Source organism: Heterodontus francisci, unplaced genomic scaffold (genome assembly GCF_036365525.1).
Source record: "Heterodontus francisci isolate sHetFra1 unplaced genomic scaffold, sHetFra1.hap1 HAP1_SCAFFOLD_800, whole genome shotgun sequence".
Lineage (NCBI taxonomy): Eukaryota > Metazoa > Chordata > Chondrichthyes > Heterodontiformes > Heterodontidae > Heterodontus > Heterodontus francisci.
This window is the reverse complement of record NW_027142223.1, coordinates 286286-417500: the sequence shown is the minus strand read 5'-3', so window position 1 is coordinate 417500 and position 131215 is coordinate 286286. Positions and strand designations below refer to the sequence as shown.

The 131215-nt window shown below is 51.5% G+C and overlaps 2 protein-coding genes and 13 non-coding genes across 17 annotated transcripts; 4 read left to right on the top strand and 11 right to left on the bottom strand.

Annotated features, from left to right (window-relative positions):
* Positions 1-21462: 21462 nt before the first annotated feature.
* LOC137366761 (dynamin-1-like protein) lies at positions 21463-47139 on the bottom strand. 2 transcript variants are annotated; one of them, XM_068028410.1, is made up of 17 exons: positions 46939-47139; positions 45178-45328; positions 43996-44042; positions 43523-43594; positions 42794-42880; positions 35053-35215; positions 33321-33441; positions 32676-32807; positions 31332-31538; positions 30921-31041; positions 30594-30749; positions 29211-29300; positions 27244-27342; positions 25004-25144; positions 24663-24772; positions 24223-24382; positions 21464-22687 (listed from the first exon to the last, which is right to left on the bottom strand). In XM_068028410.1, exons 1-17 carry the CDS (start codon positions 47050-47052, stop codon positions 22631-22633), a joined length of 2028 nt encoding a protein of 675 aa, XP_067884511.1. In that variant the 5' UTR covers positions 47053-47139; the 3' UTR covers positions 21464-22630. The 2 variants fall into 2 exon arrangements, with proteins under 2 accessions (XP_067884512.1, XP_067884511.1); XM_068028411.1 differs by lacking the exons at positions 43996-44042; positions 46939-47139 and having other exon boundaries at positions 21463-22687; positions 45178-45322.
* A 3961-nt stretch (positions 47140-51100) lies between these two features.
* Positions 51101-51172, bottom strand: trnae-uuc (transfer RNA glutamic acid (anticodon UUC)). The gene has a single exon. It is a non-coding gene; the product is annotated as a tRNA-Glu (tRNA).
* A 3553-nt stretch (positions 51173-54725) lies between these two features.
* trnae-uuc (transfer RNA glutamic acid (anticodon UUC)) lies at positions 54726-54797 on the bottom strand. Its single transcript has one exon. It is a non-coding gene; the product is annotated as a tRNA-Glu (tRNA).
* A 3553-nt stretch (positions 54798-58350) lies between these two features.
* On the bottom strand, positions 58351-58422 carry trnae-uuc (transfer RNA glutamic acid (anticodon UUC)). Its single transcript has one exon. It is a non-coding gene; the product is annotated as a tRNA-Glu (tRNA).
* A 3553-nt stretch (positions 58423-61975) lies between these two features.
* trnae-uuc (transfer RNA glutamic acid (anticodon UUC)) lies at positions 61976-62047 on the bottom strand. Its single transcript has one exon. It is a non-coding gene; the product is annotated as a tRNA-Glu (tRNA).
* Positions 62048-65599: 3552 nt separating this feature from the next.
* Positions 65600-65671, bottom strand: trnae-uuc (transfer RNA glutamic acid (anticodon UUC)). The gene has a single exon. It is a non-coding gene; the product is annotated as a tRNA-Glu (tRNA).
* Positions 65672-69225: 3554 nt separating this feature from the next.
* trnae-uuc (transfer RNA glutamic acid (anticodon UUC)) lies at positions 69226-69297 on the bottom strand. Its single transcript has one exon. It is a non-coding gene; the product is annotated as a tRNA-Glu (tRNA).
* Positions 69298-75374: 6077 nt separating this feature from the next.
* trnae-uuc (transfer RNA glutamic acid (anticodon UUC)) lies at positions 75375-75446 on the top strand. Its single transcript has one exon. It is a non-coding gene; the product is annotated as a tRNA-Glu (tRNA).
* A 1416-nt stretch (positions 75447-76862) lies between these two features.
* On the top strand, positions 76863-76934 carry trnae-uuc (transfer RNA glutamic acid (anticodon UUC)). Its single transcript has one exon. It is a non-coding gene; the product is annotated as a tRNA-Glu (tRNA).
* A 2990-nt stretch (positions 76935-79924) lies between these two features.
* On the top strand, positions 79925-79996 carry trnae-uuc (transfer RNA glutamic acid (anticodon UUC)). Its single transcript has one exon. It is a non-coding gene; the product is annotated as a tRNA-Glu (tRNA).
* Positions 79997-86798: 6802 nt separating this feature from the next.
* On the bottom strand, positions 86799-86870 carry trnae-uuc (transfer RNA glutamic acid (anticodon UUC)). Its single transcript has one exon. It is a non-coding gene; the product is annotated as a tRNA-Glu (tRNA).
* A 2402-nt stretch (positions 86871-89272) lies between these two features.
* trnae-uuc (transfer RNA glutamic acid (anticodon UUC)) lies at positions 89273-89344 on the bottom strand. The gene has a single exon. It is a non-coding gene; the product is annotated as a tRNA-Glu (tRNA).
* Positions 89345-91746: 2402 nt separating this feature from the next.
* On the bottom strand, positions 91747-91818 carry trnae-uuc (transfer RNA glutamic acid (anticodon UUC)). Its single transcript has one exon. It is a non-coding gene; the product is annotated as a tRNA-Glu (tRNA).
* A 2403-nt stretch (positions 91819-94221) lies between these two features.
* On the bottom strand, positions 94222-94293 carry trnae-uuc (transfer RNA glutamic acid (anticodon UUC)). The gene has a single exon. It is a non-coding gene; the product is annotated as a tRNA-Glu (tRNA).
* A 1645-nt stretch (positions 94294-95938) lies between these two features.
* On the top strand, positions 95939-130724 carry LOC137366762 (adiponectin receptor protein 1-like). Of its 2 annotated transcripts, none has more exons than XM_068028412.1 (8): positions 95939-96069; positions 103129-103363; positions 104893-105048; positions 110203-110374; positions 110631-110817; positions 116683-116870; positions 124133-124330; positions 129884-130724. In XM_068028412.1, the coding sequence occupies exons 2-8, from the start codon at positions 103235-103237 to the stop codon at positions 130027-130029; spliced, it is 1176 nt and encodes a 391-aa protein (XP_067884513.1). In that variant the 5' UTR covers positions 95939-96069; positions 103129-103234; the 3' UTR covers positions 130030-130724. The 2 variants fall into 2 exon arrangements, with proteins under 2 accessions (XP_067884513.1, XP_067884514.1); XM_068028413.1 differs by having other exon boundaries at positions 95942-96069; positions 124133-124326; positions 129884-130723.
* Positions 130725-131215: the final 491 nt, after the last annotated feature.

The window sequence follows — 131215 nt, the reverse complement described above, 5'->3', positions numbered from 1 at the left end:
TCATTGGGGTTTAATGTGGATCATTGGGGGGTTTAATGTGGATCATTGGGGGGTTTAATGTGGATCATTGGGGTTTAATGTGGATCATTGGGGTTTAATGTGGATCATTTGGGTTCAATGTGAATCATTGGGGTTTAATGTGGATCATTGGGGGGTTTAATGTGGATCATTGGGGTTTAATGTGGATCATTGGGGTTTAATGTGGATCATTGGGGGGGTAATGTGGATCATTGTGGTTTAATGTGGATCATTGGGGTTTAATGTGGATCATTGGGGTTTAATGTGGATCATTGGGGTTTAATGTGGATCATTGGGGGGTTTAATGTGGATCATTGGGGTTTAATGTGGATCATTGGGGTTTAATGTGGATCATTGGGGTTTCATGTGGATCATTGGGGTTTCATGTGGATCATTGGGGGGTTTAATGTGGATCATTGGGGTTTAATGTGGATCATTGGGGGGTTTAATGTGGATCATTGGGGGGTTTAATGTGGATCATTGGGGGGTTTAATGTGGATCATTGGGGTTTAATGTGGATCATTGGGGGGGTTTAATGTGGATCATTGGGGTTTAACGTGGATCATTGGGGGGTTTAATGTGGATCATTGGGGGGTTTAATGTGGATCATTGGGGTTTAATGTGGATCATTTGGGTTTAATGTGGATCATTGGGGGGTTTAATGTGGATCATTGGGGTTTAATGTGGATCATTGGGGGGGTTTAATGTGGATCATTGGGGTTTAACGTGGATCATTGGGGGGTTTAATGTGGATCATTGGGGTTTAATGTGGATCATTGGGGTTTAATGTGGATCATTGGGGGGTTTAATGTGGATCATTGGGGGGGTTTAATGTGGATCATTGGGGTTTAATGTGGATCATTGGGGGGTTTAATGTGGATCATTGGGGTTTAATGTGGATCATTGGGGGGTTTAATGTGGATCATTGGGGTTTAATGTGGATCATTGGGGGGTTTAATGTGGATCATTGGGGGGTTTAATGTGGTTCATTGGGGGGGTTTAATGTGGATCATTGGGGGGGTTTAATGTGGATCATTGGGGGGTTTAATGTGGATCATTGGGGGATTTAATGTGGATCATTGGGGTTTAATGTGGATCATTGGGGTTTAATGTGGATCATTGGGGGGGTTTAATGTGGATCATTGGGGGGGTTTAATGTGGATCATTGGGGGGGTTTAATGTGGATCATTGGGGGGGTTTAATGTGGATCATTGGGGTTTAATGTGGATCATTGGGGGGTTTAATGTGGATCATTGGGGTTTAATGTGGATCATTGGGGGGTTTAATGTGGATCATTGGGGTTTAATGTGGATCATTGGGGGTTTAATGTGGATCATTGGGGTTTAATGTGGATCATTGGGGTTTAATGTGGATCATTGGGGGGGTTTAATGTGGATCATTGGGGGGGTTTAATGTGGATCATTGGGGGGGTTTAATGTGGATCATTGGGGGGTTTAATGTGGATCATTGGGGTTTAATGTGGATCATTGGGGGGTTTAATGTGGATCATTGGGGGGGTTTAATGTGGATCATTGGGGGGGTTTAATGTGGATCATTGGGGGGTTTAATGTGGATCATTGGGGTTTAATGTGGATCATTGGGGGGTTTAATGTGGATCATTGGGGGGGTTTAATGTGGATCATTGGGGTTTAATGTGGATCATTGGGGGGTTTAATGTGGATCATTGGGGGGTTTAATGTGGATCATTGGGGTTTAATGTGGATCATTGGGGGGGTTTAATGTGGATCATTGGGGGGGTTTAATGTGGATCATTGGGGGGTTTAATGTGGATTATTGGGGGGTTTAATGTGGATCATTGGGGGGTTTAATGTGGATCATTGGGGTTTAATGTGGATCATTGGGGGGTTTAATGTGGATCATTGGGGGGGTTTAATGTGGATCATTGGGGTTTAATGTGGATCATTGGGGGGTTTAATGTGGATCATTGGGGGGTTTAATGTGGATCATTGGGGGGTTTAATGTGGATCATTGGGGTTTAATGTGGATCATTGGGGGGGTTTAATGTGGATCATTGGGGTTTAATGTGGATCATTGGGGGGTTTAATGTGGATCATTGGGGGGGTTTAATCTGGATCATTGGGGTTTAATGTGGATCATTGGGAGGTTTAATGTGGATCATTGGGGTTTAATGTGGATCATTGGGGGGTTTAATGTGGATCATTGGGGTTTAATGTGGATCATTGTGGGGTTTAATGTGGATCATTGGGGGGGTTTAATGTGGATCATTGGGGTTTAATGTGGATCATTGGGGTTTAATGTGGATCATTGGGGGGGTTTAATGTGGATCATTGGGGGGGTTTAATGTGGATTATTGGGGGGTTTAATGTGGATCATTGGGGGGTTTAATGTGGATCATTGTGGGGTTTAATGTGGATCATTGGGGGGGTTTAATGTGGATCATTGGGGTTTAATGTGGATCATTGGGGTTTAATGTGGATCATTGGGGTTTAATGTGGATCATTGTGGGGTTTAATGTGGATCATTGGGGGGGTTTAATGTGGATCATTGGGGTTTAATGTGGATCATTGGGGTTTAATGTGGATCATTGGGGTTTAATGTGGATCATTGTGGGGTTTAATGTGGATCATTGGGGGGGTTTAATGTGGATCATTGGGGGGGTTTAATGTGGATCATTGGGGTTTAATGTGGATCATTGGGGTTTAATGTGGATCATTGGGGTTTAATGTGGATCATTGTGGGGTTTAATGTGGATCATGGGGGGGGTTTAATGTGGATCATTGGGGTTTAATGTGGATCATTGGGGTTTAATGTGGATCATTGTGGGGTTTAATGTGGATCATTGGGGGGGTTTAATGTGGATCATTGGGGTTTAATGTGGATCATTGGGGTTTAATGTGGATCATTGGGGTTTAATGTGGATCATTGTGGGGTTTAATGTGGATCATTGGGGGGTTTAATGTGGATCATTGGGGTTTAATGTGGATCATTGGGGTTTAATGTGGATCATTGTGGGGTTTAATGTGGATCATTGGGGGGGTTTAATGTGGATCATTGGGGTTTAATGTGGATCATTGGGGGGTTTAATGTGGATCATTGGGGGGGTTTAATGTGGATCATTGGGGTTTAATGTGGATCATTGGGGGGTTTAATGTGGATCATTGGGGGGTTTAATGTGGATCATTGGGGGGGTTTTATGTGGATCATTGGGGTTTAATGTGGATCGTTGGGGGGTTTAATGTGGATCATTGGGGGGTTTAACGTGGATCATTAGGGTTTAATGTGGATTATTGGGGGGGTTTAATGTGGATTATTGGGGTTTAATGTGGATCATTGGGGGGTTTAACGTGGATCATTGGGGGATTTAATGTGGATCATTGGGGGGTTTAATGTGGATCATTGGGGGATTTAATGTGGATCATTGGGGGGTTTAATGTGGATCATTGGGGGCTTAATGTGGATCATTGGGGGGTTTAATGTGGATCATTGGGGGGTTTAATGTGGATCATTGGGGGGTTTAATGTGGATCATTGGGGTTTAATGTGGATCATTGGGGGGTTTAATGTGGATCATTGGGGTTTAATGTGGATCATTGGGGGGGTTAATGTGGATCATTGGGGGGTTTAATGTGGATCATTGGGGTTTAATGTGGATCATTGGGGGGTTTAATGTGGATCATTGGGGGGGTTTAATGTGGATCATTGGGGTTTAATGTGGATCATTGGGGGGTTTAATGTGGATCATTGGGGTTTAATGTGGATCATTGGGGGGGTTTAATGTGGATCATTGGGGGGGTTTAATGTGGATCATTGGGGGGTTTAATGTGGATTATTGGGGGGTTTAATGTGGATCATTGGGGGGTTTAATGTGGATCATTGGGGTTTAATGTGGATCATTGGGGGGTTTAATGTGGATCATTGGGGGGGTTTAATGTGGATCATTGGGGTTTAATGTGGATCATTGGGGGGTTTAATGTGGATCATTGGGGGGTTTAATGTGGATCATTGGGGGGTTTAATGTGGATCATTGGGGTTTAATGTGGATCATTGGGGGGGTTTAATGTGGATCATTGGGGTTTAATGTGGATCATTGGGGGGTTTAATGTGGATCATTGGGGGGGTTTAATCTGGATCATTGGGGTTTAATGTGGATCATTGGGGGGTTTAATGTGGATCATTGGGGTTTAATGTGGATCATTGGGGGGTTTAATGTGGATCATTGGGGTTTAATGTGGATCATTGTGGGGTTTAATGTGGATCATTGGGGGGGTTTAATGTGGATCATTGGGGTTTAATGTGGATCATTGGGGTTTAATGTGGATCATTGGGGGGGTTTAATGTGGATCATTGGGGGGGTTTAATGTGGATTATTGGGGGGTTTAATGTGGATCATTGGGGGGTTTAATGTGGATCATTGTGGGGTTTAATGTGGATCATTGGGGGGGTTTAATGTGGATCATTGGGGTTTAATGTGGATCATTGGGGTTTAATGTGGATCATTGGGGTTTAATGTGGATCATTGTGGGGTTTAATGTGGATCATTGGGGGGGTTTAATGTGGATCATTGGGGTTTAATGTGGATCATTGGGGTTTAATGTGGATCATTGGGGGGATTTAATGTGGATCATTGGGGTTTAATGTGGATCATTGGGGTTTAATGTGGATCATTGTGGGGTTTAATGTGGATCATTGGGGGGGTTTAATGTGGATCATTGGGGTTTAATGTGGATCATTGGGGTTTAATGTGGATCATTGGGGTTTAATGTGGATCATTGTGGGGTTTAATGTGGATCATTGGGGGGTTTAATGTGGATCATTGGGGTTTAATGTGGATCATTGGGGTTTAATGTGGATCATTGTGGGGTTTAATGTGGATCATTGGGGGGGTTTAATGTGGATCATTGGGGTTTAATGTGGATCATTGGGGGGTTTAATGTGGATCATTGGGGGGGTTTAATGTGGATCATTGGGGTTTAATGTGGATCATTGGGGGGTTTAATGTGGATCATTGGGGGGTTTAATGTGGATCATTGGGGGGGTTTAATGTGGATCATTGGGGGGTTTAATGTGGATCATTGGGGGGGTTTAATGTGGATCATTGGGGGGGTTTAATGTGGATCATTGGGGGGTTTAATGTGGATCATTGGGGTTTAATGTGGATCATTGGGGGGTTTAATGTGGATCATTGGGGGGGTTTAATGTGGATCATTGGGGTTTAATGTGGATCATTGGGGGGTTTAATGTGGATCATTGGGGTTTAATGTGGATCATTGGGGGGGTTTAATGTGGATCATTGGGGGGGTTTAATGTGGATCATTGGGGGGTTTAATGTGGATTATTGGGGGGTTTAATGTGGATCATTGGGGGGTTTAATGTGGATCATTGGGGTTTAATGTGGATCATTGGGGGTTTAATGTGGATCATTGGGGGGGTTTAATGTGGATCATTGGGGTTTAATGTGGATCATTGGGGGGTTTAATGTGGATCATTGGGGGGTTTAATGTGGATCATTGGGGGGTTTAATGTGGATCATTGGGGTTTAATGTGGATCATTGGGGGGGTTTAATGTGGATCATTGGGGTTTAATGTGGATCATTGGGGGGTTTAATGTGGATCATTGGGGGGGTTTAATCTGGATCATTGGGGTTTAATGTGGATCATTGGGAGGTTTAATGTGGATCATTGGGGTTTAATGTGGATCATTGGGGGGTTTAATGTGGATCATTGGGGTTTAATGTGGATCATTGTGGGGTTTAATGTGGATCATTGGGGGGGTTTAATGTGGATCATTGGGGTTTAATGTGGATCATTGGGGTTTAATGTGGATCATTGGGGGGGTTTAATGTGGATCATTGGGGGGGTTTAATGTGGATTATTGGGGGGTTTAATGTGGATCATTGGGGGGTTTAATGTGGATCATTGTGGGGTTTAATGTGGATCATTGGGGGGGTTTAATGTGGATCATTGGGGTTTAATGTGGATCATTGGGGTTTAATGTGGATCATTGGGGTTTAATGTGGATCATTGTGGGGTTTAATGTGGATCATTGGGGGGGTTTAATGTGGATCATTGGGGTTTAATGTGGATCATTGGGGTTTAATGTGGATCATTGGGGTTTAATGTGGATCATTGTGGGGTTTAATGTGGATCATTGGGGGGGTTTAATGTGGATCATTGGGGGGGTTTAATGTGGATCATTGGGGTTTAATGTGGATCATTGGGGTTTAATGTGGATCATTGGGGTTTAATGTGGATCATTGTGGGGTTTAATGTGGATCATTGGGGGGGTTTAATGTGGATCATTGGGGTTTAATGTGGATCATTGGGGTTTAATGTGGATCATTGTGGGGTTTAATGTGGATCATTGGGGGGGTTTAATGTGGATCATTGGGGTTTAATGTGGATCATTGGGGTTTAATGTGGATCATTGGGGTTTAATGTGGATCATTGTGGGGTTTAATGTGGATCATTGGGGGGTTTAATGTGGATCATTGGGGTTTAATGTGGATCATTGGGGTTTAATGTGGATCATTGTGGGGTTTAATGTGGATCATTGGGGGGGTTTAATGTGGATCATTGGGGTTTAATGTGGATCATTGGGGGGTTTAATGTGGATCATTGGGGGGGTTTAATGTGGATCATTGGGGTTTAATGTGGATCATTGGGGGGTTTAATGTGGATCATTGGGGGGTTTAATGTGGATCATTGGGGGGGTTTTATGTGGATCATTGGGGTTTAATGTGGATCGTTGGGGGGTTTAATGTGGATCATTGGGGGGTTTAACGTGGATCATTAGGGTTTAATGTGGATTATTGGGGGGGTTTAATGTGGATTATTGGGGTTTAATGTGGATCATTGGGGGGTTTAACGTGGATCATTGGGGGATTTAATGTGGATCATTGGGGGGTTTAATGTGGATCATTGGGGGATTTAATGTGGATCATTGGGGGGTTTAATGTGGATCATTGGGGGCTTAATGTGGATCATTGGGGGGTTTAATGTGGATCATTGGGGGGTTTAATGTGGATCATTGGGGGGTTTAATGTGGATCATTGGGGGGTTTAATGTGGATCATTGGGGTTTAATGTGGATCATTGGGGGGGTTTAATGTGGATCATTGGGGGGTTTAATGTGGATCATTGGGGTTTAATGTGGATCATTGGGGGGTTTAATGTGGATCATTGGGGGGGTTTAATGTGGATCATTGGGGTTTAATGTGGATCATTGGGGGGTTTAATGTGGATCATTGGGGTTTAATGTGGATCATTGGGGGGTTTAATGTGGATCATTGGGGTTTAATGTGGATCATTGGGGGGGTTTAATGTGGATCATTGGGGGGGTTTAATGTGGATCATTGGGGGGTTTAATGTGGATTATTGGGGGGTTTAATGTGGATCATTGGGGGGTTTAATGTGGATCATTGGGGTTTAATGTGGATCATTGGGGGGTTTAATGTGGATCATTGGGGGGGTTTAATGTGGATCATTGGGGTTTAATGTGGATCATTGGGGGGTTTAATGTGGATCATTGGGGGGTTTAATGTGGATCATTGGGGGGTTTAATGTGGATCATTGGGGTTTAATGTGGATCATTGGGGGGTTTAATGTGGATCATTGGGGTTTAATGTGGATCATTGGGGGGTTTAATGTGGATCATTGGGGGGGTTTAATCTGGATCATTGGGGTTTAATGTGGATCATTGGGGGGTTTAATGTGGATCATTGGGGTTTAATGTGGATCATTGGGGGGTTTAATGTGGATCATTGGGGTTTAATGTGGATCATTGTGGGGTTTAATGTGGATCATTGGGGGGGTTTAATGTGGATCATTGGGGTTTAATGTGGATCATTGGGGTTTAATGTGGATCATTGGGGGGGTTTAATGTGGATCATTGGGGGGGTTTAATGTGGATTATTGGGGGGTTTAATGTGGATCATTGGGGGGTTTAATGTGGATCATTGTGGGGTTTAATGTGGATCATTGGGGGGGTTTAATGTGGATCATTGGGGTTTAATGTGGATCATTGGGGTTTAATGTGGATCATTGGGGTTTAATGTGGATCATTGTGGGGTTTAATGTGGATCATTGGGGGGGTTTAATGTGGATCATTGGGGTTTAATGTGGATCATTGGGGTTTAATGTGGATCATTGGGGGGATTTAATGTGGATCATTGGGGTTTAATGTGGATCATTGGGGTTTAATGTGGATCATTGTGGGGTTTAATGTGGATCATTGGGGGGGTTTAATGTGGATCATTGGGGTTTAATGTGGATCATTGGGGTTTAATGTGGATCATTGGGGTTTAATGTGGATCATTGTGGGGTTTAATGTGGATCATTGGGGGGTTTAATGTGGATCATTGGGGTTTAATGTGGATCATTGGGGTTTAATGTGGATCATTGTGGGGTTTAATGTGGATCATTGGGGGGTTTAATGTGGATCATTGGGGTTTAATGTGGATCATTGGGGGGTTAATGTGGATCATTGGGGGGGTTTAATGTGGATCATTGGGGTTTAATGTGGATCATTGGGGGGTTTAATGTGGATCATTGGGGGGTTTAATGTGGATCATTGGGGGGGTTTTATGTGGATCATTGGGGTTTAATGTGGATCGTTGGGGGGTTTAATGTGGATCATTGGGGGGTTTAACGTGGATCATTAGGGTTTAATGTGGATTATTGGGGGGGTTTAATGTGGATTATTGGGGTTTAATGTGGATCATTGGGGGGTTTAACGTGGATCATTGGGGGATTTAATGTGGATCATTGGGGGGTTAATGTGGATCATTGGGGGATTTAATGTGGATCATTGGGGGGTTTAATGTGGATCATTGGGGGCTTAATGTGGATCATTGGGGGGTTTAATGTGGATCATTGGGGGGTTTAATGTGGATCATTGGGGGGTTTAATGTGGATCATTGGGGGGGTTTAATGCGGATCATTGGGGGTTTTAATGTGGATCATTGGGGTTTAATGTGGATCATTGGGGGGGTTTAATGTGGATCATTGGGGGGTTTAATGTGGATCATTGGGGGGTTTAATGTGGATCATTGGGGTTTAATGTGGATCATTGGGGGGTTTAATGTGGATCATTGGGGGATTTAATGTGGATCATTGGGGGGTTTAATGTGGATCATTGGGGGGTTTAATGTGGATCATTGGGGGGTTTAATGTGGATCATTGGGGGGTTTAATGTGGATCATTGGGGGGTTTAATGTGGATCATTGGGGGGTTTAATGCGGATCATTGGGGGGTTTAATGTGGATCATTGGGGGGTTTAATGTGGATCATTGGGGGGTTTAATGTGGATCATTGGGGGGTTTAATGCGGATCATTGGGGGTTTAATGTGGATCATTGGGGGGTTTAATGTGGATCATTGGGGTTTAATGTGGATCATTGGGGGGGTTTAATGTGGATCATTGGGGGGTTTAATGTGGATCATTGGGGGGTTTAATGTGGATCATTGGGGTTTAATGTGGATCATTGGGGTTTAATGTGGATCATTGGGGGGTTTAACGTGGATCATTGGGGGGGTTTAATGTGGATCATTGGGGTTTAATGTGGATCATTGGGGTTTAATGTGGATCATTGGGGGGTTTAATGTGGATCATTGGGGTTTAATGTGGATCATTGGGGTTTAATGTGGATCATTGGGGGGGTTTAATGTGGATCATTGGGGGGTTTAATGTGGATCATTGGGGTTTAATGTGGATCATTGGGGTTTAATGTGGATCATTGGGGTTTAATGTGGATCATTGGGGGGGTTTAATGTGGATCATTGGGGGGTTGAATGTGGATCATTGGGGGGTTTAACGTGGATCATTGGGGTTTAATGTGGATCATTGGGGTTTAATGTGGATCATTGGGGGGGTTTAATGTGGATCATTGGGGGGTTTAATGTGGATCATTGGGGGGGGTTTAATGTGGATCATTGGGGGGTTTAATGTGGATCATTGGGGTTTAATGTGGATCATTGGGGGGTTTAATGTGGATCATTGGGGTTTAATGTGGATCATTGGGGTTTAATGTGGATCATTGGGGGGGTTTAATGTGGATCATTGGGGGGTTTAATGTGGATCATTGGGGGGTTTAATGTGGATCATTGGGGGGTTTAATGTGGATCATTGGGGTTTAATGTGGATCATTGGGGGGTTTAATGTGGATCATTGGGGTTTAATGTGGATCATTGGGGTTTAATGTGGATCATTGGGGGGTTTAATGTGGATCATTGGGGGGGTTTAATGTGGATCATTGGGGGGTTTAATGTGGATCATTGGGGTTTAATGTGGATCATTGGGGTTTAATGTGGATCATTGGGGTTTAATGTGGATCATTGGGGTTTAATGTGGATCATTGGGGTTTAATGCGGATCATTGGGGTTTAATGCGGATCATTGGGGTTTAATGCGGATCATTGGGGTTTAATGTGGATCATTGGGGTTTAATGCGGATCATTGGGGGTTTTAATGTGGATCATTGGGGGGTTTAATGTGGATCATTGGGGTTTAATGTGGATCATTGGGGTTTAATGTGGATCATTGGGGTTTAATGTGGATCATTGGGGGGTTTAATGTGGATCATTGGGGTTTAATGCGGATCATTGGGGTTTAATGTGGATCATTGGGGGGGTTTAATGTGGATCATTGGGGTTTAATGCGGATCATTGGGGGGTTTAACGTGGATCATTGGGGGGGTTTAACGTGGATCATTGGGGGGTTTAACGTGGATCATTGGGGGGGTTTAACGTGGATCATTGGGGGGGGGTTTAACGTGGATCATTGGGGGGGGTTTAACGTGGATCATTGGGGGGGGTTTAACGTGGATCATTGGGGGGTGTTTAATGTGGATCATTGGGGGGGGTTTAATGTGGATCATTGGGGGGGGTTTAATGTGGATCATTGGGGGGGGTTTAACGTGGGATCATTGGGGGGGTTTAACGTGGATCATTGGGGGGGTTTAATGTGGATCATTGGGGGGGGTTTAACGTGGATCATTTGGGGGGTTTAATGTGGATCATTGGGGGGGTTTAATGTGGATCATTGGGGGGGGTTTAATGTGGATCATTGGCGGGTTTAATGTGGATCATTGGGGTTTAATGTGGATCATTGGGGGGTTTAACGTGGATCATTGGGGGGTTGAATGTGGATCATTGTGGGGTTTAATGTGGATCATTGGGGGGTTTAATGTGGATCATTGGGTTTAATGTGGATCAATGTGGGGTTTAATGTGGATCATTGGGGGGTTTAATGTGGATCATTGGGGTTTAATGTGGATCATTGGGGGGTTTAATGTGGATCATTGGGGGGGTTTAACGTGGATCATTGGAGGGTTGAATGTGGATCATTGGGGGGTTGAATGTGGATCATTGGGGGGGTTTAACGTGGATCATTGGGATTTAACGTGGATCATTGGGGGGTTTAATGTGGATCATTGGAGGGTTGAATGTGGATCATTGGGGGGTTTAACGTGGATCATTGTGGGGTTTAATGTGGATCATTGGGGGGTTTAACGTGGATCATTGGAGGGTTGAATGTGGATCATTGTGGGGTTTAATGTGGATCATTGGGGGGTTTAATGTGGATCATTGGGGGGTTTAATGTGGATCATTGGGGGGTTTAATGTGGATCATTGGGGGGTTGAACGTGGATCATTGTGGGGTTTAATGTGGATCATTGTGGGGTTTAATGTGGATCATTGGGGGGTTTAATGTGGATCATTGGGGGGTTTAATGTGGATCATTGGGGGGTTTAATGTGGATCATTGGGGGGGTTTAATGTGGATCATTGGGGTGTTTAATACGTGGATCATTGTGGGGTTTAATGTGGATCATTGGGGGGTTTAATGTGGATCATTGGGGGGTTTAATGTGGATCATTGGGGGGGTTTAATGCGGATCATTGGGGGGGTTTAATGTGGATCATTGGGGGGGTTTAATGTGGATCATTGGAGGGTTTAATGTGGATCATTAGGGGGTTTAATGTGGATCATTGGGGTTTAATGTGGATCATTGGGGGGTTTAATGTGGATCATTGGGGGGGTTTAATGTGGATCATTGGGGTTTAATGTGGATCACTGGGGGGGTTTAATGTGGATCATTGGGGGGTTTAATGTGGATCATTGGGGGGTTGAATGTGGATCATTGGGGGGTTTAATGTGGATCATTGGGGGGTTTAATGTGGATCATTGGGGGGTTTAATGTGGATCATTGGGGGGGTTAAATGTGGATCATTGGGGTTTAATGTGGATCACTGGGGGGGTTTAATGTGGATCATTGGGGGGTTTAATGTGGATCATTGGGGGGTTTAATGTGGATCATTGGGGGGGTTAAATGTGGATCATTGGGGTTTAATGTGGATCATTGGGGGGTTTAATGTGGATCATTGGGGTTTAATGTGGATCGTTGGGGTTTAACGTGGATCATTGGGGGGTTTAATGTGGATCATTGGGGGGTTTAATGTGGATCATTGGGGGGTTTAATGTGGATTATTGGGGTTTAATGTGGATCGTTGGGGTTTAACGTGGATCATTGGGGGGTTTAATGTGGATCATTGGGGTTTAATGTGGATCGTTGGGGTTTAACGTGGATCATTGGGGTTTAACGTGGATCATTGGGGGGGTTTAATGTGGATCATTGGGGTTTAATGTGGATCATTGGGGGGGTTTAATGTGGATCATTGGGGTTTAATGTGGATCATTGGGGTTTAATGTGGATCGTTGGGGGGGTTTAACGTGGATCATTGGGGGGGTTTAATGTGGATCATTGGGGTTTAATGTGGATCATTGGGGGGGTTTAATGTGGATCATTGGGGTTTAACGTGGATCATTGGGGGGGCTTAACGTGGATCATTGGGGGGGTTTAACGTGGATCATTGGGGTTTAACGTGGATCATTGGGGGGGCTTAACGTGGATCATTGGGGGGGTTTAACGTGGATCATTGGGGTTTAACGTGGATCATTGGGGGGGTTTAATGTGGATCATTGGGGTTTAATGTGGATCATTGGGGGGGTTTAATGTGGATCATTGGGGTTTAATGTGGATCGTTGGGGGGGTTTAATGTGGATCATTGGGGTTTAATGTGGATCATTGGGGGGGTTTAATGTGGATCATTGGGGTTTAATGTGGATCATTGGGGGGGTTTAATGTGGATCATTGGGGGGTTTAATGTGGATCATTGGGGTTTAACGTGGATCATTGGGGGGTTTAATGTGGATCATTGGGGGGTTTAATGTGGATCATTGGGGTTTAATGTGGATCGTTGGGGTTTAACGTGGATCATTGGGGGGTTTAATGTGGATCATTGGGGTTTAATGTGGATCGTTGGGGTTTAACGTGGATCATTGGGGTTTAACGTGGATCATTGGGGGGGTTTAATGTGGATCATTGGGGTTTAATGTGGATCATTGGGGGGGTTTAATGTGGATCATTGGGGTTTAATGTGGATCGTTGGGGTTTAATGTGGATCGTTGGGGTTTAATGTGGATCGTTGGGGGGGTTTAACGTGGATCATTGGGGGGGTTTAATGTGGATCATTGGGGTTTAATGTGGATCATTGGGGGGGTTTAATGTGGATCATTGGGGTTTAATGTGGATCATTGGGGTTTAATGTGGATCGTTGGGGGGGTTTAACGTGGATCATTGGGGGGGTTTAATGTGGATCATTGGGGTTTAACGTGGATCATTGGGGGGGCTTAACGTGGATCATTGGGGGGGTTTAACGTGGATCATTGGGGTTTAACGTGGATCATTGGGGGGGTTTAATGTGGATCATTGGGGTTTAATGTGGATCGTTGGGGTTTAACGTGGATCATTGGAGGGGTTTAATGTGGATCATTGGGGTTTAACGTGGATCATTGGGGGGGTTTAACGTGGATCATTGGGGGGTTTAACGTGGATCATTGGGGGGGTTTAATGTGGATCATTGGGGGGTTTAACGTGGATCATTGGGGGGTTTAACGTGGATCATTGGGGGGGTTTAACGTGGATCATTGGGGGGGTTTAACGTGGATCATTGGGGGGGTTTAACGTGGATCATTGGGGGGGTTTAATGTGGATCATTGGGGGGTTTAACGTGGATCATTGGGGGGTTTAACGTGGATCATTGGGGTTTAATGTGGATCATTGGGGGGTTTAATGTGGATCATTGGGGGGGTTTAACGTGGATCATTGGGGTTTAACGTGGATCATTGGGGTTTAATGTGGATCATTGGGGGGGTTTAACGTGGATCATTGGGGTTTAATGTGGATCATTGGGGGGTTTAATGTGGATCATTGGGGTTTAATGTGGATCATTGGGGTTTAATGTGGATCATTGGGGGGTTTAATGTGGATCATTGGGGGGGTTTAACGTGGATCATTGGGGTTTAACGTGGATCATTGGGGTTTAACGTGGATCATTGGGGGGGTTTAACGTGGATCATTGGGGGGTTTAACGTGGATCATTGGGGGGTTTAACGTGGATCATTGGGGGGTTTAACGTGGATCATTGGGACAGGTGGGGATGTTTGGTAGGAATATGTGATTAGTGTAGGATTAGTATAAATGGTTGGTTGATGTTCGGCACAGACTCGGTGGGCCGAAGGGCCTGTTTCAGTGCTGTATCTCTAATCTAATTGGGGGGTTTAATGTGTATCATTGGGGGGGTTTAATGTGGATCATTAGGGTTTAACGTGGGTCATTGGGGGGGTTTAATGTGGATCATTGGGGGGGTTTAATGTGGATCATTGGGGGGGTTTAATGTGGATCATTGGGGTTTAACGTGGATCATTGGGGGGGTTTAATGTGGATCATTAGGGTTTAACGTGGATCATTGGGGGGGTTTAATGTGGATCATTGGGGGGGTTTAATGTGGATCATTGGGGGGGTTTAATGTGGATCATTGGGGTTTAACGTGGATCATTGGGGGGGTTTAATGTGGATCATTAGGGTTTAACGTGGATCATTGGGGGGGTTTAATGTGGATCATTGGGGTTTAATGTGGATCATTGGGGTTTAATGTGCATCATTGGGGGGGTTTAATGTGGATCATTAGGGTTTAATGTGGATCATTAGGGTTTAACGTGGGTCATTGGGGGGTTTAATGTGGTTCATTGGGGGGTTTAATGTGCATCATTGGGGGGGTTTAATGTGGATCATTAGGGTTTAATGTGGATCATTGGGGGGTTTAATGTGGTTCATTGGGGTTTAACGTGGATCATTGGGGGGTTTAATGTGGATCATTGGGGGGGTTTAATGTGGATCATTGGGGGGGTTTAATGTGGATCATTGGGGTTTAATGTGGATCATTGGGGGGTTTAATGTGGATCATTGGGGGGTTTAATGTGGATCATTGGGGGGGTTTAATGTGGATCATTGGGGTTTAACGTGGATCATTGGGGTTTAACGTGGATCATTGGGGGGGTTTAACGTGGATCATTGGGGGGGTTTAACGTGGATCATTGGGGGGGTTTAACGTGGATCATTGGGGGGGTTTAACGTGGATCATTGGGGGGTTTAATGTGGATCATTGGGGGGGGTTTAATGTGGATCATTGGGGTTTAACGTGGATCATTGGGGGGGTTTAACGTGGATCATTGGGGGGGTTTAACGTGGATCATTGGGGGGGTTTAACGTGGATCATTGGGGGGGTTTAATGTGGATCATTGGGGTTTAATGTGCATCATTGGGGGGGTTTAATGTGGATCATTAGGGTTTAACGTGGGTCATTGGGGGGTTTAATGTGGTTCATTGGGGTTTAATGTGCATCATTGGGGGGGTTTAATGTGGATCATTAGGGTTTAATGTGGATCATTGGGGGGTTTAATGTGGTTCATTGGGGTTTAACGTGGATCATTGGGGGTTTTAATGTGGATCATTGGGGGTTTTAATGTGGATCATTGGGGGGTTTAATGTGGATCATTGGGGGGTTTAATGTGGATCATTGGGGGGGTTTAATGTGGATCATTGGGGGGGTTTAATGTGGATCATTGGGGTTTAATGTGGATCATTGGGGGGTTTAATGTGGATCATTGGGGGGGTTTAATGTGGATCATTGGGGGGGTTTAATGTGGATCATTGGGGTTTAACGTGGATCATTGGGGGGGTTTAATGTGGATCATTGGGGGGGGTTTAACGTGGATCATTGGGGGGGTTTAATGTGGATCATTGGGGTTTAACGTGGATCGTTGGGGGGGTTTAACGTGGATCGTTGGGGGGGTTTAACGTGGATCGTTGGGGGGTTTAACGTGGATCGTTGGGGGGTTTAACGTGGATCGTTGGGGGGTTTAACGTGGATCGTTGGGGGGTTTAACGTGGATCGTTGGGGGGTTTAACGTGGATCGTTGGGGGGTTTAACGTGGATCGTTGGGGGGTTTAACGTGGATCGTTGGGGGGTTTAACGTGGATCGTTGGGGGGTTTAACGTGGATCGTTGGGGGGTTTAACGTGGATCGTTGGGGGGTTTAACGTGGATCGTTGGGGGGTTTAACGTGGATCGTTGGGGGGTTTAACGTGGATCGTTGGGGGGTTTAACGTGGATCGTTGGGGGGTTTAACGTGGATCGTTGGGGGGTTTAACGTGGATCGTTGGGGGGTTTAACGTGGATCGTTGGGGGGTTTAACGTGGATCGTTGGGGGGTTTAACGTGGATCGTTGGGGGGTTTAACGTGGATCGTTGGGGGGTTTAACGTGGATCGTTGGGGGGTTTAACGTGGATCGTTGGGGGGTTTAACGTGGATCGTTGGGGGGTTTAATGTGGATCATTGGGGTTTAATGTGGATCATTGGGGGGTTTAATGTGGATCATTGGGGGGTTTAATGTGGATCATTGGGGTTTAATGTGGATCGTTGGGGGGGTTTAACGTGGATCGTTGGGGGGTTTAACGTGGATCATTGGGGGGTGTAATGTGGATCATTGGGGGGTGTAATGTGGATCGTTGGGGGGGTTTAATGTGGATCATTGGGGGGTTTAACGTGGATCATTGGGACAGTGGGGATGTTTGGTAGGAATATGGGATTAGTGTAGGATTAGTATAAATGGGTGGTTGATGTTCGGCACAGACTCGGTGGGCCGAAGGGCCTGTTTCAGTGCTGTATCTCTAATCTAATTGGGGGGTTTAATATGTATCATTGGGGGGGTTTAATGTGGATCATTGGGGGGGTTTAATGTGGATCATTGGGGGGGTTTAATGTGGATCATTGGGGGGGTTTAATGTGGATCATTGGGGGGTTTAATGTGGATCATTGGGGGGTTTAATGTGGATCATTGGGGGGGTTTAACGTGGATCATTGGGGGGGTTTAACGTGGATCATTGGGGGGGTTTAATGTGGATCATTGGGGGGGTTTAACGTGGATCATTGGGGGGGTTTAACGTGGATCATTGGGGGGGTTTAACGTGGATCATTGGGGGGGTTTAATGTGGATCATTGGGGGGTTTAATGTGGATCATTGGGGTTTAATGTGGATCGTTGGGGGGGTTTAATGTGGATCATTGGGGTTTAATGTGGATCATTGGGGGGTTTAATGTGGATCATTGGGGGGTTTAATGTGGATCATTGGGGGGTTTAACGTGGATCATTGGGGGGGTTTAACGTGGATCATTGGGGGGGTTTAACGTGGATCATTGGGGGGGTTTAACGTGGATCATTGGGGGGTTTAATGTGGATCATTGGGAGGTTTAACGTGGATCATTGGGGGGGTTTAACGTGGATCATTGGGGGGGTTTAACGTGGATCATTGGGGGGTTTAACGTGGATCATTGGGGGGTTTAACGTGGATCATTGGGGGGGGGGTTTAACGTGGATCATTGGGGGGGGGTTTAATGTGGATCATTGGGGTTTAATGTGGATCATTGGGGGGTTTAATGTGGATCATTGGGGGGTTTAATGTGGATCATTGGGGGGTTTAACGTGGATCATTGGGGGGTTTAACGTGGATCATTGGGGGGGGGGTTTAACGTGGATCATTGGGGGGGGGTTTAATGTGGATCACTGGGGTTTAATGTGGATCATTGGGGTTTAATGTGGATCATTGGGGGGTTTAATGTGGATCATTGGGGGGTTTAATGTGGATCATTGGGGGGTTTAACGTGGATCATTGGGGGGGGGGTTTAACGTGGATCATTGGGGGGGGTTTAACGTGGATCATTGGGGGGGGGTTTAATGTGGATCATTGGGGGGTTTAACGTGGATCATTGGGGGGGGTTTAACGTGGATCATTGGGGGGGGGTTTAATGTGGATCATTGGGGGGTTTAACGTGGATCATTGGGGGGGGTTTAACGTGGATCATTGGGGGGGGGTTTAACGTGGATCATTGGGGGGGGTTTAACGTGGATCATTGGGGGGGGTTTAATGTGGATCATTGGGGGGGGTTTAATGTGGATCATTGGGGGGGGTTTAACGTGGATCATTGGGGGGTTTAACGTGGATCATTGGGGGGGGTTTAACGTGGATCATTGGAGGGGGTTTAACGTGGATCATTGGAGGGGGGGGGGCGTTTCACGTGGATCATTGGAGGGGGGGGGGCGTTTAACGTGGATCATTGGGGGGGGTTTAACGTGGATCATTGGGGGGGGTTTAATGTGGATCATTGGGGGGGGTTTAATGTGGATCATTGGGGGGTTTAAAGTGGATCATTGGGGGGGGTTTAATGTGGATCATTGGGGGGTTTAAAGTGGATCATTGGGGGGTTTAATGTGGATCATTGGGGGGTTTAACGTGGATCATTGGGGGGGCTTTAATGTGGATCATTGGGGGGGGTTTAACGTGGATCATTGGGGGGGGTTTAATGTGGATCATTGGGGGGGGTTTAATGTGGATCATTGGGGGGGTTTAATGTGGATCATTGGGGGGGGTTTAATGTGGATCATTGGGGGGGGTTTAATGTGGATCATTGGGGGGGGTTTAATGTGGATCATTGGGGGGGGTTTAATGTGGATCATTGGGGGGGGGTTTAATGTGGATCATTGGAGGGTTTAACGTGGATCATTGGAGGTGGGGGGGGGTTTAACGTGGGTCATTAATTGAATGGGGAGGTTGATGTTCTGTTCGAACAGTCTGGTGGTTGAGCTGGAATCTGTCAGCGTGTGACTGCCTCCCTGATACGGTTTGTGTAATTTGGCATGTGGGTGAACAGCTCGGAGCAGTTTGAATGTCACGGGCGGTTTGAGGGTCAGTTACCAGGTGAATTTATTTAACGCAAAGCCCCTGGATTCTGTTCGGCTCAAGGGCTCAGGGGATAGAAAGGGCCCACAGCACACCATATCCTGCGGTCAGAAGCGTCAGTATCCAGCTGCTGCCCATTGCTTTGGCAGCTCTGGGCAAGTTAAAAAAAACCGAACCGGCCTCTGTCACCTTGTACTAGCAGGAGAATCAGAGAGCAGGCAGTTCAAATCGGTGCCTCACTGGGGCAGAGTAAAGTCAAATAGGAGAGAGAGAGAGAGAAGTCTTAATAATATCCATCAGCCCTCGCCGTGACCGCCTGGGATCTTCCTGCCCTTGCCACAACCGCCTGCCCCACACCCCAACCTTCCCACCACACTCCATCCCTTCTTCTCTGTACAGACACCATCGCTCCGCTCCACCCCCGATACTCATTCCCTGCCCCCCCTCTCCTTCCCTGCACTTGCTTCCTCCCACGCACTGAATCTCTCCTTCAACGCACTGGGCCAGTCTCTCAATGCCAGGGTCTGTCACCCACAGTCCCCAGGCCAGTCTCTCAATGCCAGGGTCTGTCACCCACAATCCCCAGGCCAGTCTCTCAATGCCAGGGTCTGTCACCCACAGGCCAGTCTCTGAATGCCAGGGTCTGTCACCCACTGCCCCCAGGCCAGTCTCTCAATGCCAGGGTCTGCAACCCACAGCCCCCAGGCCAGTCTCTCAATGCCAGGGTCTGTCACCCACTGCCCCCAGGCCAGTCTCTCAATGCCAGGGTCTGTTACCCACAGCCCCCAGGCCAGTCTCTCAATGCCAGGGTCTGTTACCCACAGCCCCCAGGCCAGTCTCTCAATGCCAGGGTCTGTTACCCACAGCCCCCAGGCCAGTCTCTCAATGCCAGGGTCTGTCACCCACAGCCCCCAGGCTAGTCTCTCAATGCCAGGGTCTGTTACCCACAGCCCCCAGGCCAGTCTCTCAATGCCAGGGTCTGTTACCCACAGCCCCCTATTGGATCTATCGGCAGGAAAGACAAAGGTCGGATAAAAGCAGCTCTGGAGGCAGCAGAAGGTTTCACAATCTTGTCAACATTATTTTAATAGGAATGTAACACGCTCACAATAGATGACATTTCATTCTCTCTAATAAGTGCATTCGACACATTGACACAGACACAATTGAGCAGGGCCAGGGTGGCATGGTCTGCCCGCCGGCCTGGGCTTCCAGAGTATGGCACAAGCTGCTTCCGGTCAGCCCTCAGACAGTTGGGGGGTGGGGGGGGGGAAGGGGGGAGGGGGAGAGGGCACCGGTCCCAGGGTTTAAACTCTCGCTGACCTTCACAACATACAATAAATTACAGGATTTTATCCCAAAATTAATACATAGCTGTCAACACACACACACCTGGAGAAGGCAGATCATTAAACAGGCAAATGTGCCCACCAGACCGAGGGAGAGAGCGCGAGAGAGGAGGGAGAGAGAGAGGAGAGAGAGGAGGGAGGGAGAGAGGAGAGAGAGGAGGGAGGGAGAGAGGAGAGAGAGGAGAGAGGGAGAGAGGAGAGAGAGGAGGGAGGGAGAGAGGAGAGAGAGGAGGGAGGGAGAGAGGAGAGAGAGGAGGGAGGGAGAGAGGAGAGAGAGGAGGGAGGGAGAGGAGAGAGAGGAGGGAGGGAGAGGAGAGAGAGGAGGGAGGGAGAGGAGAGAGAGGAGGGAGGGAGAGGAGAGAGAGGAGGGAGGGAGAGGAGAGAGAGGAGGGAGGGAGGGAGAGAGAGGAGAGAGAGGAGGGAGGGAGGGAGAGAGAGGAGGGAGGGAGCGAGAGAGAGGAGGGAGGGAGAGGAGAGGAGGGAGGGAGAGGAGAGAAGGGAGGGAGGGAGAGAGAGGAGGGAGGGAGAGAGAGGAGGGAGGGAGAGAGAGGAGGGAGGGAGAGAGAGGAGGGAGGGAGAGAGAGGAGGGAGGGAGAGAGAGGAGGGAGGGAGAGAGAGGAGGGAGGGAGAGAGAGGAGGGAGGGAGAGAGAGGAGGGAGGGAGAGAGAGGAGGGAGGGAGAGAGAGGAGGGAGGGAGAGAGAGGAGGGAGGGAGAGAGAGGAGGGAGGGAGGGAGAGGAGGGAGGGAGGGAGAGGAGGGAGGGAGAGAGAGGAGGGAGGGAGAGAGAGGAGGGAGGGAGAGAGAGGAGGGAGGGAGAGAGAGGAGGGAGGGAGAGAGAGGAGGGAGGGAGAGAGAGGAGGGAGGGAGAGAGAGGAGGGAGGGAGAGAGAGGAGGGAGGGAGAGAGAGGAGGGAGGGAGAGAGAGGAGGGAGGGAGAGAAAGAGGGAGGGAGGAGAGAGAGAGAGAGAGGAGGGAGCGAGAGAGAGGAGGGAGCGAGAGAGAGGAGGGAGCGAGAGAGAGGAGGGAGCGAGAGAGAGGAGGGAGCGAGAGAGAGGAGGGAGCGAGAGAGAGGAGGGAGCGAGAGAGAGGAGGGAGCGAGAGAGAGGAGGGAGCGAGAGAGAGGAGGGAGCGAGAGAGAGGAGGGAGCGAGAGAGAGGAGGGAGCGAGAGAGAGGAGGGAGCGAGAGAGAGGAGGGAGCGAGAGAGAGGAGGGAGCGAGAGAGAGGAGGGAGCGAGAGAGAGGAGGGAGCGAGAGAGAGGAGGGAGCGAGAGAGAGGAGGGAGCGAGAGAGAGGAGGGAGCGAGAGAGAGGAGGGAGCGAGAGAGAGGAGGGAGCGAGAGAGAGGAGGGAGCGAGAGAGAGGAGGGAGCGAGAGAGAGGAGGGAGCGAGAGAGAGGAGGGAGCGAGAGAGAGGAGGGAGCGAGAGAGAGGAGGGAGCGAGAGAGAGGAGGGAGCGAGAGAGAGGAGGGAGCGAGAGAGAGGAGGGAGCGAGAGAGAGAGAGGGAGCGAGAGAGAGGGAGCGAGAGAGAGGAGGGAGCGAGAGAGAGGAGGGAGCGAGAGAGAGGAGGGAGCGAGAGAGAGGAGGGAGAGAGAGAGGAGGGAGAGAGAGAGAGAGAGGAGAGAGAGAGAGAGAGAGGAGGGAGCGAGAGAGAGGAGGGAGAGTACTTCCACTGTAGACAGTCTGTTGCATTTGGCTGCATGTTATTTTCCCAGTGTGCTGACTCTATGAGAATGGGAATTTCGCCCTCACCACCCCCCCCTCCCTCCCCCCTTTCACCATCACCACCTCCCCCCCCCCCCCTTTCACCATTAACCATCATCCGACAATGGCTGGATCACAGGCTGCAAACTCCCTGAGAAAGACTCTTTAAAAACAGCAGCCTGCGTTAGCCTCGGAATGGGAGATTGCCCTCAGCACGGGAATCATGGGGGGCACTGTGAATTAACAGCAGTACTGGTGCTGATGGACAGTGAAGGGAGCTCCAGATTGGGGTGGGTGCCAGCTAATAGACTGAAACACAGGAATGTACCGACACATGGCCATGAAGGCACTGTCTCTGGGGCTCACAAGCACGGAGTGACAGGAGGGAGAGGGTCACAGAGTCGCAGTACAGCTGTCTGGCTCATAAATCTTCGGGCGCAATAATTCACAGGTTACCACAGCTGGGTCTCTCTAATCTCCGAGATTATCTGACTCGCTCTCTGTAGTGCCTGTTGGGAAGGAAACAGACATGTTCATGAATAAGAAATCATCCCAAATTGTTCCTTCCTCCTGTCCCAGGTTTTGGTTCGGGGGCGAGGGGGAGGAAAAGGCGGAGGTGACCCACACTCTGGACCCATCCCTTATCCAAGTGTAAAAGATTCCCGCGGCACGATTGATAGAGCAGTCGAGGTCTCCTGTGCGCTGGTCAATATTATAACACCATCAATGAACAGATTAATTGCTATTGGCGGGAGCTGGCTGCGTTTGTTGATTGTGTGAAGGCTTTCGGAGATCTTACGGACATGCTGGAGGGACTGCATAGCTGAAATACTATAGAGGGGGAAGCTACTGAACTCAGGTTATCTGTAGAAAAACATACTTATATATAGCATCTTTAATAAAACGTGAGTATTGCTGAAGATGGAGACATTATGCTGAAGCTTTTCGTCTTGCACTCATCAGGACAATCCGCAAGAATACCAGTGTAAGGGAAAACAACAGATTTATACTGTACAAGAGAATGCCAAAGACTGGCGGATCGTATCAAACAACATGTCCCTTCTGCTGTTCGCAACCGGCAAGGTACAGGCCGGACCCAACTAGCCCGTGATCGCAAAACTCAAAACAGTGTCCAACATTAGATGTGATTCTGCGATTGGACAACATTTGCTAAATAGACCTCAGTGTGCTAAAAATTATGCCAACAATCAATTTAAGATGGTCAGTCAGGCTCGGAGTGTGACGCATTTGCGCAGACATATATTAATACACAGGGCCCTGCTCTTTGCAGACAGAAAGAACATGTACACACATTGCGCCTGTTTCAGCTAAACAAAATCAGTGACAGCCACTCGCTAGTTCATTCCTCAGGGCAATGCCTTAAACAATCACAGTAAAGCTGCTTGGTTTAAATTTCAAACAAACCTTGGCAGTTAACTGTCAGTCACCACAAACTGGTGCATTCTCCGTGGCAACGCCTCTACCAATCAGCACTCTCTCCTCGTACAGTATAAATTTGTTGCTTTCTCTTACATTGGTATTCTTGCGATTGTCCTGATGAGTGCAAGATGAAAAGCTTCGACAAAATGTTTTGTACGACCGAACGACTATTGATAATAAAACGTCCCAAGGTGTTTTACAGGAGCGTTATAAATCAAAATATGGCACTGAGCCACAAAAGGACATGTTAGGTCAGGTGACCAAAAGCTTGGTCAATGAGGTAGGTTTTTAAGGAGTGTCTTAAAGAAGCAAAGCGAGGTGGAGATCAGGGAGGTTTAGGGAGGGAATTCCAGAGCTCGGGGCCTCGGCAGCTGAAGGCACGACCGCCATTGGTGGAGCGATGGAAATCGGGGGATGCTCAAGACGCCGGAATTGGAGGAGCGCAGAGATCTCGGAGGGTTGTAGGGGCTGGATGAGGTTACAGAGATAGAGGGGCGGAGAGGGCCATGGAGGGATTTGAAAACGAAGGACGAGAATTATTATTTTTTTTTAAATCAAGAGGTTACTTGACCAGGGGACGAGCGCTGGGGTACCCCGGTCTCACCTTCAGCATGTTGGCGGCCTCGGCCCGCTGGGCTGCCATGTCCTCGGACTCGGTCAGCAGCCCATCCAGGAGCTGGGCCTTGTAAAGCTGGCCGACCAGCTCGCTCTGCAGGTTATCCTTCACGTGGTTCACCAGGAAGTGCATGACCGTCTTCGGAACGCTGGCAAAACAGGAAAGCCGGGAATGAGAGAGATCCAACTCCGTGACCAGTGCGCTGTGCCGAACGGAGACTGTGAGGCTGTGTCGGGGGGTGGGGGTGGGGGGGGGGGGGGGGAATTCTTCTCAGCACTGGGATCATCAGTATCCCCTTAATGAGAGGACGGGGAGTGTGGTGCAGACAGATCGACAGAGCTGGAAACATGAATTAAGTTAGTTTCTCAGTGTAGTGACCCCCTCCTCAACCCCGCCGCACCTCGATCCAGCAGCTGCTGTGAACTCACCTGTCCTGGATAGACTTGCGGACAATCAGAAAATAGGAATTGATGAGCCTCTGAATGACCTCACAGTCTCGCTGCTCCCTCAGGCTGAGCCTCCGAGAGACGGGCACCGGCTAGAAGGTGCAGAAATGAGGGTTACAACATGTCTGGCGTACCAGCGGACGCCCCACCGCCCTCTCCCGCAGGAGCTGCTGATAATCGGAGCACCTCCTGGCCTCAATCCTTCCCCGCCGTTTGGGGGAAGCGGCCGACTGGGAGGGCTCTATAAAGGAGAGGTCTCCCCTCTCCTCCCCAGCATTGGCCACCCCCTCCCCACACCACCGATCAAACACTGTGGAACTAACCGCATCCAGCAGGTTAACGGCATGGCCTTTGCTGGGGCTGCTGTAGGTGGAGCTGGAGGGGTTTCTCGATTTCTCCTCCGACTGCCTCTCTTCCGGTTTTTCCGTCTTCCATTTCCGGGCTCCATCCTGGAGAACTTCAGACTGAGGACACAGAGATAAACGGGAACGTTAATTCCCCCGGGACTCAGCTGCAACACAAAGCAGGGAAAAGCATCCCCAATTCTTCCAGGTATCTACAACTCTGCATCCACCACACGGGTCTGTGTCTGTGATTCCCCCACACGGTGATGGATGTGGGTCTGTGTCTGTGATTCCCCCACACGGTGATGGGACGTGGGTCTGTGTCTGTGATTCCCCCACACGGTGATGAGATGCAGGTCTGTGTCTGTGATTCCCCCACACGGTGATGGATGTGGGTCTGTGTCTGTGATTCCCCCACACGGTGATGGATGTGGGTCTGTGTCTGTGATTCCCCCACACGGTGATGGGACGTGTGTCTGTGTCTGTGATTCCCCCACACGGTGATGGATGTGGGTCTGTGTCTGTGATTCCCCCGCACGGTGATGGGACGTGGGTCAGTGTCTGTGACTCCCCCACACGGTGATGGATGTGGGTCTGTGTCTGTGATTCCCCCACACGGTGATGGGACGTGGGTCTGTGTCTGTGATTCCCCCACACGGTGATGGGACGTTTGTCTGTGTCTGTGATTCCCCCACACGGTGATGGATGCGGGTCTGTGTCTGTGATTCCCCCACACGGTGATGGACGTGGGTCTGTGTCTGTGATTCCCCCACACGATGATGGATGTGGGTCTGTGTCTGTGATTCCCCCACACGGTGATGGATGCGGGTCTGTGTCTGTGATTCCCCCACACGGTGATGGGATGTGGGTCTGTGTCTGTGATTCCCCCACATGGTTTTGGGACAGGGGTCTGAGTCTGTGAAGGGGTGAGAGAGATGTGAAAAAGGGAATGGGTTGGTGAGGGAGGGAGAGAGAGAGAGAGAAAGGGAGTGAGTGGGGAGAAAAGAGGAGAGCGAGTGAGGGACAGGAAGCGGGTGGGGAGAGAAAGGAAATAGCTCTGTCACACAGCACCAGCATTGATCCATCAACCCCCAGAATATAAATATATAGAAATGATTTGGAGGAACATGGAGCTGGGCTGATTAGTAAGTTTGTGGACGACACAAAGGTTGGTGGAGTTGCGGACAGTGATGAGGATTGTCAGAGGATACAGCAGGATATCGATCGGTTGGAGACTTGGGCGGAGAAATGGCAGATGGAGTTTAATTTGGACAAATGTGAGGTAATGCATTTTGGAAGGTCTATTGCAGGTGGGAAGTATACAGTAAATGGCAGAACCCTTAGGAGTATTGACAGGCAGAGAGATCTGGGCGTACAGGTCCACAGGTCACTGAAAGTGGCAACGCAGGTGGATAAGGTAGTCAAGAAGGCATACGGCATGCTTGCCTTCATCGGTCGGGGCATAGAGTATAAAAATTGGCAAGTCATGTTGCAGCTGTACAGAACCTTAGTTAGGCCACACTTAGAATATTGCGGGCAATTCTGGTCGCCACACTACCAGAAGGACGTGGAGGCTTTGGAGAGGGTACAGAAGAGGTTTACCAGGATGTTGCCTGGTCTGGAGGGCATTAGCTGTGAGGAGAGATTGGAAAAACTCGGATTGTTTTCACTGGAACGACGGAGGTGGAGGGGCGACATGATAGAGGTTTACAAAGTTATAAGCGGAATGGACAGAGTGGATAGTCAGAAGGGTGGAAGAGTCAGTTACTAGGGGACATAGGTTTAAGGTGCGAGGGGCAAGGTTTCGAGGGGATGTGTGAGGCAAGTTCTTTACACAGAGGGTGGCGAGTGCCTGGAACTTGCTGCCGGGGGAGGTGGTGGAAGCAGATACGATAGCGATGTTTAAGAGACATCTTGACAAATATATGAATAGGATGGGAATAGAGGGATATGGGCCCCGGAAGTGCAGAAGGTTTTAGTTTAGGCAGGCATCAAGATCGGAGCAGGCTTGGAGGGCTGAATGGCCTGTCCTGTTCTGTACTGTTCTTTGTAATACAGGCAGCTGCTGGGAGGTACCAGGATTTCTGCTGGAATCTGGGACCAGGGGAGAGAGAAATGCTCCAATCATCCTGCCTGTCCTGGCTCAGAAAGCCCACTCCCCGGACGGAGGGCGGCACGCTCCCTCGCTGGCCGAGCACACACAGACAAAGCAATGTTACCTGGGAGCTGTTGACTGAGGCTGATACCATTGCAGCATCAGTGAAGTCTGGGTGCTTGGTGTTGATGTAAGCCAATTCAATGGCAACTAGATTGTGAACCTGCAAAAACAACAGAGTGTGTGAGAGAGAGGGAGAGAGAGAGAAAGAAAGAGAGAGACACACACACAGTTTACCCGGAGGCTGAGGAAACACTCTCATTCTGCACAACCACAACTCTCTCCACACACACACACACAAACATACCCCTAACTGCTCAGTGACGCTCAGTTTGTGTTCCGCCAGGGCCACTCAGCTCCTGACCTTATTACAGCCTTGGTTCAAACATGGTCAAAAGAGCTGAACTCCAGAGGTGAGGTGAGAGTGACTGCCCTTGACATCAAGGCAGTATTTGACCGAGTGCGGCATCAAGGAGCCCTGGCAAGACTGAAGTCAATGGGAATCAGGGGGAAAACTCTCCGCTGGTTGGAGTCATACCTAGCGCAAAGGAAGATGGTTGTGGTTGTTGGAGGTCAGTCATCCGAGCTCCAGGACATCACTGCAGGAGTTCCTCAGGGTAGTGTCCTCGGCCCGACCATCTTCAGCTGCTTCATCAATGACCTTGCTTCAATCATAAGGTCAGAAGTGGGGATGTTCGCTGATGATTACACAATGTTCAGCACCATTCGTGACTCCTCAGATACTGAAGCAGTCCATGTAGAAATGCAGCAAGACCTGGACAATATCCAGGCTTGGGCTGATAAGTGGCAAGTAACATTCTCTCCACACAAGTGCCAGGCAATGACCATCTCCAACGAGAGAGAATCTAACCATCTCCCCTTGACATTCAATGGCATTACCATCGCTGAATCCCCCACTATCAACATCTTGTGGGGGTCACCATTGACCAGAAACTGAACTGGAGTTGCTATATAAATACCGTGGCTACAAGAGCAGGTCAGAGGCTGGGAATTCTGCGGCGAGTAACTCCTGACTCCCCAAAGCCTGTCCACCATCTACAAGGCACAATTAAGAGGAGTTTTTTTTTTCCCCAGGGTGGAAGAGTCAGTTACTAGGGAACATAGGTTTAAGGTGCGAGGAGCAAGTTTTTTTTTTTACACAGAGGGTGGTGAGTGCCTGGAACTTGCTGCCGGGGGAGGTGGTGGAAGCAGATACGATAGCGACGTTTAAGAGACATCTTGACAAATACATGAATAGGAAGGGAATACAGGGATATGGGCCCTGGAAGTGCAGAAGGTGTTAGTGTAGGCAGGCATTAAGATCGGTGCAGGCTTGGAGGGCTGAATGGCCTGTTCCTGTGCTGTACTGTTCTTTGTGATGGAATACTCTCCACTTGCCTGGATGGGTGCAGCTCCAACAACACTCAAGAAGCTCGACATCCAGGACAAAGCAGCCCGCTTGATTGGCACCTCATCTACAAACATTCACTCCCTCCACCACCAACGCACAGTGGCAGCAGTGTGTACCATCTACAAGATGCACTGCAGCAACTCACCAAGGCTCCTTCGACAGCACCTTCCAAACTCTCGACCTCTACCACCCAGAAGGACAAGGGCAGCAAATACATGGGATCACCACCTGCAAGTTCCCCTCCAAGTCACACACCATCCCAACTTGGAACTATATCGGCCGTTCCTTCACTGTCGCTGGGTCAAAATCCTGGAACTCCCTCCCTAACAGCACTGTGGGTGTACCTACCCCACACGGACTGCAGCGGTTCAAGAAGGCAGCTCACCTCCACCTTCTCAAGGGCAATTAGAGATGGGCAACAAATGCTGGCCTGGCCAGCGACGCCTACAATGCAAGAATAAGTAAAAACACTCTGCTAATACACAGACATACCCCGAACTGCACCCGCAAACCCACACACAGGCACAGGGGTGTGAGACACTCACACGAACTGACAACCTATCAATACAGCAATTCAGCAAAGTGACAGAGCAGTCTGACTGCTGTCAAGAGTTGCTCACCATTTCGTTGGTCACAGGCAGCCTCTTGCGGAGTAGACCCGTTACAACTTCTACAATTGCATCGTGCAGCTTCGGAAAACGCAACAGCTCCTGTGGGGCCGGGGGGGGGGGGGGGGGGGGTTCAGGGCAAAGCGAGTATCAGGGGGAAGAGAACAATGTAAATTCAGATATTGCAGCAAAACCAATGTTTATACAGATCGAGATGGTCAGCTGTCTGGACAGGACCACAGCTCAGTGATGCGCCTGGCCCTGGGTGGGGGGGCGGGTGGGTCTCAGATCAGAGACTAGTGCCCAAAGACTTAACAGACTGCTGTTACCTGTGCGTTGTACGTGGAACAGTTACCGGTGCGTTGTACGTGGAACAGTTACCTGTGCGTTGTACGTGGAACAGTTACCTGTGCGTTGTACGTGGAACAGTTACCGGTGCGTTGCACGTGGAACAGTTACCGGTGCGTTGCACGTGGAACAGTTACCGGTGCGTTGTACGTGGAACAGTTACCGGTGCGTTGTACGTGGAACAGTTACCGGTGCGTTGTACGTGGAACAGTTACCGGTGCGTTGTACGTGGAACAGTTACCTGTGCGTTGTACGTGGAACAGTTACCTGTGCGTTGTACGTGGAACAGTTACCTGTGCGTTGTACGTGGAACAGTTACCGGTGCGTTGTACGTGGAACAGTTACCGGTGCGTTGTACGTGGAACAGTTACCGGTGCGTTGTACGTGGAACAGTTACCTGTGTGTTGTACGTGGAACAGTTACCTGTGTGTTGTACGTGGAACAGTTACCTGTGTGTTGTACGTGGAACAGTTACCGGTGCGTTGTACGTGGAACAGTTACCGGTGCGTTGTACGTGGAACAGTTACCGGTGCGTTGTACGTGGAACAGTTACCTGTGTGTTGTACGTGGAACAGTTACCTGTGTGTTGTACGTGGAACAGTTACCTGTGTGTTGTACGTGGAACAGTTACCTGTGCGTTGTACGTGGAACAGTTACCTGTGCGTTGTACGTGGAACAGTTACCTGTGTGTTGTACGTGGAACAGTTACCTGTGTGTTGTACGTGGAACAGTTACCGGTGCGTTGTACGTGGAACAGTTACCGGTGCGTTGTACGTGGAACAGTTACCGGTGCGTTGTACGTGGAACAGTTACCTGTGTGTTGTACGTGGAACAGTTACCTGTGTGTTGTACGTGGAACAGTTACCGGTGCGTTGTACGTGGAACAGTTACCGGTGCGTTGTACGTGGAACAGTTACCGGTGCGTTGTACGTGGAACAGTTACCTGTGCGTTGTACGTGGAACAGTTACCTGTGTGTTGTACGTGGAACAGTTACCTGTGTGTTGTACGTGGAACAGTTACCTGTGCGTTGTACGTGGAACAGTTACCTGTGTGTTGTACGTGGAACAGTGCTGTATGATTCTCTGCAGCTCTTCATGTACCAGCTCCACACAGCGTAAACCGGGCTCCTCTAGACGCTTGATCTGTCGTTTCACCAAGAGTTCAAAAGAGACTTCAGGGACAAAGAGTGCTGGGCGTGGGCCCTAGGATCAGAGGAAGCAGCACGTGAGCTAAAGAACAGGGGAACTGGGCACACACCCTAACTGCTGCCCACCAGTCTACGTGGGGCAGGAAGTCCTGCATCAACTGGACTACCATTACCGCCAGTGGCTGATGCCCTCCCTCCCTTGCCCACCAAACCTGGCACTCAGTACCGTGGCATTGCGGATGGCAGTGAGCACGTCCAGCGTCGTCAATCCCGTTAGCGGGTCGATGGACTCCAGGGTGCGCCCAAACGTCTCGTGGAAGATGTAACAAATCCGGGCTCCTCCACAGCTGGAGAGAAAGGTTAGAGCACTTAGCAAAAAAAAAAAATAAAAATCAAGCAGAAAACGCAACTCAGCGCTCCCTCCAAATGGGGGTGGCACAGCACCCGAGAGCAGGAAAGGTCCAGGCTCCTTTCCCGGCCTCTGCTCGGCTCGCCGATCTCAGCCAGTGCGGCAGTCACGATCCACACTGAGGAGAACGGCCCGTTACTCCGCTGTTCCCCCGCACACACGCACGCCGTTACTCCACTACCCACCACCCCCCCCACCGCGCACGCTTGCCCGGACGGCGAGACTCACAGTTCGGAAGTCTCGATGTTCTTCGCTGTCCCCTCAATGGTGTTGCAGTATTCAGTGGCGAACTTGGTGATAATTTGAAGCAGAGTGGCGTTGTGGTCCTCTATGGGATGTCCGTAACTGTTGAGCATGGCCTGGTACTGAGCTGACAGCACGTTGACCCTGGTTTTCAGTTCCGGCAGGCAGTCCCGGATGTGGTGCATCAGTAACCTGCAGAGCAGTAGCCAGAGCCAATCAACTCATTCAGCTGAAGTAGCGATTTACTTCTTTCAACTTCGCATCCTGTATTCGCCAATCACAAAGCAGCCTCCTCTACCTCGGGGAGAGCAAAGGCAGACTGGGTGACCGCTTTGCCGAACCCCTCCGGCTCAGTCTGCAGGCAAGACTCCGAGCTTCCGGTTGCTGGCCATTTCAGTTCACCGCCCTGCTCTCATGCTCACATTTCCGCCCTCGGCCTGCTGCAGTGTTCCAGTGAACATCAACGCAAGCTCGAGGAGCAGCGTCTCACTTTCCGATTCGGCACGCGACAGCCTGCCGGACTCGACGCGGAGTTCAATCATTTCAGAGCGTGACGGGCCCTTCTTTATTCTTTTTATTTGGTTCCATCGTTTCTTTTTTTTTTAAACCACCTTAAACTCGTCGTTTGCGTTTCGGACAGAGTGGTTCATTATTCTGCCATTAACGCTCTCTCCTGGCATTCGTACTTTGTCCTTCCTCACACCATTTGTTAGCTCGCTCTGCTTCTCTCGCCACAGATGCTGCCAGACCCGCTGAGTTTTTCCAGCACGTCCCTGCGTTTATTTCAGAGTTCCGGCGTCTGCAGTCTTGTGCTTCCGTTAACCAATCTCACCCCTGATCCGGGGCGGGCAAGTTAAAAAAAGACACTGAGGGAAATCGAGGGATAAGGGGGGGGGGGTATTGGGCGGGAAGGTGGAATTGCGGGAGATCAGCCACGATATTATGGAGTGGCGCAGCAGTATCGAGGGGCTGAATGGCCTGCTCCTGCCCCAACTTCTTACCGTCTTAATCAAGGTTCTGAAGACCAAGATAAAATCAAAATGCTGCAGATGCCGGAACTCTGAAATAAAAGCGGGAAGTGCTGGGAAATGCTCTGCAGGTCGGGCAGCCTCCGTGGAGAGAGAGAAGCAGAGTTAACGTTTCGTGTCAGTGACCCTTCATCGCCAGGTTTACATAGGTCCTGTCCATTCTAAATGTGGAGGCAGGAATTTATAACTGGGCAGGAAATAAGAGGTGGGAAACTCCACACATCCTGGGAAAGCAGGAACGGCAGCAGGCGACGGTGCAATGTACAAGGGTTCCCGGTACACTCAGTCCGAGACTCCTTACCTGTTCAAGGTCTTGGATAAATATCTGGTTCCATTGCGGTTTGCCAGTGACGGATATTTCTTCTGCAGGAAAGACTGTTCATCCTGGATTGCATCAGCGATGGTTTTGTTCACGTTAATGTCGTGCTGACTCCTGCAAGGGGAAGCTAGACAAGGTGAGACAGAGCGAGGGTGCAGACAAGACAGAAGCGTGCGTGGACAGACAGACGACAATGCGCTGAGGTGAACAAAGCGAGCAAGTTCCACATGAAGCAGGCGCGGGCCCGTTTCTGTGCTGTACAGCTCTACGGCCGAAAGTGACCGAGGGGGGACGGCGAGCGAGGGGACGGCGACCGGGGCGCTGAAGGTGGTAGAATGAGATGCTGATGAGTTGAGATGAAGAGGGGTGGGGTCAGCATGGATCAGTTGACTGAATGGCCTGAGTATGTGCAGATTCGATGTGATTCTCTCGCAGGCGCTCTCTTGTGGAGAGTGCAGGGATGGTTCAGTATCGGGCTGCCTACATTTCACAATGGTGCTCCACGTGCCTCCGCACACATAGCCACGACTGGAATATAATCCAAAGCTGGAGAGCCAGAGAGAGGGAGTTAGCACAGCTGGTCTGACATCTCGACACGCTGGCCCGCGCACGCTTGGGAGTCCCCACCTGTTTACAACGCCAATGATGCCCAGTTTGACGGGAATAACCCGACCCATCAGCACATCCATTGCGTCCGTGCCAGCGTCCATCAAGTCCAGCTTGGTGATTACAGCCAGAGTGCGACGGCCTGCGGTGGAGACAGAGAGTCAGGGTTACGCAACGTAGCAATGGCTCCCTAAAAGTTTAGTATAGCTTCTAGTCTTTGCAAATTTGTACAGTGTTTCTTTTAATTTGGTACTATCCTTAACTTCTTTATTTAGCCATGGATCATGCATCCTTCTCAAAGAATCTCTTTCTCACTGGGATAAATCTTTGCTGAGAGTTATTTAATATCTCCTTAAAAAAAAGTCTGCCACTGCATCTCCACTGTCCTACCTTTTAATCTAGTTTCCCAGTTCACTTTAGCTAGCTCTGCTTTCATACCCTTGTAATTACCTTTATTTAGGTTTAAAACACCAGTCTTAGGCCCACGCTTCTCCCCTTCAAACTGAACGTGAAATTCTATCATGTTATGATCGCTATTGCCTACAGGCTGGCTCCTTTACCAAGAGTTATTGATTAATCCTGTTTCATTGCACATTACCAGGTCTAGAATAGCCTGCTCCTGAGTTGGCTCTAGAACATACTGCTCTAAGAAATTGTCCCGAATACAATCTATGAACTCATTTTCCAGGCTACCTTTGCCAATCCGATTTGCCCAATCTATATGTCGATGAAAGTCACCCATGACTATTATGGTACTTTTTTTTTTAACACGCCCCATTTATTTCTTCCTGTATACTCTGTCCGACAGTGTAGCAACTGTTAGGGGGCCTATGAATTACTCCCACAAGTGACCTCTTAAACTTTCTTATCTCTACCCAAACTGATTCTACATCTGCTCTTCTGTACTCGCTACTGTACTAATGACATCCTTAATTAACAAAGCTACCCCAGCACCTTTTTCCTAGCTTCCTGTCCTTTCGAAATGTCAAATACCCTTCAATATTCAGGTACCAGCCTTGGTCACCTTGCAACCATGTCTCTGTAATGGCTATCAGGTCATACATATTTATTTCTATCTGTGCTAACAATTCATCCATTTTGTTATGAATGCTGCGTGCATTCAGATGCAGAGCTTTTAACTCTGTCTTTTTACCATTTCTTCGATCTTTGGCCTCATCTGCAGGTGCAGTCTTATGTTTGGACACTCTGTCCCCTCCTGTCACACTCTGGCTATCATTACCCAAATCGCTACCCTACTCTATAACCTCATTGTTTGCCTATGATTTATCACCTCTCCTCTCACATGATCTCTTTTCCCCACTATTTAGTTTAAAGTCTTCTCTACCGCCCTAGTTATACGACTCGCCAGAACAGTGGTCCCAGCATGTTTCAAGTGAAGACTGTCCCAATGTTACAGCTCCCACTTTCCCCAGTACTGGTGCCAGTGCCTCATGAATCGAAATCTATTTCTCCCACGCCGATCTTTGAGCCACGCATTCACCTTTCTCATCTTATTTACCTTCTGCCAATTTGCTCGTGGCTCAGGTAATAATCCAGAGATAATTGCTGTTGGGGTTCCGCTTTCTTTAATTTAGTCCCTTGCTGCTCATACTCCCTATGCAGAATCTCTTTCCTAATCCGATCTATGTCGTTGGTACCCATGTGGACCATGACAACTGGATCCTCCCCCTGCACGCACACACAACCCCCCGCGCCCTCTGGCAGACGCCCACTTCACATTTTAACTGCTTACCATCTGGATCTACATCACGGGCCAGTTTCAATGCCTCTGAAGTGGCCATGTCAGTGTTTGCTGCCGTCACAGCCAGGATCAGGGAGTTGGGATTACTGATGTACGTTCCCAGCATTCCACGGATCTGCTGTTCAATATCCGCAGGCTGGTCTCCAACTGGAACCTGAAACAGAGCGCAAAGGCAGAGGCTCAAAACTGTTCCCTCGACGCTGTCCCCCATCAAACACTCCCAGGACAGGTACAGCATGGGGTTGGCTGCTTCCTAATTGGGACTCCAGAGTGCATCAACGAGGTGCAGCTGACAGTGCTGCAGTCAGTTGCTGGAGAGGGAGTGCTGAGGACAGACTGCAAAACTCTGAACAACTTTTGCTGCAGAGGAGGAAAGACTTTGACAAAAAGGCTGTATTTCGAGGTGGGTGTCGAGCACCAAACTTTCATTTCATTTGGACCGTTGTGGGAGGTGGAAGAGGCCGGAACAACAAGGGGTGGGGGCTGTACAATTCTATAGGGAGCTGTGCAATTGCATGAATACACAAGGAAGCTCCCTCCCCACCCTAATCGCCCAGCCTGGGTCAGCTGAAGCTGCCTGGCTACAGAGACAGAAGGATCGAACTAGTGTCTGGGCAGCTTTCGGCTGACCCAGGTGAAGACCCCTCCCACAACCAGAAGACCAGGAGTGTTTTAGAGTGCTCTGAGTACCTCACTTTAAGGAGAAAAAAAAAGCAAAGTCATCGCTTGCAGCCTGTCTTTCCCCTTTCCTGTATACCCTCAGCCTCTCCCCAAACCTCCTTGTTGGTTTCTTTGTTTTTGTTTGTTTGCTTGCTTGCCTGCAATTTGGGGGTAGGTTTGGCTCTTGAACCATGGCAAGCCCATGATCACCGGTGGCGGGGCCTTCTCATACCTATGCGGCTGTAGCCTCTGTGGCCACCCGTGTGACCCCGTCACCTTTTAAATTCATTACTTCAAGCCATGGGGTAAAGAGCTATCCCCCCCCCAATATGTCTATAGAGGCCTGTGTAAAGTCAATGGCCAAGGTTGTCGGCCCCTCGGCCATTGTGGCAGCCTCAAAAATGTACGGGAAGGCTGTGTTCTTCCTGAAGACCGAACGGGCTGTGTCCCTGGCCCTGAATAAAGGGCTCACTGTGGGTGGGACTTTCCTGCCGGTGGACCCTCTAGGGGCCACTGCTCAGCGGATAATGTTGTCCAATATCCCGCCCTTTATTCCCAGTGAGCTCCTCCTCCCCCACCTGCACCATCTGGGGGAGGTGAGGTCGGGGATCACCCCAGTCCGGCTTAGTCTTCGGGAACACAGCCTCCAACATGTCTACTCCTTCCGCCGCCAGTTATTTATGCAGCTGGCGCGGGAGGAGGACACGGAGGGCCAATTTAATGTGGAGTTCCAGGGGACGGCCTACCGCGTCTTTTGGACCTCGGACGGGGCGCGGTGCCACGTCTGCAAGGGGGTGGGGCATGTTCGTAAGAACTGCCCCAACCTCCCGGCCGCCAGCTCCACCTCGGCGGCCCAGGGTGGTTCCACAGCACCTCCTCCCACTCCCCCAACACATCCAATAGACCCCACTCAGTCGGTTCCGGAGGCTGTGGTTTTCACAGCCTCCAGCGGGGAGGGGAGTGCCCGTCCGAGTGAAAGGAAGACGCGGAGGAAAAAGAAACATCAAGAGGTGCGTCCCCTGGACACATTGAAACAACCCGAGCCTGAGCTCAGCCCAAAGCCCGTTCTCATGGAATCCACCTGTCCCAGGGCTGGGCTCAGGCCCAGGGTGACTAAACAAAAAAGAGGGTGCAGAGGCCTCTGAGCCTCTGCGCCCCAGTGGGAAAAAAAAAAGAGAAGGCACCCCTCCATAGAGGTAACGAGGGGCCCTGAGGCACAGGGTCCATCTGTTGGAGGGGAGCTGTCTCCTGTTTCGGGTCCCCAGGTTTCCCCTACCGCCACCACCAAGGCAACAAAGTCCGGGCAGGAGCTCCCTATTCCTCAGGCTGGAGGGGAGGGGAAGGCCCCGGTATATGAGGCCCCTCCTGAAGGAGTAAGTGGGGCCCTGCTTGTGGTGGGGGAGCCCGAGGACGCCGCCCATTCTGCCACTGGGTCGGTGCGCTGAGTAGAGGGGAGGGCGAGGACCCAGAGGGTCGGCCCTCCCAGCCGGAGTCCACCACCAACCAGGAGACATCCGACCCGGTTATAACCGAGAATGCTGCCCCATCTGCTGGGCCTGTGGGTGCTGGCGGAGCGGGAGATGGCCTCCTCTCTCCGCCTCCGGTCTCGGCTCCGGCTGGATTTCCGGAGTCGAGAACTTCTGACACCCCTGGACCACTCATTGGCCTGGGGACGGAGGTGGAGGGGGGTCCTAAACTGCTGGCGCACACAGGCTCCAGTTTCACAGTAGAACTGAGAGAGGACTCCTCCGCCATCGATCCTGGGGGTGGGATCGTGACGGAGGCGGGATCAGCTGGCGCAGCCGGGACGTCCGCCCCACAGTGTGTGGTGGATGTGTCGGCCGCTGGCGGTGACGACCCGGAGGAGGATGGGGATTCGGTGTGGGGCACGGAGGATGACCTTGATTCCATCGCCAGTGAGGTGGTGGAGTCCCTCGTGCCTCCCACCGAATCTCCTCTCATCCCCACAGCAGAACTCCGGGATTTCCTTGCGGCTTGCAGGGGTTGCCGCAATAAAGTTCAGCTGGCCCTCGACCGTTGGTCGAATCTGGCACTGATCATACAGTCCGTCCGTGCCGCCCTCAAGAAAGCGGGCAAGCGCGCGGGCGTGAAACTGGTTGAGAGGCGCCGTTTTAATGTGTTCCTCAATGGGTTGCTGGGGGAGTGGAGGGCCAGGTGCACTTCCGCTCCCTCCTCACAGTGAGGTACTGGTGACGGGTTTTAAGTACCTTTGACATGAAGATAACCAAAGCTAGCCTCAAAATCAACAGCAGCGGGGGTCTCACCGCAGATTTCACAATCTCGCAGTCCTCAGGGAAGGGAGATACACGGTGAGCTTTCTGCAGGAAACCCACACCGTTCCGGGAGACAAAGCCACCTGGCTCCTGGGGTGGCAGGGTGGGGTCTACATGAGTCACCTCACCCCTATTTCTAGTGGGGTGACCATCTTGTTGGCCCCGACTTTTCAGCCGGAGATCTTGGGGGTCAAGGAGCGAGTGCCGGGCCGCTTGCCGTTGGCCTGGGTAGCGTGCCGCTCCACTTTGTGAACGTGTACGTGCCCAGGCCCGGCGCGTTGCAAGCGCGCTTCTTTGAAGAAGTGTCCACTCTCTTGAGCTCCATCGATAGCGGCGAGTGCATCATCCTCGGGGGGATTTTAACTGCACCCTCGAGGTGGGGGATCGCTCCGGTCCCCAGCGCAGCCAAGCGTTGGTGGAGAAGTTGAGGGGAGTGATCAGCTCCCTTAACTTGGTGGACGTCTGGCGGAATCTCCATCCCGACTCCAGCGCCTTCACGTGGAGGTCTGGAGGAGGAGGGTTGCGAATCGACCACCTCTACTTTTCGCAGGGTACATCTCCCGCGTCTCGGCGGCCTCCATGCGGCTGGTGCCGTGCTCGGACCACCACCTGGTGTGGGCGGAGTTCACTCCGCTCCGCACGCGGGCGGGGTCTGCGTACTGGCACTTGAACAACCGGCTGCTGGAGGACGTGCGATTTCGGGACTCGTTCTGTCGATTCTGGGCCAACTGGAGAAGGAAGCAGGGGGGCTTCCCCTCCTTGAGGCTATGGTGTGATGTGGGCAAGACTCACATCCGCGTCTTCTGTCAGGAGTATGCGAAGGGGTCGACCAAGAGGCGGGAAGCCGAGATCGGGCGCCTTGAGAGGGAGGTGCTCGACATGGAGTCCCGCCTCGATCATGCCGTCGCGGACCCAATCCTGTGGCAGGCGTACAAAGAGAAGGGCGCGCTGAGGGACCTGCAGCTCATAGGGTCCTGAGGCACGTACGTGAGGTCACGGATCCAGATCCTGGAAGATTTGGACTGCGTCTCACCCTTCTTCTACTCGCTGGAAAAATGGCGGGGGGTCCGTAAGCAGCTCGTCGACCTGCTGGCCGACGACGGTTCCTCCATCACGGATCCGGAGGGAATGGGCCTCCTGGTCCGTACTTATTACAGTGCGTTGTTCTCTCCGGATCCGTCCAGCGAGGATGCGCGCAGAGTTTTGTGGGAGGACCTGCTGCAGGTCAGCCCGGAGGGCGCCGAGGGATTGGAGACTCTGCTCACGTTGGCGGAGCTGACTGGCGCCCTCCACCAGCTCTCAAGGGGCAAATCCCCAGGGCTGGATGGGCTAACCGTGGAACCCCCTGAGGGACGATTACGCGTGCGTCGTGGGGGAAAGCCTGGCGACCGGGGAGATGCCCCTCTCGTGGCGCAGGGCGGTCATCGGCCTGCTGCCGAAGAGGGGCGATCTCCGCCTGCTTAAAAACTGTCGTCCGGTCTCCCTCCTCAGCACGGATTATCAGATCTTTGCCCGGGCTATGTCTACCCGCCTGGGCTCCGTGCTGGCCCACATGATCCACCCCGACCAGTCCTACACGGTCCCGGGCCGGTCCATCCAGGACAACATGCACCTGGTCCGGGACCTGATCTATCTTTCCCAGAGGACTGGTCAGTCGGTCACCTTTCTCTCCCTCGATCAGGAGAAGGTGTTTGACAGGGTGGATCACGAATATCTTTTCGGGACTCTGCGCGCTTTCGGACTCGGGCCGCATTTCGTGGCCCGTGTCCGACTTTTATACGCCGCCGCAGAGTGTCTAGTCAAAGTTAACGGGTCCTTGATGGCGCCCCTTCGCTTTGGGAGAGGAGTGCGACAGGGATGCCCCATGTCTGGCCAACTGTATACCATCTGCGTGGAGCCCTTCCTGTGCCTGCTTCGCAGGAGGTTGACGGGATTGGCTCTGCGCGAGCCGGCCATGCGGGTCGTCCTCTCAGCTTACGCCGACGATGTGCTCCTCACAATCACAGATCCCGTTGACTTGCGGAGGATGCGCGACTGCCAGCAGACCTTTTCTGCCTCGTCCTCCGCGAGGATCAATTGGGAGAAATGTTCCGGACTCCTGGTGGGTCAGCGGCGGGTGGACTCCCTGCCGGAGGAGATAACATCTTGTGCGTGGAGCACCACGCACCTCCTCTATCTGGGAGTCCACCGTAGCCCCGCTGAGGAAGCCTGGCCGGCAAACTGGCAGGAGTTGGAGACGAAAGTCACCGCTCTGCTGGGGCGCTGGACAGGACTGCTCCGAGTGCTTTCCTACAGGGAATAAACCAACTGGTGGCCTCCATGGTGTGGTACCGATTGGTCACTTTGGCCCCGCCCCCTGCATTTGCCAACAAGATCCAGAAGAAACTAGTCGATTTCTTCTGGGGCAAGAGGAAACACTGGGTCTCTGCCACGGTCCTGAGTCTCCCGATTGAGGAGGGCGGTCAGTCGCTGGTGTGCGTCCGCTTCCAGGCTGCGACTCTCCGCCTTCGGACCCTGCAGAGATACCTGTACGTCGAGCGTCCTCCCAGATGGTGTGCGCTGGCGACGTATTTTTTCCGCCAGTGTCACTGCCTTCAAGTCGACACGCAGCTCCCGATGGAGTCCGTTAGCCGCGCCTCTCTGAGGGAGTTGCCTGTCTTTTACCGGGATCTATTCCGAGTCTGGAACATGGTCGCCTCCAGTCAGGGCGCTCCCCCGCCGGCGGAGGAGAGCGCCTCGGCTGTCCGGGCGGCCGTCTCCGGGGATGGTCCGGCGGGCGGAGGAGTAGCCGAAACCCCCGGAAGGCCCCTCAATGCGGGTGGCGAGGGGGCTTTGGAATGCGGAGCGATCCCGGCCGAGCTGACTGAGTGTGCGAGGTTGCAGCCCCTATTTGAGTATCTGAAGGGGCTGCTCCTCACTTCAGTCCCACGCTCCTGATCTTTGGGCACCCGGTGCGGAGGGGCTTGGGCCGGGAGGAGGATCTCCTCGTCGGTCTGCTCCTGGGCCTGGCCAAGGTGGCAATTCACAGGTCCAGGTTGTTACACACACTCTCTCAGCTGGATAGTCACACTGCACAGTGTTACACACTCTCTCTCAGCTGGATAGTCACACTGCACAGTGTTACACACACACTCTCAGCTGGATAGTCACACTGCACAGTGTTGCACACTCTCTGTCAGCTGGATAGTCACACTGCACAGTGTTACACACTCTCTCTCAGCTGGATAGTCACACTGCACAGTGTTACACACTCTCAACTGGATAGTCACACTGCACAGTGTTACACACTCTCAACTGGATAGTCACACTGCACAGTGTTACACACTCAGCTGGATAGTCACACTGCACAGTGTTACACACTCTCTCTCAGCTGGATAATCACACTGCACAGTGTTACACACTCTCTCTCAGCTGGATAATCACACTGCACAGTGTTACACACACTCTCTCAGCTGGATAGTCACACTGCACAGTGTTACACACACTCCCTCAGCTGGATAGTCACACTGCACAGTGTTACACACTCTCTCTCAGCTGGATAGTCACACTGCACAGTGTTACACACACTCTCTCAGCTGGATAGTCACACTGCACAGTGTTACACACACTCTCTCAGCTGGATAGTCACAGTGCACAGTGTTACACACACACTCTCAGCTGGATAGTCACACTGCACAGTGTTACACACACTCTCTCAGCTGGATAGTCACACTGCACAGTGTTACACACACTCTCAGCTGGATAGTCACACTGCACAGTGTTACACACACTCTCTCAGCTGGATAGTCACACTGCAGTGTTACACACACTCTCTCAGCTGGATAGTCACACTGCACAGTGTTACACACTCTCTCTCAACTGGATAGTCACACTGCACAGTGTTACACACACTCTCTCAGCTGGATAGTCACACTGCACAGTGTTACACACACTCTCTCAGCTGGATAGTCACACTGCACAGTGTTACACACACTCCCTCAGCTGGATAGTCACACTGCACAGTGTTACACACACTCTCTCAGCTGGATAGTCACACTGCACAGTGTTACACACACTCTCTCAGCTGGATAGTCACACTGCACAGTGTTACACACACTCTCTCAGCTGGATAGTCACACTGCACAGTGTTACACACACTCCCTCAGCTGGATAGTCACACTGCACAGTGTTACACACTCTCTCTCAGCTGGATAGTCACACTGCACAGTGTTACACACACTCTCTCAGCTGGATAGTCACACTGCACAGTGTTACACACACTCTCTCAGCTGGATAGTCACACTGCACAGTGTTACACACTCTCTCTCAGCTGGATAGTCACACTGCACAGTGTTACACACACTCTCTCAGCTGGATAGTCACACTGCACAGTGTTACACACACTCTCTCAGCTGGATAGTCACACTGCACAGTGTTACACACACTCTCTCAGCTGGATAGTCACACTGCACAGTGTTACACACACTCTCTCAGCTGGATAGTCACACTGCACAGTGTTACACACACTCCCTCAGCTGGATAGTCACACTGCACAGTGTTACACACACTCTCTCAGCTGGATAGTCACACTGCACAGTGTGACACACTCTCGCTGAGCTGACATGCCATATTTTCCCAGGTAGAACAGCCCAGAGCCCACACGATTAGTGAGTCGCCGAGATCCATTCCAACAGCTGCGGAGATTCACGGCGGATACCGTCGGCTGAAGTTCCGCCTCAGTCACTGCTACCTCCAGGCGTGAAGCACACAGTCACACGGCGAGCACGGCAGCACGTTACCTTGGTGATACCCGGCAGATCGATGAGGGTCAGGTTGAGGACGCTGGGCGAGTAAATCTTCAGGTGGATTGGCTCCGGGCTGATTCCCTTCAAACAAAGAGACAGGCGTGGCGTTTAACTGCTGCCAGTCACAAAACCCCCGTCTCCCCCTCAAGATGTCTAAATCACATGGTTGCCCCCCTCCCCCAGCGGCACTAACTCCACTGCCACACCTACATCCCTCCATCCCTCTCCCTGGACACGGTATCAGGTTAAACCAAACCGTTCACCACCTCGATGTCCCATCGCACCCCCAAGACGAGTTTGTGGCTCCACGTCCTGTCTTGGCGAGGCGATTACTGCTGGTGTGTTACCCAGTGGGAGGTTGCGACTCCTCCTTATTTTTACTGCAGGAACGGTACTCGGGGAGGGGTCGAGGGTTCTGCTGCTGGACAGGGGAAAGGGACATTGGATCATGCAGTCCTGAAGGAGCCTGTAAACCGAGGACTCGCCTGTTGCTGGGGTTCGGGAACAGGACCTTTTCTCCCAGTGCCCTGGGCACAACACCAGCAGCAGTGGAAGCAGAGAGAGAGATTGTTCACATTTCTGCTGCGTGGGAGAGGGTTCAACTCCGACACCCACCTGCGGGAAGGCCACTCGATATCACAGTAATTCAGTGGGTGTGAAACACGTGCAATGTGTGAGTGACTGCTGTGGCAGTGAGTGTTAAAGCATCGTTCCTGACAATACCTTGTTGTTGCCTGTCATACGCTCTGTCTCACTCTCAATCTCCTGGCGAATCTCATCAAAATCCATGAAAATCTGTGAAAACGTATTCACCAGTGAGTGTAAATCGCACACAAGTAGCTCCTGACCTCCCCCGCAACCCTCAGGCCCCCTGGCGTCACACCTCCATCCCCCCCACACCGGTCAGCTTACATAGAGATTTACAGTGACAAAATCCAAGGATAAATTCCCAGCTCCGAGTCCCAGTCTGTCCCGGCTCCCAGTCCGTCCCGGCTCCCAGTCCCAGTCTGTCCCGGCTCCCAGTCCGTCCCAGCTCCCGGCTCCCAGTCCCAGGCTGTTCCGGCTCCCAGTCCGTCCCAGCTCCCGGCTCCCAGTCTGAGTCCGTCCCAGGCTGAAAGAAAAGGTGGGTGGAGGGAGGAGAGTGGGAGGGAGGGAGGGATGGGAATGGGCGGAGGGAGGGAGGGAGGGGCAGTTACCTTGTTTTTGCAGTGTAGGAAGGTTCCCCACTCCTCGGCGACGATACCTGGCGACAGCAACAAGTAAACCATCACCAACAGAAGGGGGGTCTCCATTTCCAACCTGCGCCACAGTCCACTGTCACGGTGTCAACACTCCCAGAGACGGCACATGGCCCCAGGTTCAGCCCTCGGCCCACTCCCTCGACTCGGAACCCGAACCCCAACCTGCACCCACTTCCCCCCCCACCCCGGACCCCCAGTGAAAGCACACAGCGTCGTCATCGAAATGGACACCAACTGACTGAGCTCGGAATGAGGTTAAACAGCGAGCAGACAGGAAGGATTTCATGTAACCGGCACTTTGAAAGAGATTTGAGAATCGGGCACGGTTGTAACCACAGCAGGCAATTTCCATCCGAACAGGAGGAGGCCATTCAGCCCCTCAAGCCTGTTCCGCCATTCGATGAGCTCATGAATGACCTGCGACCCAACTCTATAGTGCCCCCAAAACCCTTACGACAAAAATATATCAAGCTTACAGGTTTAAAATTGACAACTGCCGTTTGTGGAAGAGAGTTCCAAATTTCTACCACCCTTTGTGTGTAGAAATGTTTCCTAATTTCACTCCTGAAATTCTCATTTTCAGTCTCTACCCCCTAGTCCGAGACTCCCCAACCAGTGGGAACAGGTTAGACTGAGAGAAACGTTCGGTTCTGCTTAATATCTTGAAAACTTCGATAAATCACCCCCTAAACCTTCTAAATTCCAGGGAGTACAACAGCAGTACTGACCCTCCGACAGTGCGGCGCTCCCTCAGGACTGACCCTCCGACAGTGCGGCGCTCCCTCAGTACTGACCCTCCGACAGTGCGGCGCTCCCTCAGTACTGCCATGGGAGAGTCGGCCTGGATCGTGTGCCGAATCCCTGGAATCGGGCTCGAAGCCAGGTCTACTACACCTGCTGCTCTTGCTTGTGCACGTGTAGTGCGAACCCAGGCTAAAAGATGAAGGCCCTGCGGCTTGCTGGAATGACCAGACAAGCCAACAGTGGCAGGGTTCAAGGCTGACTCGAGCTTTCAGTATCCTTGAGCTGACCATTACTGGTTACATAGTTCCAGCACACTGCTGTCAGCACTTCACCCTACAGAAGTTATGGTATCATCAAGATTGAGCAGACAGTACAGTACATTATGTTCCTCACCCATATCACCACTGGCTGCTTGCTTCCGGTCCTCGGCAGAGGCCACATTCACCAGCTGGAGGACGAGGGGCCTTCGCGTCACGATCCCTGATCCTCGGGGAAGGAAGTCTCTCCCCACCACGCTTTCCAACACTGAGCTTTTACCGCTGCTCTGTTAGGGAGCACCCAGGAACAGGAAGAGATTCAGGGCACGGCATTACACAGTGACTCCCCCCCCACCTTCTCGTCTCATTTACTGAGTGGGTGCCTGGGGTCACAGAGACACTTTTCCCCCCCGGCCCTCCGTTGCCAGTGTCACCAAAACACTCTTCCCCTCCACCCACCCCCAGGCCCCGCCGGAGCCTCTCCCCGAGACCCCCAGTCCCCCCTCCCCTAGCCCTTCACCCCCCATCCACATCCCCTCCTCCTCCTCCACTCCTCCTACCCATCATCCTCCTCTCCTCCGCCATCTCCTTTCCCTCCCCTCATCCCCACCGCCCCCGTCACCTCCTCCCTATTCCCACTCCCATTACCCCTCCCCCGACATCCCACTCCTCCTCCCCCCTCCCCCTTTCCTCTTGCCCATTCCCCTCCCCTCCCTCTTTCCACCCCTCCACCTTTCCCCTGCCGCCACACCCTCTTCCCCACCCCACTGCTCTCCCTCCCCCCTCCCGTTCTCACTCCCCTCCTCCTCCCCAGCCCCATCCTCCCGGTCCCATCCACTCCCCCCCCCCCAACCCTCCTTCCCCTCCGCCCCACTGCCTCTCCCCCGACCCTCCTTCCCCTCTCCCCCCAGCTTCTCCCCCCCCACCTCCTTCCACTCCCCCCCCACTCCTTCCCCTGCCCGTCCCCTCCTCTCCCCTGCCCCCCACTCCCTCCCCGTCCCCTCCTCTCCCACTGCCTCCACTCCCCTGCCCCCCACTCCCTCCCCTCCTCCCCACTCACTCCCCGTCCCCCCATCCCTCCCTTCCCACCCACTCCCTCCCCTCCCCCCCACCCCTCCCCTCCCCCCCACCCTCCCTTCCCACCCACTCCCTCCCCTCCCCCCCACCCCTCCCCTCCCCACACCCCTCCCCCTCCCCTACTCTCCTCTCCCCCTCCCCTCCCCCTCCCCACACCCCTCCCCCTCCCCTACTCTCCTCTCCCCCTCCCCTCCCCCTCCCCACACCCCCCCCACACCCCTCCCCTCCCCTCCTCCCCCACACCCCTCCCCTACTCTCCTCTCCCCCCTCCCCTCCCCCTCCCCACACCCCTCCCCCTCCCCTACTCTCCTCTCCCCTCCCCCTCCCCACACCCCTCCCCCTCCCCTACTCTCCTCTCCCCTCCCCACACCCCTCCCCCTCCCTACTCTCCTCTCCCCCTCCCCTCCCCCTCCCCTACTCTCCTCTCCCCCTCCCCTCCCCCTCCCCCTCCCCTACTCTCCTCTCCCCCTCCCCTCCCCCTCCCCTCCTCTCCCCCTCCCCTCCCCTCCCCCTCCCCTACTCTCCTCTCCCCCTCCCCTCCCCCTCCCCTCCTCTCCCCCTCCCCTCCCCCTCCCCACACCCCTCCCCCTCCCCTACTCTCCTCTCCCCCTCCCCTCCCCCTCCCCACACCCCTCCCCCTCCCCTACTCTCCTCTCCCCCTCCCCTACTCTCCTCTCCCCCTCCCCTCCCCCTCCCCCTCCCCTACTCTCCTCTCCCCCTCCTCTCCCCCTCCCCTCCCCCTCCCCCTCCCCTACTCTCCTCTCCCCTCCTCTCTCCCTCCTCTCCTCTGACCCCCCCACTTCCCAGCCCTCCCCCTCACCTGTGACCCCACCACCACGATCTGCGGCAGTTGGATGACCTCGGTTGCCACTGTGCTGAATATCTCCTGCAGCTTGTTGATGACGGGATGAGGGTGTCCATGTCCCCGGGTCATGGGTCCTGGCTTGTCCTCCCTCTCCCCGGCCCGACTCCTGCCTCCAACCGCTCGGCTGTTCAAACTCCAACCGGCGGCCTCGGCCCTGCTCCCGCCTCCACAACACCCATTGGCTGAGAGAACGTCAATCACCGCGGTCCCGCCCTCTTCCCCGCTCCCATTGGTCTAACTGAGGTGATGTCGACCGGCCTTGAAGGCTGACTGGCCAATGGCAGTGTCAATCAGGCCGCGAAGGGATCTCCCTGTAGCTGATTGGACAGCCGGGCGCTTCGACTCACACCCTGACGTTCGCCCCGCCCCCACCCCGCCTCCGCATCAGCCCATTGGTCCGCAGGGTAGCCACTCACAGGGCGGGCCGGAGGGCAGCCATGGCAACGGAGGGCGGGTCGCATTCCTGCGGCACTGCGCATATGCATCAGCTGGGGAAACGGAGCATGCGCACGAGGGGCAGAATAACCCCCCCTCTCCCCCATTCCTGAGGATGTCCCCAATACCTCGGGGAGAGGAATGACCCCCATTCCTGAGGATGTCCCCCAAAACCTAGGGGGGAGAGGAATGACCCCCATTCCTGAGCATGTCCCCCAAAACCTAGGGGGGAGAGGAATGACCCCCATTCCTGAGGATGTCCCCCAAAACCTAGGGGCGAGAGGCATGACCCCCATTCCTGAGGATGTCCCCCAAAACCTAGGGGGGAGAGGAATGACCCCCATTCCTGAGGATGTCCCCCAAAACCTAGGGGCGAGAGGCATGACCCCCATTCCTGAGGATGTCCCCCAAAACCTAGGGGCGAGAGGCATGACCCCCATTCCTGAGGATGTCCCCCAAAACCTAGGGGGGAGAGGAATGACCCCCATTCCTGAGGATGTCCCCAAAAACCTAGGGGGGAGAGGAATGACCCCCATTCCTGAGCATGTCCCCCAAAACCTAGGGGGGAGAGGAATGACCCCCATTCCTGAGGATGTCCCCCAAAACCTAGGGCGAGAGGCATGACCCCCATTCCTGAGGATGTCCCCCAAAACCTAGGGGCGAGAGGCATGACCCCCATTCCTGAGGATGTCCCCCAAAACCTAGGGGGGAGAGGAATGACCCCCATTCCTGAGGATGTCCCCCAAAACCTAGCGGGGAGAGGAATGACCCCCATTCCTGAGGATGTCCCCCAAAACCTAGGGGGGAGAGGAATGACCCCCATTCCTGAGCATGTCCCCCAAAACCTAGGGCGAGAGGCATGACCCCCATTCCTGAGGATGTCCCCCAAAACCTAGGGGGGAGAGGAATGACCCCCATTCCTGAGGATGTCCCCCAAAACCTAGGGCGAGAGGCATGACCCCCATTCCTGAGGATGTCCCCCAAAACCTCGGGGGAGAGGAATGACCCCCATTCCTGAGCATGTCCCCCAAAACCTAGGGCGAGAGGCATGACCCCCATTCCTGAGGATGTCCCCCAAAACCTAGGGGGGAGAGGAATGACCCCCATTCCTGAGCATGTCCCCAAAAACCTAGGGGGGAGAGGAATGACCCCCATTCCTGAGCATGTCCCCCAAAACCTAGGGGGGAGAGGAATGACCCCCATTCCTGAGGATGTCCCCCAAAACCTAGGGGGGAGAGGAATGACCCCCATTCCTGAGGATGTCCCCCAAAACCTAGGGCGAGAGGCATGACCCCCATTCCTGAGGATGTCCCCCAAAACCTAGGGGCGAGAGGCATGACCCCCATTCCTGAGGATGTCCCGCAAAACCTAGGGGGGAGAGGAATGACCCCCATTCCTGAGGATGTCCCCCAAAACCTAGGGCGAGAGGCATGACCCCCATTCCTGAGGATGTCCCCCAAAACCTAGGGGCGAGAGGCATGACCCCCATTCCTGAGGATGTCCCCCAAAACCTAGGGGGGAGAGGAATGACCCCCATTCCTGAGGATGTCCCCCAAAACCTCGGGGGAGAGGAATGACCCCCATTCCTGAGCATGTCCCCCAAAACCTAGGGCGAGAGGCATGACCCCCATTCCTGAGGATGTCCCCCAAAACCTCGGGGGAGAGGAATGACCCCCATTCCTGAGCATGTCCCCCCAAAACCTAGGGCGAGAGGCATGACCCCCATTCCTGAGGATGTCCCCCAAAACCTAGGGGGGAGAGGAATGACCCCCATTCCTGAGCATGTCCCCCAAAACCTAGGGGGAAGAGGAATGACCCCCATTCCTGAGGATGTCCCCCAAAACCTAGGGGGGAGAGGAATGACCCCCATTCCTGAGGATGTCCCCCAAAACCTAGGGCGAGAGGCATGACCCCCATTCCTGAGGATGTCCCCAAAACCTAGGGGCGAGAGGCATGACCCCCATTCCTGAGGATGTCCCGCAAAACCTAGGGGGGAGAGGAATGACCCCCATTCCTGAGGATGTCCCCCAAAACCTAGCGGGGAGAGGAATGACCCCCATTCCTGAGGATGTCCCGCAAAACCTAGGGGGGAGAGGAATGACCCCCATTCCTGAGGATGTCCCCAAAACCTAGCGGGGAGAGGAATGACCCCCATTCCTGAGGATGTCCCCCAAAACCTAGGGGGGAGAGGAATGACCCCCATTCCTGAGGATGTCCCCCAAAACCTAGGGCGAGAGGCATGACCCCCATTCCTGAGGATGTCCCCCAAAACCTAGGGGGGAGAGGAATGACCCCCATTCTTGAGCATGTCCCCCAAAACCTAGGGGGAGAGGAATGACCCCCATTCCTGAGGATGTCCCCCAAAACCTAGGGCGAGAGGCATGACCCCCATTCCTGAGGATGTCCCCCAAAACCTAGGGGGGAGAGGAATGACCCCCATTCTTGAGCATGTCCCCCAAAACCTAGGGGGAGAGGCATGACCCCCATTCCTGAGGATGTCCCCCAAAACCTAGGGGGGAGAGGAATGACCCCCATTCCTGAGGATGTCCCCCAAAACCTAGGGGGGAGAGGAATGACCCCCATTCCTGAGGATGTCCCCCAAAACCTAGGGCGAGAGGCATGACCCCCATTCCTGAGGATGTCCCCCAAAACCTAGGGGGGAGAGGAATGACCCCCATTCTTGAGCATGTCCCCCAAAACCTAGGGGGGAGAGGAATGACCCCCATTCCTGAGGATGTCCCCCAAAACCTAGGGCGAGAGGCATGACCCCCATTCCTGAGGATGTCCCCAAAACCTAGGGGGGAGAGGAATGACCCCCATTCTTGAGCATGTCCCCCAAAACCTAGGGGGGAGAGGCATGACCCCCATTCCTGAGGATGTCCCCCAAAACCTAGGGGGAGAGGAATGACCCCCATTCCAGATCATGTCCCCAAAACTTAGGGCGAGAAGCATGACACCCTTCCTGAGGATGTCCCCCAAAACCTAGGGGGGAGAGGAATGACCCCCATTCCTGAGGATGTCCCCAAAACCTAGGGGGAGAGGAATGACCCCCATTCCTGAGGATGTCCCCCAAAACCTAGGGGGAGAGGCATGACCCCCATTCCTGAGGATGTCCCCCAAAACCTCGGGGGAGAGGCATGACCCCCATTCCTGAGGATGTCCCCCAAAACCTAGGGCGAGAGGCATGACCCCCATTCCTGAGGATGTCCCCCAAAACCTAGGGCGAGAGGCATGACCCCCATTCCTGAGGATGTCCCCCAAAACCTAGGGGCGAGAGGCATGACCCCCATTCCTGAGGATGTCCCCCAAAACCTAGGGGGGAGAGGAATGACCCCCATTCCTGAGGATGTCCCCCAAAACCTAGGGGGGAGAGGAATGACCCCCATTCCTGAGGATGTCCCCCAAAACCTAGGGGGGAGATGAATGACCCCCATTCCTGATGCATGTCCCCCAAATCCTGGAAAAAGGGGATATGAACAGACACTCTTGCTCAACAGTAGATGATGAAAAGATTGTGCACAAACGTTCGGCCCGTCAGGATATTTTTCGCTTGCTCTCCTTCAGCCGGCGGTGCGGAGTTTCTGTGCGCTGTCCCTTTAAGAGGTGTCACCAGCGAGGGAGGAAGCAAAAGCCACGGCACCCGCTGCAGACAAACTGGGCGGCCGTGTGTAAAAGTTTGCCGTTCCCACACCGGGAGTCGAACCCGGGCCACCTGGGTGAAAACCAGGAATCCTAACCGCTAGACCATGTGGGAAGTGAGTGAAGAACAGAGGCACTGACACTATCGACACAAAGACAGTCCCCAGGCTCAGCTCACACTGCAGCTCCACACACACCATCCCCTGTGGCTAGAGGGAGTCAGCACCTCATTTCCACAAGGTGCACATTCTGTTTGTTGTCACATTGAACAACTTCTCCTTCAACTCCACTCACTTCCTTCAAGTAAAAGGTGTTGCTATGGGTACCCGCATGGGTCCTAGTTATGCCTGTCTTTTTGTGTCCGACTCAGGCCCCCTCCCCCAACTCTTTTTCCGGTACATTGATGACTGTATCGGTGCCGTTTCCTGCTCCCGCCCCCAACTGGAAAACTTTTATCAACTTTGCTTCTAATTTCCACCCTTCTCTCACCTTTACTTGGTCCAACTCCGACACTTCCCTTCCCTTCCTCGACTTCTCTGTCTCCATCTCTGGGGATAGGATGTCTACTAATATCCATTATAAGCCCACTGACTCCCACAGCTACCTCGACTACACTTCTTCACACCCTACCTCCTGTAAGGACTCCATTCCATTCTCCCAGTTTCTCCGTCTCCGACGCATCTGCTCTGATGATGCAACCTTCCGTGATGGTGCTTCTGATATGTCTTCCTTTTTCCTCAACCGAGGATTTACCCCCCAACTGTTGTTGACAGGGCCCTCAACCGTGTCCAGCCCATTCCCCGCACCTATACCCTGACCCCTTCCCCTCCCTCCCAGAACCGTGACAGTCTTCCCCTTGTCCTCACTTTCCACCCCAACAGCCTCCATATCCAAAGGATCATCCTCCGTCATTTCCGCCACCTCCAGCATGATGCCACTACCAAACGCATCTTCCCCACCCTTCCCCTGTCAGCATTCCGAAGGGATCGTTCCCTTCGTGACACCCTGGTCCACTCCTCCATTACCCCCACCACCTAGGTCCCTTCCCACGGCACCATCCCCTGCAGTAACAGGAGGTGTAATACCTGCCCATTTACCTCGTCCCTCCTCACTATCCCAGGCCCCAAACACTCCTTTCAGGTGAAGCAGCGATTTACTTGTACTTCTTTCAATGTAGTATACTGTATTCGCTGCTCACAGTGTGGTCTCCTCTACATTGGGGAGACCAAACGCAGACTGTGTGACCGCTTTGCGGAACATCTCCGCTCAGTCCGCAAGCAGGACCCCGAGCTTCCGGTTGCTGGCCATTTCGACACTCCCCCCCTGCTCTCATGCTCACATCTCTGTCCTGGGATTGCTGCAGTGTTCCAGTGAACATCAACGCAAGCTCGAGGAACAGCATCTCATTTACCGATTAGGCACACTACAGCCTGCCGGACTGAACATTGAGTTCAATAATTTCAGTGCATGACGGGCCCCCCATTTTACTTTTATTTTTAGTTATTTTTTTATTTTTTATTTTATTTATTTTATTTTACTTCATTCAGTTTGTTTCTACTGTGCCTACCCACTGTTTTTGTCCATGTTTGTGCTTTTGGCCAGGCTGTTCAGTTTTCTGTCAATTAACACCCTCTCTGTACTAACGCATTCTCTTTCAGCACACCATTAGCAGACCGTTTGCCTTTGCTCCCTGACCTTCTGGTCAGTTATTCTCTGTGGCCCTGTCCTATCAACACCGTCTCTTTGGTCATCTCTTGCCCCCACCCCTGCTTTACTTGCTTAAAACCTATTACATTTCTAATATTTGTCAGTTCTGATGAAGGGTCACTGACCTGAAACGTTAACTCTGCTTCTCTCTCCACAGATGCTGCCAGACCTGCTGAGTGTTTCCAGCATGTCTTGTTTTTATTTCAGATTTCCAGCATCCGCAGTATTTTGCTTTTATTCTGCTTGGCCAGTCTGTCTCACTTCATGCCTTCCTCACTCCCTGACAAAACACAGCTCTACACATCTGCTTTACCCATCCCCAGATATCGCACTCAAATTAAATACAGGATATTAGTAACAGTGTGCAGGGACAGAGGGACCTGGGGGTGCTTGTGCATCGATCTTTGAAGGTGGCAGGACATATTGAGAGAGTGGTTAGCAAAGCATACGGGAGCTTGGCCTTCAGAGGGGGTGCAGGAAGGAGGGCTTTAGGTTCCTGGGACATTGGGAGTGGCTCTGGGGGAGATGGGACCTGTACGGGCCGGACGGTTTGCACCTAAACTGAGCCGGGACTGAGTTCCTTGCGGGAGGTTTTGCTCGTGCTGTTGGGGAGCGTTTAAACTACTTTGGCCGGGAGATGGGTACCTGAGGGTAGATTCAGTTGGGACAAAATCAAAAATGAAAAAGGAAGGCAGAAAACTAATGGGTGAGTCCAAAAGACAGAGGAACTGAGGGTTAGAAAGTTAAAAAACAAGAGTTTGGCAGTGCTCGGGGGGGATTTATTTCAATGCAAGGAGCAGAGCAAATAAAACAGGTGAGCTGAGGGCGCAGATAGACGTAAATGTAGGGGGCATGATCAAGAAGTTTGCAGACGACACAAAGATTGGCCGTGTGGTAGATAGCGAGGGGGATAGCTGTAGGCTGCAGGAAGATATTGATGGTCTGGTCAGATGGGCAGAGAAGTGGCAAATGGAATTTAACCTGGAGAAGTGTGAGGTGATGCATTTGGGGAGGTCAAACAAGGCAAAGGAATACACGATTAATGGGAGAATACTGAGAGGTGGAGAGGAAGTGAGGGACCTTGGAGTGAATGTCCACAGATCCCTGAAGGTAGCAGGACAGGTGGATAAGGTGGATAAGAAGGCATATGGAATCCTTTCCTTTATTAACCGAGGTATAGAATATAAGAGCAGGGAGGTTATGCTGGAACTGTATAACTCATTGGTTAGACCACAACTTGAGTACTGTGTGCAGTTCTGGTCACCTCATTACAGAAAGGATGTAATTGCACTAGAGAGGGTACAAAGGAGATTTATGAGGATGTTGCCAGGACTGGAGAAATGCAGCTATGAGGAAAGATTGGATAGGCTGGTGTTGTTCTCCTTGGAACAGAGAAGGCTGAGGGGAGATCCAATTGAAATGTACAACATTTTAAGGGGCCTGGATAGAGTGGAGGTGAAGGTTCTATTCACCTTAGCAGAGAGGTCAGTGACGAGGGGGAATAGATTTAAAGTGATTGGTAGAAGGATTAGAGGGGAGATGAGGAAAAGGATTTTCACTCAGAGGGTGTTGGGGGTCTGGAACTCACTGCCTGAAAGGGTAGTTGAGGCAGAGACCCTCAACTCATTCAAAAGGAGTCTGGATATGTACCTCATGTTCCATAATCTGCAGGGCGACGGACCAAACGCTGGAAGGTGGGATTAGAATGGGTGGATCGCTTTTCGACCAGCACAGACACGATGGGCCAAGTGGCCTCTTTCTGTGCCTTAAACCTTCTGGGATTCTGTCTCTGTCCCACTCGCCACGGCTCCCGCTGCAGATTTTTTTGCTTGCTCTCCTTCAGCCGGCGGTGCTGAGTTTCTGTGCGCTGTCCCTTTAAGAGGTGTCACCTGCGAGGGAGGAAGCAACAGCCACGGCACCCGCTGCAGACAAACTGGGCGGCCGTGTGTAAAAGTTTGCCGTTCCCACACCGGGAGTCGAACCCTGGCCGCTTGGGTGAAAACCAGGAATCCTAACCGCTAGACCATGTGGGAAGTGGGTGAAGAGCAGAGGCACTGACACTATAGACACAAAGACAGTCCCCAGGCTCAGCTCACACTGCAGCTCCACACACACCATCCCCTGTGGCTAGAGGGAGTCAGCACCTCATTTCCACAAGGTGCACATTCTGTTTGTTGTCACATTGAACAACTTCTCCTTCAACTCCACTCACTTCCTTCAAGTAAAAGATGTTGCTATGGGTACCCGCATGGGTCCTAGCGATGCCTGTCTTTTTGTGTCCGACTCAGGCCCCCTCCCCCAACTCTTTTCCCGGTACATTGATGACTGTATCGGTGCCGTTTCCTGCTCCCGCCCCCAACTGGAAAACTTTTATCAACTTTGCTTCTAATTTCCACCCTTCTCTCACCTTTACTTGGTCCAACTCCGACACTTCCCTTCCCTTCCTCGACTTCTCTGTCTCCATCTCTGGGGATAGGCTGTCTACTAATATCCATTATAAGCCCACTGACTCCCACAGCTACCTCGACTACACTTCTTCACACCCTACCTCCTGTAAGGACTCCATTCCATTCTCCCAGTTTCTACGTCTCCGACGCATCTGCTCTGATGATGCAACCTTATGTGATGGTGCTTCTGATATGTCTTCCTTTTTCCTCAACCGAGGATTTACCCCCCAACTGTTGTTGACAGGGCCCTCAACCGTGTCCGGCCCATTCCCCGCACCTATACCCTGACCCCTTCCCCTCCCTCCCAGAACCGTGACAGTCTTCCCCTTGTCCTCACTTTCCACCCCAACAGCCTCCATATCCAAAGGATCATCCTCCGTCATTTCCGCCACCTCCAGCGTGATGCCACTACCAAACGCATCTTCCCCACCCTTCCCCTGTCAGCATTCCGAAGGGATCGTTCCCTCCGTGACACTCTGGTCCACTCCTCCATTACCCCCACCACCTAGTCCCCTTCCCACGGCACCATCCCCTGCAGTAACAGGAGGTGTAATACCTGCCCATTTACCTCCTCCCTCCTCACTATCCCAGGCCCCAAACACTCCTTTCAGGTGAAGCAGCGATTTACTTGTACTTCTTTCAATGTAGTATACTGTATTCGCTGCTCACAGTGTGGTCTCCTCTACATTGGGGAGACCAAACGCAGACTGGGTGACCGCTTTGCGGAACATCTCCGCCCAGTCCGCAAGCAGGACCCTGAGCTTCCGGTTGCTGGCCATTTCGACACTCCCCCCCTGCTCTCATGCTCACATCTCTGTCCTGGGATTGCTGCAGTGTTCCAGTGAACATCAACGCAAGCTCGAGGAACAGCATCTCATTTACCGATTAGGCACACTACAGCCTGCCGGACTGAACATTGAGTTCAATAATTTCAGAGCATGACGGGCCCCCCAGTTTACTTTTATTTTTAGTTATTTTTTAATTTTTTATTTGTTTATTTTACATGACTTCATTCAGCTTGTTTCTACTGTGCCTACCCACTGTTCTTTTCCATGTTTGTGCTTTTGGCCAGGCTGTTCAGTTTTCTGTCAATTAACACCCTCTCTGGACTAACACATTCTCTTTCAGCACACCATTAGCAGACCGTTTGCCTTTGCTGCCTGACCTTCTGGTCAGTTATTCTCTGTGGCCCTGTCCTATCAACAACTTCTCTTTGGTCATCTCTTGCCCCCACCCCTGCTTTACTTGCTTAAAACCTATTGCATTTCTAATATTTGTCAGTTCTGATGAAGGGTCACTGACCTGAAACGTTAACTCTGCTTCTCTCTCCACAGATGCTGCAAGACCTGCTGAGTGTTTCCAGCATGTCTTGTTTTTATTTCAGATTTCCAGCATCCGCAGTATTTTGCTTTTATTCTGCCTGGTCAGTCTGTCTCACTTCATGCCTTCCTCACTCCCTGACAAAACACAGCTCTACACATCTGCTTTACCCATCCCCAGATATCGCACTCAAATTAAATACAGGATATTAGTAACAGTGTGCAGGGACAGAGGGACCTGGGGGTGCTTGTGCATCGATCTTTGAAGGTGGCAGGACATATTGAGAGAGTGGTTAGCAAAGCATACGGGAGCTTGGCCTTCAGAGGGGGTGCAGGAAGGAGGGCTTTAGATTCCTGGGACATTGGGACTGGCTCTGGGGGAGATGGGACCTGTACGGGCCGGACGGTTTGCACCTAAACTGAGCCGGGACTGAGTTCCTTGCGGGACGTTTTGCTACTGCTGTTGGGGAGGGTTTAAACTAGTTTGGCCGGGGGATGGGGACCTGAGGGTAGACTCAGTTGGGACAAAATCAGAAATGAAAAAGGAAGGGAGAAAACTAATGGATGAGTCCGGAAGACAGAGGAAATGAGGGTTAGAAAGTTAAAAAACAAGAGTTTGGCAGTGCTCGGGGGGGATTCATTTCAATGCAAGGAGCAGAGCAAATAAAACAGGTGAGCTGAGGGCGCAGATAGACGTAAATGTAGGGGGCATGATCAAGAAGTTTGCAGACGACACAAAGATTGGCCGTGTGGTAGATAGCTAGGAGGATAGCTGTAGGCTGCAGGAAGATATTGATGGTCTGGTCAGATGGGCAGAGAAGTGGCAAATGGAATTTAACCTGGAGAAGTGTGAGGTGATGCATTTGGGGAGGTCAAACAAGGCAAAGGAATACACGATTAATGGGAGAATACTGAGAGGTGCAGAGGAAGTGAGGGACCTTGGAGTGAATGTCCACAGATACCTGAAGGTAGCAGGACAGGTCGATAAGGTGGATAAGAAGGCCTATGGAATCCTTTCCTTTATTAGCCGAGGTATAGAATATAAGAGCAGGGAGGTTATGCTGGAACTGTTTAACACATTGGTTAGGCCACAACTTGAGCACTGTGTGCAGTTCTGGTCACCTCATTACAGAAAGGATGTAATTGCACTAGAGAGGGTACAAAGGAGATTTATGAGGATGTTGCCAGGACTGGAAAAATGCAGCTATGAGGAAAGATTGGATAGGCTGGGGTTGTTCTCCTTGGAACAGAGAAGGCTGAGGGGAAATCGGATTGAAATGTACAACATTTTGAGGGGCCTGGATAGAGTGGAGGTGAAGGTTCTATTCACCTTAGCAGAGAGGTCAGTGACGAGGGGGCATAGATTTAAAGTGATTGGTAGAAGGATTAGAGGGGAGATGAGGAAAAGGATTTCCACTCAGAGGGTGTTGGGGGTCTGGAACTCACTGCGTGAAAGGGTAGTTGAGGCAGAGACCCTCAACTCATTCAAAAGGAGTCTGGATATGTACCTCATGTTCCATAATCTGCAGGGCGACGGACCAAATGCTGGAAGGTGGGATTAGAATTGGTGGATCGCTTTTCGACCAGCACAGACACGTTGGGTAAAGTGGCCTCTTTCTGTGCCTTAAACTTTCTAGGATTCTGTCTCTGTCCCACTCGCCACGGCTCCCGCTGCAGATTTTTTTTGCTTGCTCTCCTTCAGCCGGCGGTGCTGAGTTTCTGTGCGCTGTCCCTTTAAGAGGTGTCACCTGTGAGGGAGGAAGCAACAGCCACGGCACCCGCTGCAGACAAACTGGGCAGCCGTGTGTAAAAGTTTGCCGTTCCCACACCGGGAGTCGAACCCGGGCCGCTTGGGTGAAAACCAGGAATCCTAACCGCTAGACCATGTGGGAAGTGGGTGAAGAGTAGAGGCACTGACACTATAGACACAAAGACAGTCCCCAGGCTCAGTCCACACTGCAGCTCCACACACACCATCCCCTGTGGCTAGAGGGAGTCAGCACCTCATTTCCACAAGGTGCACATTCTGCTTGTTGTCACATTGAACAACTTCTCCTTCAACTCCACTCACTTCCTTCAAGTAAAAGGTGTTGCTATGGGTACCCGCATGGGTCCTAGTGATGCCTGTCTTTTTGTGTCCGACTCAGGTCCCCTCCCCCAACTCTTTTCCCGGTACATTGATGACTGCATCGGTGCCGTTTCCTGCTCCCGCCCCCAACTGGAAAACTTTTATCAACTTTGCTTCTAATTTCCACCCTTCTCTCACCTTTACTTGGTCCAACTCCGACACTTCCCTTCCCTTCCTTGACTTCTCTGTCTCCATCTCTGGGGATAGGTTGTCTACTAATATCAATTATAAGCCCACCGACTCCCACAGCTATCTCGACTACACTTCTTCACACCCTACCTCCTGTAAGAACTCCATTCCATTCTCCCAGTTTCTCCGTCTCCGACGCATCTGCTCTGATGATGCAACCTTCCGTGATGGTGCTTCTGATATGTTTTCCTTTTTCCTCAACCGAGGATTTACCCCCCAACTGTTGTTGACAGGGCCCTCAACCGTGTCCGGCCCATTCCCCGCACCTATACCCTGACCCCTTCCCCTCCCTCCCAGAACCGTGACAGTCTTCCCCTTGTCCTCACTTTCCACCCCAACAGCCTCCATATCCAAAGGATCATCCTCCGTCATTTCCGCCACCTCCAGCGTGATGCCACTACCAAACGCATCTTCCCCACCCTTCCCCAGTCAGCATTCCGAAGGGATCGTTCCCTCCGTGACACCCTGGTCCACTCCTCCATTACCCCCACCACCTAGGTCCCTTCCCACGGCACCATCCCCTGCAGTAACAGGAGGTGTAATACCTGCCCATTTACCTCCTCCCTCCTCACTATCCCAGGCCCCAAACACTCCTTTCAGGTGAAGCAGCGATTTACTTGTACTTCTTTCAATGTAGTATACTGTATTCGCTGCTCACAGTGTGGTCTCCTCTACATTGGGGAGACCAAACGCAGACTGGGTGACCGCTTTGCGGAACACCTCCGCCCAGTCCGCAAGCAGGACCCTGAGCTTCCGGTTGCTGGCCATTTCGACACTCCCCCCCTGCTCTCATGCTCACATCTCTGTCCTGGGATTGCTGCAGTGTTCCAGTGAACATCAACGCAAGCTCGAGGAACAGCATCTCATTTACCGATTAGGCACACTACAGCCTGCCGGACTGAACATTGAGTTCAATAATTTCAGAGCATGACGGGCCCCCCATTTTACTTTTATTTTTAGTTATTTTTTTATTTTTTATTAGATTATTTTATTTTCCTTCATTCAGTTTGTTTCTACTGTGCCTACCCACTGTTTTTGTCCATGTTTGTGCTTTTGGCCAGGCTGTTCAGTTTTCTGTCAATTAACACCCTCTCTGTACTAACGCATTCTCTTTCAGCACACCATTAGCAGACCGTTTGCCTTTGCTCCCTGACCTTCTGGTCAGTTATTCTCTGTGGCCCTGTCCTATCAACAACTTCTCTTTGGTCATCTCTTGCCCCCACCCCTGCTTTACTTGCTTAAAACCTATTACATTTCTAATATTTGTCAGTTCTGATGAAGTGTCACTGACCTGAAACGTTAACTCTGCTTCTCTCTCCACAGATGCTGCCAGACCAGCTGAGTGTTTCCAGCATGTCTTGTTTTTATTTCAGATTTCCAGCATCCGCAGTATTTTGCTTTTATTCTGCCTGGTCAGTCTGTCTCACTTCATGCCTTCCTCACTCCCTGACAAAACACAGCTCTACACATCTGCTTTACCCATCCCCAGATATCGCACTCAAATTAAATACAGGATATTAGTAACAGTGTGCAGGGACAGAGGGACCTGGGGGTGCTTGTGCATCGATCTTTGAAGGTGGCAGGACATATTGAGAGAGTGGTTAGCAAAGCATACGGGAGCTTGGCCTTCAGAGGGGGTGCAGGAAGGAGGGCTTTAGATTCCTGGGACATTGGGACTGGCTCTGGGGGAGATGGGACCTGTACGGGCCGGACGGTTTGCACCTAAACAGAGCCGGGACTGAGTTCCTTGCGGGACGTTTTGCTCGTGCTGTTGGGGAGGGTTTAAACTAGTTTGGCTGGGGGATGGGGACCTGAGGGTAGACTCAGTTGGGACAAAATCAGAAATGAAAAAGGAAGGGAGTAAACTAATGGATGAGTCCGGAAGACAGAGGAAATGAGGGTTGGAAAGTTAAAAAACAAGAGTTTGGCAGTGCTCGGGGGGGATTCATTTCAATGCAAGGAGCAGAGCAAATAAAACAGGTGAGCTGAGGGCGCAGATAGACGTAAATGTAGGGGGCATGATCAAGAAGTTTGCAGACGACACAAAGATTGGCCGTGTGGTAGATAGCGAGGGGGATAGCTGTAGGCTGCAGGAAGATATTGATGGTCTGGTCAGATGGGCAGAGAAGTGGCAAATGGAATTTAACCTGGAGAAGTGTGAGGTGATGCATTTGGGGAGGTCAAACAAGGCAAAGGAATACACGATTAATGGGAGAATACTGAGAGGTGCAGAGGAAGTGAGGGACCTTGGAGTGAATATCCACAGATACCTGAAGGTAGCAGGACAGGTCGATAAGGTGGATAAGAAGGCCTATGGAATCCTTTCCTTTATTAACCGAGGTATAGAATATAAGAGCAGGGAGGTTATGCTGGAACTGTATAACTCATTGGTTAGACCACAACTTGAGCACTGTGTGCAGTTCTGGTCACCTCATTACAGAAAGGATGTAATTGCACTAGAGAGGGTACAGAGGAGATTTATGAGGATGTTGCCAGGACTGGAAAAATGCAGCTATGAGGAAAGATTGGATAGGCTGGTGTTGTTCTCCTTGGAACAGAGAAGGCTGAGGGGAGATCGGATTGAAATGTACAACATTTTGAGGGGCCTGGATAGAGTGGAGGTGAAGGGTCTATTCACCTTAGCAGAGAGGTCAGTGACGAGGGGGCATAGATTTAAAGTGATTGGTAGAAGGATTAGAGGGGAGATGAGGAAAAGGATTTTCACTCAGAGGGTGTTGGGGGTCTGGAACTCACTGCCTGAAAGGGTAGTTGAGGCAGAAACCCTCAACTCATTCAAAAGGAGTCTGGATATGCACCTCATGTTCCATAATCTGCAGGGCTACGGACCAAACGCTGGAAGGTGGGATTACAATGGGTGGATCGCTTTTCGACCAGCACAGACACGATGGGCCAAGTGGCCTCTTTCTGTGCCTTAAACGTTCTAGGATTCTGTCTCTGTCCCACTCGCCACGGCTCCCGCTGCAGATTTTTTTTGCTTGCTCTCCTTCAGCCGGCGGTGCTGAGTTTCTGTGCGCTGTCCCTTTAAGAGGTGTCACCTGCGAGGGAGGAAGCAGCAGCCACGGCACCCGCTGCAGACAAACTGGGCAGCCGTGTGTAAAGGTTTGCCGTTCCCACACCGGCAGTCGAACCCGGGCCGCTTGGGTGAAAACCAGGAATCCTAACCGCTAGACCATGTGGGAAGTGGGTGAAGAGCAGAGGCACTGACACTATAGACACAAAGACAGTCCCCAGGCTCAGCTCACACTGCAGCTCCACACACACCATCCCCTGTGGCTAGAGGGAGTCAGCACCTCATTTCCACAAGGTGCACATTCTGTTTGTTGTCACATTGAACAACTTCTCCTTCAACTCCACTCACTTCCTTCAAGTAAAAGATGTTGCTATGGGTACCCGCATGGGTCCTAGCGATGCCTGCCTTTTTGTGTCCGACTCAGGCCCCCTCCCCCAACTCTTTTTCCGGTACATTGATGACTGTATCGGTGCCGTTTCCTGCTCCCGCCCCCAACTGGAAAACTTTTATCAACTTTGCTTCTAATTTCCACCCTTCTCTCACCTTTACTTGGTCCAACTCCGACACTTCCCTTCCCTTCCTCGACTTCTCTGTCTCCATCTCTGGGGATAGGTTGTCTACTAATATCCATTATAAGCCCACCGACTCCCACAGCTATCTCGACTACACTTCTTCACACCCTACCTCCTGTAAGGACTCCATTCCATTCTCCCAGTTTCTCCGTCTCCGACGCATCTGCTCTGATGATGCAACCTTCCGTGATGGTGCTTCTGATATGTCTTCCTTTTTCCTCAACCGAGGATTTACCGCCCAACTGTTGTTGACAGGGCCCTCAACCGTGTCCGGCCCATTCCCCGCACCTATACCCTGACCCCTTCCCCTCCCTCCCAGAACCGTGACAGTCTTCCCCTTGTCCTCACTTTCCACCCCAACAGCCTCCATATCCAAAGGATCATCCTCCGTCATTTCCGCCACCTCCAGCGTGATGCCACTACCAAACGCATCTTCCCCACCCTTCCCCTGTCAGCATTCCGAAGGGATCGTTCCCTCCGTGACACCCTGGTCCACTCCTCCATTACCCCCACCACCTAGGTCCCTTCCCACGGCACCATCCCCTGCAGTAACAGGAGGTGTAATACCTGCCCATTTACCTCCTCCCTCCTCACTATCCCAGGCCCCAAACACTCCTTTCAGGTGAAGCAGCGATTTACTTGTACTTCTTTCAATGTAGTATACTGTATTCGCTGCTCACAGTGTGGTCTCCTCTACATTGGGGAGACCAAACGCAGACTGGGTGACCGCTTTGCGGAACACCTCCGCCCAGTCCGCAAGCAGGACCCTGAGCTTCCGGTTGCTGGCCATTTCGACACTCCCCCCCTGCTCTCATGCTCACATCTCTGTCCTGGGATTGCTGCAGTGTTCCAGTGAACATCAACGCAAGCTCGAGGAACAGCATCTCATTTACCGATTAGGCACACTACAGCCTGCCGGACTGAACATTGAGTTCAATAATTTCAGAGCATGACGGGCCCCCCATTTTACTTTTATTTTTAGTTATTTTTTTATTTTTAATTAGATTATTTTATTTTCCTTCATTCAGTTTGTTTCTACTGTGCCTACCCACTGTTTTTGTCCATGTTTGTGCTTTTGGCCAGGCTGTTCAGTTTTCTGTCAATTAACACCCTCTCTGGACTAACACATTCTCTTTCAGCACACCATTAGCAGACCGTTTGCCTTTGCTCCCTGACCTTCTGGTCAGTTATTCTCTGTGGCCCTGTCCTATCAACAACTTCTCTTTGGTCATCTCTTGCCCCCACCCCTGCTTTACTTGCTTAAAACCTATTACATTTCTAATATTTGTCAGTTCTGATGAAGGGTCACTGACCTGAAACGTTAACTCTGCTTCTCTCTCCACAGATGCTGCAAGACCAGCTGAGTGTTTCCAGCATGTTTTGTTTTTATTTCAGATTTCCAGCATCCGCAGTATTTTGCTTTTATTCTGCCTGGTCAGTCTGTCTCACTTCATGCCTTCCTCACTCCCTGACAAAACACAGCTCTACACATCTGCTTTACCCATCCCCAGATATCGCACTCAAATTAAATACAGGATATTAGTAACAGTGTGCAGGGACAGAGGGACCTGGGGGTGCTTGTGCATCGATCTTTGAAGGTGGCAGGACATATTGAGAGAGTGGTTAGCAAAGCATACGGGAGCTTGGCCTTCAGAGGGGGTGCAGGAAGGAGGGCTTTAGATTCCTGGGACATTGGGAGTGGCTCGGGGGGAGATGGGACCTGTACGGGCCGGACGGTTTGCACCTAAACAGAGCCGGGACTGAGTTCCTTGCGGGACGTTTTGCTAGTGCTGTTGGGGAGCGTTTAAATTACTTTGGCCGGGAGATGGGTACCTGAGGGTAGATTCAGTTGGGACAAAATCAGAAATGAAAAAGGAAGGCAGAAAACTAATGGGTGAGTCCAAAAGACAGAGGAAATGAGGGTTAGAAAGTTAAAAAACAAGAGTTTGGCAGTGCTCGGGGGGGATTTATTTCAATGCAAGGAGCAGAGCAAATAAAACAGGTGAGCTGAGGGCGCAGATAGACGTAAATGTAGGGGGCATGATCAAGAAGTTTGCAGACGACACAAAGATTGGCCGTGTGGTAGATAGCGAGGGGGATAGCTGGAGGCTGCAGGAAGATATCGATGGTCTGGTCAGATGGGCAGAGAAGTGGCAAATGGAATTTAACCTGGAGAAGTGTGAGGTGATGCATTTGGGGAGGTCAAACAAGGCAAAGGAATACACGATTAATGGGAGAATACTGAGAGGTGCAGAGGAAGTGAGGGACCTTGGAGTGAATGTCCACAGATACCTGAAGGTAGCAGGACAGGTCGATAAGGTGGTTAAGAAGGCATATGGAATCCTTTCCTTTATTAACCGAGGTATAGAATATAAGAGCAGGGAGGTTATGCTGGAACTGTATAACTCATTGGTTAGGCCACAACTTGAGTACTGTGTGCAGTTCTGGTCACCTCATTACAGAAAGGATGTAATTGCACTAGAGAGGGTACAGAGGAGATTTACGAGGATGTTGCCAGGACTGGAAAAATGCGGCTATGAGTAAAGATTGGATAGGCTGGGGTTGTTGTCCTTGGAACAGAGAAGGCTGAGGGGAGATCGGATTGAAATGTACAACATTTTGAGGGGCCTGGATAGAGTGGAGGTGAAGGGTCTATTCACCTTAGCAGAGAGGTCAGTGACGAGGGGGCATAGATTTAAAGTGATTGGTAGAAGGATTAGAGGGGAGATGAGGAAAAGGATTTCCACTAAGAGGGTGTTGGGGGTCTGGAACTCACTGCCTGAAAGGGTAGTTGAGGCAGAGACCCTCAACTCATTCAAAAGGAGTCTGGATATGTACCTCATGTTCCATAATCTGCAGGGCGACGGACCAAACGCTGGAAGGTGGGATTAGAATGGGTGGATCGCTTTTCGACCAGCACAGACACGATGGGCCAAGTGGCCTCTTTCTGTGCCTTAAACCTTCTGGGATTCTGTCTCTGTCCCACTCGCCACGGCTCCCGCTGCAGATTTTTTTGCTTGCTCTCCTTCAGCCGGCGGTGCTGAGTTTCTGTGCGCTGTCCCTTTAAGAGGTGTCACCTGCGAGGGAGGAAGCAACAGCCACGGCACCCGCTGCAGACAAACTGGGCAGCCGTGTGTAAAAGTTTGCCGTTCCCACACCGGGAGTCGAACCCGGGCCGCTTGGGTGAAAACCAGGAATCCTAACTGCTAGACCATGTGGGAAGTGGGTGAAGAGCAGAGGCACTGACACTATAGACACAAAGACAGTCCCCAGGCTCAGCTCACACTGCAGCTCCACACACACCATCCCCTGTGGCTAGAGGGAGTCAGCACCTCATTTCCACAAGGTGCACATTCTGCTTGTTGTCACATTGAACAACTTCTCCTTCAACTCCACTCACTTCCTTCAAGTAAAAGATGTTGCTATGGGTACCCGCATGGGTCCTAGCGATGCCTGTCTTTTTGTGTCCGACTCAGGCCCCCTCCCCCAACTCTTTTCCCGGTACATTGATGACTGTATCGGTGCCGTTTCCTGCTCCCGCCCCCAACTGGAAAACTTTTATCAACTTTGCTTCTAATTTCCACCCTTCTCTCACCTTTACTTGGTCCAACTCCGACACTTCCCTTCCCTTCCTCGACTTCTCTGTCTCCATCTCTGGGGATAGGCTGTCTACTAATATCCATTATAAGCCCACTGACTCCCACAGCTACCTCGACTACACTTCTTCACACCCTACCTCCTGTAAGGACTCCATTCCATTCTCCCAGTTTCTACGTCTCCGACGCATCTGCTCTGATGATGCAACCTTCCGTGATGGTGCTTCTGATATGTCTTCCTTTTTCCTCAACCGAGGATTTACCCCCCAACTGTTGTTGACAGGGCCCTCAACCGTGTCCGGCCCATTCCCCGCACCTATACCCTGACCCCTTCCCCTCCCTCCCAGAACCGTGACAGTCTTCCCCTTGTCCTCACTTTCCACCCCAACAGCCTCCATATCCAAAGGATCATCCTCCGTCATTTCCGCCACCTCCAGCGTGATGCCACTACCAAACGCATCTTCCCCACCCTTCCCCTGTCAGCATTCCGAAGGGATCGTTCCCTCCGTGACACTCTGGTCCACTCCTCCATTACCCCCACCACCTAGTCCCCTTCCCACGGCACCATCCCCTGCAGTAACAGGAGGTGTAATACCTGCCCATTTACCTCCTCCCTCCTCACTATCCCAGGCCCCAAACACTCCTTTCAGGTGAAGCAGCGATTTACTTGTACTTCTTTCAATGTAGTATACTGTATTCGCTGCTCACAGTGTGGTCTCCTCTACATTGGGGAGACCAAACGCAGACTGGGTGACCGCTTTGCGGAACACCTCCGCCCAGTCCGCAAGCAGGACCCTGAGCTTCCGGTTGCTGGCCATTTCGACACTCCCCCCCTGCTCTCATGCTCACATCTCTGTCCTGGGATTGCTGCAGTGTTCCAGTGAACATCAACGCAAGCTCGAGGAACAGCATCTCATTTACCGATTAGGCACACTACAGCCTGCCGGACTGAACATTGAGTTCAATAATTTCAGAGCATGACGGGCCCCCCATTTTACTTTTATTTTTAGTTATTTTTTTATTTTTTATTAGATTATTTTATTTTCCTTCATTCAGTTTGTTTCTACTGTGCCTACCCACTGTTTTTGTCCATGTTTGTGCTTTTGGCCAGGCTGTTCAGTTTTCTGTCAATTAACACCCTCTCTGTACTAACGCATTCTCTTTCAGCACACCATTAGCAGACCGTTTGCCTTTGCTCCCTGACCTTCTGGTCAGTTATTCTCTGTGGCCCTGTCCTATCAACAACTTCTCTTTGGTCATCTCTTGCCCCCACCCCTGCTTTACTTGCTTAAAACCTATTACATTTCTAATATTTGTCAGTTCTGATGAAGGGTCACTGACCTGAAACGTTAACTCTGCTTCTCTCTCCACAGATGCTGCCAGACCTGCTGAGTGTTTCCAGCATGTCTTGTTTTTATTTCAGATTTCCAGCATCCGCAGTATTTTGCTTTTATTCTGCCTGGTCAGTCTGTCTCACTTCATGCCTTCCTCACTCCCTGACAAAACACAGCTCTACACATCTGCTTTACCCATCCCCAGATATCGCACTCAAATTAAATACAGGATATTAGTAACAGTGTGCAGGGACAGAGGGACCTGGGGGTGCTTGTGCATCGATCTTTGAAGGTGGCAGGACATATTGAGAGAGTGGTTAGCAAAGCATACGGGAGCTTGGCCTTCAGAGGGGGTGCAGGAAGGAGGGCTTTAGATTCCTGGGACATTGGGAGTGGCTCTGGGGGAGATGGGACCTGTACGGGCCGGACGGTTTGCACCTAAACAGAGCCGGGACTGAGTTCCTTGCGGGACGTTTTGCTCGTGCTGTTGGGGAGGGTTTAAACTAGTTTGGCCGGGGGATGGGGACCTGAGGGTAGACTCAGTTGGGACAAAATCAGAAATGAAAATGGAAGGGAGAAAACTAATGGATGAGTCCGGAAGACAGAGGAAATGAGGGTTGGAAAGTTAAAAAACAAGAGTTTGGCAGTGCTCGGGGGGGGATTCATTTCAATGCAAGGAGTAGAGCAAATAAAACAGGTGAGCTGAGGGCGCAGATAGACGTAAATGTAGGGGGCATGATCAAGAAGTTTGCAGACGACACAAAGATTGGCCGTGTGGTAGATAGCGAGGGGGATAGCTGGAGGCTGCAGGAAGATATTGATGGTCTGGTCAGATGGGCAGAGAAGTGGCAAATGGAATTTAACCTGGAGAAGTGTGAGGTGATGCATTTGGGGAGGTCAAACAAGGCAAAGGAATACACGATTAATGGGAGAATACTGAGAGGTGCAGAGGAAGTGAGGGACCTTGGAGTGAATATCCACAGATACCTGAAGGTAGCAGGACAGGTCGATAAGGTGGATAAGAAGGCCTATGGAATCCTTTCCTTTATTAACCGAGGTATAGAATATAAGAGCAGGGAGGTTATGCTGGAACTGTATAACTCATTGGTTAGGCCACAACTTGAGTACTGTGTGCAGTTCTGGTCACCTCATTACAGAAAGGATGCAATTGCACTAGAGAGGGTACAGAGGAGATTTATGAGGATGTTGCCAGGACTGGAGAAATGCAGCTATGAGGAAAGATTGGATAGGCTGGTGTTGTTCTCCTTGGAACAGAGAAGGCTGAGGGGAGATCCAATTGAAATGTACAACATTTTAAGGGGCCTGGATAGAGTGGAGGTGAAGGTTCTATTCACCTTAGCAGAGAGGTCAGTGATGAGGGGGAATAGATTTAAAGTGATTGGTAGAAGGATTAGAGGGGAGATGAGGAAAAGGATTTTCACTCAGAGGGTGTTGGGGGTCTGGAACTCACTGCCTGAAAGGGTAGTTGAGGCAGAGACCCTCAACTCATTCAAAAGGAGTCTGGATATGTACCTCATGTTCCATAATCTGCAGGGCGACGGACCAAACGCTGGAAGGTGGGATTAGAATGGGTGGATCGCTTTTCGACCAGCACAGACACGATGGGCCAAGTGGCCTCTTTCTGTGCCTTAAACTTTCTAGGATTCTGTCTCTGTCCCACTCGCCACGGCTCCCGCTGCAGATTTTTTTTGCTTGCTCTCCTTCAGCCGGCGGTGCTGAGGTTCTGTGCGCTGTCCCTTTAAGAGGTGTCACCTGCGAGGGAGGAAGCAACAGCCACGGCACTCGCTGCAGACAAGCTGGGCGGCCGTGTGTAAAAGTTTGCCGTTCCCACACCGGGAGTCGAACCCAGGCCGCCTGGGTGAAAACCAGGAATCCTAACCGCTAGACCATGTGGGAAGTGGGTGAAGAACAGAGGCACTGACACAATAGACACAAAGACAGTCCCCAGGCTCAGCTCACACTGCAGCTCCACACACACCATCCCCTGTGGCTAGAGGGAGTCAGCACCTCATTTCCACAAGGTGCACATTCTGCTTGTTGTCACATTGAACAACTTCTCCTTCAACTCCACTCACTTCCTTCAAGTAAAAGGTGTTGCTATGGGTACCCGCATGGGTCCTAGTGATGCCTGTCTTTTTGTGTCCGACTCAGGCCCCCTCCCCCAACTCTTTGTCCGGTACATTGATGACTGTATCGGTGCCGTTTCCTGCTCCCGCCCCCAACTGGAAAACTTTTATCAACTTTGCTTCTAATTTCCACCCTTCTCTCACCTTTACTTGGTCCAACTCCAACACTTCCCTTCCCTTCCTCGACTTCTCTGTCTCCATCTCTGGGGATAGGTTGTCTACCAATATCTATTATAAGCCCACCGACTCCCATAGCTACCTCGACTACACTTCTTCACACCCTACCTCCTGTAAGGACTCCATTCCATTCTCCCAGTTTCTCCGTCTCTGACGCATCTGCTCTGATGATGCAACCTTCCATGATGGTGCTTCTGATATGACCTCCTTTTTCCTCAACCGAGGAGTTCCACCCACAGTGGTTGACAGGGCCCTTGACCATGTCCGGCCCATTCCCCGCACCTCTACCCTCACCCCTTCCCCTCCCTCCCAGAACCGTGACAGGGTTCCCCTTGTCCTCACTTTCCACCCCATCAGCCTCCATATCCAAAGGATCATCCTCCGCCATTTTCGCCACCTCCAGCGTGATGCCACTACCAAACGCATCTTCCCCACCCTTTCCCATCAGCATTCCGAAGAGATCGTTCCCTCCGTGACACCCTGGTCCACTCCTCCATGACCCCCACCAAATAGTCCCCTTCCCACGGCACCTTCCCCTGCAATGACAGGAGGTGTAATACCTGCCCATTTACCTCCTCTCTCCTCACTATGCCAGGCCCCAAACACTCCTTTCAGGTGAAGCAGCGATTTACTTGTACTTCTTTCAATGTAGTATACTGTATTCGCTGCTCACAGTGTGGTCTCCTCTACATTGGGGAGACCAAACGCAGACTGGGTGACCGCTTTGCGGAACACCTCCGCTCAGTCTGCAAGCAGGACCCTGAGCTTCCGGTTGCTGGCCATTTCAACACTCCCGCCCTGCTCTCATGCTCACATCTCTGTCCTGGGATTGCTGCAGTGTTCCAGTGAACATCAACGCAAGCTCGAGGAGCAGCATCTCATTTACCGTTTAGGCACACTACAGCCTGACGGACTGAACATTGAGTTCAATAATTTCAGAGCATGACGGGCCCCCCATTTTACTTTTATTTTTAGTTATTTTTTTATTTTTTATTTGTTTATTTTACATGACTTCATTCAGTTTATTTCTCCTGTGCCTACCCACTGTTTTTTTCCATGTTTGTGCTTTTGGCCAGGCTGTTCAGTTTTCTGTCAATTAACACCCTCTCTGTACTAACGCATTCTCTTTCAGCACACCATTAGCAGACCATTTGCCTTTGCTCCCTGACCTTCTGGTCAGTTATTCTCTGTGGCCCTGTCCTATCAACAACTTCTCTTTGGTCATCTCTTGCCCCCACCCCTGCTTTACTTGCTTAAAACCTATTACATTTCTAATATTTGTCAGTTCTGATGAAGGGTCACTGACCTGAAACGTTAACTCTGCTTCTCTCTCCACAGATGCTGCCAGACCTGCTGAGTGTTTCCAGCATGTCTTGTTTTTATTTCAGATTTCCAGCATCCGCAGTATTTTGCTTTTATTCTGCTTGGCCAGTCTGTCTCACTTCATGCCTTCCTCACTCCCTGACAAACACAGCTCTGCACATCTGCGTTAATCCAAGGGCTCAGACTGGAACTCGATGAGCCTGTTGACAACTTTGTCGCAAGGTTGAAAAATGCAGCCAGAGAATGTAAATTTAAGGACACAGACGAACGGCTGATCGATCAGATCATTTTGGGGTTCTGTGCATCCTGAATGTATAGAAAGCTCTAATCGGACAGGACAAGCTCACAATATCGCAGGCTGTAGATACTGCCAGAGCACATGAAGCCACGAGCGGGCAGATGAAGACTCTGACCTCCCAAATAGCTAGCCTTCAGTTAAGCCAAGAGACAGGCAGCAGGATCGATACAGTGAAATGACAACTCGCTCTCAGCTCATTACAGATAGTATAACAATATATACATATATAACAGATATCTCACTCAAATTAAATACAGGAAATTCATAACAGTTTGCAGGAACAGAGGGACCTGGGGGTGCATGTGCATCGATCTTTGAAGGTGGCGGGACATATTGAGAGAGTGGTTAGTGAAGTATATGGGATCTTGGGCTTCATAAATAGAGGCATTGAGTACAAAAGCAGGGAAGTTATGCTGAACATTTATAAAGCTCTGGTTAGGCTCCAACTGGAGTATTGTGTCCAGTTCTGGTCAGCACTGTTTAGGAAGGATGTGAGGGTCCTTGAGAGGGTGCAGAGGAGATTTACCGGAATGGTTCCTGGGATGAGGGATTTTAGTTACAAGGTTAGGTTGGAGAAGCTGGGGTTGTTTTCCTTGGAGCGAAGGAGATTGAGGGGAGATTTAATAGAGATGTACAAGATTATGAGAGGTTTAGATAACATAGACAAGGAAAAACTGTTCCCATTAACGAATGGTACAAGGACTAGGGGACACAGATTGTATGTTTTAGGTAAAAGATGCAGTGGGGAAATGAGGAAGATCATTTGTTACACAGCGAGTGGTAATGAGCGGGAACTCACTGCCCACGAGGGAGGTGGAAGTGGAGACGATCACTTCAAGAGGAGGTTGGATGGCCGACTGAGAGAAATAGACTTGCAGGGTTACGGGGATCGAGCCGGGCAGTGGGACAGACTGGATAGCACCGTGGACAGCCAGCCGGGACTCGATGGGCCGAATGGACTCCTTCGGTGCCATAAATGACTCTGTGACGCTGCAGATTTTGGGATCTTGCTGAGCGCAACATGGCTGCTACAGTCTCCGAGAAAACGATGGCCACCGTGCTACCAGAGTAATCTATTGGTTGTTAAGTGCGTTGGGGCGCCTTGAGGATATGACAGGCGCAATATGAATGCAGGATCTGTGTTTATCGCAGGCATATGGATTGAGCTAAGGAACAAAAAAGGGGCAATCACACTGCTGGGAGTGTATTATGGACCCCCAAACTGTCAGAGGGAGATAGAAGAGAAGATATGTAGGCAAATCTCTGAGAAGTGCAAGAACAATAGGGCAGTAATAGTCAGGGATTTTAACTACCCCGATATTAACTGGGATAGTTTTAGTGTGAAAGGAATTGAGGGAGCAGAATTCTTGAGGTGCGTTCAGGAGAATGTTTTTGCCCAGTATGCAGCAAGTCCAACAAGAGTTTTAGACTGAGTTTTAGGAAATGAAGATGGGTGGGTGGAAGGAGTGGCAGTGGGAGAGCAATTTGGTGATAGTGATCATAATTCAGTCAGTTTTAACATAATTATGGAAAAGGACAGAGATAGAACAGGGGTTAGAGTTCTCAATTGGGGAGAGGCCAATTTTACTAAACTGAGAAGTGATTTAGTGAAAGTGGACTGGAAACAGCGACTAGAAGATAAATCAGTGTCGGAGCAGCGGGAGGCATTCAAAGGGGAGATTCAAGGAGTTCGGGGTAAACATGTTCCCACAACGAAAAAGGGTGAGACGGTCAAATCTAGAGCCCCATGGATGTCAAGGAGCCGACAGAGTAAGATAAGGCAGAAAAGGAAAGCTTATGCCCGACACCGAGAACTCAATACTACAGAAAGCCGAGAGGAGTATAGAAAGTGGAGGGGTGAAATCAAAAAGGAAATTAGGAAAGCAAAGAGAGGGCATGAAAGAATATTGGCAAGCAAAATACAGGTGACCCCAAAGATGTTTTATCAATACATTAAGAGTAAGAGTAACTAATGAGAGAGTAGGGACCATAAAAGACCAAAAAGGTAACCTATGTGTAGGAGCAGAAGATGTTGGTATGGTTCTTAATGAATACTTTGAGTCTATCTTCACAAAAGAGGGGGACGATGCAGATATTGTAGTTAAGGAAGAGGGGTGTGAAATATTGGATGTGATAAACATAAGGAGAGAGGAAGTATTATAGGGATTAGCATTCTTGAAAGTTGATAAGTCACCAGGGCCAGATGAAATGTATCCTAGGCTTTTTACAAGAAGCAAGAGAGGGTCTGACCATCATTTGCCAGCCCTCACTGGATACAGGTGTGGTGCCGCAGGATTGGAGAATTGCTAACGTTGTGTCTCTGTTTAGAAAGGGAGCGAGGGATAGACCGAATATTTACAGGCCGTCTAATCTTGATGGGCCAAATGGCCTCTTTCAATGAGATTTTTTTTCTATGTTTGTTTATCACTCACTGTGTAAAAATATTCTTCCTTATATTCCTCACATTGAAAAGACCCAGCTGGACGATTGCTCGAGCGCTCTGACCAATCACCGAGCAGAATGGGCGGGGACTGGACCTCACAGGTGTCCTGGCAACCAATCGGTGAACACCCTTGCTCTGAATGACAGCTGCACCGTCCTATCGGTGAGAGCGGCAGGGCGGGGCCTGGCGCTCTCGCCAAACTTCTCCAAACGGACAACAGCGGATGGGCGGGTGGGCAGGGCAAACAGAGCAACCGCCCAATCGGGCGCAGGTAGGGCGGGCAATAATAATATATGGACAGCTGCATCCACCAATCACTGCTGCAGGGGGGATTGATCCGCTCCTCCGATTGGCCAGAATGGACAGAGGGGGCAAGGTGACGAGGATCCAATCAAAAGCAAATACAATAAAGGGGGGTTGGGCCTGGGGCTAGTGACGTTTATCTCAGCCAATAGGAGGGCAGTGAGCGATGATGGGGCGTTTGAAAGGTTTCTGTTGTTCCCTCATTGGCAAAGAAAGAGCAAGAGGGGCACGGCCTCCACTGGACAGGGGTGTGGTCTCCACTGGACAGAGGCGTGTTCTCCATTAATCAGGGGCGTGTCCTCCACTGATCAGGGGCGTGTCCTCCATTGTTGCCCTCCATTGGTCCAGGTCAAGCCCACCTGTCTCTCCCCCTCGCACCGCCACCCCCGCCCGAGTGTGTGGCGAATTTTGCCTCAAGTGCGAACTTGAATTTTGCCCGCTTCCTGCATCCCTGACCGCCATTCGGCAACTGGGCCACGTCGCCCATCGCCATTTTAAACAGAGTTCACCTCATCCTCCTCAGCGTCGATTGGCCCAGATACGCGTGGGCTGCCTTATGGGGCCTTTTCAATAAATGTTTACCTCTGTCACGAGTTGGCCTTGGGCCCTGTGGTGTCCTCCATGGTCACGTGCCGACCATGGCAGGAGCTGTGCCCAGGCTGACATGGTGTTCGCCTCGCCCGCTTCTGCCAGGAGGCGATGAGGGCCGGCGTTAGGATTTCCAATGCAGGGTAAAAAGGACTTGGGGACATGTGATGTCACACCAAGTCCGCCCAGCAACAAGCCCAGGGGTCTTGGTGACCATTGACAACAAGGAACACTCATCAAACACCCATTTGAAAGCTGAGAGCAACGTTGTAAACCTGACGGACAATGGGTTTCGCTCTCCCACACTCTCAGATTGTAAACAGGGAGCCGGGGGCTCTGAAAATGCAAATTCGAGTCGCAATTGCTAGCACCTGCAAACAAAGGAAGGCTCAGGCGGGTCTGATACGGCCAGACTTATGGGCTCTCAATATTGCAAAAGGTAAAGGACGATAGACTTTTGATTCTGGATGAATTCAACGGGTTTTCCTACGTCTGAGAGGCTGTAAGGAAGACAGGAAGACCAGCAGGGGCAGCCTCAGAAGAGAAGGCCCCTTCACTCACAGCCATCGAGCAATAATGCAATGAATGGGACCATGATCAACATAGAATCATACTGCATTGGAAGAAGACCATTCAGCCCCTCGTTTCCATGGGTGATCGGTGCTTGCACTGTTAGCACCCTTGTCTGCCTCAGTGCTGTGCGATAAGTTGCAGTTCCCACATGGTCTAGTGGTTAGGATTCCTGGTTTTCACCCAGGCGGCCCGGGTTCGATTCCCGGTGTGGGAACATCTACCTTTTAGATGCAGCCGCCCATTTTCTCTTAAAGGGGCAGTGCACGAAAAACTCAGTGGTGCAGGCTGAAGGAGATTTAGATCGGTTCGCTGAGTGAGTGGGCAGAAACTTGTCAGATGGAGTATAATGTGGGAAAATGTGAAATGTCCACTTTGTCAGGAGGAAGAGAAACGCAGAGTGTTATTTAGATGGAGAGAGACTGGAGAACGCGGTGGTGCAGAGGGATCTGGGTGAACAGGTACACGAATCACAAAAGGTTAATATTCAGCCAGGGTGAGTAATTAGTGTTGTCGTTTACTGCAAGGGGAACGGAATATAAAAGTAGGGAAGTTTTGCTACAGCTGTACAGGACCCTGGTGAGACACATCTGGAGTACTGTGTCCAGTTTTAGTCTCCTTACTTAAGAAAGGATATACTTGTATTCGAAGCAGTTCAGAGAAGGTTCACTCGGCTGATTCCGGGGATGAAGGGATTGTCTTATGAGGAAAGGTTGAGCAGGTTGGACCGATGCTCATTGGAGTTTAGAAGAATGAGAGGTGATCTTATTGAAACATAGAAGATTCTGAGGGGGCTTGACAGGGTAGATGCTGAGAGGATGTTTCCCCCCTCCTGGGGGAATCTAGAACCAGGAGGCACAGTTTCAGACGGAGATGCGGAGAAATGATTTCTCCCAGAGAGTGGTCAGTCTGTGGAATTCTCTTCCCCAGAGAGCAGGGGAGGCTGGATCATTGAATATATACAAGGCTGAGTTAGATGAATTTTTGATCGACAAAGGAGTCTCAGGTTATGGGGAGCAGACAGGAAAGTGGAGTTGAGGTCACAATCAACTCAGCCATGATCTTATTGAATGGCGGAGCAGGTTCGAGGGGCCGAATGGCCTACTCCTGCTCCTATTTCTTGTGCTCCTGTGAGAGCAAGCTAAAAATACCCTGAGTGTTTGCGCACAATCCTTTCATCATCTACCGTAAAACCCAGAGCATCTGTGAAACACAAAGGGAAAATTCTGCAAACGCCCAGGGGTTCAGGGCCCGCCTGTGCAGTGAACACACGGATTAACGGGAATGGTTCCCGGGATGAGGGACTTCGGTTCCCTGGAGAGACTGGAGAAGCTGGGATTGCTCTCCTGAGAGCAGAGAAGGTGACGAGGAGATTTCGTCGAGGTGATTAAAAGCAGGAAGGGTTTTGATCCAGTTTGTACCAAGATTGACGCAGATGTGAAGAGCTGTGTTTGTCAGGGAGTGAGGGAGGCTTGAAGTGAGACAGACTGGTCAAGCAGAATGTGCCCCTTGTGTAAATGAGGTGCTGACTCCCTCTAGCCACAGGGGATGGTGTGTGTGGAGCTGCAGTGTGAGCTGAGCCTGGGGACTGTCTTTGTGTCTATAGTGTCAGTGCCTCTGCTTTTCACCCACTTCCCACATGGTCTAGCGGTTAGGATTCCTGGTTTTCACCCAGGCGGCCCGGGTTCGACTCCCGGTGTGGGAAAGTCATCCTTTTACACACGGCCGCCCAGTTTGTCTGCAGCAGGAGCCGTGGCTGCTGCTTCCTCCCTCGCAGGTGACACCTCTTAAAGGGACAGCGCACAGAAACGCAGCACCGCCGGCTGAAGGAGAGCAAGCTAAAAATATCCTGACGGGCCGAGTATTTGTGCACAATCATTTCATCATCTGCCGTAGACCCAGAGCATCTGTGAAACACAAACGGAAAAATCTGCAAACGCCCCGGGGTTCAGGACCCGTCTGTGCAGTGAACACACAGATTAACATTAGAGATTTGGACCCTGTGTCTCGAGTGTCTCAATGAGACGGCGAGTGGGACACGGTTCCCTGCGATAAACACAGAACCTGCATTCATATTGCGCCTGTCACATTCTCAGGATGCCCCCAACACACTTCACAGCCATCAGATTACTCTGGTACCACGGTGACCATCGTTTTCTCGGAGACTGTAGCAGCCATGTTGCGCTCAGCAAGATCCCAAAATCTGCAGCGTCACAGAGTCATTTATGGCACCGAAGGAGTCCATTCGGCCTATCGAGTCCCTGCTGGCTGTCCATGGTGCTATCCAGTCAGACCCACTCCCCGGCTCGATCCCCGTAACCCTGCAAGTCTATTTCCCTCAGTCGGCCATCCAACCTCCTCTTGAAGTGATCGTCTCCACTTCCACCTCCCTCGTGGGCAGTGAGTTCCCGCTCATTACCACTCGCTGTGTAACAAATGATCTTCCTCATTTCCCCACTGCATCTTTTACCTAAAACATACAATCTGTGTCCCCTAATCCTTGTACCATTCGTTAATGGGAACAGTTTTTCCTTGTCTAAGTTATCTAAACCTCTCATAATCTTGTACATCTCTATTAAATCTCCCCTCAATCTCCTTTGCTCCAAGGAAAACAACCCTAGCTTCTCCAACCTAACCTTGTAACTAAAATCTTCCATCCCAGGAACCATTCCTCTTGTAACTAAAATCTCCTCTGCTCCCTCTCAAGGACCCTCACATCCTTCCTAAACAGTGGTGACCAGAACTGGACACAATACTCCAGTTGGAGCCTAACCAGAGCTTTATAAATGTTCAGCATAACTTCCCTGCTTTTGTACTCAATGCCTCTATTTATGAAGCCCAAGATCCCATATACTTTACTAACCACTCTCTCAATGGACATACATACGAATTAGGAGCAGGAGTAGGCCATTCGGCCCTTCGAGCCTGCTCCGCCATTCAATAAGTTCATGGCTGAACTGATTACTCCACATTTCCACCTACCCCCGATAACCTTTCACCCCCTTGCTCATCAAGAATCTATCTTCAAAATATTCAAAGACTCTGCTTCCACTGCCTTTTGAGGAAGAGAATTCCAAAGACTCACGACCCTCAGAGAGAAAACATTTCTCCTCATCTCTGTCTTAAATGGGTGACCCCTTATTTTTAAATAGTGACCCCTAGTTCGAGATTCTCCCACAAGGGGAAACATCCTTTCCACATCCACCCTGTCAAGACCCCTCAGGATCTTATATGTTTCAATCAAGTCACCTCTTACTCTTCTAAACTCCAGCGGATACAAACCTAGCCTGTCCAACCTTTCCTCATAAGACAGCCCGCCCATTCCAGTTATCAGTCTAGTAAACCTTCTCTGAACTGCCTCCAACGCATTTACATCCTTCCTTAAATAGGGAGACCAGTACTGTGCACAGTACTCCAGATGTGGTCTCACCAATGCCCTGTATAAATGAAGCATAACCTCCCTACTTTTGTGTTCAATTCCCCTCGTGATAAACAGTGACATTCTGCTCGCTTTCCTCATTACGTGCTGTACCTGCATACTAACTTTTGCGATTCATGCACTAGGACACCCAGATCCCTCTGCGTCTCAGAGCTCTGCAATCTCTCACCATTTAGATAATATGCTTCTTTTTTATTCTTCCTGCCAAAGTGGACAATTTCCCACTTTCCCACATTATACTCCATTTGCCAGGCCTTTGCCCACTCACTTAACTTATCTATATCCCTTTGTAGCCTCCTTATGTCCTCGTCACAACTTACTTTCCTACCTCTCTTTGTGTCATCAGCAAATTTAGCAACCATACCTTCGGTCCGTTCAACTGAGGCATTTATATAAATTGTAAAAAGTTGGAGCCCCAGCACTGATCCCTGTGGCACACCACTCGTTACTTATTACCAACCAGAAAATGACCCATTTATGCCAACTCTCTATTTCCTGTTAGCGAGCCAATCTTCTATCCATGCCAATATGTTACCCCCTACACCATGAGCTTTTATTTTCTGCAATCAACTTTGATGTGGCACCTTATCAAATGCCTTCTGGAAATCAAAGTACAGTACATCCACCGGTTCCCCTTTATCCACAGCGCATGTGGCTCCCTCAAAGAACTCCAATAAATTGGTTAAAAATGATTTCCCTTTAACAAAACCATGTTGACTCTGCCTGATGACCTTGAACTTTTCTAAGTGCCCTGTTATAACGTCTTTAATAAGAGCTTCTAACATTTTCCCTAAGACAGATGTTAAGCTCACTGACCTGTAGTTTCCTGCTTTCTGTCTCCCTCTCTTTTTGAATAAAGGAGTTACATTCACTATTTACAATCTAACGGAACCTTCCCTGAATCTGGGGAATTTTGGAAAATTAAAACTGGAAAATATGTCCTGGCCACCTTCAAAGAACGATGCACCTGCACCTCCAGGTGCCTCTGTTCCTGCACACTGTTAATAATATCCTGTATTTAATTTGAGTGAGATCTCTGGGGATGGGTGACGCAGATGTGCAGAGCTGTGTTTGTCAGGGAGTGAGGGAGGCATGAAGTGAGACAGACTGACCAAGCAGAATGTGCACCTTGTGTAAATGAGGTACTGACTCCCTCTAGCCACAGGGGATGGTGTGTGTGGAGCTGCAGTGTGAGCAGAGCCCGGGGACTGTCTTCTTTGTGTCTATATTGTCAGTGCCTCTACTCTTCACTCACTTCCCATGTGGTCTAGCGGTTAGGATTCCTGGTTTTCACCTAGGCGGCCTGGGTTCGACTCCCGGTGTGGGAAAGTCAGCCTTTTACACACGGCCGCCCAGTTTGTCTGCAGCAGGAGCCGTGGCTGCTGTTTCCTCCCTCGCGGGTGACACTTCTTAAAGGGACAGCGCGCCCAAAAACTCAGCTCCGCCGGCTGAAGGAGAGCAAGCAAAAAATATCCGGACGGGCCGAGTGTTTGTGCACAATCTTTTCATCATCTACCGTAAACCCAGAGCGTCTGTGAAACACAAACGGAAAAATCTGCAAATGCCCAGGGGTTCAGGACCCGTCTGTGCAGTGAACACACAGATTAACATCAGAGATTTGGACCCTCTGTCTCGAGTGTCTCAATGAGACGGCGAGTGGGACACAGGTAGAATCATCGAAAGTTTAAGGCACAGAAAGAGGCCACTTGGCCCATCGTGTCTGTGCTGGCCAAAAAATGATCCACCTATTCTAATCCCACCTTCCAGCATTTGGCCTGTAGCCCTGCAGATTATGGAACATGAGGTGCATATCCAGACTGCTTTTGAATGAGTTGAGGGTCTCTGCCTCAACTACCCTTTAGGACATAGGAAGATAGGAACAGGAGTAGGCCATTCAGCCCCTCGAGCCTGTCCCGCCATTCAATGAGATCATGGCTGATCCCCGGACGAACTCCATACACCTGCTTTTGGCCCATATCCCTTAATATCTTTGCTTAACAAAAATCTATCTATCTCAGATTTAAAATTAACACCTGTTCTAGCTTCAACTGCTGTTTGTGGGGAGAGTTCCAAACCTCTACCACCCTTTGCGTGAAGAAGTGCTTCCGAACATCTCTCCTGAACGGTCTGGTCCTAATTTTTAGACTCTGCCCCCTAGCTTTAGAATCTTCAACCAGTGGAAGTAGTTTATCTTTATCTAGCCTGTCTTTTCCTGTTAATATCTTGAAGACTTCAATCAGATCACCCCTTAACCTTCTAAATTTTAGCGAAAACAGGCCTAATTTGTGTAATCTCTGCTCGTAACTTAACCCCTGTAGACCAGGTATCATTCTTGTAAACCTACGTTGCACTCCCTCCAAGGCCAATATATCCTTCCTAAGGTGTGGTGCCCAGAACTGCTCACAGTACTCCAAGTGGGGTCTAACCAGGGTTTTGTATAGCTGCAGCATAACCTCTGTGTCTTTATACTCCAACCCTCTAGATATAAAGGCGAGCATTCCATTAGCCTTTTTGATTATTTTCTGCACTTGCTCGTGGCATTTTAAAGATCTATGCACCTGAACCCCCCAAGTCTCTTTGGACATCCACTGTACTTAACCTCTTCCCATTTAGAAAGTGCCCTGCTGTATCCTTTTTTGGTCCAAAATGGAAAACCTCACACTTGCCCGCATTGAAATCTATCTGACACAGTTTTGCCCACTCACCTAGTCTGTCAATATCTTTTTGCAATTTTATTCTATCATCTCGACTGTCTACAATGCCACCTAACTTTGTATCATCGGCAAATTTGGATTTATGACTTACTATGCCATCATCCAAGTCGTTAATGAATAATGTGAATAATTGAGGCCCCAACACAGATCCCTGTGGGACACCACTAGTCACATCCTACCAATCGGAGTACTTACCCATTATCCCCACTCTCTGTCGCCTGCCACTCAACCAACTTTCTAACCATCTCAATAATTTGCCCTCAACTCCATGGGCTTCTACCTTCGTTAACAGTCTCTTATGTGGAACTTTATCAAATGCCTTCTGGAAGTCCATATAAATAACATCCATAGACACTCCCCTGTCCACTACCTTAGTCACCTCTTCAAAAAATTCAGTGAGATTTGTCAGGCATGACCTTCCCGTCATGAATCCATGCTGGCTGTCCCTGATTAACTGAATTTTTTTTAGGTGTTCAGTCACCCTATCCTTGATTATAGACTCCAGCAACTTGCCCACCACAGACGTCAAGCTAATTGCTCTGTAATTTCCTTGGTTCCCCCTTTCACCCTTCTTAAAAAGTGGAGTGATATGTGTAACTTTCCAATCCAGAGGGATCACTCCTGAATCTAGGGAACTCTGAAAGACTATAGTCAGGGCATCTACAATGTGCTCCCCTACTTCCTTTAACATCCTCGGATGGAAACCGTCAGGTCCTGGAGATTTCTCATTCTTTAGTTCCATTAATTTCCTTGTTACTGATGTTTTACTTAAGTTAATTGTATTAAGTCCCTGTCCCCGATCGGCTATTAATTTTTTCAGGACTTCCAGTAAGTTATCCTCTTTTTCATCTGTAAATATTGAGGCAAAGTAATTGTTCAACATGTCTGCCATTTCCCCATTATCAATGACAATATCTCCATTTTCAGCTTTTAGTGGGCCTACATAGCTCTTGACCACCCGCTTTCCCTTTATGTAACTATAAAATTTCTTCTTATTGATTTTGATGTCCCTTGCAAGTTTCCTTTCACAATCTCTTTTAGCAGCTCTTATAAGCTGCTTTGCGATCCTTTGCTGGTCTTTGTATCGATCCCATTCGGCCTGATCTGTGCTGCGTTTGGCATTTTTGTAAGCCCTTTCTTTTTGTTTTATTGCTATCCCAAATCTCTTTAGTTGTCCATGGCTGTTTTTTCTGTGAAGTGGAGATTTTTCCTCTCAGGGGTATTTACTCGCTCTGTATTTCATTAAATGTTTCATTAAATATTCTCCACTGTTCTTCAGTCGTTTCGACCCATTAACAGATCTACCCAGTTTACCGTGGACAGTCTCTGTCTCAACCCGGTAAAGTCAGCCTTACCCGAGTCTAAAATTCTAGTAGCTGATTCGTGCTTTTCACTTTCAAATGCTACCTTGAATTCGATCATGTTGTGATCACTATTTGCTAAATGTTCACGCACAGTGAGGCTACTAATTAAATTTGGCTCATTACTCATAACTAAATCTAATATTGCCTGTCCCCTTGTTACATCACGGACATATTGCTGTAGGAAACTATCCCGGACACATTCCAGAAATTCGATACCTTTCTGACAGGTGCTAGTCTGCCTCTCCCAATCTATGTGTAAGTTAAAATCCCCCATTAATACTACTCTGCCTTTGTTACACACTTGCCTAGTTTGTGCATTTATACAATCTAACACCTCAGAACTGCTACCAGGGGGTCTATACACAACACCCATTACAGTTTTAGATCCTTTTCTGTTCCTCAATTCCACCCACTTTCAGGCAGTGAGTTCCAGAACTCCATCACCCTCTGGGTGAAAAACCTTTTCCTCATTTCCCCTCCAATCTTTTTACCAATCACTTTAAATCTATGCCCCCTCGTCACTGACCTCTCAGCTAAGGTGAATAGACCCTTCACCTCCACTCTATCCAGGCCCCTCAAAATGTTGTACATTTCAATCAGATCTCTCCTCAGCCTTCTCTGTTTCAAGGAGAACAACCCCAGCCTATCCAATCTTTCCTGCATTTTTCCAGTCCTGGCAACATCCTCGTAAATCTCCTCTGTACCCTCTCTAGTGCAATTACATCCTTTCTGTAATGAGGTGACCAGAACTGCACACAGTACTCAAGTTGTGGCCGAACCAATGAGTTATACAGTTCCAGCATCACCTCCCTGCTCTTATATTCTATACCTCGGTTAATAAAGGAAAGGATTCCACAAGCCTTCCACCTTATCGACCTGTCCTGCTACCTTCAGGGATCTTGATCATGCCCCCGACATTAACGCCCAAATGGTTAATATATATCACAAAAAGCAGGGGACCCAGTACTGAGCCCTGCGGAACGCCACTGGAAACAGCCCTCCAGTCGCTAAAACAGCCGTCAACAATTACCCTTTGTTTCCCGCCACTGAGCCAATTTTGTATCCACCTTGCTGCATTTCCCTGGATCCCATGGGATTTTAATTTTTTAACCAGTCTGCCACGTGAGATCTTGTCAAAAGCCTTGCTAAAATCCATGCAGACCGCATCAACTGCACTACCCTCATCTATCTTCCTTGTTACTTCTTCAAAAAATTCGATCAAGTTGGTCAGACAAGATCTTCCCTTAACAAATCCATGCTGACTATCCTTGATTAACCTGTGCCTTTCTAAGTGACAGTTTATCCAGTCGCTCAGAATAGATTCCAATAATTTGCCCACCACTGAGGTTAGACCGACTGGCCTGTAATTATTCGGTCTATCCCTCGCTCCCTTTCTAAGCAGAGGTACAACGTTAGCAATTCTCCAATCCTCTGGCACCACACCTGTATCCAGTGAAGACTGGAAAATGATGGTCAGACCCTCTGCTATTTCCTCTCTTGCTTCTTTTAACAGCCTGGGGAACATCTCATCTGGTCCTGGTGACTTATCCACTTTCAAGGATGCTAATCCCATTAATACTTCCTCTCTCCCTATGTTTATCACATCCAATATTTCACACCTCTCTTCCTTAACTACAATACCTGCATCGTCCCCCTCTTTTGTGAAGACAGACGCAAAGTATTCATTAAGAACCATACCAACATCTTCCGCCCCCACACATAGGTTACCTTTTTGGTCTTTTATGGTCCCTACTCTCTCCTTCGTTATCCTCTTCCTCTTAATGTATTGATAAAACATTTTTGGGTTCACCTGTATTTTGCTTGCCAATATTCTTTCATGCCCTCTCTTTGCTTTCCTAATTTCCTTTTTGATTTCACCCCTCCACTTTCTATACTCCTCTCGGCTTTCTGTGGTATTGAGTTCTCGGTGTCGGACATAAGCTTTCCTTTTCTGCCTTATCTTACTCTGTCGGCTCCTTGACATCCAAGGGGCTCTAGATTTGGCCGTCTCACCCTTTTTCTTTGTGGGAACATGTTTCACCTGAACCCCTTGAATCTCCCCTTGAAATGACTATGACTAAATGCCTCCCACTGCTCCGACACTGATTTATCTTCAAGTCGCTGTTTTGAGTCCACTTTCGCTAAATCACTTCTCAGTTTAGTAAAATTGGCCTCACCCCAATTGAGAACTCTAACTCCTGTTCTATCTCTGTCCTTTTCCATAATTATGTTAAAACTGACTGAATTATGATCACTATCACCAAAATGCTCTCCCACTGCCACTCCTTCCACCCACCCATCTTCATTTCCTAAAACTAAGTCTAAATCTGCACCCTCTCTTGTTGGACTTGCTGCATACTGGGCAAAAGCGTTCTCCTGAACGCATCTCAAGAATTCTGCTCCCTCAATTCCTTTCACAATAAAACTATCTCAGTTAATATCGGGGTAGTTAAAATCCCCGACAATTACTGCCTTATTGTTCTTGCACTTCTCAGAGATTTGCCGACATATCTGCTCTTCTATCTCCCTCTGACTGTTTGGGTGTCTAAAGTACACTCCCAGCAGTGTGATTGCCCCTTTTTTGTTCCTCAGCTCAATCCATACAGTTTAAAAATAAGGGGTCGCACATTTGAGACAGAGATGAGGAGATATTTTTTCTCTCTGAGGGTGGTGAGTCTTTGGAATTCTCTTCCTCAAAAGGCGGTGGAAACAGAGTCTTTGACTATTTTGAAGATTGATTCTTGATAAGCAAAGAGGTGAAAGGTTATCGGGGGTAGGTGGGAAAAAGGGGTAATCAGTTCAGCCATGAACTTATTGAATGGCGGAGCAGGCTCGAAGGGCCGAATGGCCTACTCCTGCTCCTAATTCGTATGTATGTCCATTGAGAGAGTGGTTAGTAAAGTATATGGGATCTTGGGCTTCATAAATAGAGGCATTGAGTACAAAAGCAGGGAAGTTATGCTGAACATTTATAAAGCTCTGGTTAGGCTCCAACTGGAGTATTGTGTCCAGTTCTGGTCACCACTGTTTAGGAAGGATGTGAGGGTCCTTGAGAGGGAGCAGAGGAGATTTTAGTTACAAGAGGAATGGTTCCTGGGATGGAAGATTTTAGTTACAAGGTTAGGTTGGAGAAGCTGGGGTTGTTTTCCTTGGAGCAAAGGAGATTGAGGGGAGATTTAATAGAGATGTACAAGATTATGAGAGGTTTAGATAACTTGGACAAGGAAAAACTGTTCCCATTAACGAATGGTACAAGGATTAGGGGACACAGATTGTATGTTTTAGGTAAAAGATGCAGTGGGGAAATGAGGAAGATCATTTGTTACACAGCGAGTGGTAATGAGTGGGAACTCACTGCCCACGAGGGAGGTGGAAGTGGAGATGATCACTTCAAGAGGAGGTTGGACGGCCGACTGAGAGAAATAGACTTGCAGGGTTACGGGGATCGAGCCGGGGAGTGGGACTGACTGGATAGCACTGTGGACAGCCAGCAGGGACTCGATGGGCCGAATGGACTCTTTCTGCGCCATAAATGACTCTGTGACGCTACTGATTTTGGGATCTTGCTGAGCGCAACATGGCTGCTACAGTCTGCGAGCAAACGATGGTCACCGTGCTACCAGAGTAATCTGATGGCTGTGAAGTGTGTTGGGGGCATCCTGAGAATGTGACAGGCGCAATATGAATGCAGGTTCTGTGTTTATCGCAGGGAACCGTGTCCCACTCGCCGTCTCATTGAGACACTCGAGACAGAGGGTCCAAATCTCTAATGTTAATCTGTGTGTTCACTGCGCAGACGGGTCCTGAACCCCGGGGCGTTTGCAGAATTTTCCGTTTGTGTTTCACAGACGCTCTGGGTTTACAGTAGATGATGAAAAGATTGTGCACAAACACTCGGCCCGTCAGGATATTTTTAGCTTGCTCTTCTTCAGCCGGCGGTGCTGGGTTTTTGGGCGCGCTGTCCCTTTAAGAGGTGTCACCTGCGAGGGAGGAAGCAGCAGCCACGGCTCCCGCTGCAGACAAACTGGGCGGCCGTGTGTAAAAGTTTGCTGTTCCCACACCGGGAGTCGAACCCGGGCCGCCTGGGTGAAAACCAGGAATCCTAACCGCTAGACCATGTGGGAAGTGAGTGAAAAGCAGAGGCACTGACACTATAGACACAAAGAAGACAGTCCCCGGGCTCTGCTCACACTGCAGCTCCACACACACCATCCCCTGTGGCTAGAGGGAGTCAGCACCTCATTTACACAAGGGGCACATTCTGCTTGGCCAGTCTGTCTCACTTCAAGCCTCCCTCACTCCCTGATAAACACAGCTCTGCACATTTGCGTCTGGCAAAACAACCCGACATCATTCTCCACAATTCCCACTCGACAAGCCGGGGTCAATAAGGGACACCCAATGCTGACTGTTCAAAAGCAGATCATGTCAGACGAGGCACAGAATTGGCCAATCACACGGCACGGGAGGAGGCCGTTCTGTCCATGGCGCCTGTGCTGTCCCTTTGAACAATCTATCCAATGAATCCCATTGGCTCCAAGCCCACCATTTGCAAATGCGGCACGCTTGTTCTCAAATCCCTCCATGGCCTCCTCGCCCCCCTTCCCTATCTCCCGTGACCTCCTCCAGCCCCCACAACCCTCCACGATGCCTGTGCCCCTCCAATTCCGCCCTCTTGTCCAATCCCCGATTCCCATCGCTCCACCATTGGCGGCCGTGCCCTCAGCTCCCTGGAGCCCTAATCTCTGGAATTCCCTCCCCCAACCTCTCCGCCTCTCTCTCTCTTCTCCTTTAAGATCCTCCTTAAATCCTACCCCTTTGACTGAGTGTTAGGCCGCCTGTTCTAATATCTCCTGACTTGACTCGCTGTCAGATATTGTTTTATAATGCTCCTGTGAAGTGACTCGTGATGTTTCTCTACGTTATAGAATCTATCGCAATGCAATTTGAGGGGCAAGATGATAGAGGTTTATAAAATTATGAGCGGCATGGACAGAGTGGATAGTCAGAAGCTTTTTCCCAGGGTGGAAGAGTCAGTTACTAGGGGACATAGGTTTAAGGTGCGAGGGGCAAAGTTCAGAGGGGATGTGCGAGGCAAGTTTTTTTACACAGAGGGTGGTGAGTGCCTGGAACTTGCTGCCAGGGGAGGTGGTGGAAGCAGATACGATAGCGAAGTTTAAGAGACATCTTGACAAATACATGAATAGGATGGGAATAGAGGGATATGGGCCCTGGAAGTGCAGAAGGTTTTAGTTTAGGCAGGCATCAAGATCGGTGCAGGCTTGGAGGGCCGAATGGCCTGTTCCTGTGCTGTACTGTTCTTTGTTCTATGTCATTGTTGGTACGAACTGGATCAAAACCCTTCCCGATGAAATCTCCTCGTCACCTTCTCTGCTCCGAGGAGAGCAATCCCAGCTTCTCCAGTCTCTCCAGGGAACCGAAGTCCATCATCCCGGGAACCATTCCCGTTAATCCGTGTGTTCACTGCACAGGCGGGCCCTGAACCCCTGGGCGTTTGCAGAATTTTCCCTTTGTGTTTCACAGATGCTCTGGGTTTTACGGTAGGTGACGAAAGGATTGTGCGCAAACTCTCCGGGTACTTTTAGCTTGCTGTCGTAGGAATACAAGAAATAGGAGCAGGAGTAGGCCATTCGGCCCCTCGAACCTGCTCCGCCATTCAATAAGATCATGGCTGAGTTGATTGTGACCTCAACTCCATTTTCCTGTCTGCTCCCCATAACCCGAGACTCCTTTGTCGATCAAAAATTCATCTAACTCAGCCTTGTATATATTCAATGATCCAGCCTCCCCTGCTCTCTGGGGAAGAGAATTCCACAGACTGACCACTCTCTGGGAGAAATCATTTCTCCGCATCTCCGTCTGAAACTGTGCCTCCTGGTTCTAGATTCCCCCAGGAGGGGGGAAACATCCTCTCAGCATCTACCCTGTCAAGCCCCCTCAGAATCCTCTATGTTTCAATAAGATCACCTCCCATTCTTCTAAACTCCAATGAGCATCGGTCCAACCTGCTCAACCTTTCCTCATAAGACAATCCCTTCATCCCCGGAATCAGCCGAGTGAACCTTCTCTGAACTGCTTCAAATGCAAGTATATCCTTTCTTAAGTAAGGAGACTAAAACTGGACACAGTACTCCAGATGTGTCTCACCAGGGTCCTGTACAGCTGTAGCAAAACTTCCCTACTTTTATATTCCGTTCCCCTTGCAGTAAACGACAACACTAATTACTCACCCTGGCTGAATATTAACCTTTTGTGATTCATGTACCTGTTCACCCAGATCCCTCTGCACCACCGCGTTCTCCAGTCTCTCTCCATCTAAATAACACTCTGCGTTTTTCTTCCTCCTGACAAAGTGGACATTTCACATTTTCCCACATTATACTGCATCTGACAAGTTTTTGCTCACTCACCGAACCGATCTAAATCTCCTTCAGCCTGCACCACTGAGTTTTTCGTGCACTGCCCCTTTAAGAGAAAATGGGCGGCTGCATCTAAAAGGTAGATGTTCCCACACCGGGAATCGAACCCGGGCCGCCTGGGTGAAAACCAGGAATCCTAACCACTAGACCATGTGGGAACTGCAACTTATTGCACAGCACTGAGGCAGACAAGGGTGCTAACAGTGCAAGCACCGATCACCCATGGAAACGAGGGGCTGAATGGTCTTCTTCCAATGCAGTATGATTCTATGTTGATCATGGTCCCATTCATTGCATTATTGCTCGATGGCTGTGAGTGAAGGGGCCTTCTCTTCTGAGGCTGCCCCTGCTGGTCTTCCTGTCTTCCTTACAGCCTCTCAGACGTAGGAAAACCCGTTGAATTCATCCAGAATCAAAAGTCTATCGTCCTTTACCTTTTGCAATATTGAGAGCCCATAAGTCTGGCCGTATCAGACCCGCCTGAGCCTTCCTTTGTTTCCCAGTGTTCCAACTGCAACTCGAATTTGCATTTTCAGAGCCCCCGGCTCCCTGTTTACAATCTGAGAGTGTGGGAGAGCGAAACCCATTGTCCGTCAGGTTTACAATGTTGCACTCAGCTTTCGAAAGGGTCTTTGATCTGTGTTCCTTGTTGTCAATGGTCACCATGACCGCTGGGCTTGTTGCTGGGCAGACGTGGTGTGACATCACATGTCTCCAAGTCCTTTTTACCCCGCATTAAAAATCCTAACGCCATTCCCTCGCCGACACTTGGCAGGAGCGGGCGAGGCGAACACCGTGTCAGCCTGGGCACAGCTCCTGCCATGGTCGGCACGTGACCATGGAGGACACCACAGGGCCCAAGGCCAGCTCGTGACAGAGGTAAACATTTATCGAAAAGGCCCCATAAGGCAGCCCACGCGTATCTGGGCCAATCGGCGCTGAGGAGGATGAGGTGAACTCTGTTTAAAATGGCGATGGGCGACGCGACCCCGCTGGCGAATGGCGGTCAGGGACGCAGGAAGCGGGCAAAATTCGCCACACACTCAGGGGGCGTGGGCAAGGGGGAGAGACAGGTGGGCTTGACCTGGACCAATGGAGGGCAACAATGGAGGACACGCCCCTGTCCAATGGAGGCCGCACCCCTGTCCAGTGGAGGCCACGCCCCTGTCCAATGGAGGCCGCACCCCTGTCCAGTGGAGGACACGCCCCGATCGGGCGAGGCCACGCCCTGTCCAGTGGAGGCCACACCCCTGTCCAGTGGCGGCCACGCCCCTGCCCAGTGGAGGCCACGCCCCTGTCCAGTGGAGGCCACGCCCCTGTCCAATGGAGGCCACACCCCTGTCCAATGGAGGACACGCCCCTGATCGTGCGAGGCCACGCCCTGTACAGTGGAGGCCACACCCCTGCCCAGTGGAGGCCACACCCCTGTCCAGTGGAGACCACCCCCTGCCCAGTGGAGGCCACGCCCTTCTTGCTCTTTCTTTGCCAATGAGGGAACAACAGGAACCTTTCAAACGCCCCGTCATCGCTCGCTGCCCTCCTATTGGCTGAGATGCATGTCACTAACCCCTCAGGCCCAGCCCTCCTTTATTGTATTTGGTTTCGATTGGATCCTCGTCACCTTGCGCCCGCTGTCCGTTCTGGCCAATCGGTGGAGTGGATCAATCCCCTCTGCGATGGGTGGATGCAGCTGTCCATACATTATCATTGCCCGCCCCACCTGCGCTGGATTGGCCGGTTGCTCTGTTTGCCCCGCCTCCCCCATCCGCTGTTGGCCGTTTGAAGAAGTTTGGCGAGAGAGCCAGGCCCCGCTCTGCTGCTCTCGCTGATTGGACAGCACGCCTGTCATTCGGAGCAAGGGTGTTCACCGATTGGTTGCCAGGCCACCCGCGAGGTCCAGTCCCCGCCCATTCCCCTCGGTGATTGGTCAGAGCGCTCGAGTGATCGTCCAGTTGGGTGTTTGCAATATGAGGAACGTGAGGAAGATCATTTGTTACACAGCGAGTGGTAATGAGCGGGAACTCACTGCCCACGAGGGGAGGTGGAAGTGGAGACGATCACTTCAAGAGGAGGTTGGATGGCCGACTGAGAGAAACAGACTTGCAGGGTTACGGGGATCGAGCCGGGTAGTGGGACTGACTTGATAGCACCGTGGAGAGCCAGCAGGGACTCGATGGGCCCAATGGCCTCTTTCTGTGCCTTAAACCTTTGATGATTCTACCTGTGTCCCACTCGCCGTCTCATTGAGACACTCGAGACACAGGGTCCAAATCTCTAATGTTAATCTGTGTGTTCACTGCGCAGACGGGTCCTGAACCCCGGGGCGTTTGCAGATTTTTCCGTTTGTGTTTCACAGACGCTCTGGGTTTACGGCAGATGATGAAAAGATTGTGCACAAACACTCGGCCCGTCAGGATATTTTTAGCTTGCTCTCCTTCAGCCGGCGGTGCTGGGTTTTTGGGCGCGCTGTCCCTTTAAGAGGTGTCACCCGCGAGGGAGGAAGCAGCAGCCACGGCTCCCGCTGCAGACAAACTGGGCGACCGTGTGTAAAAGGCTGACTTTCCCACACCGGGAGTCGAACCCGGGCCACCTGGGTGAAAACCAGGAATCCTAACCGCTAGACCATGTGGGAAGTGAAGGAAGAACAGAGGCACTGACACTATAGACACAAAGACAGTCCCCAGGCTCAGCTCACACTGCAGCTCCACACACACCATCCCCTGTGGCTAGAGGGAGTCAGCACCTCATTTCCACAAGGGGCACATTCTGCTTGACCAGTCTGTCTCACTTCATGCCTCCCTCACTCCCTGATAAACACAGCTCTGCACATCTGCGTCTGGCAAAACAACCCGACATCATTCTCCACAATTCCCACTCGACAAGCCGGGGTCAATAAGGGACACCCGGTGCTGACTGTTCAAAAGCAGATCATGTCAGACGAGGCACAGAATTGGCCAATCACACGGCACGGGAGGAGGCCGTTCTGTCCATGGCGCCTGTGCTGTCCCTTTGAACAATCTATCCAATGAATCCCATTGGCTCCAAGCCCACCATTCTCAAATGCGCCACGCTTGTTTTCAAATCCCTCCATGGCCTCCTCGCCCCCCTTCCCTATCTCCCGTGACCTCCTCCAGCCCCCACAACCCTCCACGATGCCTGTGCCCCTCCAATTCCGCCCTCTTGTCCATCCCCCGATTCCCATCGCTCCACCATTGGCGGCCGTGCCCTCAGCTCCCTGGAGCCCTAATCTCTGGAATTCCCTCCCCCAACCTCTCCGCCTCTCTCTCTCTTCTCCTTTAAGATCCTCCTTAAACCCTACCCCTTTGACAGAGTGTTTGGCCGCCTGTTCTAATATCTCCTGACTTGACTCGCTGTCAGATATTGTTTTATAATGCTCCTGTGAAGTGACTTGTGATGTTTCTCTACGTTATAGAATCTATCGCAATGCAATTTGAGGGGCAAGATGATAGAGGTTTATAAAATTATGAGCGGCATGGACAGAGTGGATAGTCAGAAGCTTTTTCCCAGGGTGGAAGAGTCAGTTACTAGGGGACATAGGTTTAAGGTGCGAGGGGCAAAGTTCAGAGGGGATGTGCGAGGCAAGTGTTTTTACACAGAGGGTGGTGAGTGCCTGGAACTTGCTGCCAGGGGAGGTGGTGGAAGCAGATACGATAGCGACGTTTAAGAGACATCTTGACAAATACATGAATAGGATGGGAATAGAGGGATACGGGCCCTGGAAGTGCAGAAGGTTTTAGTTTAGGCAGGCATCAAGATCGGTGCAGGCTTGGAGGGCCGAATGGCCTGTTCCTGTGCTGTACTGTTCTTTGTTCTATGTCATTGTTGGTACGAACTGGATCAAAACCCTTCCCGATGAAATCTCCTCGTCACCTTCTCTGCTCCGAGGAGAGCAATCCCAGCTTCTCCAGTCTCTCCAGGGAACCGAAGTCCCTCATCCCGGGAACCATTCCCGTTAATCCGTGTGTTCACTGCACAGGCGGGCCCTGAACCCCGGGGCGTTTGCAGAATTTTCCCTTTGTGTTTCACAGATGCTCTGGGTTTTACGGTAGATGATGAAAGGATTGTGCGCAAACACTCAGGGTATTTTTAGCTTGCTCTCACAGGAGCACAAGAAATAGGAGCAGGAGTAGGCCATTCGGCCCCTCGAACCTGCTCCGCCATTCAATAAGATCATGGCTGAGTTGATTGTGACCTCAACTCCACTTTCCTGTCTGCTCCCCATAACCTGAGACTCCTTTGTCGATCAAAAATTCATCTAACTCAGCCTTGTATATATTCAATGATCCAGCCTCCCCTGCTCTCTGGGGAAGAGAATTCCACAGACTGACCACTCTCTGGGAGAAATCATTTCTCCGCATCTCCGTCTGAAACTGTGCCTCCTGGTTCTAGATTCCCCCAGGAGGGGGGAAACATCCTCTCAGCATCTACCCTGTCAAGCCCCCTCAGAATCTTCTATGTTTCAATAAGATCACCTGTCATTCTTCTAAACTCCAATGAGCATCGGTCCAACCTGCTCAACCTTTCCTCATAAGACAATCCCTTCATCCCCGGAATCAGCCGAGTGAACCTTCTCTGAACTGCTTCGAATACAAGTATATCCTTTCTTAAGTAAGGAGACTAAAACTGGACACAGTACTCCAGATGTGTCTCACCAGGGTCCTGTACAGCTGTAGCAAAACTTCCCTACTTTTATATTCCGTTCCCCTTGCAGTAAACGACAACACTAATTACTCACCCTGGCTGAATATTAACCTTTTGTGATTCGTGTACCTGTTCACCCAGATCCCTCTGTACCACCGCGTTCTCCAGTCTCTCTCCATCTAAATAACACTCTGCGTTTCTCTTCCTCCTGACAAAGTGGACATTTCACATTTTCCCACATTATACTCCATCTGACAAGTTTCTGCCCACTCACTCAGCGAACCGATCTAAATCTCCTTCAGCCTGCACCACTGAGTTTTTCGTGCACTGCCCCTTTAAGAGAAAATGGGCGGCTGCATCTAAAAGGTAGATGTTCCCACACCGGGAATCGAACCCGGGCCGCCTGGGTGAAAACCAGGAATCCTAACCACTAGACCATGTGGGAACTGCAACTTATCGCACAGCACTGAGGCAGACAAGGGTGCTAACAGTGCAAGCACCGATCACCCATGGAAACGAGGGGCTGAATGGTCTTCTTCCAATGCAGTATGATTCTATGTTGATCATGGTCCCATTCATTGCATTATTGCTCGATGGCTGTGAGTGAAGGGGCCTTCTCCTCTGAGGCTGCCCCTGCTGGTCTTCCTGTCTTCCTTACAGCCTCTCAGACGTAGGAAAACCCGTTGAATTCATCCAGAATCAAAAGTCTATCGTCCTTTACCTTTTGCAATATTGAGAGCCCATAAGTCTGGCCGTATCAGACCCGCCTGAGCCTTCCTTTGTTTGCAGGTGCTAGCAATTGCAACTCCAATTTGCATTTTCAGAGCCCCCGGCTCCCTGTTTACAATCTGAGAGTGTGGGAGAGCGAAACCCATTGTCCGTCAGGTTTACAACGTTGCTCTCAGCTTTCAAATGGGTGTTTGAGGAGTGTTCCTTGTTGTCAATGGTCACCAAGACCGCTGGGCTTGTTGCTGGGCAGACGTGGTGTGACATCACATGTCTCCAAGTCCTTTTTACCCCGCATTAAAAATCCCAACGCCATCCCTCGCCGACTCTTGGCAGGAGGGGGCGAGGCGAACACCGTGTCAGCCTGGGCACAGCTCCTGCCATGGTCGGCACGTGACCATGGAGGACACCACAGGGCCCAAGGCCAGCTCGTGACGGAGGTAAACATTTATCGAAAAGGCCCCATAAGGCAGCCCACGCGTATCTGGGCCAATCGACGCTGAGGAGGATGAGGTGAACTCTGTTTAAAATGGCGATGGGCGACGCGACCCCGCTGGCGAATGGCGTTCAGGGACGCAGGAAGCGGGCAAAATTCGCCACACACTCAGGGGGTGTGGGCAAGGGGGAGAGACGGGTGGGCTTGACCTGGACCAATGGAGGGCAACAATGGAGGACATGCCCCTGCCCAGTGGAGACCACGCCCATGTCCAGTGGAGGACACGCCCCTGCCCAGTGGAGGCCACGCCCCTGTCCAGTGGAGGACACGCCCCTGCCCAGTGGAGGACACGCCCCTGCCCAGTGGAGGACGCGCCCCGTGCAGTGGAGGCCACACCCCTGTCCAGCGGAGACCACGCCCATGCCCAGTGGAGGCCACGCCCCTCTTGCTCTTTCTTTGCCTTGGAGGGAACAAGAGGAACCTTTCAAACGCCCCGTCATCGCTCGCTGTCCTCCTATTGGCTGAGATACATGTCACTAAACCCCCCCACCCCCCAACCAGGCCCAGCCCTCCTTTATTGTATTTTGTTTTGATTGGATCCTCGTCACCCCGCCTCCCAATGTCCGTTCTGGCCAATAGGAGAAGCGGATCAATCCCCGCTGCACCGGCGATTGGTGGATGCAGCTGGCTCAGACATCATTGTTTGCCCGCCCCACCTGCGCCTGATTGGGCGGTTGCTCAGTTTGTCCCGCCTCCTTCCCCCTCCCCCCACCCCGCCGTCCGCCCGTTGGCCGTTAGGAGAGGTTTGGCGAGAGCGCCAGGCCCCGCCCTGCCGCTCTCGCCGATTGGACAGCGCGCCTGTCATTCGCAGCAAAGGCGTTCACCGATTGGTTGCCAGGGGAGCCGCGAGGGTCCCGTCCCCGCCCATTCTGCTCGGTGATTGGTCCGAGCGCTCGAGCGATCGTCCAGCTGGGTCTTTTCAGCCGGCTCCCCGCCCCGGGCTCTCGGAGCCGGCTCCAGCCGCCGGACATTGGGTCGCAGCCGATCGCCTCCGCCACGGTAAGGCTCCGTCGCTGGCCCCGGTCTCCCATCAACACCCCTTCCCCCTCCCCGCCTCATGAATATGTAAATCTTAATTATTGCCGCCCTTCACCGGCCCCACTGTCTTACGGGTGATGGACAGTCACTCCATCCAATCAGGGACCTTCGACGCCCCCCCAGCCCCACCCCCCCCCGGCTTGCAGCCAATGGCGTGGAGCCCGGGGGCGGGGCTTGGAGGGCTGGATGGTCCGGCGCCCAATAGAGAGGGTTCAACCCCCACCTGGGGAGGGGGCACCAAATAAACCCCCACCTGGGGAGGGGGCACCAAATAAACCCCCACCTGGGGAGGGGGCACCAAATAAACCCCCACCTGGGGAGGGGGCACCAAATAAACCCCCACCTGGGGAGGGGGCACTGGGTAAACCCCCACCTGGGGAGGGGGCACCAAATAAACCCCCACCTGGGGAGGGGGCACTGGGTAAACCCCCACCTGGGGAGGGGGCACCAAATAAACCCCCACCTGGGGAGGGGGCACCAAATAAACCCCCACCTGGGGAGGGGGCACTGGGTAAACCCCCACCTGGGGAGGGGGCACCAAATAAACCCCCACCTGGGGAGGGGGCACCAAATAAACCCCCACCTGGGGAGGGGGCACCAAATAAACCCCCACCTGGGGAGGGGGCACCAAATAAACCCCCACCTGGGGAGGGGGCACTGGGTAAACCCCCACCTGGGGAGGGGGCACCAAATAAACCCCCACCTGGGGAGGGGGCACCAAATAAACCCCCACTTGGGGAGGGGGCACCAAATAAACCCCCACCTGGGGAGGGGACACCGGGTAAATCCCCACCTGGGGAGGGGGCACCAAATAAACCCCCACCTGGGGAGGGGACACCGGGTAAATCCCCACCTGGGGAGGGGGCACCAAATAAACCCCCACCTGGGGAGGGGGCACTGGGTAAACCCCCACCTGGGGAGGGGACACCGGGTAAATCCCCACCTGGGGAGGGGGCACCAAATAAACCCCCACCTGGGGAGGGGGCACTGGGTAAATCCCCACCTGGGGAGGGGGCACCGGGTAAACCCCCACCTGGGGAGGGGGCACCAAATAAACCCCCACCTGGGGAGGGGGCACCGGGTAAACCCCCACCTGGGGAGGGGGCACCAAATAAACCCCCACCTGGGGAGGAGGCACCAAATAAACCCCCACCTGGGGAGGGGGCACTGGGTAAATCCCCACCTGGGGAGGGGGCACCAAATAAACCCCCACCTGGGGAGGGGGCACTGGGTAAACCCCACGTGGGGAGGGGGCACTGGGTAAACCCCCACCTGGGGAGGGGGCACCAAATAAACCCCCACCTGTGGAGGGGGCACTGGGTAAACCCCCACCTGGGGAGGGGGCACCAAATAAACCCCCACCTGGGGAGGGGGCACCAAATAAACCCCCACCTGGGGAGGGGGCACCGGGTAAACCCCCACCTGGGGAGGGGGCATTGGGTAAACCCCCACCTGGGGAGGGGGCACTGGGTAAACCCCCACCTGGGGAGGGGGCACCAAATAAACCCCCACCTGGGGAGGGGGCACTGGGTAAACCCCCACCTGGGGAGGGGGCATCGGGTAAACCCCCACCTGGGGAGGGGGCTCCGGGTAAACCCCCACCTGGGGAGGGGGCACCGGGTAAACCCCCACCTGGGGAGGGGGCACCAAATAAACCCCCACCTGGGGAGGGGGCACTGGGTAAACCCCCACCTGGGGAGGGGGCACCGGGTAAACCCCCACCTGGGGAGGGGGCACTGGGTAAACCCCCACCTGGGGAGGGGGCACCAAATAAACCCCCACCTGGGGAGGGGGCACCGGGTAAACCCCCACCTGGGGAGGGGGCACCAAATAAACCCCCACCTGGGGAGGGGGCACCGGGTAAACCCCCACCTGGGGAGGGGGCACCAAATAAACCCCCACCTGGGGAGGGGGCACCGGGTAAACCCCCACCTGGGGAGGGGGCACCAAGTAAACCCCCACCTGGGGAGGGGGCACCGGGTAAAACCCCACCTGGGGAGGGGGCACCAAATAAACCCCCACCTGGGGAGGGGGCACCGGGTAAACCCCCACCTGGGGAGGGGGCACTGGGTAAACCCCCACCTGGGGAGGGGGCACTGGGTAAACCCCCACCTGGGGAGGGGGCACCAAATAAACCCCCACCTGGGGAGGGGGCACCAAATAAACCCCCACCTGGGGAGGGGGCACTGGGTAAACCCCCACCTGGGGAGGGGGCACCGGGTAAATCCCCACCTGGGGAGGGGGCACCAAATAAACCCCCACCTGGGGAGGGGGCACCGGGTAAACCCCCACCTGGGGAGGGGGCACCAAATAAACCCCCACCTGGGGAGGGGGCACCGGGTAAACCCCCACCTGGGGAGGGGGCACTGGGTAAACCCCCACCTGGGGAGGGGGCACCGGGTAAACCCCCACCTGGGGAGGGGGCACCAAATAAACCCCCACCTGGGGAGGGGGCACCGGGTAAACCCCCACTTGGGGAGGGGGCACCGGGTAAATCCCCACCTGGGGAGGGGGCACCGGGTAAACCCCCACCTGGGGAGGGGGCACCGGGTAAACCCCCACCTGGGGAGGGGGCACCGGGTAAACCCCCACCTGGGGAGGGGACACCAAATAAACCCCCACCTGGGGAGGGGGCACCGGGTAAACCCCCACCTGGGGAGGGGGCACTGGGTAAATCCCCACCTGGGGAGGGGGCACTGGGTAAACCCCCACCTGGGGAGGGGGCACTGGGTAAACCCCCACCTGGGGAGGGGGCACCAAATAAACCCCCACCTGGGGAGGGGGCACCGGGTAAACCCCCACCTGGGGAGGGGGAACCAAATAAACCCCCACCTGGGGAGGGGGCACCGGGTAAACCCCCACCTGGGGAGGGGGCACCGGGTAAATCCCCACCTGGGGAGGGGGCACCAAATAAACCCCCACCTGGGGAGGGGGCACCGGGTAAACCCCCACCTGGGGAGGGGGCACCAAATAAACCCCCACCTGGGGAGGGGGCACCGGGTAAACCCCCACCTGGGGAGGGGGCACCGGGTAAACCCCCACCTGGGGAGGGGGCACTGGGTAAATCCCCACCTGGGGAGGGGGCACCGGGTAAATCCCCACCTGGGGAGGGGGCACCAAATAAACCCCCACCTGGGGAGGGGGCACCGGGTAAACCCCCACCTGGGGAGGGGGCACCAAATAAACCCCCACCTGGGGAGGCGGCACTGGGTAAACCCCCACCTGGGGAGGGGGCACTGGGTAAACCCCCACCTGGGGAGGGGGCACCGGGTAAACCCCCACCTGGGGAGGGATCACTGGGTAAACCCCCACCTGGGGAGGGGGCACTGGGTAAACCCCCACCTGGGGAGGGGGCACCAAATAAACCCCCACCTGGGGAGGGGGGCACCGGGTAAACCCCCACTTGGGAGGGGGCACCGGGTAAACCCCCACCTGGGGAGGGGGCACTGGGTAAATCCCCACCTGGGGACGGGTCACTGGGTAAACCCCCACCTGGGGAGGGGGCACCGGGTAAACCCCCACCTGGGGAGGGGGCACTGGGTAAACCCCCACCTGGGGAGGGGGCACTGGGTAAACCCCCACCTGGGGAGGGGGCACCGGGTAAACCCCCACCTGGGGAGGGGACACCAAATAAACCCCCACCTGGGGAGGGGGCACCGGGTAAACCCCCACCTGGGGAGGGGGCACCGGGTAAATCCCCACCTGGGGAGGGGGCACCAAATAAACCCCCACCTGGGGAGGGGACACCAAATAAATCCCCACCTGGGGAGGGGGCACCAAATAAATCCCCACCTGGGGAGGGGGCACCAAATAAACCCCCACCTGGGGAGGGGGCACCGGGTAAACCCCCACCTGGGGAGGGGACACCAAATAACCCCCCACCTGGGGAGGGGGCACCGGGTAAACCCCCACCTGGGGAGGGGGCACTGGGTAAATCCCCACCTGGGGAGGGGGCACTGGGTAAACCCCCACCTGGGGAGGGGGCACCGGGTAAACCCCCACCTGGGGAGGGGGCACCAAATAAACCCCCACCTGGGGAGGGGGCACCGGGTAAACCCCCACCTGGGGAGGGGGCACCAAATAAACCCCCACCTGGGGAGGGGGCACCGGGTAAACCCCCACCTGGGGAGGGGGCACCAAATAAACCCCCACCTGGGGAGGGGGCACCGGGTAATCCCCCACCTGGGGAGGGGGCACCAAATAAACCCCCACCTGGGGAGTGGGCACCGGGTAAACCCCCACCTGGGGAGGGGGCACCGGGTAAACCCCCACCTGGGGAGGGGGCACTGGGTAAACCCCCACCTGGGGAGGGGGCACCGGGTAAACCCCCACCTGGGGAGGGCGCACCAAATAAACCCCCACCTGGGGAGGGGGCACCAAATAAACCCCCACCTGGGGAGGGGGCACTGGGTAAACCCCCACCTGGGGAGGGGGCACCGGGTAAATCCCCACCTGGGGAGGGGGCACCAAATAAACCCCCACCTGGGGAGGGGGCACCGGGTAAACCCCCACCTGGGGAGGGGGCACCAAATAAACCCCCACCTGGGGAGGGGGCACTGGGTAAACCCCCACCTGGGGAGGGGGCACTGGGTAAACCCCCACCTGGGGAGGGGGCACCGGGTAAACCCCCACCTGGGGAGGGATCACTGGGTAAACCCCCACCTGGGGAGGGGGCACTGGGTAAACCCCCACCTGGGGAGGGGGCACCAAATAAACCCCCACCTGGGGAGGGGGCACCGGGTAAACCCCCACCTGGGGAGGGGGCACTGGGTAAATCCCCACCTGGGGAGGGGGCACCGGGTAAACCCCCACCTGGGGAGGGGGCACTGGGTAAACCCCCACCTGGGGAGGGGGCACTGGGTAAACCCCCACCTGGGGAGGGGGCACTGGGTAAACCCCCACCTGGGGAGGGGGCATCGGGTAAACCCCCACCTGGGGAGGGGACACCAAATAAACCCCCACCTGGGGAGGGGGCACTGGGTAAACCCCCACCTGGGGAGGGGGCACTGGGTAAATCCCCACCTGGGGAGGGGGCACTGGGTAAATCCCCACCTGGGGAGGGGGCACCAAATAAACCCCCACCTGGGGAGGGGGCACCAAATAAATCCCCACCTGGGGAGGGGGCACCAAATAAACCCCCACCTGGGGAGGGGGCACCGGGTAAACCCCCACCTGGGGAGGGGGCACTGGGTAAACCCCCACCTGGGGAGGGGGCACCAAATAAAACCCCACCTGGGGAGGGGGCACCGGGTAAACCCCCACCTGGGGAGGGGGCACCAAATAAACCCCCACCTGGGGAGGGGGCACCAAATAAACCCCCACCTGGGGAGGGGGCACTGGGTAAACCCCCACTTGGGGAGGGGGCACCAAATAAACCCCCACTTGGGGAGGGGGCACCAAATAAATCCCCACCTGGGGAGGGGGCACCAAATAAACCCCCACCTGGGGAGGGGGCACTGGTTAAACACCCACCTGGGGAGGGGGCACCAAATAAACCCCCACCTGGGGAGGGGGCACTGGGTAAACCCCCACCTGGGGAGGGGGCACCAAATAAACCCCCACCTGGGGAGGAGGCACCAAATAAACCCCCACCTGGGGAGGGGGCACTGGGTAAACCCCCACCTGGGGAGGGGGCACCAAATTAACCCCCACCTGGGGAGGGGGCACTGGGTAAATCCCCTCCTAGGGAGGGGGCACCAAATAAACCCCCACCTGGGGAGGGGGCACCAAATAAACCCCCAGCTGGGGAGGGGGCACTGGGTAAATCCCCACCTGGGGAGGGGGCACCAAATAAACCCCCACCTGGGGAGGGGGCACTGGGTAAACCCCCACATGGGGAGGAGGCACCAAATAAACCCCCACCTGGGGAGGGGGCACCGGGTAAACCCCCACCTGGGGAGGGGGCACCAAATAAACCCCCACCTGCGGAGGGGGCACCAAATAAACCCCCACCTGTGGGGGGGGCACTGGGTAAACCCCCACCTGGGGAGGGGGCACCAAATAAATCCCCACCTGGGGAGGTGGCACCGGGTAAACCCCCACCTGGGGAGGGGGCACTGGGTAAACCCCCACCTGGGGAGGAGGCACCAAGTGACATGCGGGAAGTGTAACTGTTGATGGATTGAGTGTATAGTGGTTGACAGATTGGCAGTGTGACTGTTGACGGACTGCCAGTCTGACTGTTGACAGACTGCCAGTGTGACTGTTGACGGACTGTCGGTGTGACTGTTGACGGACTGTCGGTGTGACTGTTGACGGACTGCCAGTGTGACTGTTGACGGACTGCCAGTGTGACTGCTGACGGACTGCCAGTGTGACTGCTGACGGACTGCCAGTGTGACTGTTGACGGATTGCCAGTGTGACTGTTGACGGACTGTCAGTGTGACTGTTGACGGACTGCCAGTGTGACTGATGACGGACTGCCAGTGTGACTGATGACGGACTGCCATGTTACAGCTGACGGACTGCCAGTGTGACTGCTGACGGACTGCCAGTGTGAATGTTGACGGATTGCCAGTGTGACTGTTGACGGACTGTCAGTGTGACTGTTGACGGACTGTCAGTGTGACTGTTGACGGACTGCCAGTGTGACTGTTGACGGACTGCCAGTGTGACTGTTGGCGGACTGCCAGTGTGACTGTTGACGGACTGCCAGTGTGACTGATGACGGACTGCCATGTCACAGCTGACGGACTGCCAGTGTGACTGCTGATGGACTGCCATGTCACAGCTGACGGACTGTCAGTGTGACTGTTGACGGACTGTCAGTGTGACTGTTGACGGACTGTCAGTGTGACTGTTGACGGATTGCCAGTGTGACTGTTGTCTGACTGCCAGTGTGACTGTTGGTGGACTGCCAGTGTGACTGTTGGTGGACTGCCAGTGTGACTGATGGCGGACTGCCAGTGTGACTGATGGCGGACTGCCAGTGTGACTGATGGCGGACTGCCAGTGTGACTGTTGGCGGACTGCCAGTGTGACTGATGGCGGACTAACTGCCAATAGCTGCTCTCTTACAGGAGACGAGATGAGCGCTGGAGTGACAGAGGTTCCTGGACTCTTTGAAGTGTAGAAGCCACCTTCAGATTTCTGGAGTCAGGCCAAACTCCACACCCTGTTGTAGGAATGTTTACCAGCAGCTCAGCCCATGTTGGACGATGGGATGCTCCTAGACGCAGCAAAGGACGAGGCCACGTGCAGCAGGAATGTGCAGCCTTCAGTCTGTTACATGACGGGGAGGAGAAGCTGAAATGTGTGAGTGACTTGTCTCCATTGTCAATATTTGGCAGTATTCTGTCCCTGTGGGTGCTGTGTTTGTGTCGCATTGGGAAACTGTTAGGCCACGATATCAAGCTGGAACTGTATTCCATCTATCCACACAGGCCAGAATGCAGCATTGCTGCTTATAGACTGGGTTACCTGTGTACTGTACAGTGTGGACTCCGGGTTACCCGTGTCCTGTACAGTGTGGACTCCGGGTTACCCGTGTCCTGTACAGTGTGGACTCCGGGTTCCCCGTGTCCTGTGCAGTGTGGACTCCGGGTTCCCCGTGTCCTGTACAGTGTGGACTCTGGGTTCCCCGTGTCCTGTGCAGTGTGGACTCCGGGTTCCCCGTGTCCTGTGCAGTGTGGACTCCGGGTTCCCCGTGTCCTGTGCAGTGTGGACTCCGGGTTCCCCGTGTCCTGTGCAGTGTGGACTCCGGGTTCCCCGTGTCCTGTGCAGTGTGGACTCCGGGTTCCCCGTGTCCTGTGCAGTGTGGACTCCGGGTTCCCCGTGTCCTGTACAGTGTGGACTCCGGGTTCCCCGTGTCCTGTACAGTGTGGACTCCGGGTTCCCCGTGTCCTGTGCAGTGTGGACTCCGGGTTCCCCGTGTCCTGTGCAGTGTGGACTCCGGGTTCCCCGTGTCCTGTGCAGTGTGGACTCCGGGTTCCCCGTGTCCTGTGCAGTGTGGACTCCGGGTTCCCCGTGTCCTGTGCAGTGTGGACTCCGGGTTCCCCGTGTCCTGTGCAGTGTGGACTCCGGGTTCCCCGTGTCCTGTGCAGTGTGGACTCCGGGTTCCCCGTGTCCTGTACAGTGTGGACTCTGGGTTCCCCGTGTCCTGTACAGTGTGCACTCCGGGTTACCCGTGTCCTGTACAGTGTGGACTCCGGGTTACCCGTGTATTGTACAGTGTGCACTCCGAGTTACCCGTGTACTGTACAGTGTGCACTCCGGGTTACCCGTGTACTGTACAGTGTGCACTCCGGGTTACCCGTGTACTGTACAGTGTGCACTCCGGGTTCCCCGTGTACTGTACAGTGTGCACTCTGGGTTCCCCGTGTCCTGTACAGTGTGCACTCCGGGTTACCCGTGTCCTGTACAGTGTGGACTCCGGGTTACCCGTGTATTGTACAGTGTGCACTCCGAGTTACCCGTGTACTGTACAGTGTGCACTCTGGGTTACCCGTGTACTGTACAGTGTTGTTGTAAACTAGGTCATATTTCTTTTAAGATGTTCCTTTGCCGATGTAACTGTCATATCTTTTAATGTATTTTCCCAAACTAGCTCAGCCAATTTGCCCCTAATACCTTCATAATTTCCTTTGTTGAAATTTTTCTCCCTGGCTTTAGACTAGCCTTCCTCACCTTCAAACCTAATATAAAATTCTATCATATTCTGTGGAAATCTTGCTGCCTCTCTTGTGATAATCCTGACTCTTGCAGACTTGAGAAGAATTGTTTCTGTTGTTGGGTTGAGAGAGAGTACTCGTCCTCTGATTGGGTTTTCTGCCCTCTGTCCCCAGGGGGGCGCAGGCAGTGCGGGAGATCAGGCTGTGTTAAGACCGAGGGATGAGGAGCAGGAGGAGGAGGAAGATGTGGACGTGGATCATGTCTGGGTGCTGACGCTGCCACTGCAGGCTCATCATGCCATGGAGAAGATGGAGGAGTTTGTGTTCAAGGTGAGCTGCAGTCTCGGGAGAGTCACGCCTGCTGTCGCTGTTACTCAACGCTGAAGCACACCGAGTGGAAACCTGGCTCCCGCTTCAGCCCCGACTTCCTCATGCCTGGTGTGGGAGGTGGAATTCTGCAGAATGCAAAGGAGTTGCCAATGATTTGCGCTGGGACTGAAGAGGGTGTACTAAAGAGAGCGTGTGAGAATAAGGAGAGAAATCTTTCATAGAGAAGGGTGTCGGGTGGATAAGTCATTCAAGCTCTTGTGCAGCAAAATTCTGCGATTGCAAGCCACAGATTTTGAGGTCTGAGGTGAATGTGCGCGCTCCATTCTGTATCAGTGCGTGCATCTGTATGCATCATTCTGTGACTGTGTGTGTCCCATTCTGTGGCCCGTGTGTGTGCTGACTCAATGCTGTCTCCGCACCTGGCTGCTCTGGTTAAGTTTGCTTGACACCTTTATTACATCACAGCCAATGCCCTTACCATACTGTATATTTAAAGTGACTAATACTGGCTGGAGGTGGGTTACTGCAAGTTAGCAGCTAATTCATCCACAGGCTGATTATCTGGGTTATGGTGCAACCAGTCTCAGGTTAGGTGTGCGTGTGCGTGAGTGTGTGTGTCTCCGACATGGGGAGGGACACAGCGAGAGGTGTACACACTGACGGGTGTGTGAATGTGTATACACGGGGAGGGACAGAGAGAGAGAGGTGTACACACTGACGGATGTGTGAATGTGTATACACGGGGAGGGACACACAGAGAGAGGTGTACACACTGACGGATGTGTGAATGTGTATACACAGGAGGAGGGACACACAGAGAGGTGTACACACTGACAGATGTGTGAATGTGTATACACAGGGGGAGGGACACACAGAGAGAGGTGTACACACTGACGGATGTGTGAATGTGTATACACGGGGAGGAAATAGAGAGGTGTACACACTGACGGATGTGTGAATGTGTATACACGGGGAGGAAATAGAGAGGTGTACACACTGACAGATGTGTGAATGTGTATACACGGGGAGGAAATAGAGAGGTGTACACACTGACGGATGTGTGAATGTGTATACACAGGGGGAGGGACACACAGAGAGAGGTGTACACACTGACAGATGTGTGAATGTGTATACACAGGGGGAGGGACACACAGAGAGAGGTGTACACACTGACGGATGTGTGAATGTGTATACACGGGGAGGAAATAGAGAGGTGTACACACTGACGGATGTGTGAATGTGTATACACGGGGAGGAAACAGAGAGGTGTACACACTGACCGATGTGTGAATGTGTATACACGGTGTTACGACCAGTTGAGCAATGTGTCTAGGGGGTCTCTTGCTGTCTTCACCTGGTCTTATTGTAACAGGGTTTAATTTTACACACACTGTTTTGCGCTCTCCCTTTGTGAATCCGTGTTCACAGTTTCTAATTATCTGGCAAATAATGGAGCACAGACAGGCTTTCTTTGGTTTAAAGCGGCAAAAGGGAATTTATGAAACCTTCAACTTAATTCGAATCCGGTTCACACCTGCGGATATACGATGCGCTCACGCGAGCACGCACACGCGATATAAACATACAAGATAGGGACAGAAAAGAGCAGACGAAGAGATCAGGCGAACAGTTGGAGGCAATATCTTGTTACTGTTTCTCGAGCTCTCTGTCGTCTTTGATTGTAGTTATATTCTTGCGTTTCGCTGGGGCCCAGTAACCGTCTTAAAACTTTGTTCACGCGGCAAACCTTATTCTCTTGGAGTTGCACGTCTCTTCGATGGTTTCAGTTCACTGAGAGGTAGGTAGCAGGCAGGCAGGCAGGCAGGATGTGTTCTTAGTTGCAGGAGAGTACACAGCGTTCTGCTCGGCAATTCTTTTGTCTGGGAGTTCAAATTCAAAAAGCTCCCAGAGTGCACCGCAGATTAGTCATGTGACTGCTTCCTAATATGGAACAGTCTCTTCACATCCCTTGTTGGAGGCTCAAATTTCTCTGCCCCAGCCAGCTAGCCACGTGACAAAAACTAGTCTGACCACTTCTGTGTATTGGAGAGCCACTGCTGGATTCCCCCATTGTTTCAACATGGTCTGTTACCATGGAAATGTCTTTCCAGTCAGAGATTGCAATTTTTAAAGTTTTAATGTTCATGTGGCGAAATAATGTGTGCCTCAGTCTTGGCAGGTGGGTGTTTGCATGACAATGGGGGGAGAGACACAGAAAGGTGTACACACTGACGATGTGTGAATGTGTATACACGGGGAGGGGCACAGGGAGATGTACACACTGACGATGTGTGAATGTGTATACACGGGGAGGGGCACAGGGAGATGTACACACTGACGATGTGTGAATGTGTATACACGGGGAGGGGTACAGGGAGATGTACACACTGACGGATGTGTGAATGTGTATACACGGGGAGGGGCACAGGGAGATGTACATACTGACGGATGTGTGAATGTGTATACACGGGGAGGGGTACAGGGAGATGTACACACTGACGGATGTGTGAATGTGTATACACGGGGAGGGGTACAGGGAGATGTACACACTGACGGATGTGTGAATGTGTATACACGGGGAGGGGCACAGGGAGATGTACACACTGACGATGTGTGAATGTGTATACACGGGGAGGGGCACAGGGAGATGTACATACTGACGGATGTGTGAATGTGTATACACGGGGAGGGGTACAGGGAGATGTACATACTGACGGATGTGTGAATGTGTATACACGGGGAGGGGCACAGGGAGATGTACACACTGACGGATGTGTGAATGTGTATACACGGGGAGGGGCACAGGGAGATGTACACACTGATGGATGTGTGAATGTGTATACATGATGAGGGACACAGATGTGTACGCACTGATGGATGTGTGAATGTGTATACATGATGAAAGACATAGATGTGTACGCACTGATGGATGTGTGAATGTGTATACACTGGGAGGGACGCAGAGAGGTTTACGCACTGATGGATGTGTGAATGTGTATACACGATGAGGGACACAGATGTGTACGCACTGATGGATGTGTGAATGTGTATACATGATGAAAGACATAGATGTGTACGCACTGATGGATGTGTGAATGTGTATACATGATGAGGGACACAGATGTGTACGCACTGATGGATGTGTGAATGTGTATACACGATGAGGGACACAGATGTGTACGCACTGATGGATGTGTGAAGGGGCACAGGGAGATGTACGCAGGAAGGAAGAGTGTGGTGCATCCACACACACAGACTGGTGTACAGCCAGGCTTAGTCAATGCTGATTGTTGTGACAGTTTTCACAGGGTTCAGGCTGGTACTGATGGTGTTTTGATGATGTGACTTTGTATATGTGTGTGTGTGACAGAGCGATGCTCTAGTAGTCAACGGCCAGGGCAATGTAACACACAGCGTAACGAGGGGAATGTAGCGGTCGCAGACAGTGAGGGACAGGGGTCTGGCATCAGACTGAGGAAGAAGAGCAGTGTGGTGCTGTTGACAGGCTTCCACAAGGTACAGAGAAACATCGATGTCGGTCTCTGAGCAGCTCAGACTGTAACGTAAACCCAGCAGGCTTCCCAGATCACTGATTTGCCCCCCTTCCCGTCTGGAGACTGGGAGGTTAGGGTTCAGCGGGTGTTGCTGCTCGCCTCTTACTGTGTGAGCCTGGACAATGAGCGGTTCAGGGGATGTGTACTCAGTCCTTACGGGTGGGGGGGGGCATTACAGTCTTATCTTTGTCAAATGCCCACAAGCAGGAGTTGAGACAGGGATCAGATGCAGGAACGCTTGCTTTCCCTTGTTTATCTCCCCTCTCTAGCCCAGGGCACTGAATCCATCCACCGCCTGTCACCTTCCCCATCCCCCATCCCCAAACTGCTGCCCAGATTTACCCAGGGATGCAACCTGGGCCCCGCACAGGCCCTCCCATCGTGCCTGTGTCATCTCTTTGAAAGAGCTATCCAGTTAGTCCCACTCTCCCTCTTGCTCTTTCCCCCATACCCCTGTAAATTTCTCCCCTTCCAGTATTTCTCCGATTCCCCTTTTGAAAGTTACTATTGAATCTGCTTCCACCGCCCTTTCAGGCAGCGCGTTCCACATCACAACAACTCAGCGCGTCGAAAGAATTCTCCTCCTCTCCCCCTCTGGTTCTTTTCCCGATTATCTTAAACCTGTGTCTCTCTGGTTACCGACCCTCCTGCTAACTGGAAACAGTTTCTCCTGATTTACTCCATCGAAACCCTTCCTGATTTTGAACGCCCCGATTAAATCTCCCCTTAACCTTCTCTGCTCTGAGGAGAACAATCCCAGCTTCTCCCGGTCTCTCCACATTAACTGAAGTCCCTCATCCCTGGAACCGTTCTAGTAAATCTCCGTCCGCCCCCCTCGCCAAGGCTGCGACGCCCTTCCTAAAATGTAGAGCCCAGAATTGGATACAACTCTCCAGCTGGGGCCGAACCAGTCTTTCAGAAAAGGTTTCCTATAACTTGCTGCTCTGTGTGTATGTGCGTGTGTGTGTGTATGTGTGTGTGTATGTGTGTGTATGTGCGTGTGTATGTGTGTATGTGTGTGTGTGTGCGTGTATCTGCGTGTGTGTGTGCGTGTGTGTGCGTGTATCTGTGTGTGTGTGTGCATGTGTGTGCGTGTATCTGTGTGTCTGTGTGTGTGTGTGCGTGTATCTGTGTGTCTGTGCGTGTGTGTGCGTGTATCTGTGTGTCTGTGCGTGTGTGTGCGTGTATCTGTGTGTCTGTGTGTGGGTTCAGTCCCACACTGGATAAGAGCACGGATCGGTACAGAACCCCGTTGCTCCGACTGACGGCCTTGGTCTGTTTGCTGCTTCCTGCAGTAATCCCCTGGTGCCCTGCTGCTGTTACACGAATGGGTAAGGCCGTACTGCCTGGCACCCGTCTCTCCCGCCAGTGGCAGCACTGTGGCGTCAGACCCGCCATTGCGGTCAGTTGCCCCCCAGCCGGCTGAAGGGTTGACCATCCTGTGAGTGACCGGGAGCCGGGAGCGCGGCATTCACTGCCAGGCATCTTATATTCCTCTACCTTTCCCCGAGTACCGGGTGTGTGTGTGTGTGTGTGTCTGTGTGTGATTGATTGATTTCCCTGGTGCTCGCTCGCTCTCTCTCTCTCTCTCTCTCTGCAGGTTTGGGAGGGGAGGTGGCGAGTTATTCCACATGATGTACTGCCCGACTGGCTGAAGGACAATGACTTCCTCCTGCATGGGCACCGGCCCCCCATGCCCTCCTTCCGGGCGTGCTTTCGCAGCATCTTCAGACTTCACACTGAGACTGGCAACATCTGGACGCATTTAATAGGTACCCCCCTCCCCCCCCCCCCCCGCCCGCCACTCCCCTCACCCCGTCATTCCACTCCACAGCCGTACCAGCTGCAGTAGCGTAATGTCTCTGTACTTAAATGGCCCCGTTTATCACAGTGCTGTGACGTGTGGGGGCTGCGTAAATATATTAAAATATGCTGCCCAGCCCTGCGACGCTGCAGCCTCTCGGATCTCACTGCCTGCGCGTACAAAACTCCCTCCCCTGCTGACTCTGCCTTCTGCTCCTCTGCCAGGTTTCCTCTTCTTCCTCATCCTCGGCGTTATCTACATGTTCAGGCCCAACATTAACTTTGTGGCCCCGGTGCAGGAGAAGGTCGTCTTTGGCATGTTCTTCCTGGGAGCCGTCCTGTGCCTCTGCTTCTCCTGGCTCTTCCACACGGTCTACTGCCACTCCGAGAAAGTCTCCCGCACATTCTCCAAGTAAGTGCCACTGCCCGTTTCGTCCCGACAGAGCCTGACGAGAGAGAGGGTAGCAATAGTGAGCTACGTGGGAGAGGGTTACAGGCTGGAGTCTAATTGAGGTGTTTTTATATATATATAAAACAACAGATACAGGGGAGAGAGTTACAGGCTGGAATCTAATCCAGGAGTTTTTATATATAACAACAGATACCCGGGAGTGAGTTACAGGCTGGAATCTAATTGAGGGGTTCGGGGGGTTTATATATAGAATAACAGATACCCGGGAGTGAGTTACAGACTGGAATCTAATCGAGGGGTTCGGGGAGTTTATATATAGAATAACAGATACCCGGGAGTGAGTTACAGACTGGAATCTAATCGAGGGGTTCGGGGGGTTTATATATAGAATAACAGATACCCGGGAGTGAGTTACAGGCTGGAATCTAATTGAGGGGTTCGGGGGGTTTATATATAGAATAACAGATACCCGGGAGTGAGTTACAGACTGGAATCTAATCGAGGGGTTCGGGGAGTTTATATATAGAATAACAGATATGCGGGAGTGAGTTACAGACTGGAATCTCATCAAGGGGTTCGGGGGAGGGGTTTATATATAGAATAACAGATACCCGGGAGTGAGTTACAGACTGGAATCTAATCGAGGGGTTCGGAGAGTTTATATATAGAATAACAGATACCCGGGAGTGAGTTACAGACTGGAATCTAATCGAGGGGTTCGGGGAGTTTATATATAGAATAACAGATACCCGGGAATGAGTTACAGACTGGAATCTAATCGAGGGGTTCGGGGGGTTTATATATCGAATAACAGATACCCGGGAGTGAGTTACAGACTGGAATCCAATCGAGGGGTTCGGGGGGTTTATATATCGAATAACAGATACCCGGGAGTGAGTTACAGACTGGAATCCAATCGAGGGGTTTGGGGGGTTTATATATAGAATAACAGATACCCGGGAGTGAGTTACAGACTGGAATCTAATCGAGAGGTTCGGGGAGTTTATATATAGAATAACAGATACCCGGGACTGAGTTACAGACTGGAATCTAATCGAGGGGTTCGGGTGGTTTATATATAGAATAACAGATACCCGGGAGTGAGTTGCAGACTGGAATCTAATCGAGGGGTTCGGTGTGGTTTATATATAGAATAACAGATACCCGGGAGTGAGTTACAGACTGGAATCTAATCGAGGGGTTTGGGTGGTTTATATATAGAATAACAGATACCCGGGAGTGAGTTACAGACTGGAATCTAATCGAGGGGTTTGGGGGGTTTATATATAGAATAACAGATACCCGGGAGTGAGTTACAGACTGGAATCTAATCGAGGGGTTTGGGTGGTTTATATATAGAATAACAGATACCCGGGAGTGAGTTGCAGACTGGAATCTAATCGAGGGGTTTGGGTGGTTTATATATAGAATAACAGATACCCGGGAGTGAGTTACAGACTGGAATCTAATCGAGGTGTTCGGGGAGTTTATATATAGAATAACAGATACCTGGGAGTGAGTTACACACTGGAATCCAATCGATGGGTTCGGGGGGGGTTTATATATAGAATAACAGATACCCGGGAGTGAGTTACAGGCTGGAATCTAATCGAGGGGTTCGGGGGGGGGCATTTATATATAGAATAACAGATACCCGGGAGTGAGGGCGGCACAGTGGCGCAGTGGTTAGCACCGCAGCCTCACAGCTCCAGGGACCCGGGTTCGTATTCCGGGTACTGCCTGTGTGGAGTTTGCAAGTTCTCCCTGTGTCTGCGTGGGTTTTCTCCGGGTGCTCCGGTTTCCTCCCACAAGCCAAAAGACTTGCAGGTTGATAGGTAAATTGGCCATTATAAATTGTCACTAGTATAGGTACGTGGTAGGGAAATATAGGGACAGGTGGGGATGTTTGGTAGGAATATGGGATTAGTGTAGGATTAGTATAAATGGGTGGTTGATGTTCGGCACAGACTCGGTGGGCCGAAGGGCCTGTTTCAGTGCTGTATCTCTAATCTAATCTAATCTAACAGATACCCGGGAGTGAGTTACAGACTGGAATCTAATCGAGGGGTTCGGGGAGTTTATATATAGAATAACAGATATGCGGGAGTGAGTTACAGACTGGAATCTCATCAAGGGGTTCGGGGGAGGGGTTTATATATAGAATAACAGATACCCGGGAGTGAGTTACAGACTGGAATCTAATCGAGGGGTTCGGGGAGTTTATATATAGAATAACAGATACCCGGGAGTGAGTTACAGACTGGAATCTAATCGAGGGGTTCGGGGAGTTTATATATAGAATAACAGATACCCGGGAATGAGTTACAGACTGGAATCTAATCGAGGGGTTCGGGGGGTTTATATATCGAATAACAGATACCCGGGAGTGAGTTACAGACTGGAATCCAATCGAGGGGTTTGGGGGGTTTATATATAGAATAACAGATACCCGGGAGTGAGTTACAGACTGGAATCTAATCGAGAGGTTCGGGGAGTTTATATATAGAATAACAGATACCCGGGACTGAGTTACAGACTGGAATCTAATCGAGGGGTTCGGGGGGTTTATATATAAAATAACAGATACCCGGGAGTGAGTTACAGACTGGAATCCAATCGAGGGGTTTGGGGGGTTTATATATAGAATAACAGATACCCGGGAGTGAGTTACAGGCTGGAATCTAATCGAGGGGTTTGGGGGAGTTTATATATAGAATAACAGATACCCGGGAGTGAGTTACAGGCTGGAATCTAATCAAGGGGTTCGGGGGGGTTTATATATAGAATAACAGATACCCGGGAGTGAGTTACAGACTGGAATCTAATCGAGGGGTTTGGGGGAGTTTATATATAGAATAACAGATACCTGGGGCTGAGTTACAGGCTGGACTCTGGGGCTATAACAGAGCCCAGGCTCAAAGAAAGGCAGGACTAGGTGTTAAATATTCTTGGATACAAGGTGTTCAGGAAAGATAGGAAAGGGAAAAAAGGGGCAGGGTGGCAGTATTGATTAAGGAGAGCATTGCAGTGCTGGAGAAAAAGGATGTCCCAGGGGGGTCAAGGACAGAATCAATTTGGCTGGAGCTAAGGAACAAAAAGGGTGCAGTTACATTGCTCAGTGTTGTCTACAGGCCACCAGCTAGTGGGAAGGACATGGAGGAACAAATTTGCAAGGAAACTACAGAGGTACAAAAATTATAGGGTCGTTATAATGGGAGACTTTAATTATCCAGACACAGACTGGAATAGTAGTAGTATAAAGGGCAGTGAGGGACAAGAGTTCCTAGAGTGTGCTCAGGAAAAGTTTCTACAACAGTATGTTGCTAGTCCAACGAGAAAGGAGGCACTGCTAGACCTGGTTCTTGGGAATGAGGTGGGCCAAGTGGATCAAGTATCCGTAGCAGAGCATTTAGGGGAGAGTGATCATTGTATCATAAGGTTTAGGCTGATTATAGAGAAGGACAAAGAGCAATCCAGAGTAAGAATAATTAACTGGGGGAAAGGCAACTTCAATGGGGTAAGAATGTAGCTGAAGTGAATAAATTGGAGTCAAAAGTTTGCCGGAAAGCCGGTGTCTGAATAATGGGCTCCCTTCAAAGAAGAGATATTTCAGGCACAGTCAAGCTACGTTCCCTCTAAGGGGAAAGTTGGGCAAACAAATCCAGAGCTCCCTGGCTGACAAAAGAGGTAGAGATTACGATAAAGAAGAAAAGTGTGCTCATGACAGAGACCAGGTGGAAAATACTGTTGAGAACCAGGCTGAATACAGAAGATTCAGAGGGGAAGTGAAAAATCAAATAAGAGAAGCAAAGAGAGAGCATGAAAAGAGACTGGCAGCTAACATTAAAGGAAATCCCAAAGTTTCTATAGGCGTATGAATAGTAAAAGGGTGGTAAAAGGGGGAGTGGGGCCGATTAAAGACCAACAAGGGGATTTACACATGGAGGCGGTGGGCGTAGCTGAGGTATTAACTGAATACTTTGCATCTGTCTTTACCAAGGAAGAAGATGCAATCCAGGCCATGGTGAAAGAGGAGTTGAGTCAGACACTAGAGGGGTTTAAAATTGATAAAGAGGAAGTATTAGATAGGCTGTCTGTACTTAAAGTGGATAAAGCACCAGGACCAGATGAGATGCATTCAAGGATACTGCGGGAAGTGAGGGTGGAAGTTGCAGAGGCAATGGCCAGAATTTTTCAGTCTTCCTTAGACTCGGGGGTGGTGCCAGAGGACTGGAGAATTGCAAATGTTGCACCCTTGTTCAAAAAAGGGTGTAAAAATAAGCCCAGCAACTACAGGCCAGTCAGTTTAATTTTGGTGGTGGGGAAACGTCCAGAAAAAATAATTCGAAACAAAATTAATAGTCACATAGACAAATGTGGGTTAATTTAAGGAAAGCCAGCACGGATTTGTTAAGGGAAAATCATGTTTTATTAATTTGCTGGAGTTTTTTGAGGAGGTCACAGAGAGTGTTGATGAGGGCAATGCTGTTGATGTGGTGTACATGGACTTTCAAAAGGGGTTTGATACAGTGTCACACAACAGACTTGTGAGCAAACTCGTAGCTAATGGAATAAAAGGGATGGTAGCAACATGGATATAAAACTGGCTGAGTGACAGGAAACACAGAGTAGTGGTTAATGGATGTTTTTCGGGTTGGAGGAAGGTTTGTAGTGGAGTGCCCCAGGGATCAGTGTTGGGACCCTTGCTTTTCCTGATATATATTAATGACCTAGACCTCGGTGTACAATTTCAAAGTTTGCAGATGATACGAAGCTTGGAAGCCTTGTTAACTGTGAGGAGGATAGTGTAGAACTTCAAAGGGACATAAACAAGTTGGTGGAATGGGCAGACAGGTGGCAGATGAAGTTCAATGCAGAGAAATGTGAAGTGATTCATTTTGGTAGGAAGAACATGGAGAGACAATATAGAATAAAGGGTACAATTCTAAAAGGGGTGCAGGAGCAGAGGGACCTGGGTGTATATGTGCATAAGTCATTGAAGGTGGCAGGACAGGTTGAGAGAACGGTTAATAAAGCATACAATATCCTGGGCTTTATTAATAGGGGCATAGAGTACAAGAACAAGGAAGTTATGTTGAACTTGTATAAGACACTAGTTTGGCCTCAGCTGGAGTATTGCGCCCAATTCTGGGCGCCACACTTGAGTAAAGACGTGAGGTAATTGGAGAGAGTACAGAAAAGATTCCTGAGAATGGTTTGGGGATGAGGAATTTCAGTTATGAAGATAGATTGGAGAAGTTAGGACTGTTTTCCTCGGAGAAGAGAAGGCTGAGAGGTGATTTGATAGAGGTGTTCAAAATCATGAGGGGTCTGGACAGAGTGGATAGAGAGAAACTGTTCCCACTCGTGAAAGGATCGGGAATGAGAGGGCACGGATTTAAAGTATTTGGTAAGAGAAGCAAAAGTGACATGGGGGGAGAAACGTTTTCACGCAGAGTGAAAAGAGTGAGACTGACTCACCCTCTAAATGTATAATCGCACCTGCATAACAGGAACGTCAGGGGGTCAATCCACGGACCTCAGCAAGTGTGGTGTTCGGCGTCTTGTTGGGGATGGATTACGGAGGAGCCAACAAGATGTGCTTGCAATTGTGTGTCTGTGTGTCTGGAGGTCAGTGTCAGTTTCGAGCTGGGACCTTCACTGTCCAGCCTGGTGCTGGAGCAGTCCTTCGTGTCAGTATTGGAGAAGGGCTAATTTGCAGGGTTATGGGGAAGACGCTGCGGAGTGGGACTGGACTCAAAAGAGCCGGCACAGACATGCTGGGCCGAACGGCCTCGTTTTGCCGGTTAAGTTTCCTCGATTCCACACTGGGATCATTCTGCTGCTTGTGTTCCCTGTCTGCAGGTTAGATTACTCTGGGATCGCTCTGCTGATCATGGGCAGCTTTGTACCTTGGCTGTACTACTCCTTCTACTGCTCTCCGCAGCCCAGACTCGTGTACCTTGTCATAATCTGCGTGCTGGGAATAACGGCCATCGTGGTGTCGCAGTGGGACCGCTTTGCCACGCCTCAGTACCGGGCAGTTCGTGCTGGTAAGTACTGCCCGCACTGTGCTGATTGAGGAGGGGTGGGGAAAGAGAGAGAGAGAGAGAGGGCATCGTTAATTTGCTCGTTGCTGAAATGTTGGCACAAGCAAAGGGCGGCAGGTGCCAGAAATCCATAGCAAACAACTTGGTGTAAGCAGGCAGCAGGTGAGTCAGCGTGTGTGTGGGGAAAGAGACGGCTGCAGAGCCCTGTAAACAGATATCACTGAGGAGCAAAAACAGAACTGAAGAAAAACGAGGGAGACGGAGAAACAGGCACGAGAAATCTCTGCCTGCCAGTGGCTGACGGAGATGGGAATGGGATAGCGGGAGCTGCGGGTATGGGATGTTGGGAGCTGGGAGAATGGGATAAAAAGCAAAGTGCTGGAAACACTCAGCAGGTCTGGCCGCATCTTGTGGAGAGAGAAGCAGAGTTAACGTTTCAGGTCAGTGATCTTTCATCAGAACTGGAAAAAGCTAGGAGCACCCCCCCCCCCCCACCCCCCGCACAAGCACCCCAGCCTCCACTGTGGTTGACAGGGCCCTCAACTGTTTCCCACCCATTTCCCTCCCTCACTTCTGCCCTCACCCCTTCCCCTCCCTCTCAGAACCGCGACAGGGTTCTCCTTGTCCTCACTTTCCACCCCATCAGCCTCCACATCCAAAGGATCGTCCTCCGCCATTTTCGCCACCTCCAGCGTGAGGCCAGCACCAAACCCATCTTCCCCTCCCGTCCCCTTTCAGCATTCCGAAGGGATCGTTCCCTCCACGACACCCCGGTTCACTCCTCCATCACCCCCGACACCTGGTCCACTTACCACGACACCATGCCGTGCAATCGCAGGAGGTGTAACACCTGCCCTTTTACCTCCTCTCTCCTCACCATCCAAGGCCCCAAACACTCCTTTCAGGTGAAGCAGCGATTTACTTGTACTTCTTTCAATGTAGTATACTGTATCTGCTTTGGGACGAGGGAGCAGTACCACAGGACATGCACGATGCCAATATCATCACCCTCTGTAAGAACAAGGGTGACCGCGGTGACTGCAACAACTACCGTGGAATCTCCCTGCATAGCATAGTGGGGAAAGTCTTCGCTCGAGTCGTTTTAAACAGGCTCCAGAAGCTGGCTGAGCGTGTCTACCCTGAGGCACAGTGTGGCTTTCGAGCAGAGAGATCCACCATTGACATGCTGTTCTCCCTTCGCCAGCTACAGGAGAAATGCCACGAACAACAGATGCCCCTCTACGTTGCGTTCATAGATCTCACCAAAGCCTTTGAACTCGTCAGCAGACGTGGTCTCTTCAAACTACTAGCAAAGATCGGATGTCCACCAAAGCTACTAAGTATCATCACCACTAAGGGCGGCACAGTGGCGCAGTGGTTAGCACCGCAGCCTCACAGCTCCAGGGACCCGGGTTCGATTCCGGGTACTGCCTGTGTGGAGTTTGCAAGTTCTCCCTGTGTCTGCGTGGGTTTTCTCCGGGTGCTCCGGTTTCCTCCCACAAGCCAAAAGACTTGCAGGTTGATAGGTAAATTGGCCATTATAAATTGTCACTAGTATAGGTAGGTGGTAGGGAAATATAGGGACAGGTGGGGATGTTTGTTGGGAATATGGGATTAGTGTAGGATTAGTATAAAATGGGTGGTTGATGTTCGGCACAGACTCGGTGGGCCGAAGGGCCTGTTTCAGTGCTGTATCTCTAATCTAAAAACCTCATTCCATGACAATATGAACAAAGCACAAAGATCAAAGAACAGTACAGCACAGGAACAGGCCATTTGGCCCTCCAAGCCTGCGCCGATCTTGATGCCTGCCTAAACTAAAACCTTCTGCACTTCCGGGGACCGTATCCCTCGATTCCGATCCCCGTCATGTATTTGTCAAGATGCCTCTTAAACGTCGCTATCGTACCTGCTCCCACCACCTCCCCCGGCAGCAAGTTCCAGGCACTCACCACCCTCTGTGTAGTGTGACAACCAGAATTGCACACAATATTCTAAGTGTGGCCGAACTAAAGTTCTGTACAGCTGCAGCATGACTTGCCAATTTTTATACTCTATGCCCCGACCGATGAAGGCAAGCATGCCGTATGCCTTCTTGACTACCTTATCCACCTGCGTTGCCACTTTCAGTGACCTGTGGACCTGTACGCCCAGATCTCTCTGCCAGTCAATACTCCTAAGGGTTCTGCCATTTACTGTATACTTCCCACCTGCATTAGACCTTCCAAAATGCATTACCTCACATTTGTCCGGATTAAACTCCATCTGCCATTTCTCCGCCCAAGTCTCCAACTGATCTATATCCTGCTGTATCTTCTGACAATCCTCATCACTATCCGCAACTCCACCAACCTTTGTGTCATCCGCAAACTTACTAATCAGACCAGCTACATTTTCCTCCAAATCATTTATATATACTACAAACAGCAAAGGTCCCAGCACTGATCCCTGCGGAACACCACTAGTCACATCCCTCCATTCAGAAAAGCACCCTTCCACTGCTACGCTCTGTCTTCTATGACCGAGCCAGTTCTGTATCCATCTTGCCAGCTCCCCTCTGATCCCGTGTGACTTCACCTTTTGTACCAGTCTGCCATGAGGGACCTTGTCAAAGGCTTTACTGAAGTCCATATAGATAACATCCACTGCCCTTCCTTCATCAATCATCTTTGTCACTTCCTCAAAAAACTCAATCAAGTTAGTGAGACACGACCTCCCCTTCACAAAACCATGCTGCCTCTCACTAATAAGTTTGATTTTTTCCAAATGGGAGTAAATCCTGTCCTGAAGAATCCTCTCTAATAATTTCCCTACCACTGACGTAAGGCTCACCGGCCTATAATTTCCTGGATTAACCTTGCTACCCTTTTTAAACAAAGGAACAACATTGGCTATTCTCCAGTCCTCTGGGACCTCACCTGTAGCCAATGAGGATGCAAAGATTTCTGTCAAGGCCCCAGCAATTTCTTCCCTTGCCTCCCTCAGTATTCTGGGGTAGATCCCATCAGGCCCTGGGGACTTATCTACCTTAATGCTTTGCAAGACACCCAACACCTCCTCCTTTTAGATAATGAGATGACTGAGACTATCTGCACTCCCTTCCCTCGGCTCATCATCCACCAAGTCCTTCTCTTTGGTGTTTACTGATGCAAAGTACTCATTTAGTACCTCGCCCATTTCCTCTGGCTCCACACATAGATTCCCTTCTCTGTCCTTGAGTGGGCCAACCCTTTCCCTGGTTACCCTCTTGCTCTTTATATACGTATAAAAAGCCTTGGGATTTTCCTTAATCCTGTTTGCCAATGACTTTTCATGACCCCTTTTAGCCCTCCTGACTCCTTGCTTAAGTTCCTTCCTACTGTCTTTATATTCCTCAAGGGCTTCGTCTGTTCCCAGCCTTCCAGCCCTTACGAATGCTTCCTTTTTCTTTTTGACGAGGCTCACAATATCCCGCATTATCCAAGGTTCCCGAAACTTGCCAGCCTTATCCTCCTTCCTCACAGGAACGTGCTGGTCCTGGATTCTAATCAACTGACGTTTGAAAGACTCCCACATGTCAGATGTTGATTTACCCTCAAACAGCCGCCCCCAATCTAAATTCTTCAGTTTCTGCCTGTTATAATTAGCCTTCCCCCAATTTAGCACCTTCACCCGAGGACTACTCTTATCCTTATCCACAAGTACACAAAGGCACAATTCAGCATAGCGGCGCCTCATCAGACCCCTTTCCTATCCTGAGTGGCGTGAAACAGGGCTGTGTTCTCGCACCCACAATGTTTGGGATCTTCTTCTCCCTGCTGCTCTCACATGTGTTCAGGTCTTCAGAAGAAGGAATTTTCCTCCACACAAGATCAGTGGGCAGGTTGTTCAACCTTGCCCGTCCAAGAGCGAAGACCAAAGTACGGAAAGTCCTCATCAGAGAACTCCTCTTTGCTGACGATGCTGTATTAACATCCCACACAGAAGAGTGTCTGCAGAGAATCATCGACAGGATTGCGGCTGCCTGCAACAAATTTGGCCTAACCATCAGCTTCAAGAAAACGAACATCATGGGACAGGACGTCAGAAATGCTCCATCCATCAATATCGGCGACCACGCTCTGGAAGTGGTTCAAGAGTTCACCTACCTAGGCTCAACTATCACCAGTAACCTGTCTCTTGATGCAGAAATCAACAAGCGCATGGGAAAGGCTTCCACTGCTATGTCCATACTGGCCAAGAGAGTGTGGGAAAATGGCGCACTGACACGGAACATAAAAGTCTGAGTGTATCAAGCCTGTGTCCTCAGTACCTTGCTCTATGGCAGCAAGGCCTGGACAACATATGTCAGCCAAGAGCGACGCCTCAATTCATTCCATCTTCGCTGCCTCCGGAGAATCCTTAGCATCAGGTGGCAGGACCGTATCTCCAACACAGAAGTCCTCGAGGCGGCCAACATCCCAAGCATATACACCCTACTGAGCCAGCGGCGCTTGAGATGGCTTGGCCATGTGAGCTGCATGGAAAATGGCAGGATCCCCAAGGACACATTGTACAGCGAGCTCGTCACTGTTATCAGACCCACCGGCCGTCCATGCCTCCGCTTTAAAGACGTCTGCAAATGCGACATGAAGTCCTGTGACATTGATCACAAGTCGTGGGAGTCAGTTGCCAGCGTTCGCCAGAGCTGGCGGGCCGCCATAAAGGCGGGGCTAAAGTGTGGCGAGTTGAAGAGACTTAGCAGTTGGCAGGAAAAAAGACAGAAGCGCAAGGGGAGAGCCAACTGTGTAACAGCCCCGACAAACAAATTTTATCTGCAGCACCTGTGGAAGAGTCTGTCACTCTAGAATTGGCCTTAAAAGCCACTCCAGGTGCTGCTTCACAAACCACTGACCACCTCCAGGTGCTTACCCATTGTCTCTCGAGACGAGGAGGCCAAAGAAGATTTGCTGCTCACAATGCGGTCTCGTCTACACTGGGGAGACCGAACGCAGATTGGGTGACTGCTTTACGGAACAGCTCCACTCAGTCCACTAGCAAGACCCCGAGCTTCCAGTTGCTTGCCATTTTAATTCACCGCCCCCCCCACATTTCTATCCTTGACCTGCTGCGGTATTCCAGTGAACATCAATACAAGCTCGAGGAGCAGCACCTGATCTTTCGAATAGACACTCTGCAGCCTGCCGGACTGAACATAGAGTTCAATAACTTCAGAGCATGACTGGCCTTTCTTTTATTTTCTCTTAATTTATTTCTTAACATGTGCCTGTCTTAATACTTGTTTTCATGTTTGTGCTTTTGGACAGAGCTGTTCATTACTCTGCCATTAACACTCTCTCTGGACCAATGTTTTGTCTTTTAATACAACCATTACCATTCCCTTTAACTTTGTTCCATGATATCTTTGTCATTTACTCTCTCCTGCCCTCTGCCCGATCACACACCTTCCCCTTTTGTTCTTCTTTCCCTCCTCCCCCTTTCCACTTGCTCACAGCCGATTACATTTCTAACCTTTGCCAGTTCTGATGACAGGTCACAGACCTTCTCTCTACACACACCAGCTGCCAGACCTGCTGTGTATTTCCAGGACTTTCTGTTTTTATTTCAGATCTCCAGCATCTGCAGTATTTCACATAGAAACATAGAAAATAGGAGCAGGAGTAGGCCATTCGGCCCTTCGAGCCTGCTCCGCCATTCATTATGATCATGGCTGATCATCCAACTCAGTAACCTGTTCCCGCTTTCGCCCCATACCCTTTGATCCCTTTCGACCCAAGAGTTATATCGAACTCCTTCTTGAAAACATACAATGCTTTGGCCTCAACTGCTTTCTGTGGTAGCGAATTCCACAGGCTCACCACTCTCCGGGTGAAGAAATTTCTCCTCATCTCACCCCTGAAAGGTTTACCCCGTATCTTTAGACTATGACCCCTGGTTCTGTTCTCCCCCACCATCGGGAACATCCTTCCTGCATCTACCCTGTCAAGTCCTGTTAGAATTTTATAGGTTTCTATGAGAACCACCCCCCCCCCCCCTCACTCTTCTGAACTCCAGCAAATATAATCCTAACTGACTCAATCTCTCCTCACGTCAGTCCCACCATCCCGGGAATCAGTCTGGTGAACTTTCGCTGCACTCCCTCTATAGCAAGAACATCTTTCCTCAGATAAGGAGACCAAAACTCCACACAATATTCCAGGTGTGGTCTCACCAAGGCCCTGTATAATTGCAGCAAGACATCCCTGCTCCTGTACTCTCGCTATGAAGGCCAACAAACCATTTGCCTTTTTACCGCCTGTTGCACCTGCATGCTTACCTTCAGCGACTGGTGTACGAGAACACCCAGGTCTCGCTGCATATTCCCCTCTCTCAGTTTATAGCCATTCAGATAATAATCTGCCTTCCTGTTTTTGCTACCAAAGTGGATAACCTCACATTTATCCACATTTGCTGCATTTGCCATGCATTAGCCCACTCACTCAACTTGTCCAAATCACTCTGAAGCCTCTCTGCATCCTCCTCACAACTCACCCTCCCACCTAGTTTTGTGTCATCTGCAAATTTGGAGACATTACATTTAGTTCCCTCATCTAAATCATTAATATATATTGTGAATAGCTGGGGTCCTAGCACCGATCCCTGCGGTACCCCTCTAGTCACTGCCTGCCATTCAGAAAAAGACCCTTTGTTTCCTGTCTGCCAACCAATTTTCTATCCATCGCAATACACTACCCCCAATCCCATGCGCTTTAATTTTACACGCTAATCTCTTATGTGGGACTTTGTCGAAAGCTTCTGAAAGTCCAAATAACCACATCCGCTGGCTCCCCCTCATCAACTCTACTAGTTACATCCTTGAAGAATTCTAGTAGATTTGTCAAGCATGATTTCCCTTTCGTAAATCCATGCTGACTCTGTCTGATTCTACCACTGTTCTCCTAGTGCTCTGCTATAAAATCTTTGATAATGGACTCTAGAATTTTCCCCACTACCCACGTCAGGCTGACTGGTCTATAATTCCCTGCTTTCTCTCTACCTCCCTTTTTAAATAGTGGGGTTACATTAGTTACCCTCCAATCTGTAGGAACTGTTCCAGAGTCTATAGAATCTTGCTTTTATTTGGGGGAATGGGATATTGGGAGGTGGGGAATGGGATATTGAGAGATGGGGAATGGGATATTGGGAGATGGGGAATGGGATATTGGGAGATGGGGAATGGGATATTGCAGAGATAGGACGGGGATTGTAAATCTGATGGGCACTGACTACCTTCCTTGGTTGTGTAGGTGTGTTCCTGGGTCTCGGACTTAGTGGCCTAGTTCCTACACTCCATTTCATGATAGCAGAAGGATTCATCAAAGCTGCAACTGTTGGCCAGATGGGCTGGCTGTTCCTCATGGCAATACTGTACATCCTGGGAGTTGCACTCTACGCTGCTCGCATCCCAGAACGCTTTTTCCCTGGAAAGTGCGACATCTGGGTAGGTACTGTGTCTTCGTGGCTTTAACCGTGTGTTTGGGACAGTGAGGGCTCTGTTTAGTATAAAGAGAACCGTTATTCGATAGTGGGCCTCGTGCATGTTGACCAAGCACTTTGATCACTCTGCTGTCACACAAAGCCAAGGGCACAAAGGGCACGGTGCCCACTTTGATCAATGTGACACTAGTTCCCAGAGCGTCATACAGTGTGACCAGTCCCCCTCGGTATACAGAGTGTGTAACACACCGTGAGGGGAAAGCCCTCCTCTGCCTTTTCATGCCTCCCTCCTCCCCTCCCGGAGCGACTCCCCTGGCCTTTTTCAATCTAAGTTTCAGGAGCTGGACTCCCCGTCTCTTTAAAGACAGGGATTCCGCCTCCAAGAGCTGCCAGCTGACCACAAGGGCTGGCAGCTCAGCAATATCAGGAGCAGTGGGCACTGCCAATACTGCAGAGGCCTCGGACCCGGAACCCAGGCCCTGTGCTGGAGACCAGGAGCTCAGCTAAGTGAGGCGGGCTCGCTGGGGCCAGTCCGGAAGTGGGGGTTGGGGCGGGTGGTCATGCAGACCAGTGAGGGGGGTGGAACAGGGGGGTGGGGAACGAAGGTGGTCCCAGTGGGGGTCCTCCTTGGGCCACAGATTGCCCACCAAGGAGGGAGTGACAGTACAGCGACGGGAGCTCCGCCACCCATCGCGATACTCCATGCCCCCCCCCACCCCCCACCCCCACCACCCGCCTCTGATACCACTTCAAGGAGCCACATTAAATCCTGGAAAGTGTGACTAGTTCTTTTCACTATTGGTGAGTGTGTAACTCACAGTGTGATCAGTCCCTCACACTAGTACAGAGTGTGTAACACGCAGTGTGACCAGTCCCTCACACTATTACTGTGTGTAACACGCAGTGTGACCAGACCCTCTATCTATTACTGAGTGTATAACACGCAGTGTGACCAGTCCCTCTCACTATTACTGAGTGTGTAACACGCAGTGTGACCAGACCCTCTCTCTATTACTGAGTGTGTAACACGCAGTGTGACCAATCCCTCTCACTATTACTGAGTGTGTAACACACAGTGTGACCAGTCCCTCTCACTATTACTGAGTGTGTAACACGCAGTGTGACCAGACCCTCTCTCTATTACTGAGTGTGTAACACGCAGTGTTACCAGTCCCTCACACTATTACTGAGTGTGTAACACGCCGTGTGACCAATCCCGCTCACTATTGCTGACTGTGTAACACAGTGTGACCATTCCCTCTCACTATTACTGAGTGTGTAACACACAGTGTGACCAGCCTCTCTCACTATTGATGACTGTGTAACAGTGTGACCAGTCCCTCTCACTATTGCTGACTGTGTAACACAGTGTGACCAGTCACTCTCACTATTGCTGAGTGTGTAACACAGTGTGACCAGTCAATTTGACTGTTGATGAGTGTGTAACACAGTGTGACCAGTCAATCTGTTGATGAGTGTGTAACACACAGTGTGACCATTCCCTCTCACTATTGCTGAGTGTGTAACACACAGTGTGACCAGTCCTTCCCACTATTGCTGAGTGTGTAACACAGTGTGACCAGTCCCTCTCAATATTACTGAGTGTGTAACACGCAGTGTGACCAGTCCTTCTCACGATTTATGAGTGTGTAACACAGTGTGACCAGACCCTCTCAATATTACTGAGAGTGTAACACGCAGTGCGATCAGTCCTTCTCACCATTGATGAGTGTAACACAGTGTGACCAATCCGTCTCACAATTGATGAGTGTGTAACACATGGTGACCAGTCACTCTGACTATTGTGAGTGTGTAACATACAGTGTGAGCAGTCCCTCTCAATATTGATGAGTATGTAACACAGTGCGACCAGTCACTCTGACTATTGTGAGTGTGTAACACAGTGTGATCAGCCGCTCTCACAATTGCTGAGTGTGTAACACTGAGTGAGCGGCCCCTCTCACTATTGCTGAGTGTGTAACACAGTGTGACCAGTCCCTTTCACGATTGTTGAGTGTAACACACTGTGACCTGTCTCTCTCACTATTGCTGAGTGTGTAACACAGTGCGACCAGTCACTCTGACTATTGTGAGTGTGTAATACAGTGTGACCTGTCTCTCTCACTATTGCTGAATGTGTAACACAGTGTGAGTGGCCCCTCTCACGAGTACAGAGTGTGTAACACAGTTTGAGTGGCCCCTCTGACTAGTACACTGTGTAACACAGTGTGAGTGGCTCCTATCACCAGTACAGTGTGTAACACAGTGTGTGTGGCTCTTCTCACGAGTACAGTGTGTAACACAGTGTGAGTGGTCCCTCTCATTAGTACAGTGTGTGTAACACAGTGTGAGCAGCCGCACTCACTAGTACTGAGTGTGTAACACAGTGTGTGTGGCCCCTCTCACTAGTAAAGTGTGTAACACAGAGTGAGCGGCCCCTCTCACTAATACAGAGTGCGTAACACGTTGTGAGCGGCCCCTCTCACTAGTACAGAGTGTAACACAGTGTGAGTGGCCCCTCTCACTAATACAGAGTGTGTAACACAGTGTGAGCGGCCCCTCTCACTAGTACAGTGTGTAACACAGTGTGAGTGGCCCCTCTCACTAGTACAGTGTGTAACACAGTGTGAGTGGCCCCTCTCACTAGTACAGTGTGTAACACAGTGTGAGCGACCCCTCTCACTAATACAGAGTGCGTAACACGTTGTGAGCGGCCCCTCTCACTAGTACAGTGTGTAACACAGTGTGAGTGGCCCCTCTCACTAGTACAGTGTGTAACACAGTGTGAGCGGCCCCTCTCACTAGTACAGTGTGTAACACAGTGTGAGTGGCCCCTCTCACTGGTACAGTGTGTGTAACACAGTGTGAGTGGCCCCTCTCACTAGTACAGTGTGTAACACAGTGTGAGCGGCCCCTCTCACTAATACAGAGTGCGTAACACGTTGTGAGCGGCCCCTCTCACTAGTACAGTGTGTAACACAGTGTGAGTGGCCCCTCTCACTAGTACAGTGTGTGTAACACAGTGTGAGCGGCCCCTCTCACTAGTACAGTGTGTAACACAGTGTGAGCGGCCCCTCTCACTAGTACAGTGTGTAACACAGTGTGAGTGGCCCCTCTCACTAGTAAAGTGTGTAACACAGTGTGAGCGGCCCCTCTCACTGGTACAGTGTGTGTAACACAGTGTGAGTGGCCCCTCTCACTAGTACAGTGTGTAACACAGTGTGAGTGGCCCCTCTCACTAGTACAGTGTGTAACACAGTGTGAGTGGCCCCTCTCACTAGTACAGTGTGTAACACAGTGTGAGTGGCCCCTCTCACTAGTACAGTGTGTGTAACACAGTGTGAGTGGCCCCTCTCACTGGTACAGTGTGTGTAACACAGTGTGAGTGGCCCCTCTCACTAGTACAGTCTGTGTAACACAGTGTGAGCGACCCCTCTCACTAGTACAGTGTGTGTAACACAGTGTGAGTGGCCCCTCTCACTAGTACAGTGTGTGTAACACAGTGTGAGCGGCCCCTCTCACTAGTACAGTGCGTAACACAGTGTGAGCGGCCCCTCTCACTAGTACAGTGCGTAACACAGTGTGAGCGGCCCCTCTCACTAGTACAGTGCGTAACACAGTGTGAGCGGCCCCTCTCACTAGTACAGTGTGTAACACAGTGTGAGCGGCCCCTCTCACTAGTACAGTGTGTAACACAGTGTGAGCGGCCCCTCTCACTAGTACAGTGTGTAACACAGTGTGAGTGGCCCCTCTCACTAGTAAAGTGTGTAACACAGTGTGAGCGGCCCCTCTCACTGGTACAGTGTGTGTAACACAGTGTGAGTGGCCCCTCTCACTAGTACAGTGTGTAACACAGTGTGAGTGGCCCCTCTCACTAGTACAGTGTGTAACACAGTGTGAGTGGCCCCTCTCACTAGTACAGTGTGTGTAACACAGTGTGAGTGGCCCCTCTCACTGGTACAGTGTGTGTAACACAGTGTGAGTGGCCCCTCTCACTAGTACAGTCTGTGTAACACAGTGTGAGCGACCCCTCTCACTAGTACAGTGTGTGTAACACAGTGTGAGTGGCCCCTCTCACTAGTACAGTGTGTAACACAGTGTGAGTGGCCCCTCTCACTAGTACAGTGTGTAACACAGTGTGAGCGGCCCCTCTCACTAGTACAGTGTGTAACACAGTGTGAGTGGCCCCTCTCACTGGTACAGTGTGTGTAACACAGTGTGAGTGGCCCCTCTCACTAGTACAGTGTGTAACACAGTGTGAGCGGCCCCTCTCACTAATACAGAGTGCGTAACACGTTGTGAGCGGCCCCTCTCACTAGTACAGTGTGTAACACAGTGTGAGTGGCCCCTCTCACTAGTACAGTGTGTAACACAGTGTGAGCGGCCCCTCTCACTAGTACAGTGTGTAACACAGTGTGAGCGGCCCCTCTCACTAGTACAGTGTGTAACACAGTGTGAGTGGCCCCTCTCACTAGTAAAGTGTGTAACACAGTGTGAGCGGCCCCTCTCACTGGTACAGTGTGTGTAACACAGTGTGAGTGGCCCCTCTCACTAGTACAGTGTGTAACACAGTGTGAGTGGCCCCTCTCACTAGTACAGTGTGTAACACAGTGTGAGTGGCCCCTCTCACTAGTACAGTGTGTAACACAGTGTGAGTGGCCCCTCTCACTAGTACAGTGTGTGTAACACAGTGTGAGTGGCCCCTCTCACTGGTACAGTGTGTGTAACACAGTGTGAGTGGCCCCTCTCACTAGTACAGTCTGTGTAACACAGTGTGAGCGACCCCTCTCACTAGTACAGTGTGTGTAACACAGTGTGAGTGGCCCCTCTCACTAGTACAGTGTGTGTAACACAGTGTGAGCGGCCCCTCTCACTAGTACAGTGCGTAACACAGTGTGAGCGGCCCCTCTCACTAGTACAGTGTGTAACACAGTGTGAGCGGCCCCTCTCACTAGTACAGTGTGTAACACAGTGTGAGCGGCCCCTCTCACTAGTACAGTGTGTAACACAGTGTGAGCGGCCCCTCTCACTAGTACAGTGTGTAACACAGTGTGAGTGGCCCCTCTCACTAGTACAGTGTGTGTAACACAGTGTGAGTGGCCCCTCTCACTGGTACAGTGTGTGTAACACAGTGTGAGTGGCCCCTCTCACTAGTACAGTCTGTGTAACACAGTGTGAGCGACCCCTCTCACTAGTACAGTGTGTGTAACACAGTGTGAGTGGCCCCTCTCACTAGTACAGTGTGTGTAACACAGTGTGAGCGGCCCCTCTCACTAGTACAGTGCGTAACACAGTGTGAGCGGCCCCTCTCACTAGTACAGTGCGTAACACAGTGTGAGCGGCCCCTCTCACTAGTACAGTGTGTAACACAGTGTGAGTGGCCCCTCTCACTAGTACAGTGTGTGTAACACAGTGTGAGCGACCCCTCTCACTAGTACAGTGTGTAACACAGTGTGAGTGGCCCCTCTCACTAGTACAGTGTGGAACACAGTGTGAGCGGCCCCTCTCACTAGTACAGTCTGTGTCACGCTCTAATTCTGCTGCGATCTCTTCTCTTTCAGTTCCACTCTCACCAGATTTTCCACGTACTGGTTGTAGCTGCTGCTGTTGTTCACCTACACGGGGTGTCGCAGCTGCAGGCCTTTCGGTCCTCGCTGGGCGGAGGCTGCACCTCGGACATGATGGTGTGACTGGCTATACCGAGTGACACCCGGAAGGAGAGACAGACAGAGAGAGAGAGAGAGAGAAATGCCGTTTGAAAGCAGAAGCCGAATTTGTTCTCTTTTTTTTTATACACGAGTATAATTTTTTTAAACAGAAGCACAAGGCGTGTTTTATTTAAAGAGATCGGTCGAGTTCCATCCCTCATCCAGCCGTGAGAGTGCGTGAGCTTTTACCCTGGGATTGACTATCAAGCCAGGATCAGACGGCCTCTGTGTCTCTTCAGTTACACTGATGGTGTTAAAATCTGCCAGGACTCAGGCCCCTGGGCTGGGACAGATAAGCCTCAGAGGGCCTGGGACTGAGGTAAGGGTCAGCCTCCTGGACTCGGGCTGTCCTGCAGTCTTCATGCCGATGTCTGATCCGGGAGCAGCAGGGCGGAGGGAATGGGATGGGGTTGCTGGTGGATTTGGTCGCTGGCCAGTGCCTGCCAGCTTTTGTTTGTTAATTCCTACGTGGGTTTGAGAAGGAACTCTGAGCCATGTGCGGGGGATGACGGGGGCACTGCCTGTTAGGAACACTCACGGGCAACCTCTCGCCCATCACCACCATCATCCACCGAGCCCTGACCCCTCTGTCCATCCACCGAGCCCTGACCCCTCTGTCCATCCACCCAGCCCTGACCCCTCTGTCCATCCACCGAGCGCTGACCCCTCTGTCCATCCACCGAGCGCTGACCCCTCTGTCCATCCACCCAGCCCTGACCCCTCTGTCCATCCACCGAGCCCTGACCCCTCTGTCCATCCACCCAGCCCTGACCCCTCTGTCCATCCACCCAGCCCTGACCCCTCTGTCCATCCACCGAGCCCTGACCCCTCTGTCCATCCACCCAGCCCTGACCCCTCTGTCCATCCACCCAGCCCTGACCCCACTGTCCACCCACCCAGCCCTGACCCCTCTGTCCATCCACCCAGCCCTGACCCCTCTGTCCATCCACCCAGCCCTGACACCTCTGTCCATCCACCGAGCGCTGACCCCTCTGTCCATCCACCCAGCCCTGACCCCTCTGTCCATCCACCGAGCCCTGACCCCTCTGTCCATCCACCGAGCCCTGACCCCTCTGTCCATCCACCCAGCCCTGACCCCTCTGTCCATCCACCGAGCCCTGACCCCTCTGTCCATCCACCCAGCCCTGACCCCACTGTCCACCCACCCAGCCCTGACCCCTCTGT

Bases quoted from the DNA above. Each gene is read 5' to 3' on its own strand.
- LOC137366762 (XM_068028412.1), top strand. From the start codon at position 103,235: ATGTTTACCAGCAGCTCAGCCCATGTTGGACGATGGGATGCTCCTAGA. The intron at 103,364-104,892 runs GTGAGTGACTTG...CTCTGTCCCCAG, and splicing joins GGGAGGAGAAGCTGAAATGT to GGGGGCGCAGGCAGTGCGGG. The intron at 105,049-110,202 runs GTGAGCTGCAGT...CTCTCTCTGCAG, and splicing joins TGGAGGAGTTTGTGTTCAAG to GTTTGGGAGGGGAGGTGGCG.
- LOC137366761 (XM_068028410.1), bottom strand. From the start codon at position 47,052: ATGACCCGGGGACATGGACACCCTCATCCCGTCATCAACAAGCTGCAG. The intron at 44,043-45,177 runs GTGAGGAACATA...TGCTGTCGCCAG, and splicing joins AGCAGCCAGTGGTGATATGG to GTATCGTCGCCGAGGAGTGG. The intron at 31,539-32,675 runs GTAAGGAGTCTC...ACTGCTCTGCAG, and splicing joins TTATCCAAGACCTTGAACAG to GTTACTGATGCACCACATCC.